Raw genomic sequence first — 144,179 nt, 5'->3', positions numbered from 1 at the left:
TTGGGTACAAAGACTAGAATGCACCACCTTCTTCTCTAAGAACTTCCTTCTCTACCAAGAATGCCCAAGAATCACAAACAATCTCCAAAATCTCACTCACAGGGCTAGGGTTCGATATCTAGGGTTTTGGGGGAATGGAGGCTAGCTAATGAATGTCCAAGGGTGGTATAATGTGTTTAAATAAGGGTCACATTTCCAAAATTAGGGTTTAGGAACACCACCGAGTACACCCGACATACTCACATGTACGTCCAACATACTCCGTCCGCCGCGTTGACCCCCTTGCTGACTTACGCCCGACGTACTAGGCCTGTACACCCATCGTAAGTCACCATAATGCAAATGATAATAAAAATCAAGGGCTAAAATGTAAATACCTGATAATGAATGTTACACCCAACACCCATTTCTAACACTCTAACTTCATACTATGACCATCAACTTTTGCATGGTTGAGCTAAATTCATTAAGATGCCATTTTTATGAACAAGGGGCCTCAAAAACATCAAGATCTACTATTCTAAACTTCTAGAGTAACTTATACTCACATGAACCAACTCAAGGGACCAAAATATGCCAAAAACCCTAATTAGCCTAGATCTAAAGAAAAAATCACCAAGGTTGAGACTTTTATACCTTCTAGAAGATGGTGAAGGTGAATAGATTTTGGATCCACAAGCTTCAAATCAACAAGAGCTTCTTCAAAGGTTCTTCTTTCCTTCAAGAAGCACCAAAAACACATAAGGCTCAATATTCTCTAAAGAAGGATTAGGGTTTCGTGGAAGTTGCTTTGGGACGAAGGAGGCTAATCATAGAAGAGGTCTTGGGGTTATAAGGTGCTTAAATAGGGTCTAAAACCTAAAATTTAGGGTTTTACTCTGCCTCAAGTATGCCTAGCGTACCATGTGGAAAACCCCATGTCCAAGACTCATCAAGGTACGCCCAGCGTACCTTTATTACACCCAGCATAATAGCTAAACATGCAAAAATAATAAACACTTAGAATTTTTTAAGAAATTTACCTGGGAACCGGGTGTTACAGGTACTAAGGAACTCATCATTGCTTGCTCCTTGGCTTGATTTTTTGCCAACTTCCCTTCTTCCTCTCTACTGGACGATTTCCAAACCCTATTAGGTTTTTTTTTAGATTAATCCATATCATAGTTATTTTTGGTTCTGCTTTTTGGTGTCTTGGGTGTGACACCATAAGAATGATTCCTACTATGGATCCTCCCCATCCATGTAAGAATGCAAGCACAAGATTACAAGTAGGAAGTCTCTAGGTGTAAAAAGGTATGTTATTTTATCTTTCTTAGTAGTTGTTGTAATGCAAGTGATGTCTAGCCTAGCTGGGTTGATGTACCAGGTTTTATATCCATATGGGGCATGAGGTTGGGAGTTCAATTCCCTTAAATTACCTCTTGTGGTGCCAGATGTGGGGAATTTTTCCCTAGAAATCCCTATGGGGGCTGGGTTTTCCTTATAAAGGAGCTCGAACCTGGGGTGCTCGTTGAAATATTGCGAGTAGGCTTCCACTTAATTTGTTTGTAGTTTCCAAAAAAAATAGTTGGTGTATTAGATTGAAACCTAGATCTATTAGGGTTCATGTACACATAAGGTTAATTTTATTGTTTCTGATGTGCAACTAGTGTGTATTGATTGCTAGAAAACCAATCATCGATGTCGTAGCATTTGTGTAACGCCTGCAGATCCGGGCTAGTCAATTTAGAGGCAATAGGGGTCGAAAACGACTTTTCGACAAAAAGATTATTTAGAATAAATAATCTTAACCAAGTTGTAGAATATGTCACAGGGTTTTCGTACATATAAAGAACGCCGAAATCCGAGTTATAACGAAGAAGTAATGACCCGTCGAAGTTTCGCGTCGGAACCGGCACGGCGCCGGGAAGCGTAAATAGTAAATTTAGGATAGAGAGAGATTTAGCCTTAGCGCTCTAAACGAAAGTCGTAGAATATGTTAAACTAAGAACATCGATAAAAAGAACGCCCAAATCTGACTTCGTATGAAGAAGTTATGATTTTTCGAAGTTTCGGATTAGCGGTGTACAGCCCGAAATTCGAATTTTAGATCGATTGATTTTTAGCCGACACAACCTAAACAAGAATCGAAGATCTCGTTATTAGTAGCGTAACGATAAAAAGACAGACGAAAATGGACATCGGATAAAGAAGTTATGAGATTTTAACGGACCAATCTTGTCCCGGCCTGTTAAAAATATAACTTTAAAAATAAAGTCAAAATTAGCCGACGGAGTCTAAACGAAAGTTGTAGAGTACGTCTCCACCTACGCGTGGATATAAAGAACGTCAAAAACGGAGTTCGTATGAACGAGTTACAAATTATAATAGCATATTTACGTATTAAAATAAAGTATAAATCATGTATACGTACACATATATATACATATGTATATATCATTAGAAAGGTATCGACGATGCGGTCATTATAAGACTAATGTTGAGTTCTTTCGACATTAGTTTAGTACAAATATCATTAAATCCATTTAAAATAGTATTATAGAGGGGTGTTTAGTTGTTTATATAACTAAAAGGTCATTAAGTAATTATGGAGGGTAATTTTTGAAAATTCAATTAGTATAAATAAGAGCCTTGGGCTCTCATATTTCTTGCACCATTCTCTTGATTCAAGAGTCTTTCTCTCCTTATCCCCCGAGCATTTCGGTCCCTCGTGATTCGACTTCTCTTTCTGTAGTTTTAGTATAGTAAGGTGAGCGCTGAAGCGCTGCACGAATCTTTCTTAGAAAGATTCAGCGACGAAGTTCTGCCCCTACAGAGCCCGACTCCTAGCTAAAATCCCCTTGTAAGTAAGTTATGCTTATCCTATTTTAAATATAGTTTATATTTAAAATTAGTATTGTTATTATAAATTTATAATAAATATTTGAGCTATTATTATGAATTATATAAGTGTCGTTATAATATCTTTTTAACTACTCGCGGTACGGGGAATCTGGTTTAAAGGGCCGCATAGGGTTGTTGGATTTCAGAAGTGCTATATGTCAAAATGGTCCTGCCCTCCGGTGTTTTATGTCTGGCCCCTGTCTGTACATAGTGGTTGGAAAGTATTGTTTAAACGTTTATATAATAATAATAATAAGACTAATAATTAGTCACGGTAAATCTTAGACTAAAATCTAGTGGTAATAATACTAGGTTTCGTCGAAGGAAATTATTTTAAAGTAAACGAAGCACTGTCCGAGTACCGAGTCACCACCTTCTCAAGTGAGTGCATGATCCCTTTCATCTTACACATAGATATGAAGTATTTTAAATATAAATTACGTGTTATGTGTGCATATTGTCTTAATACTTGCTGTCTATGCTGGTGAAAGATTTTTATACATGTTTTAAATGATGTAAACTGTATAAAGTATTTTATATCTACAAAATATGTTGCGTAAAACATGGGTAGATGAATGATGAGGGATAAAAGCTGAAATAGAGGAACATTAGTAGTACGGACCTAGTGCCCTATAGGTAATACATTGGCAGCAGTGGACCAAGTACCCTATAGATGAGCACTGGCAGCTGCGCCACAACCCGTAGATGTTTTAGATCTACGGTAAACGTCCTAGCAGCTGCGCTCTAAGGACAGTATCAACAGCTGTGCCTAATAGGGAGCCTTATGACCATGACAGTGGCGTTAAAAGGTCAATACCGGCAGAAGCGCCTCATAGGAAATGTCCCAATTCTGGCAGCTGTGCCTAAGTGACAAGATTAGCAGCTACGCTTGACCAAAGTGTCATTGGCAACAATGGACTTCATGTTGTTTCCTTAGGATGATCCTTAGGAATGAATGAATGAGAAATAGCTGATTCTTAGGGTAGATCCTTAAGAATAAAGAAGATAATGGGGATGGGTAATTGGGTTGATTATTTGATTGTTTAAACATAATAATTATATTATTGTGGGTTGAAAACCCTATGTACTCACCAGGTTTCCCAACCTGACCTACTCAGTTTATTTATATCACAGGTGTTGATATGAAGTGACATTACACTGAGAGATTTAAAGAGATGTAGATCACTAGTGTAAATAATTGTAAGTTCTGTTTATGCTTATGTTTCTGTATTAACGATGACATCCCAAACGTTTTAAAATGAAATAAATACGTTTCTTCGAAAATGTTTTAATAACGTATTTACCATGTTTTTCTGGGAACAAATTCCGCAACATTTTTATAAAATGAAGTACTCTGATTTTTATAAAGCATAAACAACATCGGTCTTTTCTGGCCGTGAAAATGGGGATGTCACAATTTGGTTCATGATTATTTGCAATGTTATTCCAAATAAATTTGAATTTTATTTGTTTAGATTAGGGTTTTTCAATTTTAGGTATTTGGGTGCGAAATTATTTTGGGTGCGAAACTAATATTTTTTTCTTTTGGTTATTTTCATTTTTTTCCTTATGCCCTAGCTTTGGTTTAAATAACCACAAACCCTTAAAACAAAATTGGAAAAGATGTACGGATGTCGATAGTACGTGACACACTCATTGTAGGGCATCGTCCTCTGTGATTGATGTCAACGAAACCCTAACTTGCCCCATAAGTTCGCTTACTTGTCATGCAAGAAACAAATCTGATGTATTTCGAATTTTAGATATTCCCTTTAGATTTAAATGTCATTTAAATAGTGGTTTAAATTTGAACATTAATTTGTTTTAAATATTATTTATAGTTTTCTAACGTCCTAAAAATACTAAGAAAATTTTCATTTTTAATTAAACCAAACCGATAAACCATTTGTCCTAAAAGATAGTAATAACAATAATATTCTCAAAACATCATAGTAAAACAAGTCAGTGCAGAAAATAAAATTGTGGGGGATGTAGTGTGATCAAGTCAGGCTGCCAAAACCATAAGTACCTGAAAAAACATTTTAAACATAAACAGTAAGCACAAAGCTTACTGAGTTCCCCCAAAATACCATACACCATCCATATCAAACATACAATAGGCCATGCCAGATAGCCATCGGGCCCCGCCCGACATCGAGCCCCATTCAGAACAGATATGTTTGTATCTTGTGATGGGCCCTGCCATCACACCCATCAGGTCCCGTCCGACATACATAGAATACATATACATGTGCTAGGTTACACAGACAACTGTCATACACATAACCATAATCCATGGGTCGGCATTGGTGCCTTTGACCTGCTAAGCACTGGGAGGAAATGCACCTTAATCTATTATAACCAAATAACCGCTAGGTTCGTTGAATCGGATAATCTCGCACTAACTAACAATAAATACAACCCTAACGAACGAATCAAATGTTCCAAAAATGGGCAAAAGACCATTTTGCCCCAAATAAGTCCCAAGCCAATTCACAATTGGCCTAAAGTCAACAGGTTAACAAAAGTCAACGGGAGTCAAATGACTGAGTACACCCAACGTACTCAATGTATGCCCAACGTACACCACCTTTGGCTAGTACGCATTGTGTATAAGCTGGGTACGCCCATCGTACTCCACAACAACCTAATCTCGCTATTAAGTGCTTAAATGGTCAAGTCACTATGTTAATTTCTCATATCTGATCCTAAATAATGTCTTAACATGTAAAGTTGGCAACTTTACTCCTTTGCATGTCTTAATGGGACCCAATACTTGTTTTTATCCATCTATATCCATAATATGAACACCAACTCTTGCATGGCTCATCAAAATCCCTTAATATGACATTTTTATGACTTAGTGACCTCAAGAAAGACCAAATATGTGACATCCCCAAAATCTCGGCCAGAAAAGACCGATTTTCATTTATGCTTTTAAATATTTTCAGAGTAAATCCTTTTGATTTGAAAGAGTTGCGGAATTTGTTCCCAAAAACAAAACATGATAAAACATTGTTTACCGAAGCATTTCATAAAAGAAATGTATTTTCATTATAATCAAAACTCGGGGTGTCATGTTCCGATACAGACCAATAAGCATAAACGAATACATTACAAGTCATATAACAAATATAAACATATGCAGACTTGTAAACAAAACAACTTGATGGTTCATCCATCTCATGCCCTTCCGCCACTACCTGTAATACAATTTAAAACTGAGTGGGTCAGGCTTGGGAGCCTGGTGAGCATATAGGGTTTTCAACCCACAATAAATAATCATATTTAATTTTCACCAACCAACAATAACCCAATTACCCATTCCCGTTATTCTCACTTTAATGTCCCTAAAACAACTAACATAAGGGACCTAGTCTAAGAATATTTCATCGGGGCGACAACACATGCTTCGGGGGTACCTCAGCAATATAAGTCAAATAAGGCAACCATGAGGGGGATGGAGTACAGCGAATGAACACCCAAGTTCATTAACACCTACAGGTGGCGAACCTGCTAATGTTTCCACAAGACTGTCTAGAATAGCCAGTGGTCGTCATCTAAACTCCGCTAGATGACTCAATCAAACAACAACGAGGCCTCTCATCTGTTTATTACACACCAACTGTCTACCCATGTTCTACCCAACATATTAGTAGATAAAAATATACATTTGTATACATAGTTTAAAGAAAACCTGTATAGCATGCTTTAATCAACACATATATCACATAACAGATGAGGCACACACACACATAACACATATCTCATAAAGAAATAAGCAGATCTATAAGATAGAAGAGAGTGAATACTCATTCACACATAACACAACCAAATATATACACATAGCACGTATTTTTATATAAAATACTTCGTATTATTGTATTAGAAGAAATAACTACACACTCACACTTATAAACAACAATATACTTAATACATTCGAACCAAACTCGTATTATTATTGTGTTTAAGAAAGTTAGTATACACTCACTTGATCAGAAGATGATCGGACAGCACTACGGCTTATAAAAGTAGTAATCCACAGCAGATCTGGAAGATCTTCTCGAAAATCGAACTTCTCGCGGGCAGAGCTTCGACTCGGGAACCGCACTTTTCGGGATCTTCAGGATCTCGGGACTTGCCTCGGGGCTAGAGTATAATACCGGGGCTTCGGGATAGCTTCGGCACGAAAAACGATGCAAAAGACTAGAGAGAAGAGAAGAAAATGAACAACAAAGAAGGCTGTCTTCGGATCCTTTAAATAGAGGCTGGAGCCTCGGAGTACGCGGGGCGTACAGGCGTACGCAGCGCGTACGCGTCCGAAATCGTCATTGCATGCGTCATCCGAAGTGTCGATACTATGCTGAGTACGCGATAGCGTAACCTCGTACGCGGGGCGTACTCCGGATCACACCGGTGACTCGGCTTCGGATAATGCTTCCGATTTTGAATTAAAAATAAATATAAAATGATTAATAAACTTCGGAAATTCATAACTTCTTCATACGAACTCCGTTTTCGACGTTCTTTATATCCACGGAAAGGTGAGACCATGCTCTACGACTTTCGTTTAGACTCCGTCGGCTAATTTTGACTTTATTTTTATTAATTATTTTTAATAGGCCGGGACAGAAACTTTCGTTATAAATTCATAACTTCTTCGTTTGACGTCCGTTCTCGCCTAACTTTATCTCGCTTCAATACCAACAATGAGATCTTCGATTCTCATTTATATTGCTTCGGCTAACAACCGCTCGATCTCAAATCGAGTAAAACAGGCTGTATATCGCTAAGCCGGAACTTCGATAAATCATAACTTCCTCATACGAAGTCAGATTTGGGCGTTCTATATATATTCGGAAACCTCGTTTCAACTACTACAACATTAACCAAATATATTAAGTTTATTTTAAACTTAAATTTTGACGCTTATTTTTATTCTTAATTAATCAAACCACATAATTAAGCAATTAAGCACAAAACACACAATACTCAAATAATACAATCTTATTATTTCAAAACGGGTTACAGAGGTTAACCTAGACTATTACATTGCTACAAATGGCAAGCCCGAAACACAGGCGTTACAAAATATAAGGCTCAAAGGTTCTTGAGTAACTTCTACTCATAAGAACCACAACCATGGGACCAAAATATGACAAATCATAACCCAAACCAGATCTTTAAGAGAAATCCATCAAGATCAAAACTTTATACCTCTAGAAGATAGATAAATGTGAACAAATTCTGGATCTACAAGCTCTATGGCAACCAACACTTCTCCAAAGAGCTCCTTCTTCTCCAAGATGCACCAAGAATACTTCAAAGCACCCAAAAACTCAAGGATTTCACAAATGGAGGCTAAGGTTTCGTATTTAGGGTTAGAGAGGATGGAGGCCAAAGATAAGTAGGGTTTCCAAGAAGTTAAGGTGTTTAAATAGAGTCCAAGACCCAAAACTAGGGTTTTGGTCTGTTTGGCATACTCCCAGCCTACGTGGGTTGTCCATCGCGATCATCTGAGCCTCGTACGCTCAACTTACTCGCTGTATGCCCAACGTACTCGACTTAACCCAAAATTCTTGTAACTTTAAACGGTCATAACTTCTTCGTCCCAACTCCGATTTCGACGTTCTTTATATCCACAAAAAGGTGATGAGAAACTCTAAACGATAAGCAAACTTGCCCACTCGGGCAACAACATTGAAAGGACTGATATATCTGGGGCCCAACTTGCTCCGCTTCATGAACCGGATGACACCTTTCCAAGGTGACACCTTCCGGAGTACCATATCCCCAACCTGAAATTCCAAATTCGACCAACATCTATTTGTGTAACTCTTCTGTTGGCCCTGTACGTTCTGTAATATCTTGTGCACCTGCTGGATCAAGTAGGGTGCGCACGCCTACCAGAAGCATGATGTGTTTTGCAATTAAACAAGTTTCCTCATTTTTTTTTAGTTTTAATTTTAGTGCTCACAACTAAAACCTAATGGCTATGATACCACTGATAAGTTTTCTATGCATCTTCACACCAGATTTAGGCAACAAAAGCATTTAAATATAACCCTTGGTATACATGCATCCTAGGATCTAGGTTTTACTATTATAGCAACATACTTTCAAAACATGAATATAAACTAATCAAAAGGGATAAGAATACCAACCTTTAGGACAAAATCGTATTTTCCCTTGAATACTTATAGATCTTAAACTCAGTTGTTGCTCTTAAAAGAACTATCATCCAAAGTAGGAATACCTCTAATGGCTCGCACTCAAAAGACTAAAATCCTAGAATATTTAGGAGAAAGGAGAGAAAACTATGAGAACAAAATTCTCACTTTAGGAAAGTTTATGAACGAAATTCTCAAGGTCGGGGAGGTCTTTATATAGTTGAGATAATTTGAAGATTAAGAAAATTTAAATCAATTAAATAATCAGATTTAAATCATTTCCTTATATGTTATTTCGAACAATTCTGGAAGGCTTCTAGAGCTTCCAACACCGTCCACCTCCTTTAGGGTTTCTAGAATGCTCATTTTGCTCACTATTGATCAATTAACATTCAAGTTACGATTAATTCTAATTAGTTCTTAATCACTTTTATTTAGGAGAAAGGAGAGAAAACTATGAGAACAAAATTCTCACTTTAGGAAAGTTTATGAACGAAATTCTCAAGGTCGGGGAGGTCTTTATATAGTTGAGATAACTTGAAGATTAAGAAATTTAAATCAATTAAATAATCAGATTTAATTCAGATTCAAATCATTTCCTTATATGTTATTTCGAACAATTCTGGAAGGCTTTTATAGCTTCTAACACCGTCCACCCCTTTAGGGTTTATAGAATGCTCATTTTGCTCACTATTGATCAGTTAACATTCAGGCTATGATTAATTCTAATTTGTTCTTAATCACTTCTAATTAGTTTCTAATTGATTTATTAACATGTAATAAATTAATAAACTATTTTCCTCACTCTCTAAAATTCTTTCTTGCTATTTTAGTTATTGAGGGCAACTCAAAAAGGACTTTATTATTATTCCCAAATTCATAAAATTAGATTTCAAGTTCATAAAATCCTATAAACAACTACCATGGTAATCTACAATTGTAATCTATATTTGAATATTTCGAGTTCGTAAAATCATACAAAGGCATATGAAAATTTCGAGATCATCTAAATCCGAAAAAGAAGATACCGGGTAGAAGTTGCTTCGATGAACAACGATGGAGGCAGAAGGGATTCCAACGATGACAACATTGATTTTGGTGGATGACAATAGCAGAGGTGTTGTCGGGGGATAACAACAACAACAGAGGCGATGTCGGCGGCGGAACATGCAGAGGAAGGCGGACAAGCAATATGGAGAAGAAGATGGACGTGTATGGGAAGAAGAGCAGTTCTCCTGATAAACAAGGAGGCCGGTAAAAGAGGCGTGACCTAAACTTTATGATTTCATATTTTTCCTTTTTTTGTTTAGTAGAGGTCTTCAAAAAAAGGTTTTCCTGCTCGAAGACATTGATCTAGGTCTTTTGGCGCGTAGACTTTGTGAGGTCTTCTAAAAAAACAAACACACTTCAAGACTTCGAAGACGTAGACGTCTTTCCGCTTGCATACAAAAGTGCTAAAAAAGAGTTTTTTTTTTCCAAAAAACAAACAACACCTTAGTCTCGATAGTCTTTATATTGATAATGTAACTTTGAAAGCGAGAATGACTCCACTAAATGGAGTATGTGTGTTCCAAAAAACAATAACAAATTGGGTCTAAAGAGTAATACTTAATCCAAAATACCAACCATATCAATTTTGGTTAATAGTAGGATTTATTTGGGGTCTGTTTTTTGTCCATGTTTCTCGACGCATACTGAAGATGTTTATTATTTGTTCCTTACTAACAAGTTGGCGAAATAATATTGGTCCCGTAGAGGTCATTGGTGAGATCTTGTGATTTGAGTGCTTTTGTTACACACTTACACACATATGTAGGTGAGTTGATTCCCTAAGTTTACCTAGTATGAAACAATTGATGTTGTGATGAATACCATATGAATACTTCAGATTTATTGTAATGATGAAACAGTTGATGTTGGATGATGTTTTTGATGACTACCATACGAGTATATTGGAGTTATCGTCAGAGTTGGCCCAAGCCCAGGGCGAGCTGGGCCATGGCCCAGGACAACAATTTATAATGGGGCATCAATTTTTCAAAGTCTCTTATAGGTATTATGGTATATTTGGGCCATGAAGACTAGTCCAGCAAAATCCATCCAATTCAAGACTTAAGAGGGCAGCGGATTCTTAGTGACCTAATACACGGTATCCGACTCTTCGATCTAAACTTCTAGTAATTAAAGATGAAGAACACGAGGCGTCCTTTCTTGAGAATGGAGATGGACATGGACGATTACAGTTTAAAATTAATATTTAGTCTATCACCATCGCATTCGCATACTGCCCTGTCTCTCTCTCTCTCTCTCTCTCTCTCGCCATCGTCTACTTCTTCTTTCTTTCTTTCCTGAATCGTTCTCTATTCAAAGGTGGATACAACTATTGATGAATTCGTCCTCATAAAGTCCTCACTCCTAATCAATCAAGTAAAGTTTTTTTCTAATATTTCAAATTTCTTGCATAACCTACTTGAAATTTCTTGCATAACTCCTAATCCAGTAAGTTTTTGAAATTTCAGTTTTTTTATATAGCTTCTCGGAGAAGTGAACTTTCCATTCAACTCATCCGATCCAAGATTGCAGACTTGCAGTGTTAAGGAAACTGGATTACACTAAGATTCATTAATTTTACAGAATTACAAGTAATTTTTTTCTTTCTTTTTCTTCTACTGCTCTTGCTTTATGAAATTATGATCAAATTAAGTTGTTGATTTTGATTGTTTTTATATAATCTGATAAGTTATGTGTATGTCTATTGTTGAATCTGATATAGTATGTCTATTGTTGAATCTGATATAGTGATATGTACATTGCGATATATATGAATTATGTTTTTGATTTTTCTGAGATGCGATATGAATTCTGATTTTGATTTTGCTGAGATGTTAATTTAGAATTCTGAATAATTGGATGAATATAATCTGTTGATTTTTCTAAATTCTGATTTTTAAATAATCTAATTGTGTTTTTGATTTCTGAATAATATGTTAATTTAATTTATGAAAATCTAAAAGATACTATTTTTTTGTTTAGGTTGTGGTTACATTGTTAACTTCAGGTTGTGGATACGGATTGCTAATCTCAAGTTGTATCCTTCTTTGTTATTTGCAATTTTGAGTATTGAAAGTCAATTCCTACGAAGTCTTGATTATGATAAAATAATAGATGTTTTTGATTCAAAAAATGTAAGGAGACATCGTTTTAGATGAACTTTATGTATACTTTTGTTTGTATAACCTTGTTTTGGTTTGATTGTAAAATTTATTTCATTTTTACTATTTTTTAAATAAACAAAAGCATTAGTTTAGAATCTCGCCCCGGACATTAAAAATCAATGGACCGGTCCTGATTATCGTAATGTGGAAGTTTCAACTTCAAAATTTACCGTAGAGATTCTATTTTTGATAGAATTATTTCGTATACATTTAATTGGTTTGTTTATAGAAATAACAAACTAAAAATCAATTGAATTTCTTGGTTACAAAACTTATTCTTCGCTATTCCTATATATTTGTTTTCTTTTCTAACTTTTAAAATATAGCCCCTTCAGAACTGTTATACTAAAATTACTATATGACTACACCTTCTTCGCGTTACATTTTTGAATTTTTGAGAAAACCAATATATTAAGCTTTGCAATTCTAATTTGAACAATATTATTATTGATTTAAAAAAAAAAAAAAAAAAGTCTTCATATTTATCTTTATATTCTATCACAGGGTGGAGTTTTTAATGGTTTTAGTTCAAAAGAAAAGATTGGAACCTAATTCATCGTGTTCCTTATTTGGTACCAAAAAGAGAAGATTTATGAACTTTGAAGTTAAGTCTAACTTTTTTTTATATGACAATATTAATGCCCTCCTATATTTATTTATCTTGATCGTTCTCGATTGATTTTGATTTTTTTATTCTAGATCAAGTGGATGTTTTATATCTAGGGATTCAAACGGGATGGATAGTAACAAAGACTATAATACACGTCCCATCCCCGTCCTTCTAAACCCACCTATGTATGTCCTCGTACCAACCCCACCTGATCACCGTCGGAGTCGGGGTAAAAAAATTCATGTTTGAGTCAGAGAACCCAATGGATATCCGTGTAGTAAATGAAATCCAACTTTTTTTTAGAAATTGACAAATATAATAAAACACAAACAAAAATCAATAACCAAAAGTTCATAATTTATGTCAAAAGACCATAAATACATAAATGATCATCACCATTAACGACATTTAAGTTTGAAAGCAAAGACCACAAAGTGACAAAACGCAAAAAGGATGATCAGAAGTTACATAATTAAGTTTCAAAAAAAATTAAAAAAAGAACTATGAAGTCTTCATCACGAGCCCGATCACCATCAAATCCTCAAGAACTAAATATCAAAATCCGCATGGCTTGGTCTCTAAATCATCAAAATAAAAATTATGTGAGATAGTGGATTACCACAAAATAAAAAACAAAAAGATAAAAACAAACTTATTGAGTCATCATCTTTTACAACTTCACACTTTACAAAATGTTTTTCTCTATTTGAATGTGTACCTATCAATAATCAAATAAATAAATATTAGTAGTGTTTTCATAAAATAAAAAAGGTTTAAAATAAAATACCATACCCAAATTCTCAATCCTATAGAAAACCTAACACACAAACTAATGCTTCCAATAGATTTAGATGAAGCCTATTCCGATGAGAAATGACATGTCTTCCAACGGTGCTAAATGTTGATTCAGAAGCAACGATAGACACATGTATAACCAAGACATCTCTTACGACTTGTTGCAAAGTAGGATACTTAAGTCCATTAGTTTTCCACTATGCCAAAATATCAAAATTTATTGTCCTTGGCAAAACATTTTCCTCTAAATAAGAGTCCAACTCAAATTTGTAAGTATCAACATTTGAAGTTGAACTCACAAACAAATCATAACCACCCAAAGAATCTCCAAAATCATCAACATCCATCCCAGTATCAGAAGTATTAAATGAAGAATGAGTTTCTTTGGCATCATCTGACTTGTACTCGTTTACCAAATTATACGTCAACTTTCTAATCCGCTCAACTTCTCTTGGGGACTCATCACCATAAATCTAGGGAAAATAGTACACAATCAACTTCATGTTGAATCTAGGGAAAACCATTATTTATTACAAAATGTTTTCAAAATAGTTCATATCTGAGTATGTCAGAAATCAAAATCATAAAGTATGAGGAGGTTCACGATCAAGCCTTCGCCTTCCTGCAATCATCCAAAGTACCTGAAACAAAATCCAAAACTATACGCCTGAAGCTCAGTGAGTTTCCCCAAAATACCAACTGTGACAACCCCAAATCTAATTCCGTTACAATCCCATTTTCACTAACGGAATGTGTCGCTATACGTTATTCATGTAATATTTGGAACCGTCAAAATCCGAATATCTAAGTCTATGCATGACTTAATATTATCATAAGTAATACAACTCATATGTGTTAACCCCGTTTAACCTAATAGAGTTGTTTTACCTTTCCAACCACTTCACCCGGGTAAAAAGTTTTAACCCAGTTAAATTTAAACATCGGGTGCGTTTCCCAAGGCATAAGCAATGGGTGTGCCCAACATTTGAACACTCATTCACTACACATCCACTCTCTCTCTCTACTTTCTCTCTCTAGACTCAAAAACGACCCCGATTCCGCTAATTTCCGACTCCCAAACGTAAGTACTCATCCTCTATCTTAATCTAGTCATGCTTCATTTAATTTAGGGGCCAAAAATCATAGAAATCAAGCTTCAAAGTGGAGTTTACGGCCTAAGAAGCTCCTTAGGCCGTAAACCCCCAAATTCATGCCCAAGACCATGTTTTTCCTTCCTTTAAGCTAGTACACTAATTAAGGCTTATGACTAGAAGGGTTTGGACATTAAAACCCAAGAAAATAGTGCTTAAAAAGGAGTTTACGGCCCAAGCATGTGCTTAGGCCGTAAACACCTCAAACACCCCACAAATCCATGTTTTAAGCCCCAAAAACACTTCTAGGGTGTTTGGTGAATTAGACTTGACTCCAAGGAAGGATTGAGTGCATTGAACATCAACATTTGAGGCCAAAAAGAGGAGTTTACGGCCTAGCATAAGCTTGGGCCGTAAACACCCAAGAAATTGTGTCAAACAAGTCCCTAAACTACCCTAGTGCATGAAAGGAATTTATCTAAGGCCTATGGAAGTGTGTTGTACAATTAAACTTCACATTTGGATACCAAATGAAGAGTTTACGGCCAAGGATGTTCTTGGGCCGTAAACTCCCCAAAAATGTATGCCAAATTGTTCCAAACTCACTATAGGGCCTTCTAGGATTTTTCTAAGCCATTTGGGACCATGTTGTACAAGTAAAACCTTCATCTTGAAGGGTCTATAGGAGTTTACGGCCCAAGAACAAGTCTTGGCCGTAAACTCCCTAAAAATGACACAAATTAGGATGTTTAGTCCTTCCCTCTTGGACCATAACACACACCACTAAATCAAGGAAGTGAGATAAGGCCCTAAACACACATTTTGGAGTGTCACAAGAGTTTACGGCCAAGCCTAGGGGGCTTACGGCCGTAAACTCCCAATGGATGGCTTTTAGGCCATAAACTCTAAGAGAGTGAACTTAAGGACCCTCCCGTAAATCATTCATGGCCTTGTACCACTCCCGGGAACCCTTTCTAGGCCTTAAAACCCCGAAAACGACACTAGAATGTCCAAATACTATAATGAGAAGCATAAGATGATTAACTTCTTGTAAAATGCATATTTCATATGACATTAGGGTCCTAAAAGGTGCTCAAGTGGTTATTTGGTACCAAACGCTCAATCGACACTATTACCCGATTTACCCGATTCACCCGATTTCCGCGATTTCAGGTGAGTTCATACCCCTTTAATGAACCTTTCAAGTGTTTTACATGTTTTAGGGGGGAGATACAAGTTGCTTATAAATGTTTATACAAAGTTTTACAGAACGATTTCCGAGTTTCAAGGATTAATCACATGTGATTCACTACTCTTAGTTCAAATCACATGTGATTTGTCCCTATGCCTTAAAAACGGGTTTTACCCTTTTCAAACTATTTTTAGACAGTGAATCAGAATTTAAATGTTCTTTTGGAAAAATACTTCCATTTAATCAATTTGCTTAGAAAATGTAACCACTCTGATATATTTATATAAATAAGACTTGGAGGACTTAGGACCGGTATCTCGCCTTATTTCCTGTTCTTGTTTGATTGTGGGCCTAGGGTAGTAGTTATCCGTCCGACTGTCGTTGATTTCTTACTTATATAATCTGTATATCAGTGTGGGATACGAATATTACTGCTTTCACTTAATGCTAAAGTCACTAACGTGCTAAGAAACATCCCCACTAAGATAACCATAATAGGTATGGTTAGGGTCGCTACCGCTACTACTCGCTAAAGTTATTACTAACTACACTATAATACTCACTATCACTAGACGATACACTAGTAAGAGAATACACTATGATCAATACTAAAAGATTACTACACTATAACAACAGAGAAAACACTAAACAAACAATAATACACTAACCACTACGAGATACTCTACCCGCTATCCACTACGCCCGGAGTTTTCCAGCAGGGAGACGACTCTACATGTATAGATCTATACAGGGCAGACGCTATTACATCCTGACTGTTAACTCAGTCCGCGCCGTACAGGCCCAGGGATGCCACTACTTCACTATACTGTGCATGACCGGGAAGGTCATGGGATTCTCTATTATCCTCACTATTGGTAATGTACAAAGAATACCCTACAACTACTCTAAAATACTACACTAAATGTTAAACCTCATCCCGAAGTAAGTAAGTATCTATCACTAAAGGAAGCTCGCACCTCTATCATTGATCACGGGCTTAACTTATCTTATCACATTTGTTATTTGGAGATTTGCCAAAGTATTTTTACAATAAATTGTTTTCAAAGAGACAACGAATGCATACTTTTCACAGATTGCCACTTACAATGTATTTCCTGGAAAATATGGGATTTTCTAAGTTTTCTACTACTTATGAACATAAATGATACATTTTTAAACACTAATGCTTTGTATACAAAAACTCACACTAAACTCTTATGAACTCACCAGCTTTATGCTGATAATTGTTTTCAAAATAACTTGTATCTTCAGGTCAAAGATAGACAGGTACAGACGCAGCATTTTTGGAGAAGGTGGAGCACACAAGACCCATCTCTTATTTTTGAATTACTTTTGAGTGATTGTTAAACATTACAGAACACGCATGTAAATAAATTCACTATGTAATGCTATGGTTGTATGTTTCCTGTTTCTACTATTATGCAATTGTGATGATACTGTTCACTACGTCATCCACCCCGAAACGTATTCCGCCGTTTTCGGTTTTGGGGTGTGACAGATTGGTATCAGAGCATTGTTTATAGTGAATCAAGTATATCAACCTATAATAGATATATGAACTATAAACACTTCGGGACTAAAACACTCTGACCAAGAATATATACTGTTAAGTATCTAAAAGATCTAACTAAGTATATATATACACACATCACTATGAAACACAGGAAGCAGTATCATCCTAGAACAAAACAAAAGTATTAAGATTGTTGGGCAGCACAATTGGGTTTAGAGACATATAGTCACATTCAGGATGATGTAGCCTGATCAACTACGTTTTCCTGAGGGTGACTAGCATGTGCCTAAGTTTGGGTGTGATGTTGCAACAAGTCTAAAACTTACCAACAATACCACAATAACGCTAACATAAGAATACTATAGGAGTATTCTGTATCTCTAGATTATACGTATGTGTTAACATCAAGGGTCGTTACTAGTAGGACAATAGTTGCTAAGTGGATACACCACGATTACATGTGATTGGGGCGCTATAGACTCAGAATCTGCAGCCTTTGCTTCATTCCCTGTTCTTGTTTGATTGGGGGTCTGAAGTTAGGGTGGTTTATTTGAAGGACTATCTTGCTTCGGTTACATGTAATCGGTATGCACTATGCAAGTATTGGGTCAACTGGTAATGATTCCTCCTATAAGTATCTTAGAATAGTACGTCTATTAATCTTCTTTCCCCCCTTCTCGCATAGATAGCATGGCTGGCTTCCACCTACCCGGTGATCCGTACTTTCCGAACCAGGGCAATGGAGGGTGGCTCGAAGAAAGAGCCTGACGACGATCACCCTATTCCTTTGGATGATCATCATGCTGAAGGCTTCTCGGGTAGCTCGAGCTCCGAGCCAGAAGTCAACAACCAACCTCCTGAAGCCCCGAACCCTAACCCCCGACCGACATTTCAGGGCCCCACTCCTATGTGGGCAATGTCCTTGCATCGATGGAGCGAGGAGCAGAGTCAGCCCTTGCCTTACAATGGAGACTGAAGTTTCTACAACATAAGCGAAGGAGGATCGGCGGATCGGGTTCTGCCCATCATGATCCGAAGGATTGCCAGGAATGTTGAGCAAGGTCAAGCCGCTATTGGTCGAATTGTAGAAGTGGATGCCAACTCAAACCTCAATACTGTTCGCATTTGCCAACTCGAGGAAGCCGTGGACAGGGCAAGGAGGACCAACGAGGCTCTGCAGCATCAGCTGGCTGCATCCCGAGCTGAAGTTAGGGAACTCCGAGCACACCAAAGGGCTCATGATCGACACCTTCAAGAAGTTATGCGTCAACTGGAGGATCTAAGGATTCGCCCGACAAGCAGCCGTCGCCAGTAGAAGACATCTAGTTACCTCACTCTTTTGTTTAAAGGACTAGCCTTTTATCTCTATGTTCCGTAGGTCTCTTGTCTGTAAACGTTCCTAGTTTAAAAGTACTCTAGCTGAACCTCTAAACTGCCAACATTTTCTCTATGGTATGATGTAAGACCTACTGCTAGGTCAATTTTCATGAACTTCTATTGCATCATTAATACCAGTATATTGGCAGATGATTTCTCTATTACTATAACTCTCACCCTGATCTTGGATTATGTTGATTTAATCCATGAAACACCCTATTCATATTCGCAATAGGCTCTTACTATTGCTATCATTTCTATGATCTTCCAGTGAAGGATGCCTCCACGAAAGCGTCCCAGCAGAGGAAGACCTGAAACTCAAACCCCTCCTCCACCACCTCCTCCTCCGCAGTTCGATCCGGTGTTGTTCCAAGCGGCTGTGACTGCGGCTGTAACAGCAGCCATGGCCCAAATGAACTCGGGTGATGCGAGCGGTGGAAATTCTAGATTTGGTGAAGTCCACCAGCGAGTGCAGGGATGCACTTATAAGGACTTCATGAATTGTAAACCTGCTTTCTTCGATGGTACCGGAGGAATTCTGGCGTTGTCCCAATGGTTCGAAAGGACCGAAGCTGTATTCGAGATGTGCTCTTGTCCCGAGGAGAGCAAAATCAAGTTCGCTACTGCTACCCTCACTAACAGGGCTTTGTCATGCTGGAACGGCCATGTCAACGCACTCTCCTTGGTCACAGCCAATGCCATGGGCTGGGACACTCTAAAAGATCTCATGAGAGGAGAGTACTGCCCTAGGGGCGAAGTTCAGAAGCTTGAGGAAGAACTCTGGAACCTCAAGATGAAGGGGACCGACATAACAGCTTATACGGCCAGGTTTTGCGACTTGGCGGCTATGTGTCCCAACATGATCCCCTCTGAAAGCAAGAAGATTGAGCGTTACATCTGGGGTTTAGTGCCCCCGTATCGAGGGAATGTTCTGGCTTCACGCCCTACCACTTTCGACAGCGCCAAGGAATTGGCCCAGAGTCTGATCAATCACGAAATCTCCTCCACTCCAGCAGCAACAACCACAACAACCACTGCACCATCCGGATCCTCTGACAGAAAAAGGAAACGGTGGGATAAGAAGAAGGGCAAGAAAACTCAAACCGCCTCCAGGGATCAGCAAATTGTGGCGGTTCATGCTGCCACCACCCCTGCCGTACCAGCTGCTCCAGCCCCACCAAAAGCTTACAGTGGGAACTTGCCTAAATGTCCCAAGTGCCCTTTTCACCACAACGGTCCATGCCGTGAATTGCAGTGTTCCAACTGCGGTCGGAAGGGCCATACTGTCCGATTTTGCAAGGCCCCTCCCAAACCTATCACACAGGTTCCTGGTACGGGAGTGACCCCAACTTGTTATGGCTGCGGTGAAGCGGGCCATTTTAAGAAGAACTGTCCGAAGACTGCAAATGCTGGGGGAACTGGAAGGTTACTTGCTATCGGTCACAATGAAGCAGTAGCCGATCCCACAGTCGTCACGGGTACGTTTCTTCTCAACAACTCTTATGCCTGTGTCTTATTCGATAGTGGTGCAGAAAGAAGCTTCATAAATCGAAACTTTAAACATTTACTCAAACAAACCCCTCAACCACTAAGAGAAACATTCGTTGTGGAAATGGCTAATGGGAAGACAGAAAGCTCTAATGAAATCTATATAGGTTGTACTCTCACGTTAGATGATCACCCCTTTTTAATCGACCTTATACCAGTCTCAATCAAAAATTTCGATGTCATTGTTGGTATGGATTGGCTAAGCCTTCACTACGCCGACATCCTATGTTCCGAGAAAGCCATTCGCCTGAACTTTCCGAATCGAGAGACCCTAGTGATATACGGAGATAAGCCAAGTACAAACCTTCGTATCATCTCTAGTATTCAGGCTCAGAAATACTTGCGCAAAGAATATCGCGCCTTTCTTGCTCACGTCGTCGACACTAACCAGAAATCGAAGGATCCAAAGGACATTCCAGTGGTATGCGATTTTCCTGATGTCTTTCCGGAGGATCTCCCAGACCTACCTCCTAAACGACAGGTTGAATTCAGAATCGACCTAATCCCAGGAGCTACTCCCGTAGCTAAGTCGCCCTACCGACTAGCGCCTGCCGAAATGCAAGAACTATCCGGTCAACTCAACGAACTGCTTAGCAAGGGCTTCATAAGACCGAGCTTCTCACCTTGGGGAGCTCCGGTCTTGTTCGTGAAGAAAAAGGATGGGTCATTTCGGATGTGCATCGATTATAGGGAACTCAATAAACTCACGATCAAAAATCGCTATCCTCTCCCTCGTATCGACGACCTATTCGACCAACTCCAAGGAGCCAGTTACTTCTCCAAGATTGATCTTAGATCCGGGTATCACCAATTACGGGTGCTCGAGGAAGATGTTCCAAAGACAGCTTTCCGAACCCGCTACGGGCATTTCGAGTTCGTAGTGATGCCCTTTGGACTGACTAATGCCCCTGCAGTATTCATGGACTTGATGAATAGGGTATGTCGTCCATATCTAGACCAGTTCGTCATCGTCTTTATTGACGACATACTTGTCTACTCTCGGAGCGAGGAAGAGCACAGAAGCCATTTACGATTAGTACTGGAAACCCTGCGATCCGAGAAGTTGTATGCGAAGTTCTCTAAGTGCGAGTTTTGGATCCGGAGAGTAGAATTCTTAGGGCACGTGGTCAGTGAAGACGGAATCCACGTGGACCCCTCCAAAATCAAAGCTATTGAGAACTGGTCAACACCAAAGACGCCTACGGAAATTCGTCAATTTCTAGGCCTCGCTGGCTACTACCGTCGATTCATCCAAAATTTCTCTCGGATTGCGAAACCCCTCACCGTGCTAACACAGAAGGGTGTGCCATTCGACTGGGAAGAGAAACAGGAGAAGGCATTCCAGACCCTGAAGAGAGCCCTATGCACCGCACCAGTATTATCCCTTCCTGAAGGGACAGAAGATTTTGTTGTATACTGTGATGCATCCAATCAGGGGCTCGGTTGTGTCTTGATGCAACGAGGCAAAGTTATCGCCTATGCCTCGAGACAGCTAAAGAACCATGAGGTGAACTACACTACTCACGACCTCGAGTTAGGAGCGGTCGTCTTTGCATTAAAGATCTGGAGACACTACTTGTATGGGACGAAGAGCGTGGTGTACACTGATCATAAAAGCCTCCAACATATACTGAACCAGAAGGAACTCAACATGAGACAACGCCGATGGGTCGAGTTACTTAACGACTACGACTGTGAAATTAGATATCATCCCGGGAAAGCCAACGTAGTAGCAGACGCCCTGAGCAGAAAAGAATATTCCGGACGAAGAACCAAGTCGCTAACCATGACCATACACTCACATCTATCCACGCAGATCAAAGAGGCTCAGCTGGAAGCTCTAAAGCCTGGAAACGTGACGGGAGAATCCCTGCGTGGAATGGATAAAAATCTGGAGGTTAAGGGTGACGGAGCCTATTACTTTATGGACCGAATCTGGACTCCACGCCATGGAGGTTTCAGAGATTTGGTTATGAGAGAAGCACACAACACTCGCTACTCCGTCCACCCGGGTTCAGATAAGATGTATCTGGATCTCAAAAAGCTTTACTGGTGGCCGAACATGAAAGCAGAGATCGCTACCTTCGTAGGTAAGTGCCTTACTTGCGCGAAGGTCAAAGTAGAATGTCAAAAGCCATCAGGACTCCTCCAACAACCGGAAATACCAGAATGGAAGTGGGAGCGAATCACAATGGACTTCATCACCAAGCTGCCCAAGACAGCAGGTGGATTAGATACCATTTGGGTCATCATTGACAGGTTGACCAAGTCCGCCCACTTCCTACCCATCAAAGAGACGGATAAGATGGAAAAGCTCACTAGGAATTATATAAAAGAAATAGTGCGATTGCATGGCGTCCCTATATCTATTATATCAGACAGAGATAGTAGATTCACCTCTAGATTTTGGCAATCATTACAAAAGGCGCTAGGGACGAGGCTGGATATGAGTACAGCCTACCATCCGCAGACTGATGGACAAAGTGAGAGGACGATCCAAACCTTAGAAGACATGCTGCGAGCTTGTGTGATTGACTTCGGGAAATCGTGGGATACACACTTACCTCTTGTGGAGTTTTCCTACAACAATAGTTATCATACAAGCATCAAGACAGCTCCATTCGAAGCCCTCTACGGACGGAAGTGCAGATCCCCTTTGTGCTGGGCCGAGGTGGGAGACACTCAGTTAGCTAAGGGACGAACTCCTGATAGCGCCCTCACCGGTCCAGAGATCATTCGAGAGACGACCGAGAAGATTGTACAAATACGTGAACGACTAAAAGCTGCTAGTTACAATCCCATTTTCACTAACGGAATGTGTCGCTATACGTTATTCATGTAATATTTGGAACCGTCAAAATCCGAATATCTAAGTCTATGCATGACTTAATATTATCATAAGTAATACAACTCATATGTGTTAACCCCGTTTAACCTAATAGAGTTGTTTTACCTTTCCAACCACTTCACCCGGGTAAAAAGTTTTAACCCAGTTAAATTTAAACATCGGGTAGCCGTGTATCGGGTGCGTTTCCCAAGGCATAAGCAATGGGTGTGCCCAACATTTGAACACTCATTCACTACACATCCACTCTCTCTCTCTACTTTCTCTCTCTAGACTCAAAAACGACCCCGATTCCGCTAATTTCCGACTCCCAAACGTAAGTACTCATCCTCTATCTTAATCTAGTCATGCTTCATTTAATTTAGGGGCCAAAAATCATAGAAATCAAGCTTCAAAGTGGAGTTTACGGCCTAAGAAGCTCCTTAGGCCGTAAACCCCCAAATTCATGCCCAAGACCATGTTTTTCCTTCCTTTAAGCTAGTACACTAATTAAGGCTTATGACTAGAAGGGTTTGGACATTAAAACCCAAGAAAATAGTGCTTAAAAAGGAGTTTACGGCCCAAGCATGTGCTTAGGCCGTAAACACCTCAAACACCCCACAAATCCATGTTTTAAGCCCCAAAAACACTTCTAGGGTGTTTGGTGAATTAGACTTGACTCCAAGGAAGGCTTGAGTGCATTGAACATCAACATTTGAGGCCAAAAAGAGGAGTTTATGGCCTAGCATAAGCTTGGGCCGTAAACACCCAAGAAATTGTGTCAAACAAGTCCCTAAACTACCCTAGTGCATGAAAGGAATTTATCTAAGGCCTATGGAAGTGTGTTGTACAATTAAACTTCACATTTGGATACCAAATGAAGAGTTTACGGCCAAGGATGTTCTTGGGCCGTAAACTCCCCAAAAATGTATGCCAAATTGTTCCAAACTCACTATAGGGCCTTCTAGGATTTTTCTAAGCCATTTGGGACCATGTTGTACAAGTAAAACCTTCATCTTGAAGGGTCTATAGGAGTTTACGGCCCAAGAACAAGTCTTGGCCGTAAACTCCCTAAAATTGACACAAATTAGGATGTTTAGTCCTTCCCTCTTGGACCATAACACACACCACTAAATCAAGGAAGTGAGATAAGGCCCTAAACACACATTTTGGAGTGTCACAAGAGTTTACGGCCAAGCCTAGGGGGCTTACGGCCGTAAACTCCCAATGGATGGCTTTTAGGCCATAAACTCTAAGAGAGTGAACTTAAGGACCCTCCCGTAAATCATTCATGGCCTTGTACCACTCCCGGGAACCCTTTCTAGGCCTTAAAACCCCGAAAACGACACTAGAATGTCCAAATACTATAATGAGAAGCATAAGATGATTAACTTCTTGTAAAATGCATATTTCATATGACATTAGGGTCCTAAAAGGTGCTCAAGTGGTTATTTGGTACCAAACGCTCAATCGACACTATTACCCGATTTACCTGATTCACCCGATTTCCGCAATTTCAGGTGAGTTCATACCCCTTTAATGAACCTTTCAAGTGTTTTACATGTTTTAGGGGGGAGATACAAGTTGCTTATAAATGTTTATACAAAGTTTTACAGAACGATTTCCGAGTTTCAAGGATTAATCACATGTGATTCACTACTCTTAGTTCAAATCACATGTGATTTGTCCCTATGCCTTAAAAACGGGTTTTACCCTTTTCAAACTATTTTTAGACAGTGAATCAGAATTTAAATGTTCTTTTGGAAAAATACTTTCATTTAATCAATTTGCTTAGAAAATGTAACCACTCTGATATATTTATATAAATAAGACTTGGAGGACTTAGGACCGGTATCTCGCCTTATTTCCTGTTCTTGTTTGATTGTGGGCCTAGGGTAGTAGTTATCCGTCCGACTGTCGTTGATTTCTTACTTATATAATCTGTATATCAGTGTGGGATACGAATATTACTGCTTTCACTTAATGCTAAAGTCACTAACGTGCTAAGAAACATCCCCACTAAGATAACCATAATAGGTATGGTTAGGGTCGCTACCGCTACTACTCGCTAAAGTTATTACTAACTACACTATAATACTCACTATCACTAGACGATACACTAGTAAGAGAATACACTATGATCAATACTAAAAGATTACTACACTATAACAACAGAGAAAACACTAAACAAACAATAATACACTAACCACTACGAGATACTCTACCCGCTATCCACTACGCCCGGAGTTTTCCAGCAGGGAGACGACTCTACATGTATAGATCTATACAGGGCAGACGCTATTACATCCTGACTGTTAACTCAGTCCGCGCCGTACAGGCCCAGGGATGCCACTACTTCACTATACTGTGCATGACCGGGAAGGTCATGGGATTCTCTATTATCCTCACTATTGGTAATGTACAAAGAATACCCTACAACTACTCTAAAATACTACACTAAATGTTAAACCTCATCCCGAAGTAAGTAAGTATCTATCACTAAAGGAAGCTCGCACCTCTATCATTGATCACGGGCTTAACTTATCTTATCACATTTGTTATTTGGAGATTTGCCAAAGTATTTTTACAATAAATTGTTTTCAAAGAGACAACGAATGCATACTTTTCACAGATTGCCACTTACAATGTATTTCCTGGAAAATATGGGATTTTCTAAGTTTTCTACTACTTATGAACATAAATGATACATTTTTAAACACTAATGCTTTGTATACAAAAACTCACACTAAACTCTTATGAACTCACCAGCTTTATGCTGATAATTGTTTTCAAAATAACTTGTATCTTCAGGTCAAAGATAGACAGGTACAGACGCAGCATTTTTGGAGAAGGTGGAGCACACAAGACCCATCTCTTATTTTTGAATTACTTTTGAGTGATTGTTAAACATTACAGAACACGCATGTAAATAAATTCACTATGTAATGCTATGGTTGTATGTTTCCTGTTTCTACTATTATGCAATTGTGATGATACTGTTCACTACGTCATCCACCCCGAAACGTATTCCGCCGTTTTCGGTTTTGGGGTGTGACACCAACGCCATACAAACATAACCATATCATAACAAACATCATGCATATATAGTCTACAGTATGACTGGATCGCCCTCATCGGGCCTTCAATAAGTATGGCCCACTCTCAGAACCTTCAGCATGTCTGGTCCGCCCTACCGGGCCTTCAGCCTGTCTGGACCGTTCTCCGGGCCTTCGGCCTGACTGGTATGCGCCATTGGGCTTGCAGTCTATCCAGGCCGCCCTGGGCATGTTGGCCTACAACACAAAATAATTCCGCCTCAACCCACCCCCAATCATACAATCAACACATAGATAATAATTGCTAGCATGTATAAACAGTCAAACCAATCTAACAGATCACTAATCATAGCATCATCCTATATATCAGGATACCGACCTAACATGTCACTAAACATATCATCATCCTATATACCAAGATACCATCCTAACAGGTCACTAAGCATATAATCATGTGATAACCAGGATAAAAATCCAAAAGAAGGGTCGGCATTGGTGCCTTCGACCCTGTTGATATAGCGAGAAGAACTCACCTCACAATGTCGATCTGAACTAAAAAGATAAAACTCCCGAAACACGGCTACCAGCACAAACACCTACAACCACCAATAATCCCATTCCATAAATTCCCAAATTACTAAAATGCCCTCAGAAGTCAAACTTGGTCAACCCTTAGTCAAAGTCAAAGTCAACGGTCAAGGTCAACAGTCCATGTTGACCCAACTCGTCGAGTACAGCCTACAGACTCGTCGAGTTCCTTCAGAACTCAGAAAACCACAAAAACCCGAGTCAACTTGTCGAGCTACCCAATAACTCGTTGAGTTCATGCAGTGTCTAGATGATCGGGAAAACCTTAACCAGCTCGTCGAGTCATCTTACCCACTCACCGAGTTCACTCAGAATCTAGAAGGCGGCTAAACCCTTTCCAACTCGTCGAGTTGGCTGTGGAACTCGTCGAGTTCCTTCAGCCCTACGCTTTTAAGCAAAACCAAGGCTCCAAATCTAGCCTCCTAGGGTGTAGTTACCATGTAAAGTTGCTAACTTCACATGCATGCAAGAAGGGTCGGCATTGGTGCCTTCGACCCTGTTGATATAGCGAGAAGAACTCACCTCACAATGTCGATCTGAACTAAAAAGATAAAACTCCCGAAACACGGCTACCAGCACAAACACCTACAACCACCAATAATCCCATTCCATAAATTCCCAAATTACTAAAATGCCCTCAGAAGTCAAACTTGGTCAACCCTTAGTCAAAGTCAAAGTCAACGGTCAAGGTCAACAGTCCATGTTGACCCAACTCGTCGAGTACAGCCTACAGACTCGTCGAGTTCCTTCAGAACTCAGAAAACCACAAAAACCCGAGTCAACTTGTCGAGCTACCCAATAACTCGTTGAGTTCATGCAGTGTCTAGATGATCGGGAAAACCTTAACCAGCTCGTCGAGTCATCTTACCCACTCACCGAGTTCACTCAGAATCTAGAAGGCGGCTAAACCCTTTCCAACTCGTCGAGTTGGCTGTGGAACTCGTCGAGTTCCTTCAGCCCTACGCTTTTAAGCAAAACCAAGGCTCCAAATCTAGCCTCCTAGGGTGTAGTTACCATGTAAAGTTGCTAACTTCACATGCATGCAAGAAGGGTCGGCATTGGTGCCTTCGACCCTGTTGATATAGCGAGAAGAACTCACCTCACAATGTCGATCTGAACTAAAAAGATAAAACTCCCGAAACACGGCTACCAGCACAAACACCTACAACCACCAATAATCCCATTCCATAAATTCCCAAATTACTAAAATGCCCTCAGAAGTCAAACTTGGTCAACCCTTAGTCAAAGTCAAAGTCAACGGTCAAGGTCAACAGTCCATGTTGACCCAACTCGTCGAGTACAGCCTACAGACTCGTCGAGTTCCTTCAGAACTCAGAAAACCACAAAAACCCGAGTCAACTTGTCGAGCTACCCAATAACTCGTTGAGTTCATGCAGTGTCTAGATGATCGGGAAAACCTTAACCAGCTCGTCGAGTCATCTTACCCACTCACCGAGTTCACTCAGAATCTAGAAGGCGGCTAAACCCTTTCCAACTCGTCGAGTTGGCTGTGGAACTCGTCGAGTTCCTTCAGCCCTACGCTTTTAAGCAAAACCAAGGCTCCAAATCTAGCCTCCTAGGGTGTAGTTACCATGTAAAGTTGCTAACTTCACATGCATGCAAGAAGGGTCGGCATTGGTGCCTTCGACCCTGTTGATATAGCGAGAAGAACTCACCTCACAATGTCGATCTGAACTAAAAAGATAAAACTCCCGAAACACGGCTACCAGCACAAACACCTACAACCACCAATAATCCCATTCCATAAATTCCCAAATTACTAAAATGCCCTCAGAAGTCAAACTTGGTCAACCCTTAGTCAAAGTCAAAGTCAACGGTCAAGGTCAACAGTCCATGTTGACCCAACTCGTCGAGTACAGCCTACAGACTCGTCGAGTTCCTTCAGAACTCAGAAAACCACAAAAACCCGAGTCAACTTGTCGAGCTACCCAATAACTCGTTGAGTTCATGCAGTGTCTAGATGATCGGGAAAACCTTAACCAGCTCGTCGAGTCATCTTACCCACTCACCGAGTTCACTCAGAATCTAGAAGGCGGCTAAACCCTTTCCAACTCGTCGAGTTGGCTGTGGAACTCGTCGAGTTCCTTCAGCCCTACGCTTTTAAGCAAAACCAAGGCTCCAAATCTAGCCTCCTAGGGTGTAGTTACCATGTAAAGTTGCTAACTTCACATGCATGCAAGGTGTCAAGAGGATAAAACACCTAAAACTAGCCTTGGGAAGAGGTTTAGGGCATGAAGAAAGGCTAAAGCTTGATAAAGCTTGAGCCTTTATGTCCATGAGGTCCTAAGAGGAGTCCAGATCTGAACTCCTCACTTCAAAACGTGCTCAATCCCATAAATGCCTCAAGAATAAGCTATAAATGACCCCAAACTCTTGAATGAAGAGATCTATCAAGAAAATGATCAAGGTAATGACTTTTTACCTTCAAATGAATGTCAAACGAATTAGATGTTGGATCTACAAGCTCTTTCTCGTTCCAAGCTTCTCAATCTTCAAGTCTCTTCAAATGCACCAAATACACACTTTTAGCTTCACACACTCAAAATAGGAGGTTAGCTCGATTAGCATTTGTTTCTGGATGTGAAATGTGATAAGGAGGCTGGAGGGAGGATGTAAGGTCCTTTAAATTGGGTGCAAACCCTAAAAATTAGGGTTTTCATGTCCAGCTTCAACTCGTCGAGTTGGGTCCTCCAACTCGTTGAGTAGGTTCTAGAATACACACGGCTTTATTAGTTTCTACACAACGAGTTGGGGCAGCCAACTCGTCGAGTAGGTCTATAATTATGAATATAAAAGCTTTAAAATTTATACCTGGGAGTCAGGATGTTACAGATTTTAGTATGGGAGAACTGTAACATCCTAAAATGAGGTACAATTATCATTCTTGAATCTTTCCTTATTATGTCAACTTAGTCCCTAAATGTGAAAGGTTGGCAAGTCAGTACGCGGGGCATACGCATGAGTACGCACAACGCACTGACGCACCGTACAGGATCACAAAGGTTACCTAGTACGTTGGGTGTACCCCTTGGTATGTTGGGCATACTAAGCTAAGATGTAAACCCTAATATTCATTTGTCCCCTTTAAATAGAACATGATGGTCTCATTCCTAGCCACCCTTATCAGCCTCCAACCCTCTCTAAAACCCAAATCTCGTGTGTGTGGCTTGTGAGTGTGATTTTGCAAGTTTTGAGTGATTCTTCGCTCTTGTAGTTGAAGAAGAAGGTTAGAGAAGAAGAAGAAGATGCCATCAAGCCTAATGATCCAGAAACCTCCCACCTTTGTGCATCATTTTCAGGTATAAAGCTTATACATTGGCTAGTGTTCTTTAAGATCTCTTTAGTGTAAGTTTTATGAGCTTAAGTCCCCAAAGTTTGGACCTTTTTGAGTTTGAGACTCCCCTGAGAGTTTAAGTTGTCCTTTTATGCATCTTTGGGCTTTTAGGTTGTTAAAAGTGTTTGCTTGATCTCTCCTTTGACCCCATGCATGAGTATAGTACATTGGAATGGATGAAAATCATGAAATCATGTTTTATCCTATCCTACCCATGCAAAGGCTTAAAGCCCACAAATTTATGTATTAACAGGTCTTAGATTAGTCAGATCTATGGATAGAGTGGTTGTGTTAACGGATTAAGACGAAAAGGTAAGGAAATGGAAGTTCGTGCCTAATCCCAGTTACGTGCAACGTAGCTCGGTGATGCCTCGTCGCATGCTTAGCCAGGTTGTACGCCCAACATTAGGGTAGTATGCCCAGCATACTTGCTGGGTGTTGACTTTCTGTTGACTTTTGCTGATTTTGACTTTTGGTCAAAGTTTAGGGTTTTGGACCCAGGGAGGGGAAAATGGTCCTTTTTGCCCTTAGTAGGTTTAATTATGGACTTTGGAATCGTGAGTGGTTTGGACCTTAATCTTATTAAGGTTAATTATTTTATCAACTAGGCGGAGTCTAGATCCGACAGTTCGGGTGCTAGGTTTTTGTGTCATCAGTATCAGGTAAGTCTCCTCACTTACTCGTACCTATATGGTAGGATAGTTGTAATATTATGACCAGTTGGGTCTGGCTGTTATGTTATGTTATGTACTGATATGATATTTGTTTGTGACTGGGGATACCGATAGCCAACCAGGGGTTGTGGATAACCTTACAAGCATGTTGTTAGCTCATCGGGACTGCTGATAGTCCTAGGGTTGCGCAAATAACCCATAATTGCTTACTTATGTTATGTTATATGTGGTATCTTGGGGAACTCACTAATCTTTGTGCTTACAGTTGTTGGTTTGTATATGGCAAGTACTTCGCAAGACCACAGGAAGGTAAAGGTCTGATTGCACACACGCACTGAGAATTTACTATTGGAACATGATCTTTTATGTACTCTGATAACTATGATATTTCTTGTTTTTGGATTACTTGTGTTGAGCTGTTTGTGAAACTATGTTTTTGGAAGTTTTAAAAATGAAAATTTTGGTCTAAAATTTGAGGTGTTACAGTTTCCTCCGTATTTAAACCCCATAAACTTCATTTTATGGTTCCAAAATAGTCTCCTTCATCCCTAAGCTCAGTAAAACCCTAACTATAGCCTCTCATTGTGATTCTTGAGCTTTTGGTGGAGTTTTGGTGGTGTTAAGAAGAAGAGATCACCATTAAGCATAGTTTCGGCTTGAAAGTTCCATTTGTAACCTCTAATTACACATTTGGACCATTGTGAGTAACCAAGATATAATTTTATGTTTCCTTGTTGCTAGATCTAAGGTTTTATTCATATTCATCCATAACTTTAATAGTTAGAGTGTTGGGACTCCATAAAGTTGACAACTTTATGGGTCCTTAGGGTCCCTTGGTGCTTGTATGTTATGGATCTGAGTTTTGGAGGATGTTTGAGTTCATGCATGATAATTTATCTCTTTTTCCTTCATGAATGACCCAGTTTGAGCTCAGGTCTTGTATTGGACATACAAGACCTTAAATTATTGATTTTTATGATCCTAGGAGTGTTAGGAAGCCTCCTGGAAAAGATGGATTAGTGGCTTAATGGATTAAGAAGTTTTTGGATCAAAATGGCATTTAGAATGATCTCACGACATGAGGATATGCCTGTCACGTCGTGAGGATTATAAGTCCCGATTATTTTTTCCTATAGTGGCTCACGACGTGAGCCATAAATGGTCACGTCGAGGGTCTGTTGACTATTGACTTTTGTTGACCGTTGAATTTTTTACCAAGTTTAACTTTAGGTCAAAATTGAGGATTTTGGGCTATTGATTAAGATTATATCTGGTTTTGGTGTTAGTCGATTCACGGGTGCAAGCAGTGCCGAAAAGGGATCGTATCGCAGTGTTTCAGAGTTCTTCGATTCATGCAAGTTTTGTCTAATTATACCATGGGTCGAAAGCACCAATGCTATCCCATTAGTTTTGGTTATCATGTAGTAGATGGATGCCATAGGGACTGTATGAAGTTACATAGGATAGATCGAGGACTCTTGATCTAGACTCTCCTGCATGTTCCTTGTTTGGTTATGGCTCTAGAGTAGGATCATCTGTCCAAGTGTCTATCTCACCTTTTAGTACATATGGTTATGCATTCCTTGGATTGTTGGTTATGTATCCTAGTATATATGATGTTGCTAGGTTGTAGTGATCTGTTAGATTTGTATTCTTGTATATAAGATGGTTCTATGAAGTAGTGATCTGTAGATCTGTATGACTACATGTACTTGCTGGTTATCTTTTAGTAGAGTGCCCTAGGGGCTGTATGTGATCATGTAGGATAACATGAGAACTCTTGATCTAGGCTTTCTTTCATGTTCCTTGTTTGGTTGTGGCTCCAGAGTAGGATCATCTGTTCGGGTGGCTATCTCACCTCTAGTTACTTATGGTTACGCATTTCATGGAGGTTAGCTGGTAGCGGGACAATGTGATGTGTGAGAACTGGTAGGCGGTAGTGAGCTGTATGATTGTTATTTGCCTGTATTATGTGCCTACTTGATACTTGTTTGTTTACATGTCGATATATGATGGTAGTGGGTTGAGGCGGTCCTGTTGTGTGTTGTAGGCCAAGATACCTGGTGCGGGCCGACTGTAAGCCGTAGGCATAGAGGCTCGGGACAAATGGTTGGGTGGGGCGGTAGGCCAACAGACCTCGGGCATTCCAATCCGATGATTGTTTGTTGTTATGGATACTTGTATGTTTATTGTTTGAGGTATTTTGGGGGAAACTCAGTAAGCTTTATGCTTACCCAGTTGTTTATGTTTTTCAGGTTTTATCGGCGATCGTGGAAAGGCGAAGGTGGAACCGTACACACTCATCAACGACATTGTGGATTCCGTGTTTCTTATGATACTCTGGTTTTTAATATATGTATTTTGGAATAAACATTTTTTTTAATGATGAATTTATAAATTTGGAAGTTTTACCTTAATAAAAATGAAAATTTTAGTTGTGAAAATGGGACGTTACACATTTACTACACGGATATCCATCGGGTTCCCCGACCCCGAATGGGATTTTTTTACCCGAATCCAACGAGAATTTGGGGGGGACGGTCGTATTTTGATATATATATATATATATATATATATATATATACACACACACACACACACACACACACAAATACATATCATTTTACAAAAACCTCATTCAAATTTCTTATCCTTTTACCATCTTTTTCTCAAATCTTTTCAAAATGTCTTCTTCTAAAATGCATACCAATGAAAAAAACCCATTAGAAACAACACAACCACTACCACACCCCAACCCAGATTTTTATCCATTTGATTTTTTGTCTCAACCTGAGTTTGTTCAACAAACAGAATCACAACCACAAACAGTCATTTCTGATTTCGAACCAGAATTCATTGAAGAAACTCAACCCACTCGAGAAACAAGTAAAAGAAAAAAAAGAAGGCACCAGGTAAAGGATTAAAACCCCCAGAAGTGTTAATGTTGGCACAATCATGGATCGATATTTCAGAAGATGCGACGATTAGAAAAGACAAAAAAATATGACCATTTTGGATTCGAGTTTTACATAGGTTCCACAAAGGAATGAACCGTGTAATCTATCATTCAAAACATCAAGTGCACTCGAAATAGGGGAAGATGAACACGGAAGTCATGATGTTTAATGATATGTATACCATCATGAAAAATCAATGGGAAAGTAGAGAAAACAATGATGTGATTTTGCAAAAAGCGTTGAAAGTGTATCAAAAAGAAAACGTGAAGGCTTTCAAGTTTCTTGAAGTTTGGAATTTTGTGAAAGATAACAAGAAATGACAAAACAACAAAACATCAGAAAAGCATATCGATAGTGGTTCAAAACGCAGTACAACATCCGAATCCGACCACACTACATCAGATGCTCGTGTTCAATTCGACCTGAACGAAGATGAACCCGTTCCAGTTTCACCACCTTCCCGACCAATGGGAAGGAACAAAGCAAAAAGCAAAGGCAAAGGCAAAACGTTGGATTCGGATGAGTTGAAAGAAATGGGGCCGATATGAAGGGTATAAAAGATAGAATGAACAAGATTTTGCATCTTGCTTCCGAAAGAGAGCTTCAGAAACAAAAGGACAGCGAAATGAAAGTGCTAGCAATAGACACGTCGAATATAACCGGGGATGAGCTTCAAGTTATTTTTACGATGAAGGAGGATGTCAAAAAACATTATGTTAATCATTTTTAATTTCCAAGATTTTAAACGTTTGATGCTTTTTTGTTTTTTGTTTTTATTTGAAATTGTAGGTTTTTATATTACTACTTTGCTTTTCTAAACTTTTTTTTTTTTTTTTTTTTTTTTTTTTTAATTTTTTATTTAAGGTTATGCAATGCATTATATTTTTATTTTTAATTAATGAAGTATTTTATATATATATATATATATATATATATATATATATATATATATATATATATATATATATATATATATATATATAAAGTTTTTATTCATTAAAAATGAAGAGTAAATTACACGAATAGTCCATATGGTTTTGGGTTATTTGCATATTTGGTCTCTAACTTATTTTTTTAACTCGAAAGGTCCATATTATTTGTTTTTGTTACGTATTTGGTCAATGTTTTACTTAAAAAGACTATTTTGCCATTGATTTTCTAACTCATTTAAATAAACACACCTCCAACCCCACCCTCTCACCTTATCGTACCCACCACACAATTTTTCCCTATTTAAATAATAGTCTTTTTAGGTAAGACAAAGAGCTAACGTGTTACAAAAACAAACAGTAGGGACCAAACGCGTAACAAAAACAAACAGTAGAGACCTTTCAAGTTAAAAACATAAGTTAAGGACCAAACGTGTAAATTACCCCAAACCATAGGGACCATTCATTTAATTTACTCAAAAATGAAATACCTATGGCATCCCTCCTTGGGTGTAACAACAAACCACGTTACGCCTACGTGGCAGTATGACAAAACTAGAAAGTATGACACCACTCCGTCTGGCCTAGACACCGTTGCAACGTTTTTTTTTTTTTTTTTTGGCAATTTCCCTCCTGTTCGGGCCTGATCAACAAATTTCCACCGCCAAATTAAGCGAGAGATTTCTTGCTCTTGACCTCCAACCTGGTAAGCAACATCTTTTTCCCTTAATGGTTTTTGACTTCTGGTTCTCTACTTCTGCAATTATACTCGACTGCTAGCTACTAATTAGTGATTACCTGATTAGCTTAGTTGAGTTCTTTATTTCAAATTTGATAGTAATTATATGACTTCTGGTTCTTTGGTTCTGACTTTGATAATTTGACTTCTGGTTATTTGTGATTGCTACCTGAAGTCTGGGTTCTTGAATGAAATTGAATTGTGACTTCGGCTCTGTATTTTCACTTTGATAGTTTGAATTGTGATTGCTAATTTGAATTTGAGAGTTTGATTCGAGTTCAATAGTTGGCTGCTGCTTAATGGATGTCTGGAACTTCATTAATGAAATTTCTCTAATTTCATTAGTTTATTAATCATTACTAGAACTTCATTACTTAATAACTCATTTTGCAACTTCTTTACTGCCTACTGGACCAGTGCCTATAGACTATAGTTAAGATATGTTTATATGTTTACATTTTTACCACAAAAACAATTATAAATCAAGGGAATATTCATCAGTTTTGGTAATCTTCGAGTTACATAAAATCAAACTGAAAATAGTAAACTATTGGACCTCATATATCTACTGATGTTTGTGGATCATTTTGTACACCAACTAAGGAATGACTGAAGAATCTACACCCAGTTAGATGCTGAAATGGTGAACAAAGCATGGCGGATCATACCAAGACCAATCATGGAAACCGTTCTCAACAACCACGCTCACCGCCACCGCGTCCATCAACCACTCATTCTCCACGGTCCCCGTGGTGTCGGCAAGACCACCCTCATCCTTGAACGTAATAATCCGTATGAATTTTGATTTGACATTTGACATGTTCAATTGTTCATTGTGGTTATCCATGAATTTTGTTTAATTGCAATACAGGGCATCTCGAGAACTGGAACAAGGGGCCTCATGTCACCGGTAACATCGACTTCGCACAATCAATTGAAGAGAACCACCCATACCATGGTCATTCGTTTCCATGGGCATCTTGGTCGAATTGCAAACCACCATCTCTCCCCACCCTCCGGACCCAACTCGAGCAGTGTCTTGAGTCCATGGCTGAAAAGGGTGTTCAACTCGGTACCATAAGCTCCCACCAGATTTGCAAAACTCTTGGAAAATGGCATAACCTGGATACATCTCTCAAAAGAATTATTCAAACTAAGAACGAAACAACCACCTCCAAGAAGGTTTTGTCCAATAAAGTTTCAACATTATCTTTGTGGGACAAGGCTGTATGCACGCTAACTGCTCGACTAAATGCCACAGAGATCGACGAGATGTTGGGGTTAAAAGAGAAGGGTAAAAACGTGAGTCTCCAAGAGGCTTCTTATTATAGGGAAGCGATAGTTGCTCTGAAACTCGCTAAGGAAGTGATCAGGGTTCAACAAGGGTTTAGGGCTAACGCTGTTAAACATTTGAATACAACTGGTGGGTTTTCAAGAACTTTGGCTAATTCAGCTACTGATTGGCCCTATTTGTTGCTTGAGTTGTTGTCTGGAGCTGCTCAATCTGACTACTTTCAGGTACATGTAAACAATCTTTCAGTTTGTTATCCACAAAATACAATCATGCCACAATGTGTGATTTCCCTGTTCTTTTTGCCATTTTGTTGCGATTTGTGGAACAGCCAAAGTTGGTAATAAACAATATCGAAGTCTTGAAAATTGCTGCTTTGGTGGATGATTCATCAGTCTCTGGATCCATGTATCATGACAGTCTGATATGGAGAATAATAGCTTTAGGTGCAAATGAGATGTGTTTGCCTGTTATTCTCATAACTTCTGACAGGTAATATTACATCTATATATATATATTCTTTTTGGCTAAAATAACTTAAATCATATACACTGTTGAACATCTTTGTATGGACACCTATCTTTTTCCCCCAAAAGTTCAAATTCACAATAAATTTGCAGCTATTATTCATACGGAGCTTATATGGATTTTGGGTTTCCTGACATTTTCATTTCCCGTGAGGTAACCTAATCCCTGTTTGATATCATGTTTCTTTTTTCTAATTATGAAATCTTGAAGCATATTATAAAACATAAAAGATTGTTACTTTTTTCACTTTTCATTCCATATAAAAGACATTTGGATGGACTCCACAACAAGCCAAAGTACATATGGTTCCAGATTACTTTAGCCAATCAGAGGTGAGTTCATATTGATATTCTTTTTGACAAATTTCTATGCTGTATTTATATAAAACTTTGGTTCTGGATGCATTTAAAATCTGAACTTATACATTCTGTTGTTTAATATCTAGTGGGATTTAATTGTTGAGGTGCTTGGGCCAAATCCACGTCATCTTTTTGAGATATATGCTCTAAAACAGAGCAATTACTACCAGTCGTAAGTAATATATATACAATATATGAAGTAATATTAATTTAAATTTTCTTATTTTGTTATGTGTCACTCATGGCATGCAGGGTCATGGATGATAAAGAAAGTACATTTGAGGACGTTATAGATGCATATCTAGCACATTTGCAAGTAATCATACTTACAAAATGACCCATAACAGTTTCTTGTTTATCTGATTTTTTAAGAAAATCATGTCAATTCTTGTCCCCATTTACAGGTTACTGTTGTCAATCCTGCAATGGATAGAGCACTGTCAATCTTGCAAAAGTTTGCTCTTGATGCTCAAAAGGGCAAAATTGTAAAAGACAAATTACGATTTGGTTCCCCTTGGAAGCACCCACCACGTAAGGATGACCCTTGCCTGCGTTCTCAATGGGCAAAGCTTCAACTAATGGATTTCATCCAATGTTTAGTCAGTGCCGAGTTTGGGGTATGTTTGTCTTTTTCTTGTTTTATTTATTCTGGTTGTGAAGAATACACAAATTTATCAAGAAATTTACCAAAAAACTATGGTTCTAAGAAACCATATAAGGTAGCCTGTGAACACACTCGATCTAAATTGTTGTGGTTCATTTTCATATTCACACTGGCAAATTGTAGGAAATAGCAACATACTTTACTTGTTTTCCTAATATAGGCAATGTACTTTCTATTTACCCATAATAGCAATGTACTTGTGTTTATATTTCCCATTTTAGCAGCATAGTTACATTTTTTTTTTTACGTATAATAGACATATGTAACCCTAATAGCATCACAATTTACATTTTCTACACATAATAGCAGCATGCTTCCAATTTGTTATCCATAATAACAACATACTTACATTTGTTTAACAATAACAGCAATATGTAACAAATAAAGTACATTACCCATATTAGTAACAAGAGTAAAGTATGTTGCTATTACCTGCAATTTACCCTATTTACAACTTGTTAAAACCAAAAGGATGCATGTTTCTATTTGATTTATATAATTCGAGATTCTCTATACATTGTAATTCGTTACACTAAATATTTCCAGATTAATTATTTTGCGGATTGTAGCCTTGAGATCTTTGATGATCCTTCCGTTGATGCAATGATGGAGGTTCTTTTCATAATCCAACAATTTTCTTTCACAACTTGATCCCTAATATCTTAGTATTTACCCTTTTGAAAGTTAAAAAATGTCAAATACTTTGGAAATTTCCCAGGTTGGTTTACTGTATGTGCAGCGTGATCCATCTTTCTTTCGCCCAATATCTCGGGCTGTTCAGAGATGTCTTGTGAGATGGTGAGGGCATTTACGTCTTTTACACAAGCAAGAATTGCGGTATGCTAATGTTGCTTATATCTCACAGGCTTGTTCAGGAGAAAATTCACATGAGCTTTAAAAATTCACTGCTTTTTCGCTGGCATCGGGTTTTAAGAGGACGTAGCTATCGTCATCTCATGTTGCAAGTCGGCAATAAATAGAATCTAAGGTGTGGGTCCCACCTTTTATTTCCTTTAACATCCAAGTAAATGACTTACAATTACTTCTTATTTTCTCAATATATAAAATAATGGTGGACTGTTTTCAGTTTATGCAGAAAAATGCTGATTCTTTTAGTGGTATTGTTGCCTCTTCTAGCCTCAAAAACTAACAGTAAGTGGTGGTTGAGGCTGCATAAATGAAGAAAATTTGGATAAATAGAAAACTCCAATGTAGTAGTTGTGACTTGTGGCTGAAAACATAAGTAAAAATTCAAAAAAAATAAAAATAAATCCAGCATTCATCCAGACAACACAAAGGGAAAACAAAGAATAGAAAACTTGAGTCAGACATTATTTACTCCATGCATTTTAGCACTTATGCTTTCATTTAACATCTTACTGTATTTCCACGTTGTCAGTATTCCATTAACAGTTACTTGCAGAAGCTTTAATGTCAACATCAACAAGGGAACTGAAATCATGTAAGATACCAAGTTTTATGATACAATATCTTATCATAGTTATAGATGTTCTATTCCTCTCGTTTTGCAGCTTTTGTACATCTAAATTGGCTGGTGATGGAACATATAAAATCTGTTAAGTCCTTCATTAAGTCCTACAATACGAAGATAAAACAGATGGGCTATACCTTTAAAGATTCGGGTGTGAAACCTGATCTTTTGAAAGATGTTACAAATAGTTGACTTAATTTTTCTGAGGTTATGGAGCAACTTCAGTTTTGATTGAAATATAGGTGAGATTGTTGTTGTAGAACTCAAAAATTACGTATACACATGTGACCATTTATTGAAGCTGCAACATCTATTCTTTATTATTTTATATGTTTTGTGATGGTCGTTTTTCATTTTCGTGTTTTGTGTTAACCGGTTTGGAAATTTTTGTGACAAAAAAGAAAACCAAACCAAAGTGAATCAAATCTGGATCAAAATTCTGATTTAATTTTTGCTTCAGACTGAACGACCTAATTTCTATGTGGATATTGCACTGGATGATTTATGCATTACAATATTAAAATTTTAAAAGTTAGATATAATATTAGGGTTAATACCTTAAAAACCATTATTTATACGTCCTCGTTTCGATTTAACCCCAAATTTATTTTTTGTTCTTCATTTGCCATTATATTTTAGAAAACGTTTCATTTTCGGACCCTTTGACCGGTCATCAACAGGTAATGATGACGTGTCAGTTTTTGCATTTTTTTGTTTGCATTGCGTTTAACCCCAATATTTTTTGTTCCCCATTTGCCATTATTTTTTAGACAAAATTTCGTTTTAGCCATTGGTCAGTCACGAATAGATATTTTAAAACGTAAGAGTTGAAACTACGACTTCTCATTGAGGGTGAGGCGTGTTACCTAGTAAGCCAATAACTTTTTTTTGTATTATCAATGTTTGTTGTATTTAATCTACACATGTATTTTAAAATGAAGGAAAAATATCTAATGTAAGTCTTAAGTCTGTAACATCTAATAAACAATATGACATGCTAATCTTTAAGCTAATCAAAATTGTTAATTCATTCGTAATTCATCTAAAAACAATTGGTTATGTTTACCAACATATTTGTTAAGAAACCATATATTTCTAAAGAGTAAAAAATATGTCTTCTCTTTAAGGGATGAGGCGTGTTACATGTTTACATTAAATTCAATACAACAAACATTGATAATACAAAAAAAGAACCATTAACTTACCATCTAACACAACTCGTCCCTTAAAGAGAAGACACATTTTTTACTCTTTAGAAATATATGGTTTCTTAACAAATATGTCGGTAAACATAACCAATTGTTTTTAGATGAATTACGAATGAATTAACAATTTTGATTAGCTTAAAGATTAGCATGTCATATTTTTTATTAGATGTTACAGACTCAAGACTTACACTAGATATTTTTCCTTCATTTTAAAATACATGTGTAGATTAAATACAACAAACACTGATAATACAAAAAAAAAAGTTATTGGCTTACTAGGTAACACGCCTCACCCTCAATGAGAAGTCGTAGTTTCAACTCTTACGTTTTAAAATATCTATTCGTGACTAACCAATGGCTAAAACGAAATTTTGTCTAAAAAATAATGGCAAATGGGGAACAAAAAATATTGGGGTTAAACGCAAACTTATATGTAAATGTTGGGGCCTATTGCAAACAAAAAAAATACAAAAACTGACACGTCATCATTAGCTGTTGATGACCGGTTAAGGGTCCGGAAATGAAACGTTTTCTAAAATATAATGGCAAATGAAGAACAAAAAATAAATTTGGGGTTAAATCGAAACGAAGATGTATAAATAATGGTTTTTAAGGTATTAACCCATAATATTAGTATAAAATGACTTTTTTTTGGCACTTGACAGAAAATGACCACCGATTTCTAAATTGCTTCTTGTGAAATTGCTTTTTCAATGGCCTCTTATCTCATAAAACCAAAATATAATCGTGTTGGGGCTTATCCACCCGTAACATATTTTGAATTCGTTTTATGTCAAAAAGATACTTTTAAAAATGTTTTATGATCACGTTGTGGAATGCAATCGGGTTAGGGCTTATCCGTAGTCGACATACTATCAAACTTGTTACCAAAATGCTTGGAGTTTTTTAAATGACAACTACCTTATTGGGAGTTTACTATCCTATAAGTTGTTTAGTTTTAAACAAAAAAATTTTATCGTGTTCGAAAATAAACGAGCTTGAAACGATGGGCGAAATGTTTGAACAAATGGTGAAACTGATAAAAACAAAGTTGATAGAACATTTCAAAAATATGTCTCTAGTTATAACTTGTGTCACCGCTTTGAACCCAACTCTAAATGTTTGACGGGACTGAGACTTTACTTCATAACATTTCTTACGATTTGAGTTTATAGAAGAAGACCAAGATTTTGCATAAAAAATATCGAAATTTAACAAGTTTTTTCCAAAGTTTGTTTGAATTTTATGTAACAAAATATGATACTACATCAAACATCCATGACATGATGCGAAATGCGAGGGCATCGTGATTGACTTCTCACAAAAATCCCGAAACAACTCGAGTCTATAATACATTCAGGTGTTGTTTGTTTTTTCTGATGCAAAATGTCTGCAATCTGCGGACCACATTTGTAGACCTCTGCAGTAGAAGAGGTGGACCAAACGTCTGCAGTCTGAAAAAAAAGACTGTTTGTTTTTTTAACATTTGCAGGCTACTAAGATAAACTGAAATCTAAATAAACTGATTTTTTAAACTTCAAAGTGATTTTTTAATATTTTTATGACTTTGTTATAAATAATTAGCGAATTTGGATCAACATTTATGTATTATTGTATAAAAAATAAAAATAAAAATGGTATGAATTGAAGTATATATTTGATAAAAACCAACAACTTTGGTTGCAAAGTTACAACTAAATATTATAATTAGTGATCAAAGAATTTGATACATAAATGGATAGAAATAAACTTTGATTTTTTCAATTAAAATCCATTAAAAACGAACCATAAATATTTTCTCGAGAAATTGACGATACTGTATTAAATAATGTTTTACAAAATTTGGCAAAAAAATATAAGAATATATTATGATTTTTTTTCATATTTATATAAACAACTTCAACGATTATTATCGTAATAAATCTTTATTTATAAATTTGTCAAAAATATTATGTTTGTATCGTCGAACGTTTTTTTTTTAAGTTTTGTAATTTTTTTTCAAATTGTTTATCATTAATAAAGTTGGAAAAAAATATAAATTAAAAAAAAAACTTAAAAAAATAAAAATGTATATGTTTTTTTAGGCTAGAAGATGTCTGAAGATGTTAGAAGACTTTGATCCACATCTGCGCCAAAAAAAGGCGCACAGACATTTTTAGGTCTGCAGTCTTAAAAAAAAAAACAGTCTACGAAGGTTAATGTCTGCACGTGGTTTGCCCGACGCAAACAGAAGAGGTCACGTAGATCTGCAGACAAAAACAAACACTACCTAAGAAACAAGAGTTTGAGAATTTCGATATTTTGGCTTGGTGGAAAGAAAATGAATCCTAATTTCCGATTCTAGCCGCTACGACCCGTGATCTACTAACTATCCAAGCTTCTACCCCAACTCCAAATTTCACTTTTTTTTTGTTAGTTGCAAGATTATGAGTGCGTTTGGTTGTTGTAAATTATTTTCATTTTTTAGAAAATGTTTTTAGAAAATAGATTTGAGTTTTCGTTTTAGTTTTCAATGAAAATTTTAGAAAACACGTTTGGTTAAAATTGGTAGAGTTTTCATTTTTCTATTTTAGAAATTTAGAAAACTTTGAAACGGTAAAAAATACTTTTCAAATTTAAATACAATTTGGAAAAAAAACCATTTTCTTGGAAAACTTTTGAAACTGAATCAATAAAACGTGTTTTCAAAATTTTTATTTTCATTTGAAAATTTTTCATGAAAAATTGAAAAATTTTCACCAACAAAATGCACTCTTATATCTCCAAGAATAACTTACAAAACTATCTTTTTGTCGGTGGAAGTTTGCATTTGCTTGAAAAACTACTTGAATGATGTAAAACAAATACACAATGTTTTATCACTAGAAAACGAATTTGTGAGGGTCGAACAGGAAATACACAAACAAAAAAACAACAATGTGATTATCGGTACCGGTTATCTTACAAGAGTTTGAATATGAAGCGAGATTACGCTAAATGGCGGAAGAAGACTAAATCCAAACAATAAAAGGATAATACGAGCCAGACGATCAAATCAATGACTATAACGACGAGGATGCTTCTTTTCAAATCATATTTTTATGTTTCAATATATATTTGTTTGATGTATTACATATGTTCATGAACTAAAACCATGGGGGGCTTAGAGGGGGGCAAAGTGGGCAGTTGCACATAGCCTAATTTTTTTCATTATATATTTTTATTTAAAAATACAAAATTGTAATAAAGATAAGGGCCATTTTTTTCTTGTTCGTCCTGAGCCTTTAAGAATATTTTATTTTTTAGGAACTAAAACCCAAGAAAGAAAGAAAATTGCTTAAAAATGTTTTTATAGTGAATAGCTTTGAAAAAGCCCAATACTGCCGGATTTTTTCGAACCGGTTTCAGACATTTCGGTCCGATCCGGTTTGTATAGGATCTGGTGTGGTTTAGTGGTTTTGACTACTTTGACTCGATCGGAAGTCCGAACCCGTTTTAAAACCAGGTTAATAGAAGAAAAATCCGGTTTGCCCGCCTCTACTAGTTAGAGCCCAAGGCGCTTGGCTGTTGCTTCCTTTACGCAGGAAATCGACCGACGAACACTGGAACATCGAACAGGGGTGATTCACTATTTTCGGCCTCTCTCCCACTTGCCGTCTTCTTCTCCTTCATCTCTTTCATTCTTGGTAAAGTTAGTAGTTCAAAACTTCAAATTTTGGTTTTAACCATTTTTTTGGGTAATCTTGAAAATCCTAAATTACTAGACATTGTTGAGATGATTTAATCTTTTTATAAAATTATATGTGATCTATAGTCGTTTTTTAATATGATTTTGATAAATCTGTGAATTGTCTAAAGTTTAGAGTCAACAAATTATGTTTATATGGCTACTGATTTTGAGATTCGAATTCTGTTTTGACAGATACTGGAACTAGACATTCAAGTTCAATTTGGTCAAACATAGATAGTTTTAGAGACATGGATGGTTTAATTTGAATAGCCACTAGTAGAAATAGAGTTGTTCAGTATATCTCTTTTTAGCATCCATAAGTTGTTTGCTTGGTAGAAAACAAGGTGTAAATCTAGCGTTTAACCAAAATCAGTGTAGTAATCTCTCCTTTTAGCATTCAAATATATGGTTACTCCATCAAAACAAGAACATACTTCTTTTAACTTCTAATATATACATAAGACGACAGTAACATAGCTGCACAACATTAACCAACACTTACTACTATTAATAATCATGGAAACAATGGATTATTTGACATATTTTCTGTAAATTGAACTGAAAAGTAGATCTTTTTGACCTAACCCAATTATTTTGACCATTTAGACTCGACTAGATTATATAGTTGATCGCCAGTGCCCCATATGAAGGAATTTTCTGAATTTGCCATTGTAGGGAATAAGAAGATCTCATATTTAAATTGATGGGAACTTGGGAAGTCTATTCTGGCATTTCTTACCTTATTCTTTTGACTACTATTTGACTAAATAGCACATAGCTTAGTATCCAAGGAAACATGAAAACATATAATGCAGGAGTGTGTATGTTTACACTGAATATCATTTCCTGATGCTATCTTCTTTGCATTTCATTTAAGTGCATCTTGAGTATTACTATTACATATTTCTTAGGAAGTCTATATGAAATTGAAAATAAGTTATTTCTTATATGACTAGCAATAGTCTTATAGCCTGATTTCACATTTTTACATATTTCCCTTTCCACATGTTACAGGTGGATTTTATTGCTAAACAATAATGCAATGGAGGAATTAATAATGTCTTTAAGGAGAATCTTTTACCACTAACATCGATTGGTTAGTTTCTTTGGGTTTTATAAGGCCATGGGATTAGGTTCCCCTAAATCAATGGCTTCTGCATATCCTAAGACACTTGTACCAATTGCAGCTTCAATTGGGGGACTTGCCTTGTTCTTAGTTTTTGCCTCTTTGCTTCTTGTCGATCAGCCAATTGGATCTAAAGTTAGTGGGTACTTTTTTAACCTAGATCAAGCTAGCAAAGTTGATTTATCTCCCTTTAATAATGAAACAAGCATATTTGAGATCAAGGATAGGGCTAATGATACAGATACAACCAGAAAGATTGTTGATTCAGCTACCAACAAGACTGTTGATACAAATATCAACAAGACCACTGAGTCAGATGTCAACAAGACCATTGACTCAGGTATCAACAAGACTGTGGATGCAGGTATCAAGAAGAGTGTTGATTCAGGTACCAATATTGTCAATGTCTTTACAGTTCTAAGGGGTTATTTCTGTTTGACTTAATAGGCTTAATGAGTTAAGCACTTAATCTGGAAAGCTATACATAAGGGGTCTTTCTTTTCTACTTAATCTGGAGAGAATGGGTTAAGGTATAAAGACACCACCCCTTTACCTATTTGCCCTTCTTTTTTCCTCTCATGACAAAATTTTGAGTAATCTAGTGAAATTTATTTTTTTGGAATATTTGGTTAAAATGTTCATATAGAGTCACTTTCAGACGGTTTGTTCGGTCCAAGCACTTTTAATACCCATACAAGACTTGATGTAGGAAAAAAAGAAACCACCCCTTTATTTATCTACAACTCATTTGTTGACTTTGCTCTAGAAGGGTTCAAAATTTTATATTGGTCATAATAAGTAATATAAAAAATGCACATTATTGTTTTTGTAGTATGAAAAAAGTAACAAAGTGATATGATTATGATGGTTGGATTTGTAATTTGTACTTTTGTAGGATGTGATTTGTATGATGGGAAATGGGTATATGACTCGGGTGGTCCTTTATACACAAACAATTCATGCCCTGTGTTGACACGGATGCAAAACTGCCAAGGAAACGGTAGGCCTGATAAGGAGTATGAGAATTGGCGATGGAAACCCACAAAATGCAATCTTCCAAGATTTGACCCCAAAAAGTTTCTAGAATTGATGAGAGGAAAGACATTAGCTTTTGTAGGTGACTCTGTTGCCAGAAATCAGATGGAGTCAATGTTATGCATTCTTTGGCAGGCAAGTTTTCCGCATTCAGACCTTTAAATTACCGAAAAGCACCATGTACTTTCACAACTTAATCGATTAAGCCCCTCGTAGTCATACTTTATTTGTCTTATTCAAAAGTATGCAAATCGCACCTATTTTTAGTAAGACGTTTAATCGCTACAAATAAAAGTGCCTAAACTGATTAAATGGTAGAAGTAGTTTGTGTATTTCTTAACTCTCCCAACAAGTAATACATATTATCGATTATCCCGATACTAAAAAAATATTTAAAACATTTACAGGCGGAAGCTCCAAAAAACCGTGGGAATAAAAGAATGCAACGATATTATTTCCGATCAACATCCGTAACAATCATACGAATATGGTCATCATGGCTAGTCCACAAAACAACCGAAAATTTTGATTTTGCACCCGAGGGTGTAGACAAGCTCCACCTTGATATCCCTGATGAAACTTTTCTAAATGACATTCCCACTTTTGACATTCTCGTCCTTTCCTCCGGTCACTGGTTCGCAAAAAAAGCCGTTTACATTTTAAACAACGAAATCGTGGGCGGACAATTATGGTGGCCTGACAAATCCCGTCCAAAAAAAATCGAATCCCCCGAAGCTTTTAAAATATCTGTAGCAACTATTATGTCCACCCTCGTGAGTAGCCCGGGTTACACTGGGCTAACTGTGGTCCGGTCTTATTCACCGGACCACTACGAGGGTGGAGCCTGGAACACAGGCGGGTCATGCACTGGGAAGGTGAAGCCCGCTGTGGATTTAGTTGAGAATGGGTTTACAAATATGATGCATGATAAACAAGTGTTGGGGTTTAATCTTGGTGTGAAAAATAAAACGAATAAATCACGGGTTGTGTTTATGGATATTACAAAAGCTTTTGCGTATAGGTATGATGGTCATCCGGGCCCGTATAGGAGTCTTGACCCGAATAAGGTGGTGAAAAGGAGTGCGGATGGGCGGCCCCCACCGCAGGATTGTTTGCATTGGTGTATGCCGGGCCCGGTTGACACGTGGAATGAGTTGTTGGCTGAGGTTATAAGGAGGGATTTTGAGGGTGGGGATTGATTCATTGATTTGTTTTCAATTTCGTATGCTGTAGAGGATTAAGCAGTTGTACATACTATGTTGTTTGTCGTAGGCTGCTGCTATTAATATATGAGAGTTATAACGTTCGTTGGTTTTCATTATTCTTGTGTTATTATATGTTTATCTAGGCGAGTTTAACTTAATTTATAGTTTAGTTGTATTGTTATGCTAAGTTGAAATTTTATGAGAGATCTATTTCATACCTTATATGGACCTAAAAACATTTCTAATGAAAGTGTTTTTGATATGTCCGTTATTAAGAATCAACTGCAAAAAGTTTGACATGATAGCTTTTTTGAGGTGATTATACAAACCAATTTTATTCTATTAAATGTCTTTTCGACTTTTGTTTGTTTTTTTTTATACAATTGTCTTTTTTTTTTTCAATAGTGTTCTATTTTAGTTCTCTTATTATATTAATCTTTTATTAATTTTGACTAATTATTTTATTTTTATCTTCAATAGCAAATATTAAATTTGTGATTGTTGTAACTCATAATATACTAATGGTTGCTTTCAATCTTCCATGAATAGTATTTATGTACATAAATTTTACAACATTTGGTTTACTTAACTTTTGCCTTATCTATAATGGGTTGTTATGTATTTGTAAATACACTTGTATGATCAATGCGAATGGTCGAATTAGTTTTCCATATAACATGTTATTGTCACTTTGCTCAAAGAGGGAAGCATCATAGTTCACTTTTTTCCTTTGAGGAGTAACCAAAAAACAAAACAAAACAAAAAAACGAAGTTCATCAAAGAAAATGTTGTTCAAACATGATTTCCCAATTTTGGACGTTGTCAATAAGAACTATTTGGACTGGATTTAACATATTCATAACCATCTAGATGCCCAAGATCTATTGGATAACATTTATAACGAGGCCGATCATGAGGTTGAAGTTAATCAAAAATGAATGCTAAGGTGATGATGTTATTTTGCCAGCATCTATCCGACACGATGAAATTGTAACTGTAAACAAACGAGTGGTATATTACAAAAGTAACTTACCACACATCCGATAATGACAAAGAAAAATTCAAAACAGTTGTTCACATCTTTCTAGATGTGTGTAAAAGTTCTGTTATTTGAAGATTATGACACTAAAATGGGAGGTTTACAAAGCTTTTTTATGAACTCATTTGATGAACTCATTTTCAAATGAATAAGCTATTATAACTTTTTGGTTGTAATGAAAGAAATGATGGAAACAAATGTTGTATTTGTGAAACTATACAAATCAGTAATATACAATAGTAATATACGATGACAGTTCGAGATGAACTTGTTGCTAACATGTCAAATTGTGGACTTACTTTACGCCACATCTTACATAACTTTCTATAAGTCCAAAATAGACAAATACTCCATACTACTACTTATTTTCAAAAATAAAAAGATTATTTTTATTAATTAACTCGTTAAATAAAAGCTAATCGATATCCCTTAAATGAATTGTTAAATTTTTTTAAGATTAATAATACTCGATGATAACCACGTGGACCGCGAACACCGCCCCAGGGCGCGGTTTCATGCGGTCGAGACCGCAGTGCGGCCATTGAAGACCGTGTGTGCTGATTGGTTGCTGCCATTTCTTTTCTTTTGACTGTTCAAAGATTCGTGTAATTTATTTTTTAATTTTTTTTAACCATTTACTCCATCTATATATATATATATATATATATATATATATATATATATATATATATATATATATATGTTACCATTTTTACATTTACACCACCTTTAAACACATATTTACACAATCATTTCATCCAATTTTTTTTGAAAAAATGTCTTCTTCCAAAAAACCTAGCAAAGAAAAAACACCAGCCAGAAACACCAACACCCCAATACCTTCATTTGATCAACCGATTTTCTCACCTCCGTATTACCACTACGGCGGTATGTTTCCCTGTTTTCCACAACGACCCACAACGACCAGGGCAACCACAACCACAAACACCACCACTACCATAACCCGACTCAGATTTTAATCCATTTGATTTTTTGTCCCAACCCGAGTTTGTTCAACAAACACAAACACAACCAGAAACAGTCGTTTCTGATTCTGAACCGGAATTCGTTACAGAAACTCAGCCCACTCGAGCAGCAACTAAAAGAAAAGAGAAGGCGGAGGCTAGATGTTGGGAACCTTTGGAAGCGTTAGTGTTGGCACAATCTTGGATCGATATTTCAGAAGATGCGACGGTTGGAAAAGACCAAAAGCATGACCGCTTTTGGATTCGCGTTTTACACAGGTTCCATAAAGGAATGAACCGTGGAGAATACCGTTCAAAACATCAAGTGTACTCCAAATGGGGAAGATGAACAAGGAAGTCATGTTGTTTAATGACTTGTGGAACAACATGAAACGTCAATGGAAAAGTGGAGAAAACAATGAAGTCATTTTGAAGAAAGCGTTGAAAGTGTATCAAAAAGAAAATCTGAAGGCTTTCAAGTTTCTTGAAGTTTCGAATTTTTGAAAGATAACAGGAAATGGCTGAGTAGCAAAACATTTGACCAACATATCGACAGTGGGTCAAAACACAACAGAACATTTGAGTGCGACCACACTACATCAGATGCTCGTGTTCAATTTGATCTGAACGAAGATGAACTTGTTCTAGTTTCACCACCTTCCCGACCATTGGGAAGAGACAAATCAAAAAGCAAAGGCAAAGACAAAACGTCGGATTCAAATGATTTGAAAGAAATGGGAACCGACATGAAGGGTATAAAAGACAGAATGGACAAGATTTTGAAAATTGCTTCTGAAAGAAAGCTTCGGAAACAAAGGGAGAGCGACATGCGAATACTAGCGATGAACACGTCGAATATGACCGGGGCTGAGCTTGAAGTGGTTTTGGCAATAAAGGAGGAAGTGAAAAACCGTTACATCAATCGTGACTAATTTCTATTTTTTTTTTCAAGTTTTTAATGGTTTCGTATGTGTTTTTTTTAAGTTGTAGGTTTTATGTTTCTACTTTGTTTTTCTAAATTTTTAGTTTTTTTTTTTTTTTTTTAAATTAAGTAATGTATGGTATTTGGATTTTTAATTAATGAAATATTATGTTTTTAAAATTATGTTCTTTTTTATTAAAAAAAATAAGTTTTATTAAATTAAAATAGTTAACAAAAAAACAAACAAAAAAATGAAACTAAAACTGTGGCACCACACCCTTGGTGTGGCAAGAAACCACATTTGAGTGGTAAAAAGTGACATGACGTTTATGTGGCGGAGAAGGAAGTGCGATTTCAGTGGCACCACTCCTACAGCCTCATATTTCTAATATGACATATTATTTAATTTTTATTTATAACCATATTCAAATAGGCAACTTCATCAACTTCACCTTCCTATATTTCTTTTTATCTGAATCAAGTTCACCAGAACTTGTAATTTAGGATTTCTGTAATTGAGTTTTCATTTTAATATGAATCGCCTAAAATCCAATTTAGTTTGATTTTTTTTTTTTTTTTGGATTTGGACAAAAAACAATTTTTTTTAAGAGTAAATTACACGAATGGTACCTATGGTTTGGGGTAAGTTGCGCGCTTGGTCCCTAACTTATTTTTTAACTTGGAAGGTCCCTGTTGTTTGTTTTTGTTACGCTTTTGGTCCTTACTATTTGTTTTTGTTACGCGCTTGGTCCCTATCTTACCTAAAAAGACTATTATTTAAATAGAGAAAAATAGTAGTATAGCTAAGGTAAGGTGAGAGGGGTAAGGTTGGGGGGGTGTTTATTTAAATAAATTAAAAAATCAATGGCAAAATAGTTTTTTTAGGTAAGACAGGGACCAAACGCGTAACAAAAACAAACAGTAGGGACCTTCCGAGTTAGAAAAATAAGTTAGGGACCAAACGCGCAAATTACCCTAAACCATAGGGACGTGTAATTTACTCTTTTTTTAAATCAAAATTGCTCACACCCTAATGGCCGTTAATTTAATCTAAGAGGCGCACCATATTGGGCTTTCTTTAGCATAGATGTGCTTCAAAATCTCACATTAGTTCAACAACTTTCAAAATTAATTCATTTTCTATCTTTAGTTTTATATACAAGTTTTATTTTACAATTTTTTTAAACTTATTATTATGAGTATATTAGTATATCACATTATTAAACATATATCATCAACATGCTTAAAACACCAGCAATATTGAATATATTTTATTAAAATATTTTTGTAAATGAACACTTTTTTAAAATTAAAATACATACCAAAAAGTATTTTTATCCTTAAATTTCGTTATAAATTATTTTAAGTTTTATTTTGAAAAAATAAAAAACTTTTATTTTATGATTCAAAGTATCCAAAAATTTAAAGGACGGTGGTAAATAAGTGTGTCTATCTCCCATGACCTAATCTTTTATGGATAAAATCCATGTCAGAATATAACATTTTTAATGGTTTTAAAAGGCGTGACAGGACAAATAATTTGTTAGCTTATATATTTATTTATTTATGTATTCGTATTAAATCCCAGGTTGTCATATTAGTGATTACAGACTCTAATCTTTCTTCAAATACAACACATATATCATATCATATATCATATATGTAAATATAATACCAAAGATCGATGATGTATCGTTTTCTGATCATCCTCCTTTGTTTATGTAGTGCAAATTTAACGTCAACAAAGAGAATCGAGTATCTTCCAGGTTTTGAAGGACCTCTTCCGTTCCATCTCGAAACAGGGTATTCGATCATTCATTAGATCTACTTCACTTCTTCTTCTTCCTCGGTTTGTTTATGTGATTTTTAGCCACCAAATTGAAATGAATGACATATATATGTATATGTAGGTATGTGGGAGTGGATGTGAATGAGGATGTTCAACTGTTTTACTACTTCATTCATTCTGAGTCAAATCCCAAAGATGATCCTCTCTTGCTTTGGCTTACCGGCGGCCCCGGTTGTTCTTCAATCTCCGGCCTCCTTCTGCAGATCGGTATCTATTATTTATTGATATCTGATTGATTTCTTATCAATAAGTAAATAAATATAGATCACCAAACATTATTTAATAATCATGAAACTTCGGTTCCTTATCCCAATCCAAACAATATAGGTCCAATTGAGTTTCGCGCGGTGCCTTACAATGGAAGCTTGCCCACCTTGATTCCGAGAATATATTCATGGACCAAGGTCTCTCTCTCTCTCTCTCTCTCTCATCTCTCTCTCTCTCTATGTTTACATTCTTGCGGATAAGTTTTGTGTGGAAGGCGGCTTTCGTGGACCAGAGGGAGGGGATTCGGTGCAACATAATTAAAAACTGTATATATACAAACGTGTCAATACGTTGATCATTGGATGCCATGGAAACTGGATCTAGTCAAAAGGTAGGACAGATAGGATGATATATTTTGGGTTTGTTTATTTTTATGAAAAAGGTATACATGGTGTCTCTATTAATTAGTGTCACACTTAACATTGGAATGTGATTCATAATGTCATTACAGCAAAGTGCACCTCTTCTAAATCCTTACAGCTATGCTACTTATCGGTACATATGTACAAGTCATGGCTTAAATATGATACAAGAACTATATTATTACTATTAATGAAATTATTTTAATACACCCTATATTTGATCTATTATAGATAAAACATCTATGAAATTGACTACTCTTATATAATAAATCTTTTTGGAATGCAGATGACAAACATAATTTTCTTAGATATTCCGGTCGGTACAGGATTTTCTTATGCAAAATCAACACGTAGCGTTCATTCTACCGACATCCAATATTTTGACCATGCCTACGAATTTATGAGAAAGGTACATTTCTCAAACATTATTTTTTATCTTGCAAATTTGATAGAACGGTGAATTAATTTCAACTCAAAAGAACTAGGATACTTATGTATACACTTATGTTTTTTAGATACGGTTAAAAATATATTCGTTTTAAATATCTACTTGAGTTTATTCAAAATTAAACGCCACAATGAAAAAGGATATTTGTCATAAATTTTGGAAAAGTAAAAGAAAATATTTACAAACTTTAGTAGTTATTCATATTAAAAATATAAGTTTTAAGAGATGAATTTTGTTTTTAAAACAATTATATTTTTAGTCGATTTAAAAGTAATTACCTAAGTATGTTAAACGTGAAAAATTACGAGTTTAAATGTAAAAAAAAAGTATAAGAATTTGTATAATAAGTTAATAAAAATGTTGTGGAAAATTATAAACAAAGATTATTATTATTTTTTTTAATAAAAAGTTGATACAAAAAGTTTTCTAAAAGAAGTTTAAAAAGATTGAATTTGTAAAAACAAACTAATTTTGTGGCAACTCTATAAAAAATATTTAGACCAAATTTGTAACAAAATCTAAAACTCGGGCAAAATTATAAAGTCAACCTATTCTAACCGATATAACTCTTGGAAATCATGGAAAAAAATGTTTTACCCTTTGATCATTTGATGATGTAATAAAATGCGTTTGTTGGTCATTTATAGACCACTAGTCCACTAGAATAGTCTTCCCAAACATAGTGTTGACCCTATAATAAAATATAGATGCTTATTTTGTCGCCTTGTTTTTTTATATTTGTTTGTCACATTTCATCAAACCAGCAATGTAGTAGATATGAAACATGTTGTATATGATAATCTCACAGTGCAAGTCTTCTTACTATACTTGGATACATTCCACAGTGGCTCAAGCATAATCCAGAGTTCACTTCCAACCCATTCTACGTTGCAGGAGACTCGTACTCTGGAATCCCTGTCCCCGTAATCACACAACTAATATCAAATGGTATGTTATTATTATTATTATTATTATTATTATTATTATTATTATTATTTTGTGAAAATGTTTGAGCATCAATTATGTATAATCAAATTTTACATAATTTATGTCATGTGCAGGAAATGATGTTGGAACTAAGCCTTACATTAATCTCAAGGTTTCATGTTTTATCCCATGTAAATTGCAATTAGGTATTACAAAATCAATTTACAAATGATTGATGAATCTTGTGCAATAGGGTTACATACTCGGGAACCCTATTACTTTCCCCGCTACCAATTATCAAATCCGATTTGCAAATGGTATGGGACTTATTTCAGATGAACTCTATAAGGTTTGTCCAGCTTATATCATAAGCATCTCCTATATTTCAATACCTGTTTAATTATCTAATGATTTTCATTACCAATGACTTTATAGTCATTGTTACAAAGCTGTCATGGAGAATATCGATCAGGTTATATAGACCCAAACAACATAGAGTGTCTTCGAAACATTGAGTTATACCAGGAGGTTTATTACTTATTCCTCATTCATTCTTTGTTAGTTATAAATTTATTTACTTGGCACCATGAAAAAACCGGAATATTTAACTTTTGTAGTGTATTAATGGTATTAATATGGAAGACGTGTTAGAACCGTATTGTAGTGCAACCGTTTCGCCAATAGAACTGCCTAGCCAAATACGATCTAAAGAGCGTCGGCCTCTTTCTGCATCTTATTGTCAAGTATGTCTACTATATAATCCTTATAAAATCCAGTTAACATGAGATTTAATAAGCATGTGGTTTTGACGATGCAGTATGATCCAAAAGATCTAGTTAATTATTGGGTGAATGATGATGACGTCAAAGAAGCATTGCATATCCGAAAGGTAATTATACATTTAAAGTAAGTATAAGCGTAGTCATAAGCACTTGAAGAGAAACTAGCTTGTACTCTTTTGAATTGACTAAGTTTAGGTTACAGTATAATTAAGCACATATTATAGAGGAAATTGAAGCACATATTATAAGACTAAGAAACTCAATATTGTTAGTAAGAACCGTGATGATAATTCTTTTAACAAAGTCATTAGAATAGTGAGTATAAGTATTCCTTAAATTTTTAAAAATTTTGAAGAATTTTTTTTCTGAGTTTCTTATAAATATAAAAAATAAAAAAAATAAGTTTTTTTTTTCAAATTTTCATAACAACGAGGATTATTCTCCACCAATCATTTCGTCAATGGCACAAACGTTAAACTCATTTACTTGGTCGTGACGCGTTCATACGTGCATGAAACGTAATACAGACTCGCAAAAATAATCTTGTGCGACGAACGTCCATGAAACGTAATTTAAATGAGTTTTTCTTTTCTTTTTCATTTATTTTGTTTTTTTTTCGTTTTTATTATTAGGTTTTTTTTTTTGTTTTTCGTTAAAAAATAGTTCAATTTTTTTAATAGATAAATGTTCGGTTTGAATGTTTTTAATTTTTTTTCGTTTTTTTTTAAATATCTTTACTACATACTTGAAGATTGTAACATCCGAATTTTCAAAACCAAAAATTTCATTTTTGACATAACGTTTTATACAAACAATTTATAAGAAAACATCATTGAGTTACTTTAATTCATAAAACCATAGTCACATGTCTCAAAAACCATATCATCAAGATAGTAATAATGTCATAGTATAATCTCATGGATCTCAAAATGCGGAAATCATATGTGTGCGATGCACTCCTTCCCCTTCGATGAAGAGGTACGTGAAACCAAAACTGAAAACTGTAAGCACAAAGCTTAGTGAGTTCCCCTATCATACCACATACCTTATAATGACCATCCTTCGGTATCTTTCAACCGGTATCTGCCTGGCATATATGGGAGCTGAGCTCCCCTTCGGTATCTTTCAACTGGTAACCGGGAGCTAACCTCCCCTTCTGTATCTTTCAACCGGTCACCGTGAGCTAATCTTCCCTTCCGTATCTTTCAACCGGTAATTAGGGACTATTTCACCCCCTACCACTACCACATAATAGCATAATATAAACATATTGCTAGGCATGCATGGGTTCTGACGACCCCTTCGGTATATTTTAATCGGTATCCGGGGACTATCCCACCCTTACTACCACTAACATATATAGCAAACATCTCATCCCATAAAGCATTTCAGATAGTGACGAACCAGACAATTATCACAAAGACAATCATCTAACAAAGATCCCCTACTAGTGGGCCGAAATTGTGGTTGTATACCCACTACTACAGGAAGGTAACTCACCTCAATGTCGTGTGGTATTCGAATTGTCATCGGTGCTGGGATCCCTCTCTCAATCTCCTTAAACTCCTACACATAACAAGCTTCCTTAATTACCATTCATACTCTTAACCCTTTCGAGGGTCAACTCAAGTAAAAGGTCACGACCAAGGTCAACATCATGGTCAAAGTCAACTTCTGGTTGACTCAACTCGCTGAGTTGGTCCACCAACTCGTCAAGTTCCCTAACTCAGAGAATCTCAACTTCACGATCTAACTCGTCGAGTTGCCCTCCAACTCGCCGAGTTTCTCCTTATGACAGAATGGAGACTTTCCATTTGAACTCGTCGAGTTCATCTTCATATCAATCGGGACATTGCCTTGAACTCGTCGAGTCCTTTGATCTTCAAGTTCATATTCACGTTCATCTTGTTGAGTCCTCTTCTAAACTCAACCAGATTCCTCAGAAACAGAAAAGGATTGGGGGAATCATTACCCGACTCGTCGAGTCTTATGAACAACTCGGCGAGTCCCCCAAAGTCCATGTCCATACAATCGATTTATGTCGAGCTCTTTGCATCCAACGGGTAGATCTGACCTCCTAGGGTGGATATAACACGTAAAGATACGAGCTTTACGTCCATGCATGGGTCTTCAAGCTCAAAATACCCAAAAATGAAGTCTACAAGGTGCATGGGGCTCCCATGGCCATAAAGATGGCACCTTTATGCCAAGAGAACCTTCCATGGTTCGAGATCTGAAGTCATCACTCTACTATACACTCTAAACCCGAAAGGGACTTAGAAATGCCCCAAAAATGACGATTCAAGCCCTAAAGAAGATCTAACAAATGGGAAGTCAAGGTTGAAGCTTTTTACCTCAAACAAGCTGGAAATGCAACCAAGACTCTGGATCTACTGCTTTCTTCTTGAACCTCCAAGCTTCAATTCACAAAAATGACTCCAAAATGCTCAAGAACACTCACAATTGATTAGGGTTTCGTGAATGGGGGTCTGAGCGTGATGGATTGGAGTGGAGGCCACTTAATGTGTTTAAATAGGGTGCAAACCCTCAAATTTAGGGTTTCATCCAGACAGGTCTACTCGTCGAGTCGGGACTTTCGAATCGGCGAGTAGAAACTTCCACCCGCGTCCCAAAACTCACATCTACTCGACGAGTTGGACCTCCAACTCGTCGAGTCCCAGAGCAAAAATGCAAAAACTTAAATTAAAATACGTACTAGGAACTGGGCATTACAAAGATAGTAGGGATCTTTTTTGTTTTTATTTTTTGATTTTTTTACTAAATATTTATTTAAGTTTTTTAATGTTTAACAATTATAAAATTTTAAATAAGAACAATATTAAGGATCATAATATTTTTCATTCATACTTTTTTTGAATCATATTATTTTTAGATCATAAAATTTTGAATCATAACGATATCATGCATCATATTTTTTGGATCATAATATATTGAATTAAATAAAGTTTTTGTTCAATATAACATTTGGATCATTATACTTTTTAAATCATTTAACTTTGAATCATAAAAAATATAATAATTAAGGATCATTAAATATTTGTATCAAAATATTTTTAGATCATAAACATATTGAATCATAATATTTTTGAATCATAAATATTTTGAATGATCCCTATTTGCATCATATTATGTTCAACATTTTTTTTAAAAACTTTTAACATTTTAAATCAAGTTTGGTATCTAAAATACCTTATTTTTTAAAAATTCTTTTTACGAAGTCATTCAATAGTGAGGTATTCCTTAAATTGTTATAATTTTTGGAGAATTTTTTCTGGGTTTTTATAAATAAAAAAAATAAAAAACTACTTTCTTCTCAAAATTTCATGATTGTGCTCATTTTGTAGAGAATTAAATTTTAAAAACTTTGGTTTTTTCAGATTTTTTTTTCAAAAAAAAAAAAGTTATGGTCGAAAAACTAAGTGGATAGAAAAAAAACCCACCAGCCAATAAGGACTGGACAATTGTCATGCTTAGGGAGGGGGTGAGCACATGTCAGCTCCTGGAGATGCCACATGACTTAATTTTAATTTTTTTTTTTATTTAATTTTTTGTTTTTTTTTCACTTGTACCCTCCAAACAATTAACCTTCTCTTGAACTTATTAAAATCTCGCAATTAATTACGAAAATGTCATATCATCTAATGAGATTTTGACGATAAACAAAATCAAATCTTGGTCATTTATTTTTTTCAATCTTAAGGCTAAAAATTGTCCTCACAATTCCTAACTTTTTTTTAGTTCTTACTTGATCCTTACATTTATTGTGTGCTAGTATGTACCAATAAGAATTAAGAATTTAATAAAAAATAAATTATTATTTAAATAAATAAAGATAGATATTAAATGATTTTCATAATTGTATGTATATTAAATGATATACATAATTATAATTTTATTTTTATGGAAACTAATTAAATTTGTTATTAATATGGGCAATAATATTCTTTCAGAATGAATTCGCATCTAGGTTTCATGTATAGGTTCGAGTTTTGTTTCAGGATTCATTCACTTAAAATACAACAAAATTGCCTAAAACATGGAGAACGATGGTGTATTCTACTAGAATAAACTCTCATTATGGTAGAATACATTATCGTTCTCAATGTTCTAAGCAACTTTTTTGTATTCTGAATAAGTGGCTCTTGAAACAAAACACAAACCCATCATAAAAACGTAGATGCAAATTCATTCTAAAAAAATATTAATGCTGATATTGATGACGAACTTAATTAGTTTCCCTAAAAAAATTATAATATGAATATCATTTAATATCTATCTTTATTTAATTAAATAATAATTAAATTTAATATACAATATATGTGTGTGGGACTAGGTTATAATGTGGATTGACAACTATTGTGTGGACGTGTGGATAATGCTATTTTATAAAAATTACTAAGAGAATATGTTGTTTAGTAATGTGAATATGTTCAATCTCACAGAACTATTGTTATTTTAATGGATTTTCACCAATTCTAATTCATTTTTGTTCTCATTCATCGTTTTTTTATTTATTTTAATTATTACAGAATATAACTCAATAAACATCCTGATAACATTCTAACAGAATGAGAATAATTAAAAACAAGTGTATAATAACTTTATAGACGATTTAATTAGTGAAAATGTTTAATAATTAAAATAATTATATAAGATTGAACGTATTCATATTATCAAACAACATATTTTCTTTATAATTCTCACAGAATAGCATTATCTACACGTTCACACAATAGATGTCAATCCACATTTGAACCTAGCTCTATGTGTATGTGTGTATATATATATAAAGGAAATATTTTTTCTTTCACCACATTCATTTAAGACTCCCATGATTTTTTAATTTCTTTCTAATAATGATTATAAGTTGGTTAATAATATTAAATAAATATCAAATCTGTAATCATATATAAATTAAATTTCCATATTAAAAGAATATCTTTACTTCTACTTATAAAATTATGTTTTTTTTTTACTTTTTTACATATTATACTTAATTTATTTGTTTTAATATATTGTTGGATGTAAATCATTATCATTTTAAAGCTACAACTTTTGAACAATTTGTATAAAATATTTAAATTATAAATTTAAATATAACATTATAGGACCAACTTAAATATAAATTTTAGTTTAACTTAAACAACCAAAATAATATTTTGTAAATAGTTAAAAGTGATAAATTGTAGTGTCTTTCTAATAATGATTATAATTTGGTTAATAATGTTAAATAAATATCAAACCTAAAGTGTAATCATAAAGAAACTAAATTTCAATATTAAAATAATATCTTTATTTCTACTTATAAAGTTATGTCTTTAGTTTTTAACATATTATACTTAATTTATTAGATTTAATATGTTGTTGTATGTAAATCATTATCAATTTAAGGCTACAACTTTTGAGCAGTTTGTACAAAATACTTAAACTGTCTTTAATTCTCACAGCCAGCCGCCACTTCGTGGCCAAGATTCTACCATGTCGTGGTGGCCTCAAGACAAAATAGTCGCGGAGACTGCCTTTTATCACGCCGTGAAGGCCAATCCTTCACGTTGTGAGAACTGCTCTGGCCTTCTTAATGTATTAGGTTCTTAATCACCAAAGCAACCCATCCATATGTTCCAGAAGGCTTTGCTTCACCTAATGCATTATAAAAATTGGTGCTTTATTGACATGCATGTACAATGCATGTCTCTTTACATTTTAGGTCAAAAACATGGAGGAAATAAACTCAAACTTGTGTATGTGACCAAAACACCGTAGACCTCTAGATCTGGAGCATATAACTCCAAAGGGACTTCAAGGATCCATAAAGTTATTTACTTTATGGAATCTATGATGGGTTTTGGCTATAAGAACATCCTGTGTGCTCATACAAACCCTAATGTTTGGATCTAGGTTTCTCTATTGTACATGCTTTGAATCCAAGACTATAAACCCTAATTCTAGCATATGGAAATCAATATTAACATAAGAATAGGTTTATAATGTTACCTTGATTGTTATGTAGCAATAACAATCCCAAATCCTCCTTTGAATTGACTTTGGAAGGCTTAGAGTCACAAGTGTCACTCCTCTAATGGTTCACAAACACCATAAGCAAGAGGATGAAGAGGAGAGAGGATGGAGGCTGCCAAAACCGTGTGAAAACCCTAGAAGGTTGCTTGTCCACGTTTTTAAGCCTTAAGGGTTCTATATATAGTGAGGCTATTAGGGTTATCTAACAAGGAAACCCTAATTTGGTTGCTTAAGCCCTAAGCAACCCATAGACTCCTTTAATCAAGCCCATGGACGATTTCCTTATGGGTTTCCCCATAGAATTCGTCCACCTCTTGATTCAAGGCAATCCATGACCCAAATTGCAATTATCTTATAATTACAATTCCAGTCCCTTAAGTTTAATTAATCTCTTTTAGTCACAAAAACTAATTACCAATTAATTCTTGACTAATATTAATTAAACACTATGATTTCTCCTTTAATATATTATTCTCATAATATATTAATAAATCATATTTAATCCTTTCTCTCCATAATTCATCTTATCAAGTTGCTTTGGTGAAGGCAACCCAAAAGGACCATGCACCATCGGGTCAAGTAAATACCAAAATAGTTATGGACTTAGACATTAATCCAACAATCTACTCATCCAAACCAACAAAAATATGAAGAACAAGCCTCTAAATCTAGATTTAAAAGGTTTGCACACTAAAGATAACAACTTGAGGACTTACAAAGGTCCATTAGGTGTGCAACAAGATGATGATGATATTTGTTTGTTAGATCAATACTCAAGAACACCTTCTTCTTCTCCTGCAATTTCACAAAACACCTCAAAGCTTTAAAAGGACTCGATGGAGGCTAGGGTTTATTTGAGGGTGAAAGAGGTGTGACGGAGGTTGAGGGTGTGCAAACACTAAACTTCCCTTAAATAGGGTTCAAGGCCCGTAAAATATGGTTTTGTAGGCAGGAGGTTTTCACGTCGTGACCAATATTTTGTCATATAGTGGCACTCAAAGAGATACACATTCATGCATTTGGCATGCCACGTTGTGGTGCTCTATTCACCACGTCTTGGCACAAGGTTTTTCCCAAAAACGTTACCTTTGATCCCTTTAAGTCCTCAATCGACCTATTCCAGAAAACGGGTGTTACATATAAAATAAATTCAAAGTACTTCATGCACTTTTGATTATGTTTTATTCAGGAACATATCCTCAATACTAGTAACACAGACCGGACACACAACCCTAGCCAATCCTTATCGGTAGGATCTCACATACATTCTTCAATACATTTGTCTTTATATGTATGATCCTTTTGAGCCCTATTTTCATGATCTGAAGTGCATCATGTGCCATGTCCATGGTACCACTGATTATGGCATGTATCCGCATCCTCTAGAATCATTACCTACTCAAACGAAAACTTGAGCTGATATAGTGTCTTATTAGGGCACAATCACTTCACCCGATGTGAGTTTCATATCTAGTTTCGAAGATGAATACATAAGCATCACTAATGTCGTTGCTAAGACATGTTGGTTGTGTAATATCCTCAGAGAACTTCATGCTTCACTCATTAAAGCAATTGTTGTTTACTATGACAATGGTTGCAAAAATACATGTCAAACACAATTCAACATCAACAAACCTAATTATATTGAGATTGACATACACTTTATTCTCTACCATGTTGTTTTAAGGAGAGCTCATGTACTTCATGTTCTATCATCGTCTCGGTACTATGATATCTTATTCAAAGGTTCTCCATCATCTTTATTTCTTGAACTTTGGTTCAGTTTTAATGTGAGCATTAAACCCCAATCAAGTTTCGGGATGATGTTAGTATACAAATAATAGTTTAATAGGCCCATGTTTTAGGCCATTTTTTTGTAAAACCAATGTATTGTTATATATATATATATATATATATATATATATATATATATATATATATATATTCCTTCGATGTGAAGATATAAGTTATGGAAAATACAATGTCCAAAAACACATAAGGAAAATATTATACTAGGAAACAATGAATAAAATTGATAACTAACTAAATAAAAACAAGGGTTAACTTTGTGAAAGGATTGGTCATATAGAGAGGTGTGTGGTTATGTATACGAGCAGAAGTTGAATGGGCATTGTGAGGTGTTATGATAGGACGGTGAAGATGATAGGGTTTGTTGAGGGTCGATGACGACATTGCATATTGGTGGAAGGAGGTGTGAGGAATTGACGAAGACAAGATATATGAGGTGAGTCAGATGCCTGAATTAAAAGTTCGACAACGGATGGTTTTAAAAATAATAAAAAGTTGGTTATAGGTATAAAACATTTTAATAAAAATTTGAGTTTAATTGAATCGATAATACTATATTCCATTGATGAAATGAACACTTGGAAGAACCCAAAATTAGATTTTAGCATGTAATTTATCCCTTTAAAAGTTTACAACTACTTTTGCAGAACTATTCTACACAAACAAAACTATCTTAATTTATCCCTTTAAAAGTTTACAACTACTTTTGCAGAACTATTTTACACAAAGAAAACTATCTGTAATGTGTCCCTATATAAGTTTACAGCTACTTTTGTCGAACTATTCTACACAAACAAAACTATACTACCAATTAGTTTTGAAAACATACCCTTAACGTTTGATTATTAAAATTGTCATTAACGAGTTCGAAAAATATTAGTTTTGTGTGTATCGTGTTTTTGGAACAGTTAACTCACACCCTCTAAATCTTACTCCCAAAATTACACATTTTCCATCACGATACTTGAACTCTCAACCTTTAGAGGAGATATACATTTTCAAACACATGATATTGCTTGGCCAAGAGCCCTTTGGTTCATATGTATCTTAATGTTAAACGACTTTATGGATAATTAATAACAATTCCTGTATATTTAGGGTAGATATAACTAATAACAATTCCTATATATTTAAGGTAGATAGAGCCATAGTTTGTTTACATATCCTACAAAAACCATAGTTTGTTTACATATCCTACAAAATTGCAGGGAAGCATAGGAAATTGGATAAGATGCAACCGTGATTTTTTAAATTTCACCACAACATTATATGATGTGAGACCTTATCATCTCAACCTTAGTAGCAAGGATTACCGCTCACTCATATACAGGTTCTCTTCGTTTTACAACATATTATATGGATTCACATTTGATCTTGGGATTGAAATTTGGTAATAATTTGGCACAGTGGTGATCATGATATGCAAGTTCCTCATCAATCGACTCAAGCATGGATAAAAGACCTTGATTACAATGTCACCGATCAATGGCGCTCATGGAAGCATCAAAGTCAAATCGTCGGGTAATGTATCATTGTTGTTATTAGTCATGCCATAACGTGATACCAAATCTATTGAAGTTAGGTTGTCATGTTTGTACAGGTATACACAGAGTTATTCGAATAGGATGACATTTGCTACTGTGAAGGCAAGTTACCAGAATGTTATTGTTTCCTATGTTTATAAATATTGTTTTTATTTTTGAAAACGATAGGTCACCTGAAGTTGAAGCTTTTGAGATTTGAATCTGGATCGATGCATTTTTTTTTTGTGTGTTGCAGGGTGCAGGGCACATCGCAACTGTATATAAAACCGAAGAATGTTTTATGATGTTAAAGAGGTGGATTGACTATCGACCACTGTAACCAAAAATATCGGTTGCATATCCTATAGGGAACTAAAGAGATTACATTGCACTAATAATATCCAGAAACCGTAAGAAAATTGCTATCATTTTATTTTCAGAAAATGTAATCGATATTCCACATAATCTCTATAGCCTTATAGGTTAAACAAATGATGCAATATGCAAAACAGTTTTCCTTGGTTATATATTTGTGAATCATTAATTTAACCACAATTAAAAAATATAATGATTTCAATGGACCTAAAATAACACAATGAATCGTTAAGCATCAAAGGATATTAATTGTTGAGTTTTTCTAGACTTTTTCCTAAAATATAAAATCATCGTAGATTGAAGCTACTATTAGTTTTGGCTCAATTATCTTAGAAAGCTTTGTGGCTTGCTTGGATATATAGAAAAATGGAGAGATATGCATGATTAATTTTATATACAGATAAGTACGTAATCTTTAACAGAAACGTTATATATAGCCAATTAAAACATTAATGCAAGTTTGGAGTTTTTTCCTCATAACTATTTTATTTTGTTTCTATGTCAAATTGTCGATTGTCAATGGCATGATATCAAGGTTTCCAAACAAAACACGTTATTTTAACTTAATTTAAAAGTTCAAAGATTTAGTTTAAAATAGAGCCGTTTTAGATAAATATACCCATTTATAACCTTATAAGTAGTTTTTCTTTAACACGTGATTAGACTTTATTTTAATTTTGCTCTGCCTAATTCTGTGATTGGTGTGTAGAATTTGGGGGCTTTTGTGGACTTTCATGGCCAACTACATAAACCACGACCATTTTTGAGTCAGACGAAAGGACTATACGACAGAGATGTGTGATTAAGGAGAAAAATAAGTTTTTTTTTTTTTTTTAATTGGGTAAAAAGGGAGAAAAAGACATTAATGTCTTGTGTATAAGTGAGAGATTGACATCAAATCGTGTTTGTTGTTCCACTTTTTTTAGTAGGAAAAAAAAAACATATAATGTTTGTTTCATTCACATAGTGATTAGACAATTAGTCATAGACTTCAATATGTTCCATCTTTTGGTTTTTCATTAGGAGTATCAAATGAAAATTAATTTGATTGGTTGGCTTTAGAAACCCTATTTCTTCTATGTAATTTTTCTTGTTATCTAGCATCTTCTTAGGTTTTTGATAAAATCATGTTCTTACAATAATACAACATGTTATACGATGTTCAAATGGGCCGGGGGAATGAAAGGAGGTCTGGGTTAAAAGAAAATGTCTACTTTGACTTTTAAATATATGATGTCGTTCTCATTATAAAATTGTCACGCAATTTTATCTTAACGTGTTGTTATTGAATTTGGCTATTGATTTGTGAAAAAGCATAAAAGGACAAATATATAAAATAAGATAATGTTACTATTTAATATTACGTAATGCCATCACCCAACTGATTCTTCCTATCAAATTTGAGAGTGCTAAATTGCTTGGAGTTACCTAACATTTTTTTGGTTGAAGGGAAGGAAATTAAATCATGCCCAATATCATGTATCGTTTTTTCATCATCTCCCTTTGTTTGTGTGTTGCAAACTCAACATCAACAGGAAGAATAAAGTATCTTCCAGGGTTTCAAGGACCTCTTCCTTTTTATTTGGAAACCGGGTATCCATGTATTCATTATATTTTTAGACTTTGCATCTTAGTTATCATGTTTTTTGTTCAACATATCCATAATGTGTAGCTATGTTGGCGTGGATGTGAATGAGGATGTTCAATTGTTTTATTACTTCATTCATTCTGAGTCAAATCCCAAAGACGATCCTCTCATGCTCTGGCTTACTGGTGGTCCGGGTTGTTCCTCCATTTCTGGCCTCCTCTTTGAAATCGGTATTTATATTTACTTTTTCTTGGATGCTTGTGATTAAAAGGATGGATTGCCGTTATATAAAGAACGTCATGTTAAGGTTAATAATGAATTTTTTTCGTTAATCATGGATTGTTGATGATAATTGATAAATAATATAAAAATAATCAAAGCTAATGATTGGCACATTTAGAGAGAGGGAGAGGAGAGAAGATCTCTGAGTTTTGATTATTGAATCAAGTTTAAGTTACATACAATCTCAACAACAGAAAACTAATAAAACTAACTCGACTAACTTCTAACAAACTTGCATGTGTTTCAACTTTCAACTATCACTCATACACTAACATAGCCTTATCGATCGGCCGGCCCGATTTAGCAAAACCTTCACGTTTTGTGGTGGGATCCCAAGTATACAATAAACGTTTATTTGCAATATATCACCCTTTTTCATTTCTATCATGTATAATCCAACGAATTGTTATACGTTTTTGTAAAATTAAAAAAACATGTCACTTTGATTCAATAACTTTAAACGTGCACCCTAAATTTTAATATACATATATATATATATATATATATATATATATATATATATATATATATATATATATATATATATATATATATATATATATATATATATATATATATATATATATATATATATTAACATTAACACACTTTTAGCACATATATAATAATTTAGACATGTATTTTTAACATTTGGTTTTTTGATCCGAATGGAATAAAATAGGTCCAATTGAATTTGAGGCCGTGGCTTATAACGGAAGCTTGCCGAGTTTGATTTTGAGATCTCGTTCATGGACCAAGGTCTCTCTCTCTCTCTCTCTCTCTCTCTCTCTCTCTCTCTCTCTCTCTCTATATATATATATATATATATATATATATATATATATATATATATATATATATATATATATATATATATATATATATATATATAGAAAAGATGGGTTTATACGTTTAAAAGAATTGGGTTTTACCATTTTGGAGCTTAATGCCCGGTTCTTATCCAAACTAGAGACGGAAAGAAGATTGTGGATGTTTCATGTTTGTTATGTTCAATGATGCATTAGGTTTGCTATATGGAAAGTCAAAAATGGACAATGAACGAATGAGATATTAACCATCACCGTATGATGGTTGAATAGACGTGTAAAGAAGTTAGAATGGCTAGTTCAGTCATTCGGCATTGATCAAAAAATGAAAAGAATGTGCCGAATTTATGTGTGAGTTCGCACACATAAAAGCTTAGACAAGTTTTAGTTGAAATTTCGTTCTTTTCATTTTTCGTAACCAACAAATTGATGGCATTTTCCATTATGATTTTTTTAAAACATTATTTTGTTTAATGTTTATGGATTGGTTACAGGTTTTCTATATAAATACAATATTTTTTTGGACAATTAAACGTTTTATTATATCACGTTTTGGATATATACTTTGCCTCATTTTTGTCTATGTTTTTTGCTTATCTTTTTATCTTATATATTTGACTCGTTATAAGTAACATGTAACATGTAATTCAAGTTGATTCTAATAAAACTTTGTTATGATACAGATGACAAACATAATCTTCTTAGATATTCCCGTTGGTACTGGGTTCTCTTATGCTAGAACGGCACATGCTTCTTGTTCTAATAACATCCTATATTCTGAGCATGCCTACGAATTTATAAGAAAGGTATATTCTTAAGAGTTAGTAACACATTTTATAATTTTAAAATGTACTTTACGAAAATAATATTTCTCTCATTTTAGTTCTAGCTCCAACATACATATAAGAGTGCATAGTTAGATAGTCTTTTTCGAAAAATTAGATTGTATAATAAAATTTCAACTTCACGTTTTTACAATAATTTTATATCCTTATTTTTATTATTATAAAATGGTTTAAAATTATCTAATTTACTTGTTTATAATTTTTATAAATGTTAAAGTATCCAACAACTAAGGTTGTTAAATCCATACATGTAAAACACTCTTTAAAAATCTAATCAAACAATAATGGTCTTTACAATATCATAAAGGATCAAGTAAGCTTTTAAGTGTAAAAAACTATATGATAAAATTTCATAAATGGTCTTAATGTTTTTTAATTTTCTCTTAAAATAGCCTAGATGAAACTTTTTTTTGTATGGATGGTCCTACGTAACAAACATTGCACACAAATGGTCCTTATGATTCTTTCTCTCTCTCTCTCTCTCTCTCTCTATATATATATATATATATATATATATATATATATATATATATATGTGGATTTAAGGTGTAGTTTAGGAGTAAGTTATATATATATATATATATATATATATATATATATATATATATAACTTACTCCTAAACTACACCTTAAATCCACATATATCCACAACCTCAACCTCAAGGAGGGAGGGCAACACCGGATACCGCTGGGCTAGAAGCCCTTTGGTGTGTGTGTGTGTGTGTATATATATATATATATATATATATATATATATATATATATATATATATATAGGGAAGAGTTATATGGAAAATGAATCATTAGGGCAACACATATTTGAACCAATGAAAACATGACAACACATCACTTCTACAATAACTTCCACAATACATTACTTGTGAAGAAAGAAATGGACACGTGTCATTTGATTATTGGTTCCGGTAGATGTTGCCCTAGTTATTTGTTTTCCATAGAACTCATTCATATATATATATATATATATATATATATATATATATATATATATATATATATATATATATATATATATCCTCTCTTTCTCTCTCTTTTTCTCTCCACCTCTCAGCTTCTCATCTTTCCATCTCTCTTCAAAACACATACAAACACATAGTCTCTCTTAAGAACACCCTCACACACTCTCAAGAACATACATATCCATCTTTGACTGTCGCCACCTTCAACCATCTCCATCTTCACCCATATTTCTTCTACCATTTCCATCTCCGCCAGAAATAGTTCCAAATCTCGTCTCCCCTCTCTCATTTGAAATCAATTTAGAAACTCAAATTCCCCTTTCATTTGAAATCAATTCAAAATGTCTACCCCTCACCCTCCTTTGAAATTGATTCAGGCTTGTTAATCAAAAAAATGAAGAATATCGGTTCGAGATTGCAGGTGTGGTTTTAGAGAAGACAAAAATTGTGCAAATCCCCGATTTCGATTGTCAGATTTCAAAGCAAACACTGCCATCGTGTTCTCTTTGATGTCTCCTACAAATCCCACCTAAACCCATCTCTGATCGATCTTCGGAGCAAGGTATGCCAACATTGACTTCATGGCATTTTTGTGGCCACCTCCGGGTGCCATTCCACAAACAAAACCACCACCCGGCCCTCTTTGTTTATGTCTCTGTCCTTCCCTTTTACTTCATACAAAGGATCATAATCGAACGATATGAAGGAGTTATTGGTACAGTTTTGGCGTCAGCGGGTTTCCAAGAAATAATAGTTGATTCATTTGTTGGATATAGAGGCATTGATGTGTGTGTGTGTTTAATCAGAATTTGTCATCTTCTATACAAACATGTTCTTGTAAATGGGAAAAGGGATCTCGATTTTCTAGAGTGTGTGTATGTGTGTGTGTCTTGGTTTTTTGGGTCTCAATTTTTTGCAAGGATTTGTGGTGGTGGTTAATGGTGATGGTTGTAGGTAATGGTGATTGTTTTGGTGGCAAGTGGTGTGGTGGTAGGGGATTTGAAAAGTAATTATAATAGGTGGCAGTAAGTGGTGGTGGGCAGCAGACACTGGATGGTGGGCGATGGCAATAGGTGGTGTGATGGTGCATGGTGGCAGTAGGTGTATGCTCTTGTATGCTCTTGTATGTGTGTGTATCTTTTTTGAGTATATTTGTTTTTTATATAAAGAATTAAAAAAATAAAAAATGTATTTTCATCGTTTTATAAACACATAACATAATTTGTTAACAGAGTTAGTCATAAGGACCATTTGTGTGCAAGGTTTGTTCTGTAGAGACCATTCATGCAAAAAAATGTTTCATAATGACTATTTTAGGAAAAAATTGAAAAGTACTATGATCATTTGTGAAAATTTATCAACCTATTTTATGAACTTATTTTGTGCAAAGCTTTTTTATATGGTTTGCAAATGGTCTAATTTTAGGTTTGAAAGAAATGCTCGATTTTATCATTTTACGTATTTCTGGTTCATTAAAATATGAGAGGGTGGTGTTCACTTAGGTGATAAGAGCCCCCCACCCCCCCCCCACCCCCACACACACACAAAAATGCTCGATTTTATCATTTTACGTATTTCTGGTTCATTAAAATATGAGAGGGTGGTGTTCACTTAGGTGATAAGAGCCCCCCCCCCCCCCCACACACACACACACACCTTTTGGTTTTATTCTGCCACCTTATTTCCCCTTGCTCTTCAAAACCAAAGAAACTGTCGCACTTCACTTCACTTCCCTTCACTTTAGGTTTGAGTTGATGGTGGTTTTCCTATGTTGATTTTTAACCACCACAACACCTACCATAGACGACTCCAAAAACAATTTGAAGCCCACAATTGAAAAGTTGTTTTTAGGTCTTTTTGATTCACCTGGACGAAGAACAGTTCTAAGAATTTAAAACGAATCATGAGATGTGTGTAGAGGTACTAGTGATAATGCTTTACTTTTCATGGTGTTGGGAGTTACACATTTCATGTCATAGCCTTGAGTTAGGTGACAATGGTGGTGACGGTTGTTCATAGGAGCACTAGGGGTGGACAGGGGTCTCTTTTGAAAAGACAAATACATTAAAATAAATTACTAAACGGTAAAATGGTAGTTTAAGAAAGATAAACAAGCCAAACCTTAGAGTTAACCTTTTCTTTTAAACAGAAAATATACTAAACTACTCCTAAATTATTTCACATATGTCCACTGCGGGACTTGAACCTTCGACCTCAAATAGGAAGGATAACATAAGATATCACTGGGCTAGAAGCCCTTTGGTCCTTAGAGTTAACAACTTAATAACTATCCTTTGAAAGAAAAACTCACATGATGCAAGAAAAAAGGTTAGACTGAAATTGTTTAATCTAGCACCACACCAAGAAATCATGAACCTTTGTGTAATTTACTCTTTTATTTAGCAAATGAATTTGGTCTTTAATTTAATAATAATTTACAGGTAATAATAATAATAATAATAATAATAATAATACCACTTCAGCGAAAGTGATTACTTAGGTCATCCGTTATATCCATCACTAACAACTATAGTGGTGGGTGTCACATCACCACCACACTCCCTACCACTAACCATGGGATACCTACCACTAAACACACCACTCCACCTCATTTTTTTGTTTAAATTTAATTCAAAAATACATTAAAAAAACATATAATTTTTATTAAATACTAATTATACAAATAAGTGATTTAATAACAATAATAAGAATAATAATTTAAAACAAATTACTTAATTAATTAGGTAATATAAATCCAATGTTTAATTTGTCATTTTAGAAACTATATATGTTAAAGGATTTCTAGTCAAGAGAATTTTCTGTCAATAAACTGCATCTCAGGGTTCAAAGTTGGCAAGAATTAGAAATTGTGTCTTCTTACCCATAGAAAAAAAAAACTCCAGCTCCCTCTTTTTTTCAGTTTCCCTCCTTCAAGTGAGCAATCCAATCTTATTGGTCGTTTTGATTCATGATGTCCACCATTGAAGACCACGAGCACGGAGGACCACGATGGTTCGAGCTAATGTGCACAAACCACAGTCGTGGCTAGCTAGACCATGAGACCCACCGTGGTCCGTATAAAGGTTGGTCTCATTTCACAAACATTAAAACATCTTTGTCTATGTTTACCAACTTAATCTAATTAATGTGCATGCTATTACACACCAAACAACATATTCCAAATTCCAAAATGGTGTTGTCGCATGCTCATATCCCACAACTTGGAGCTTGGGAATGCTTGCTATTCGAAGAAAAAAAAATACTAAATGACTATTTATGTTTACGAGAAACATAACCTGGATATAATTACTTATTTATCATTATGTTTATATCATTTTATTGTTATTTTATTTAATGCGAACAAACATAACCTAAACATGTTAAGTACTACATATTGAATTCAAATGTCTTGCAAGTTTTTTTTACTATACTCGAATGCATTATGCAGTGGCTCGAAAGTCATATGGAGTTCATTTCCAACCCGTTTTACATTGGAGGCGACTCGTTCTCTGGAAACCCAATCCCCATAATCACACAAATAATATCAAATGGTACATGTTGTTGGTATATTAACAAGTGTTCGTGAAATAGTTGCATCATAAATCTTGTGCAACTGAATTTACCATAAAGTATGTGGCAATGTGTAGGAAACGAAATTGGCATTAAGCCTTACATTAATATAAAGGTATCAAGTTTTGTCTTATGAAAAAAATGCAATATTTGAATACAAAACGGTTAAGTTAACCTTGTGTGACAGGGATACGTACTCGGGAACCCTTTGACATTCCCAGAAGAAGACAATTATAAAATACGATTTGCAAATGGTATGGGGCTTATTTCCGATGAACTCTATAAGGTTTGTTCTACACAAATGGTAATCATCTCCTAAATTTTGTTACTTGTTTTATTATCTAATGCTCTTAATTTTCAATATCTTTATAGTCACTATTCCACAGTTGTCAAGGCGAGTATCGATCGGACTACATAAACCCAGACAATGTAGAATGTCTGCAAAATCTTGCGTTATACGAGAAAGTGTGTTACTTATTTCACATCCACTTTCTTTAATCATAATTTGCTCATATTTACACCATAATGAAAGCCAAAATATATAACTTTTGTAGTGTATAGACGGGATCCAACAACCCCAAGTATTAGAACCATATTGTGGTGATACTGAATCGCCAATCAAATTACCTAGACAAATGTTGTCTAAAGAGCGACGTTTACTTTCTGCATTTTATTGTCGGGTAAGTTTGTATTATAAATCTTGCAACACGACGCTTAAGGGGATTTACTGTTTTTTTGAGTATTGTTGTAGTTTGATGAAACACGTCTAGCTTATTACTGGGCAAATGATGTTGGCGTTAGAGAAGCATTGCGAATCAGAAAGGTATTCGTGCAAATTTCTAGAAAATAAAATTTTAAGTTGTGTTTGTTTACTTAATAGATACTTGATTTGATCCGGTTAGCTATAAATAGATATATTTTGACTTAATTATGAAACAATCGTTGAATAAAGAATACCAGGATGGGGGAGAACTTCCTTTAAATCCCGCTTTTATCAATTTTTTCTCATCTTTTTACTTATGTTTATCCAAAGTACCTTCATTTTATAAAATCATATTCATCCAAACAACAACTTTTTTAAAGACTCATATTGTAATCCTAAACTACACCAATATCTCCAACGTGACTTGAACAACTCATAATCTAATATTATCTACAACAATCTAATCCTATACCTATTTTGACAGTAACTATTTTGACAGTGCATCAACATTAGTGAGTTGAAAAACATTATTTTTCTATACTCTTTTAGGAATATAAAATTGATAGAGTAAGATTATCATATGTAACTTTATAGTGAAATTAATAATTTAAAATTACGGTGTTACTAAACATATGCTACGAAAAATGAAGGAGAGCATTGGAACTTGGATAAGATGCAATTATGATTTAAATTTCACAACGATAGTAGATGATGTCAGACCTTATCATCTCAACCTCAGCAACAAGGATTATCGATCACTTGTATACAGGTAGTCTTTATTTTATAACACACATTGACGTTTGATCTCCTAATTAATTACATTTCAATAATTTGGCATAGTGGTGACCACGATATGGTTATTCCTCACCAATCGACTCAAGCATGGATAAAAGACCTTGGTTACATTGTTATTGATCAATGGCGATCATGGAAGGCTCATGGTCAAATCGCAGGGTAACTTACAATTGTCGTTATTTTCCATTGCACAACTTATCCTTATGTGATATCAAGGCTATATTTTGCGTGCATAAATTAGTTTATAAGTTAACTTATTTTTTGAGCTTATTGTAACATAATGTTCGATAAGACCATAAAAACAACTTATCTTAGTTTGAAAACTAGCTTTTTGATAGGTTATTGAAATAACTTATTGATAAGTTGTTGATAAGCTAAAAGATAACTTTTCAACTAGTACTCAAACCGAGTCCAAATGTATCGAAGTTAAGTGGATTATCGTATTTGGGCAGGTACACAGAGACTTATTCCAATAGAATGACATATGCCACTGTAAAGGCAAGTAATTGGAGTGTTACATAATTGTCTCGGGTTTTAATAAGTGTTGATGTTAACTGAACATAATATTTTGTCATTACAGGGTGGGGGGCACACAGCCCCCGAGTATAAGCCCGAAGAGTGTTTTGTGATGTTCAAGAGGTGGATACATGGTCAACCATTGTAATCCATAAATGCACATTAATAAACATACGGTTTGGAAGATATATGGTCTACAAATCTTGTATTGTCTATTCATTCAACAAATACCAAAAATAAATAAAAAAAATGCAATTATATTGTATAAATGAGATGTCTACCACGATACCATGCATAATTTGAAAGAGGCTAACTCAATTTATAAGTGTTTGGATGTGTGTTTTCAAAAACTTTGTGTGTTCTCAAACTGGAATATTAATTAAGATGATTAGTTGTAATAAAAAAAATAATGTAAATAATGTTTCAATTTTCTTCCACACTGTAAAGTGTAATAAATAAATAAAGATAATGTGAATGATAATAGGATATAAGATATATTTTTTTACTGATGATTAGACATAGAACCAATTGAAAAATTATAGACAAAACTGCAAATTTGGTCCTCGTGGTTTGCAAAAAATTGTGGATACAGTCCAAAAAGTCTCCGACTTGCATGGTTGGTCCAAAATCAAGAATTTTACGTGGTTTTGGTCCCAAAATTAAGATGTTCCCATGGTTTTGGTCCCTGGAAAACCTGAATGGACGTTTTTTCCCTTTTAATTTCTTTTTTTCATTATTTTTACAATTTTTAATGTTTTATAATTACAAAATAAAAGGAAATATACAAATACAAAAAATACACACCCCACCCCCACTCCATCGTATCATCTCTCTCTCTCTCTCTATCTATCTATCTATCTATCTATCTATCTCTCTTCTTCTTCTTCTTCTTCTTTAAAACCTATAAAAAACAGAAACCCACTTGAAGATTGAGTGTAAGCTTCATTGCAACCCACCATTCCTCCATCCCTATTTCTTCATTGGAAAACCCAAACAAAAACAACCCCACCAAGGACTTCCACCTCCAACCTACAACCTGATCAAAAACACCCACACACATTAAAAATCAATCTATCAAAAAACCAACAAAAGCTTACTTTAAAAGCTTTAATTTGTCTCTAGTACAACCAAATCGCCGATGATGGTCGTGTTATGGCTCTCCAACGTACATATTTGGTGTCTGAATAATAGTGGTGGTGGTGAATAATGATGGTGGTGGTGTGGCTCTCCGACGACCAAATTCTTTACCTTTGATGAACGATGGTGATGGTGATGGTGGGTTTGATTTTCTTAGTTCTTCCTGATTTTAATCTTGATTTCACAACTGCGTCAAGAACAAATCAAGAGGTGCACTCGATTCTCGAAATCCCATACTTCACTCATACGAAATATGTCCTTATAAAAATCGGAACCCTAACCCACCCTATCACTCCACTTACAACCCAGACTGGATTAACTCCAAATCAAACAATGGATTTGTCTGATTCACTAGAAAGCACATCTAGCCATCACAAAGAGAATTGAACAAAGAGAAATCATAGGGCGTATCACACCAAATCGAGCAACAATTAGGATTAACTCCAAAATCGTAATAGGTTCGAATCAGGGGGCAACAGAGCAGTTCGATTTTGCTACATCTGATTTTCGATTTGCTGGGTTTTCACAAAATCGCAATAGGCTCCAAAATCTTAACAACCGATCACTTCATCTTCCATGGGTTAAAGTTGTTAACAGTTAGAAGGGTTTTCTCAAAAGCTTTATGTTTTGGGTTTTTGATTTGCTTTGTCTGCATTCAAATTTTTGGGTTTCTAGAAAATCTGGTTTATCAAGAAGAAGGGGAAGGGGGGGGGGGGGGGGGGTAGAGATATGGAGGGGTTTTTTTTTCTTAATTCTAGAAATATAGAAATAAATATTATAAAATATAAAAAAGAAATTAAAAGGGTATGATAGTCTTTTCACATTTGTAAGGGACCAAATCTACAAGAAAATTTTCATTTTGGACTAATGGTGCAAGTTGAAATCTTTTTGGACCCCATCCACAATTTTTGACAAACCACAAGGACCAAATTTGCAGTTTTGTCAAAATTATATATGAGAGAGACTCAAAAAGCCTATAAAAACCTATTAAAACCTTTGATTCAATGTCCTGATTAGACCGGAGGGTGTGGGAGGGAAGCTTCCCTCACTTTTGGTGGGTCATACCCCTCTTTCCATCACTTTCCTTTCCCTCACCTAAAAGCCAAGGAATGGGTGGGAAGCCCTTCCTTCACTTTCTTTTAATATATTTCATACATATATTATACTCATTTTATAGGGAGTTAAAAACCATGAATTTTGATATATTTTTTATATTTTTATAGTAGGTATATAATTTTATAAATATTAAAAAAGAGTAAAAAAAATACTGGCCAATAGTGTGAGGAGAGAGAGTGCGGCACCCCCTCCCCCCCCCCCCCCCCACCTCTTTTCCAGCGGTTCTTTCCCTCACCCACGAAGTGGTGTGCAGGAGTGAGGGAAGTTTCCCTCACCCATTTCCTGCACCTACTTCGTCTAGCCTTATAGTTCATGTGATCATGTTACTCGTAATCTAGTATGTATACTTATACTTCTAAAACATAAAAAAAATACATATTATACTTTTAAAAAACATATTTATGCTTCTAGAAATATATTTATGCGTCCAAAAAAACGTCTTTTTTATGTTTTAAACCATATTAATAAACCAAAAAAAACATATATAAAAATAGCATTTAAAACCATGAATACGATGTTTATTTAAACATTTTTTCGCATATAAATACAATTCTCGGCATGTATATAAGTTTAAGGTTTTCTTGTGAATTTTATTTAATGGCAACCTTAAATCTATGATGGGAAGTCAAAAGGATAAAAGTATAAAAAAAAATCTTAAAAAAGTTGCGATTATAATGCACTTAGAAATGATTTTAGTATAAAACCGTATTTTTTTAGAAAAAATATGAGACATATCATGTTATATCTTTTTTTTTCTTTTTTTTTTCCTTTCTTTTCTTTATTGGTATGGGCACTCAAGAGCTTATAAACAAAGGCATGATCTCTCTCGATACCACCACATTTCATTAATGTGAGAAACTTTATATAAGTGGTATCAATTTTTATTTAAGAAAAATATGATTAACCGAATTTGTTCAAATGGATAGAGGACAACTAAATAGTATTACCATAACATTTGGGGTTATAGATTTTAGGTTATGGGATTGTAACAACGTAACTCTTCAAAACAATTTTTCATTTTCAAAACATTCATTTACTCACAAAATAACATCAAACATGTTGTATCAAATGTATTTATCACAAAAACATCTCCCCAGAATCCAAAACATAAACTCCTCAAGTGTGTACGAATCATGTCGGCGCCTTCCCGCGCTCATCACTGGTACCTGAAACACATCACACAACAACTGTAAGCATAAATGCTTAGTGAGTTCCCCAAAATACCACATACAACACATACGCCACTCGAGGCTATAATACGACCCTCCGGTCGATGTGTCTCAGCGGGACCCTCCAGTCCCGTAGCTCGTTGGACCCTCTGGTCCGGTCATAGCTCGTTGGGCCCCCCGGCCCGGTCTGTATCGTTGGACCCTTTGGTCCGGTCTATAACATCATACAACATACACATAACACATAGCACATAAGACCCTCTGGTCCACACAAATATACCACTCTAGGTAACGTATAGTGAGAAGACTCACCTCGCGGTCTCGATAAGTATCTGTCTCGGAAGAAATGTGATCTAGCCTCCGCCTAATCACACAAAGTAAATACTCTCATCGGCTATACACTTTCGCAGCTGCGACACGTGGAAAGTGTCATGAATCTGACCCAACTCTGCTGGCAACTCTAAACGATAGGCTACCCTGCCTACCCTCGCGATCACCCTAAAAGGACCAATATATCGGGGACCCAACTTGCCCCTCTTCCTGAATCGGATCACTCCTTTCCAAGGAGAGACCTTCAGGAGCACGAAGTCGCCGACCTATAACTCGAGCTCGGACCGGCGTCTGTCCGCATAACTCTTCTGACGACTCTGAGCGGTCAACAACCTCTGTCAGACCTGCTGGATCTGCTCTGTCGTCTGAAGCACGATCTTGGTACTACCCATCACATGACGCCCTACCTCTCCCCAACAAATAGGGGTCCGACACCTCCTCTCATACAATAGCTCAAAGGGCGGCATGCCAATGCTCGAATGATGGTTGTTGTTATAAGAAAACTCCGCCAAGGGCAAATACGTGTCCCAACTCCCTCCGAAATCCAATACACATGCCCGAAGCATATCCTCGAGCGTCTGAATCATCCGCTCACTCTGCCCGTCCGTCTGTGGGTGGTATGCAGTACTGAAATGCAGCCTCATACCCAACTCCTCGTGAAAATTCTTCCAGAATCTGGACGTGAAACGTACATCTCGATTTGAGACAATCGAGATCGGAACTCCATGCCGCGATACCACCTCTCTCACGTACATCTCCGCCAACTTCTCCGCGGAAGAGCTCTCACTGATGGTTAGTGTTGGGTTTTGAGCATTCTAACACTCCTATGGTGTACATGCAACCCTATAAACCTTGGATCTATGTTTTCTCTATTATACATGCAAATAAGAACTTTCCAAGGCTTTAATCCTAACTAGCATATTATGATGTTCTTAATCTACAAAGTACTAGTTAGAAGACATACCTTTTGATGTAGCTTGATGTCTTCAAGCTTTAAGAGCTTAACCCCAATAGTGTGGAAGCCTCAAGTGGAATCACAAATCACCAAGACACCTTGGAAGACTTTAGAGAATATGAATACTTGGTTCTCTCTTAGTGAAATCGGCTAGCCCTCTTAGTGTATCACACTAGTGCCTATTTCACCAACCAAAGACATCTTTATATAGTATGGAGGATTAGGGTTAAACCCTAATACCCATGACCTTTCATTTCCTAGGATCCATGGGTTAAACACTCCATGGACTATCCATGAAAGCTTAGCCCAACCTAAATGAACTTGGCCCATTCCATATATATAAGAGTCCATATTTAATTAGTTCCTTTTGATCACTTAATTAATTATAAATTAATTCTTGATCAATACTAATTAAATAATATGATTCCATATTAATATATTAGAACTTATAATATATTAATATTAATCATAAACATACTATTCTCAAAAGATTATCCATATAAATTGTGTCGGTGAAGTGCAACCCAAATGGACCATGTCGGGTCGGGTCAAGTACATACCAAATATAGTTATGGACTTAGACATTAATCCAACAGTCTCCCACTTGGATAAGTCTAAAACTATTATTGCGTATGACTTCAAACCTAACTGGCAATCGTAGCTCTTAAAGCTGCTGTCAAACTCTGATCTTGTCAACGAACTTGTCCATTAGATAAGGGATCATATATTCCTCCATTCTAGATATCGTATGGACTGAGACATGGATTATAATCATTCTCTGTCCATTTGTTGTTTCCCGATTTTCGATTTATGACGACTGACTAATTGAACAAATCAAATCAGTCCTGGCCCGGCCGAGCACTTCCATTTGTCATCATCAAATCATCGAGGGGCCCACAGATATCGCTTTTATCCCGAAGGTAAAAGGAATGGATAAACCTCGACTCATATGGCTTGTTCTACTACTTGTTGAATCATACACAAAGTCACGTTTTATAGCACCGAGTTACCAAATGCGTTTTCGTGCAATCAATGTACAACCAACTCATAGTAACAACTCATATCTCTAGGTTTGAAGAATATAAGATATTATCGTCTCATGATCACTCGTGATAAAATCCATGAAGTGATTCCAATGAGCGCGGGTTGAATCCAATACTCAGAACTTATGAGCACTCATGAGTGTTGTAGTCCTTTGTCCAACACCTTAGACCTCTACAAGCCAACCCATGACAGTCTTAATTCATATCTACTTCCAACATATGACCGACTGTGGATGGTTTGAATAACTTAGTCATTCCGGAAGAATAACTTAGTTTATTCGGGAAGTCAAAACATGCAAAATGAAACACAATAATAATTAAATCCAGTATGGTATCAACCCTTTGAACATAAATAAAACACCTTTTATTTATCACCATATGATTACACATTATTCATTGTATACTGTTTCAGCTATCAACTTTATTCTTGAATTTAAAACAATAGTTGTCCCATGCTCCAAGCATGTACACTATGTTTTTCTAAACACTAGTCATGCCATACACCAAGTATGCATACCATGTTTGTCTATGATCTTTACTTTGTGAACTAGATCCATTGAACATAACTTCAATGATTGTCTTTTCACACTCCCAAATCCTTACTGCAAATGCAAGAATTTCAAATTCATGCCATTTACTGAAATCTGTTAGATTCTAAACTTATATGCATTGATCTTCTTGTAATTATTATGCACAAAATCAGAAAGACTTGAGAACAATCATTACAGAGTATTCCAAAGGAGATCAACTCCTTGGAAACATCCTTCTTGCATTAAGTTTCCTTAATCTTACACAGATTGAAAATTCTAACTTTGAAACATTTTCATAATCCATTTTGACTATCACTTCTGACCAAGAGTTTCCTCCTTACAGATTATGTCAATATGGTCCTTCCAGAATTATCACTACACTTCCAACTGTCCTTGAGCAACCAATCTTTGGTAAACGTTAGATTGTCCTCGACAATTGTTTAATCCTTTTAGTCATATCCAGTTCTAAACCTTTTCCCTTCTTAATGCCCCAGGCATTTGGAAAATTTTAGAAAGGATGAATATAGCACAAGTAATCGATCATATATCCGAAGCATATGGGAATCGATTCATGATGTCTCACATAAAGACTAAACCAGTCTTTTGCTATAATATGTCCATTTCAATTTGCCAAGTTCTCATAATTCAGATTATGAAAAGGGATGCCGTAATCATAATCGAATTTTAGAACGCAAATAATGGACCCATATACAGAATTTCCTTATGTTGAGCCATTCCAACATGAAATTCATATATATCCTTGACTAAATGATTAAAAACTCACAATCTAAGCTTATAGATTTGAGATGAAGTATAATTTCCTCTCCCTTAATTATAGCAAAACAACTCTTTCCCAATTGAAACTTTTTGTTTTCTATAATTAACATTGCTAACTTGCAATACTTATCATAATTATCATGCTCCCACTAACATGATGATTATTAGCATAACACTTATGCTCCCACTAGCTTTGACATGTACTCAGAAATCAACTGACTTCCTTACCAAAGTTCATATTTCTGATACTAGATTGTTTTGATAAAACTTAAACATACACCTTCCCTTAGATAGCACACTTGTGTATCTAAACAATTATGAAGAGGGATGCCGTAATCATAATAGTTAGACCTTTTTGCCACTTCTCACAAGTCCAGGTTAGTGTGCCGGTAAACCACACACGCTCCACTAACGACTTTGAGAATGCAAATATCACAATTGCTATCTAGCTATAATCTACTTAGTGAAAGTGTTTCCTCACCATCATTTTCATGAATCGGAGAGAAACCTTATGACACTTAGATTTAATGGTGTATGTGTTCTTATCCATGTGAATTTTTCAAAACCATAGTCACAAGACAAGGATAATGACAAATCCACACTCATATGGATTGAACTCAATCTTAATTTCTTGCCACCTGGCAGCTCAAGGGCCTGCCATTGCTTCCAAGTTGTTGTGCAACTAATTGAGAACTCTCAGAACTCATATGAAAAGCCAACTTTAACTGGAATGGGCACAGAATATGTCAACACGATAGGTTATAAACCTCAAGTCGTGTGCTAGTGAAGAACTTCAGGTTTTATTCTTGATTAGTTCTTGAGACTTTCAAGACCTTTAAGACTCCCACTGTCCACTTGACATATAAGACTCCCTTGTCAAATATCCAAGAGATAGTGTGGATTCTAATCAAGACAAACACTTCACACAATTGGCCTAAGTTGGTCTTTGTTTTATCCAAAACATCACAACTTACCAATTTCAAATGTACAAGAGTAGAAAACTTTTACTCTTACATTTGACAAGTGTTTTAAACCCTTTTTTTTTAGACATGTTACTCAAGTTACAATCTTGGAGTATGACTCTAAGACTTGTATTGGAACGAAATATGACTCATCTTCTTGATTTAGCCACTTCACCAATTCATAGTTCCTCTTCTTAGCTATCAGAATGCACTTAGAGGATGAATTGTGATTAGGTCTCTAAATCATTAAGATGATCATAAAAGCTGATACTAAAGTACTCTCCCATCTTTTCAGATTTAGAAACTTTTATCCTTGTGCCTAATTTGATTCTTCTTATTCGCTCTGCCTTACATTGAAACCTTTTCCAATGTCTCAGAATTACACTTAATCTTGTAACCATATTTACTGAGCTTTAGTAAACTATGACGAATAGTCTTATCAATCTTTTGTGGTGGACTAAATCAGTGCACAAGAATGTGTACTCGATCCCTTAGTCCTTTACTTGACTCACACATCCATGTGACCGAGTAATTAGTCTTAATTTTTCCAATACTTGAAAGTTCTCATTCATCATGCTATACAACTTGCATGATTCCAAGTTCCGGTCCAATTGAAACTTGGGTGATGAGAATCTTTCCTAATTTGGTAAATTTTGACATTACCACAAATGAAAGAATCAATTTCATATTTCCACTCTTGCTATTAATGGAATCATATAAGCAACAATTTTTCCTCAAATGCCATTGTAAGGATGTTTTAAAATAAATAAAATAAAAAATTTTCTATTATTTTAAAACTTTGCGGAAAAACTTATCCTTACAATCCATATGAAAACTTGTTGTTATCTATTCCTAAGCAATATCTCATAACTCCTAAGAAGTAGCTCAAGAATCCGATCTTCAAACTATGTGATAGAAATCCATCTACGCGATCAGATTCAGCATATTCTTTCTTTAAGTTCCTTTACTTTTCTTTGATTCTTAAAACATCACCATGTGACCTAGTCACATCATGTATCAAGAATCTCAGAATAGAAACTTAACAGAGTTAGATAGTGGACTTTACCTGAAGTAGAGTCAAACTTATTGACTTTAACAGCCTAAGGTAAATTTGGCAGCTTCGCAACCAATGCCCCTTCATTTGGCAATATAAACATATGGACCCTTTGATAATGGTACAAGGGACTATCACAGACTTAGCTTTTCTCTTTACCATTTGGTCAACCGAGTTGACTATGGCCGATCCCTTTACCATTGGGAAGAGAATGCTTTTCTAGATTTCCTGTGTCACTATTGTCAATGTCCATCAAGTTTTAAGGAAGTTGATCTTAACAAATAGATAAGATCATTAAGGGTCTTGTCATAGTCTGTTTCATAGGTGTCCCAAAGGAACTCACTATGTGACTTAGAAAGTGATTGAACCACTAACTTTCTCAAGACTTTGACACCCAACTCTCCCGACTTGTCAATATGTGACTACATCTCCAAGATGTGATCACACCTAGACCTTGCCTTGCCAATAGGGCTTGAGTGACCTTGAACTTGTGGGTTAGGGAGAATAATTGGAGGAGGTGAAAGAAGTATGATTTCCATGGGACATCATCTTCATTTAGGAAAGCTTGTTTCAAGAGATTTAGGAAGATCATAAATGTCTAAACCAGACATCTTTTGGGAGATATTTAAGATAGTTGATCTTAAGTCCTTAATATAACACCCAATATGAAATATTAAGGCTAGGACCCAACAAACTATTTTATAACTTAGAAGAGGGATGCCGTAATCCAAGCTATAAAATATTTGAAGGTAGGTGAATGACGATTCACCAATTTCCATCAAGATAAACGAAATGTATTATTAGGTTTTAATTGGTTTTGAAACTCCTAGATCTATTGAGATTCATTGAACTGTTCAATGGCATGTTTCAATCTCGAGTGTGCCCTTCAGGTTTTGTGACTGAGATGTCGAGGATCACAAAACAAGGTGTGAAGTAACCATGCAAATTACTTGGTACCCTTAAGTGTTTACCCCTCAATCGATGTGTCGGTTAACCACACACGCTCCACCGATACTATGATAAACATTAAGTTACCCTTTGCCTACCTTGTTAAATATGAGTTAGTGTTCCGGTTAACCACACACGCTCCACTAACCGACTTAAACAAAGTGCAAAGTGTAATTTCATGGATTAGCACCTTATTCACATTTTCCTAAGTAACTAAGATTGGGTATTTATAAGTGTTTAGTTACTTAGTATTTATCATTAATACTTTTAATGAAGGGAGAATTATAGTCCTGTCAAACCCGTTCGGCTAACGACCCTCCACCAGTCAAGCAAGCGGTGGGTGAGAGTGGACACCCATTAAGTTGCCATTTTATAGGCAACAACCTTATACCCACCTTATAGACCGGCTTCGTGAATGAGGCGTACTAGCGGTAAGACTGACTTTACTCTTATACATATATATATATTATTAACTTATAATATTATAAAGTATAAGGGTTGAATTTTAACTTTTAAAATTCTAAGGGCTAACTTGGAATTAAAGTATTCATAAGTGAAAACTTTACAAATTCCAAAACTTGAGGGCAAGTTTTGAAACTATTCAAAACTAATTAATTCCATAACTTATGTGTTTAAAGTAGTTTTAATCCAAAAACTCTTCAAGTTCCATAACTTGAGGACAAGTTATGGAAGACTTTAAACTAATAAAAGAATTAACTTTTCTTTATTTTATAACTTATGGAATTAATTAAGGTTACACCTTTTTTTTTATTTTATTTTATTTTATTAAATGAAGAGACTCTTGGTCCTCCATAACTTGAGGACAAGTTATGGAGTCATAAAACCATTTAATTAGAACTAGACTCTTCATTTTTGTAACCTTTGCCAATTTTTATGAGTTTTATGATTCTTAAATGTGACTTTTCATATAACTTGAGGACAAGTTACAAAAACACATTTTAGAATCAATTCTTAGATTAATTTGGATTAAAACCAACTATCACATAATTTTATTCATTAATCTAAATTCACTCATAAAACAAGGTAACACAAAAAACTTTTTGTGATCCATAACTTATTCTTAAGTTATGGAATCCTTTAAAACATTAACACCAAATTTTGTAACTCCAAAAAAAAACTTTGAATCAATTTTTTTTTAAAACCTTTTCATATCCATAACTTATGGAGGTTTCAAAAAATAAAACTCTTTAGATCAAACTTTTAAAACTAATAAAATAATCATATCATTTTATCTTTTATTAAATTTGACCTAATTCAACTCATAAAGCAAATTATTCAAATTTTACAAATAATTAGTTTTTCACAAGAACAAGTAATTATCTTAAAATTTGACAAACTTCATGTTTTTTTTCTTTTTTTTTCAACTTTGAAAATAAAATATTTGCATTAATATAACAGAAAACAACCCGTGTCTCTGATACCACTGTTGGGTTTTGAGCATTCTAACACTCCTATGGTGTACATGCAACCCTATAAACCTTGGATCTATGTTTTCTCTATTATACATGCAAATAAGAACTTTCCAAGGCTTTAATCCTAACTAGCATATTATGATGTTCTTAATCTACAAAGTACTAGTTAGAAGACATACCTTTTGATGTAGCTTGATGTCTTCAAGCTTTAAGAGCTTAACCCCAATAGTGTGGAAGCCTCAAGTGGAATCACAAATCACCAAGACACCTTGGAAGACTTTAGAGAATATGAATACTTGGTTCTCTCTTAGTGAAATCGGCTAGCCCTCTTAGTGTATCACACTAGTGCCTATTTAACCAACCAAAGACATCTTTATATAGTATGGAGGATTAGGGTTAAACCATAATACCCATGACCTTTCATTTCCTAGGATCCATGGGTTAAACACTCCATGGACTATCCATGAAAGCTTAGCCCAACCTAAATGAACTTGGCCCATTCCATATATATAAGAGTCCATATTTAATTAGTTCCTTTTGATCACTTAATTAATTATAAATTAATTCTTGATCAATACTAATTAAATAATATGATTCCATATTAATATATTAGAACTTATAATATATTAATATTAATCATAAACATACTATTCTCAAAAGATTATCCATATAAATTGTGTCGGTGAAGTGCAACCCAAATGGACCATGCCGGGTCGGGTCAAGTACATACCAAATATAGTTATGGACTTAGACATTAATCCAACAGTTAGGAAGTGAGCACTCTTTGTCAACCTGTCCACAATCACCCAAATTGCATCGACGCCTCAGTCCTCGGCAATTTGGTGATGAAGTCCATGGTAATTTGTTCCTATTTCCACTCGGGAATCTCTAATGGCTGCAACTTACCATGTGGACGCTGATGCTCGGCCTTAACCCTGCGACAGGTCAAGCATCTCTCTACAAACCATGCGACATCCCTCTTCATACAGGGCCACTGATAATCCTTTTTCAGGTCCAAATACATCTTAGTGGCCCCGGGATGGATCGAGAATTTCGATCGATGGGCCTCCTCCATCAAAATGGTACGCGTACCGCCCACGGACGGTACCCAAATCCGACCCTGAAATGTCATAAGCCCCCGGCTATCGGTAACGAAATCCGATACCAGCCCGACAACTCGCTCTCTCTTCTGGCTCTTGGGATGCACAGCCTCAGCCTGGGCCCCACGAATAGCATCCAATATCGGGTTCATCACCGTCAATCTCAAACAAACATCTCGCATTGGGGCGCTCTCCGCCCTACGGCTCAGTGCATCGGCTACAACATTAGTCTTGCCCGGGTGGTACAGGATCTCACAATCATAATCCTTGACCACGTCCAACCACCTCCTCTGGCGCATATTCAGGTTGGACTGATCCATCAGATACTTCAAGCTCTTATGGTCCGTGTATATCGTACACCGAACCCTGTACAGATAATGTCGTCAGATCTTGAGAGCGAACACTACCGCTCCCAACTCCAAATCATGAGTGGGATATCTCGACTCATGAGGCTTAAGCTGCCTCGATGGATATGCTATCACATGCCCCCTCTGCATAAGCACCGCTCCCAATCCGGATATCGATGCATCACAATATACCACAAAATCCTCCATCCCTTCCGGAAGGGCTAACACTGGGGCTTCGCATAACTTCCTGCGAAGTGTCTCGAATGAGGTCTGCTGCTCCGGACCCCAAGAAAACGCAACACCCTTCCGGGTCAACTTGGTGAGTGGCACGGCAATCTTGGAGAAATCCTTAATAAATCTCCGATAATAGCCGGCCAAACCCAGAAAACTCCTGATCTCGGTGGGTGACCTCGACACCTCCCACCTCATAACCGCCTCAGTCTTGGCCGGATCGACCAATATCCCCTTCTAGTTAACGAGATGCCCCAAAAATTGAACCTCTCACAGCCAGAACTCACATTTGGATAACTTGGCATAAAGCCTCTCCGATCTCAGAACTCCGAGGATCTCCCTCAAATGCTCCTCATGCTGCTCTCTGGATCTCGAATACACCAATATGTCGTCGATGAACACGATCACCGAGCGATCCAACATCGGTCTGCACACCCTGTTCATGAGATCCATGAACACCGCCGGTGCATTGGTGAGCCCGAAAGGCATCACCACGAACTCGTAATGCCCATAACGAGTCCAGAATGTTGTCTTCGGGACGTCCTCCTCCCGCACCCTCACCTGATGATACCCAGACCTCAAATCGATCTTGGAGAACCAAGATTCTCCCTGCAACTGATCGAACAGATCATCGATCCTCGGCAATGGGTAACGGCTCTTGACTATTAGCTTATTCAACTCACGATAATCAATGCACATCCGGATCGAACCGTCCTTCTTGACAAAAAGAATGGGCGCCCCCCCAGGGAGATAAACCCCTTCCCCAGCAGCTCTTGAAGCTGCGAGGATAACTCCTGCATCTCCGGAGGCGCAAGGCGATAAGGTGCCTTGGCGATAGGCGCAGTTCCCAGAACCAAATCAATACAGAACTCTACCTGCCCCTCCGGAGGCACACCCGACAACTCCTCTGGAAACACATCCGGAAACTCACACACTATCGGGACCTCATCCACTGACTTCGGTCCCTCTGAACCAACCCTCGTATCCATCACATATGCCACAAATCCTCTACAGCCCTGCTGTAGACTCTGCCTCGCTCTAGCGGCCGAACAAAATGCTGACCCCGTAGGTGTACCCTTGCCATACACCGTAAGAACTCCCCCACTAGGGTCTCGAATCGTCACCAATTGACGCTCGTAGTCTATCACAGCTCGATATCGGCTCAACCAATCCATACCCACTATCACACACACGTCCCCCATCGCAAGGACACATCCTCCATACACTGGACTAAATCTATCGGAAACTCCACACCGAAGATCTCAAGGACACATCCTCGAATCACATCCGAAGCATACACTGATCGCTCATCAGCTATGGAAACTCACAGAGGCCGGTCCAATGCCTCTCGACGGGTACTAATATGCTGACTAAATGCTATGGAAACAAACGACCGACTCGCACCCGAGTCAAATAATACCAAAGCAGGCACAGAACTCACAAGAAAAGTACCTACGCATATCATCATATAAGCATAAAACTCAACTCAAATAAAAGATGAAAAGATAATACATACCAGCCACAACATCAGGCGCCGCGTGGACCTCCTCCGCGGTCAACTGAAATGCTCTCCCACGAGCCTTCGGGGCCTCAGCCTTCACCGGCCGAACCTCGGTAGTCCTAGCAGCAGGCACAAATCATTGCGCTGATCCCTAAAGAAGCTGCGGGCACTCGGCCTTCCGATGGCCGGTCTGGTTGCAATGAAAGCAAACTGAAAATACCTTGGGGCAATCCCTCGCGATATGCCCCTCCTTCCCACATTTGTAGCATACCCCTGCCCTGCACGACCCCTCGTGGCTCTTACCTCACTTCCCACACGTGCGGCCCTTCGCGCCCCCAGATCTCGAATCAGCGAGTCTAGCCCGCTTGGCTGCCGGCTGAGACTGATCCGGTCGCCGATCCACCCTCTGTGACTCGGCCTCCTCCCTGGCCTGAGTCTCCAACTCAATCTCCCTCTTCCGGGCATTTGGTTGAAGCTCAGCAAATGTCCGGTATGTCGAGTTCGCCACGAACTCCCGAATATCTCTCCTCAGAACACCCAGATAATGGCTCATGCGATCCTGCTCAGAAGACACCTGCTCAGGGCAAAACATCGCCCTCTCATGAAACTTCCTGGTGATCACTGTCACAGAATCAGTACCCTGCTTGAGGGTCAAGAACTCCTGGATCAACCGTTCCCTCTCCACCGGAGGAACATACTCATCTCCGAACATAGTGGTGAACCTCTCTCAGGTCACCTCGGAAATCTCATCCAAAGTGAAGTTCGCCGTCACGAACTTCCACCAATCATTCGCTCCCAGGCGGAGCTGGTTCAAGGCGAACCGAACCCTCAAGTGCTCTGGACAAGAACATGTATAAAAATATCCCTCGATGTCGGAGATCCACCTCATAGCGGCAATCAGGTCCTGCATCCCGTCGAACTCTGGTGGCTTCGTGTTGCTGAACTCCCGGAACAACAACGAGTCACCCCCCTGAGGTCTGGCAGCAGCAACAACAGCAGTAGCTGCAGCTGCAGCAGCCTCGGTCAGCGTCGCATACCGCTCATCAAAAGTCTCAATCAACGTGGTCTTGATGTCCCCAAACATCTCAGGAATCTTAGCCTGGATGGCAGCGGCCACCTCCTCATGAATCAACCGACGGATCTCCTCGTCGCTGACACCACTGCTCTCAGGTGTGTGTCGAGTCCCAACCATGATGCCTCTGAAATACAACAAAATTTATCAGAGACTCGATCGAGCATACACATATTCGATGACGCAACCCTACTTCTCCTTCGTTGTCCAAAAGATTCTTACTTCGAATGCTCACTGATCCGGTGTCTTCAATAGTACGGGCCCAATACTACTGACCACACCGCATCAACATCCACTCCAAGTCCTCCTCCTTGGATCTTAGATTACAAGTACTCTATTTTCATAAGCTCCTAACTGCTATCTACTTGCTCTCAAAGCATCTCAGCAGCAGAAATCTCCTAGGCTAAGGCATCACAAACCAGGCCACTCTAGTCCTAATATGTATACCTAGCCTACTCTAGCATGCATAATGTAACATAACATATCTCATAACACATAATGTAAGGGTACTTTTGGGGATTCACCGTTCGGGCGCTGGCTGATCGTACACACGACTCTACTCTGTTTGTCTCAAAACTCTTTTTACTCTTTTTAAAAATTTTACTTCATTATCAAAATTTCCTCAAATCCTCAGTTTGAGTTCAGATACGCCCGAAGATGCATCCGAATCCCTCAAACCAAGGCTTTAATACCAACTTGTAACAATGTAACTTTTCAAAACAATTTTTCATTTCAAAACATTCATTTACTCACAAAATAACATCAAACATGTTGTATCAAATGTATTTATCACAAAAACATCTCCCCATAATCCAAAACATAAACTCCTCAAGTGTGTACGAATCATGTCGGCGCCTTCCCGCGCTCATCATTGGTACCTGAAACACATCACACAACAACTGTAAGCATAAATGCTTAGTGAGTTCCCCAAAATACCACATACAACACATACGCCACTCGAGGATATAATACGACCCTCCGGTCGATGTGTCTCAGCGGGACCCTCCAGTCCCGTAGCTCGTTGGACCCTCTGGTCCGGTCATAGCTCGTTGGGCCCCCCGGCCTGGTCTGTATCGTTGGACCCTTCGGTCTGGTCTATAACATCATACAACATACACATAATCTCATACATAACACATAAGACCCTCTGGTCTACACAAATATACCACTCTAGGTAACGTATAGTGAGAAGACTCACCTCGTGGTCTCGATAAGTATCTGTCTCGGAAGAAATGTGATCTAGCCTCCGCCTAATCACACAAAGTAAATACTCTCATAAATAAAACTGTACTCAACCCTAAGAGTCAACAAGGTCAACGGTCAAACTTTGACCCGACTCGTCGAGTGCACTAGGGAAACTCGGCGAGTCCACACGTGTCCACTGACTCTCTTAATTCCTCTCTTGGCACGTCGAGTTCTTTCCCTAACTCGACGAGTTCCACCTGGCATGAATCGAGGGGCCACCCCGACTCAACTCGCCGAGTCTCAAGAACAACTCGGCGAGTTCCACTTGAACTCAATCCCCCCTGACTCTCCCTGACTCACTGAGTTATACCCCAACTCAGCAAGTCCACTCACTGAGTGATTAACGGGAAATCTTCAAACTACTCGCCAAGTCTGTTCTTCGGACTCGGCGAGTTCATGCCATGCACAAACTCTATACAGCTCCTGAGGTCAGATCTGTTCCATACAATCATAGATCTGGCCTCCCCAAGCATGATAATCACGTAAAGTTCGGACCTTGACACACACATATAACATAGAAATGGTCCAAAATGGTGATTTAGCCCCAAAAATGACATTCTAAGCTCATGACTTCCAAAATGGCTCATAAAGCTCCAAGGGTTAAGGTCTCTGGACCTCTTTGAGTCCAGATCCAAAGCACAAACTCGAAAAGGGGACTAAATGCTCTACATACTCTTCTTCTAAAGGGTTTAAAAAACCCTAACTCTATGAATCAACACCCAAAACTGGAGAAGGTTCGAAGGAATACCTTAATATGAAGCCTTTGATCTCTGAAGACACTAGATTTGCACTTCCTTCAGCCTTCTTTTGCCTTAGACACCTTCTCCTTCAAATTTCACCAACAAATGATCAACAATGGACTCTCTTCTCCTCACAAGCGATCTAGGACTCTCTCTGGGGTGTGGTAGCCGCAATGGACGGCCATAATGGCCTTTAAATAGGTCCCAAACCCTGGAAATTAGGGTTTCATTAAACAGCGTGGACTCGCCGAGTCTAGACGCGAATCTGCGTGCACATCCGCGATCCTACTCGGCGAGTTTAGACCCCAACTCGCCGAGTCTCCTCACAATACCCAAAAGTAAAAAGAATAAAATAATACCTGAGAATCCAGATGTTACAGGGATAATACAGGATCCATAAGTTACATTTTCCACGTCATTTTTTGTTAATGCTAATGGGAATAAGTTACATTTTCCACGTTATTTTTTTGTCACATTATATATCATGTTATTCTTCACACCACATCATTTTTACTAGGAAATTTTCACAGCAAACCGCACTATTTATAGAGTAAATTTTTTATTTTTTATTTTTTTTAAATGACCAATCATATGACCTTACCTACCTTCAATCAAAGGCGTTGCTTGGCGTTATATTCTCCATGGAAGACCATAGGGGTTATGGCCGGACGGTATTATTGGTGTGGCCACATCATAGAGGAGGTGCATCTTGGCATGCTCTATGTCATTTAGCTCGATACTGTATAGCCTAAATAATACTATAATATATACTTTTATGTGGGAATTTTTTTTCATATTTATTTGACAAAACTTCAAAAATGGTTCCTGTGGTTTCCGAAAATCTGAAGTTTAGTTCCTAATCTTTAAAAACCTCACAGATGGTTCATGTGGTTTCAAAACTTTTAACAAATGGTCATTTTCGTTAACTCCGTTAGCTTTTGGACGTTAAGTGAAGGGTATTCATGTCATTTCACTGTTACAGGTACCATTTATGAAGATTTGCCTTATTTAAAAAAAAGAAAAAAAATATAATTATTTAATATTAAAGGGTCTCTCTCTCTCTCTCTCCAAGGTCGGCTCTATGATTAAGAAGAAAAATAGGGCCCTATATACAATTTTTTAATATATAAGGAAAACAAATTTAAGACGGTGAATTATCGTTACGGAAAACTTAAAAGCAAATAAACTAATTAAAAAGGAACATATGGAATTTTATAAAAAAGTTCAAGGGCTAATTATATAACTTCTAAAAACTGATTTGTTAAAGATATTGGAAGGAGGGATTGATTATGAAATATATGACATAAAGAAATGGTCAAATGTGTAACTTGAATTTAAAACATAAAATGTTGTGAAAGAGGATCGAACCTCCATTGCTTTTGCATAAAAGACACGTCTTTGCCAATTGGACTACCTAATCTCTATGAAATATTTTGAATAAGTTCATATATATAGTTTAATTAAAACTCGGGGCCTTTTTTCGGGGCCCTGTGCGACTGTCCCTCTTCCCCCCGGGTCTCTTTTTCTCTCTCTCATCTTCACCTTCAATCCCTTATTTCCACTGTCATTAATGAAGGAAAACAGCTAACCTAAAATCATCAACAACAGATTCACAAATATTATCAAGCAAAATATGCAAAACTGAAAATCAAACCCTCTTTTTTGTAAACCTTGATTTTATTAATTTAGTCAAGTATATACATGTATAAAGAACAAGTAAACGTTTATACATGAAATTATAATAGTGATGCTAAGGAACAAATCCAGAACTGTAACAAAACAATCACCAAGCTTCGTCTCTTTCACCTCTACACACCATAACCGAACCCGATCCATTTAATATTTTCTTAGCTCTCCAAGGTTCAAGGTTCTTCAATGGTGGATTATTCCCTAAAAATGTTTCACCGACCTCTATTATTGGCACCCATAAACAATTCAACAATTTTGTCGGCAACCTATTTGGATTCAATAAAAACCCAGAAAAAACCAACAATTTTGTCGGCGTCTCATTTCGTCTCTCATGGCGTCCCCAGTAAGCTTCTTGATGTCAAAGTAGTGCTTTCTGAACACAAAATCGTTGTTCAAGAAGAAACTCAAACTTTTCAAGACAAAATCGACAAGGGTATTCAAGAAACAAGAACAGGAATCCTGAAGACCGAGATGGAATCGATGGATTCGAAGATTCTGAACCATTCACTTCAAAAAAACGGACCCTCATTCCTTTCCAACTCTTCATCTCCTTCCCCCAAATCTCGTTCCACTGCAAATCCTGGACCAAGGGAAAGAGAAATCGTTGAAATTTTCAGAAAAGTCCAAGCCCAACTCCGGGAACGAGCTGCACAAAAGGAAGAGAAAAGGGTGGAGGATTCACAATCACAAGGACACAAATTCCATTTCAGGCTTAAAGACAAATCAACAAGAAAATAAGGAAATTCGATCATGAAGATTTCTAGTAGCCAGACTTCTTTCCTGGGAAACAGGCAATGGTAGTAGTGACTTCACCCACAGCTTCTTCTTCTTTCTTGTTCCTCACTTACACTCTCTACCCTTCTCAAGATCAGGACCTCTCTTCCAATTGCCTCCATCGTCCAAAAAGAAAACATCATAATCATGATCTTCTTCTTATTTTGAAGCTTCATATTTGGAAACAATTATGGGGTGTATGTGCTCGACACTCAATTTTGTAGATTTTTGATTGCAAGTATTGATACTCAATTTTGTGTGTTTTTGATTTTCAGTATATGATGTGTGTGAAGTATGTATGCTTTAAGTTGGAGAGAGAGAGAAAACCTTTTAATATTAAATAATTATATATATAAGGCAAATCATAGTGAAATGACATAAATACCCTTCATTTAACGGCCAAAAGCTAACGGGAGTTAACGTAAATGACCATTTGTTAAAAGTTTTGAAACCACAGTGACCATCTATGATATTTTTAAGAGAAAATGACAAAAATAGCCAATTATACTAATTGCATTACAAAAATAGCCAAAAAAAATCGGGATTACAAAAATAGCCACCCATTTCGCAGGTGAGAAGGCCCCATCTGCGAAATGGGCATCTCATCTGCGAAAGTACAAGTGCCTGAAGCACAGCTGTGCTTCAGGCACTTGTACTTTCGCAGATGAGATGCCCATTTCGCAGATGGGGCCTTCTCACCTGCGAAATGGGTGTTTTTTAAGTATAAAAACGTTTTTTTTTTTTTTCATTTTCACCATTCTCTACACAAAAACTCTCTCTAACTTTGGGCTTCTCTCGGAATTTTGGCTAGTTTTTGAAGAAAATGGAGGATTATGTCAACAATCCCGCAAATATGGTTAGATTTTAATTCTTTTAATGTTTAAAGTTATTTTTTTTTTATCAATTGTTGTATTATTTAGTGTTAAAAAAGGGTAATTTTGTTGTGTTTGATAGTTTTAGTATATTTTTAGTATACTTGAAGTTTAAATGCAAGTAGAGACTGCGTGGATAATGTTTACAATTTGTTATTTTTGTAGTTTTTTTAGTTGTTGTATAACCTGAAATCTTGTAAATTTTTATCCTATAATTGTTTATATAAACTGTATATATATTTGTCGTATAACATTTATAAGTTGAAAATTTGTCGTATATATATTGTTAGAAATTGTTTTTATTTGTCGTATAAGTTGAAAATTTTGTATAAAGTAGTCGTATAACTTGCAAAATTGTTAGTTTGGTTGTCGTTTTATTTTTAAATTTTTTTGTTTATATGGTTATGGTTATATAATGTTAGTTTTAATTAGAAAGATAAAAATTGTTTATATATTTGTCGTTTAAGTTGAAAATTTGTTTAAGTTGAAAATATGTTTAAGTTGAAAATATTTATATAATTATGTATGATATTGTGATCTATCGTAAATATATTTGTTGTATAACTTGGAAAATTGTTTATATATGTGTATGTTATTGTTTTTTATCGGAAATATATATATTAGTAATTAAGAAAGTATTTGCAGTTCGTAATATATTTAAAAAAAAGTATATTTTTTAGTTATCTAATTTGTTTTTGTGTTTTTTTTTGCAGCATGATTTTAGTTTAATGAATACGAAAGCCTTTGCGAACCTAAAAGGCTCTGGCGGTAACATATGGGAAGTCTTTGAAGTTTTAGATGATGCCCGACGTGCTATTTTCAGAAATACCGTCTTTGGCTATTTTATTGATGTCCCTCGTTTACAAGGGGACGCTCTATTGTTTCATAAAATGTTCCTTCATCAGATCCGGCCGGACCCTGTTTTATCTCCAGATGGAATAAAACGTTTATATTTTCGAGTAGGCAATACCAAAATGGTTTATGGGCCGGAAGAGTTTTGTTTGATTACCGGCTTCAATTTTGGGGAGTATCCAAAAAACATTGGGAGAAAAGGGTCGGAAAAATTAATAAGCAGTAAAAAAAGATGTTTACTGCGTGAACGGCTATTTCCGGACCATACTAATAGTTCGGTGAAAATCGGCGACCTGAAAAGTTTAATTTTAAATCAAACATTCCTAGCACTTGACGACCTTGATGCAGTTAGAGTATGTTTGATATACATTTTGTGTGAAGGTTTTTTGGGCAAAGAAGTTAACGATCGGGTGCCACAAGATTGGTTTTTTTTGGCTGAGAATTTGGATCTCTGGAATAGGTATATTTTCTTTACGTTAAAAGTTCTATTTTATTAAAGTTATAATTTATATAATAATGAATTTTGTTTTTTTTGTTTTGTTAGCTTCGCTTGGGGTAGCTATCTATGGGATTTTACTTATGTTGACCTTGAGGATACGTGGAGTAAGATACATCATTATTTATCACTTCCTCAGCGTGGTCAAACTTTAAAGTATTCCGTCTCAGGATTTACGGCTCCAATTAGGGTATAAAAATTTTCTTATATTTATATTGTTTTATTGTTATCTTTTTTATTTTAATTTTAACTTTTATTACTGTTATTGTACAAAATTGTAGATATGGATATATGAGATGATTCCGGCTGTTCGTGCATGTGGATTTGCATTGAGAAAAAATAAAGACTTGCCTCGGATGAAAAGATGGAGCGGAACAAAAAAATTGAAATGGGTTGACGTGAACAAGATTTGGTCAAAGATGCAGGTTTAAAAATATTTCGTTTATTATTAATAAAGTTGATTATTATAGTTTTATATGCATTTTTAATATGTTTAATTTTTTAGGAGGGGCTACCACCAAGACAAAACATGTTACCGGGTGATGGTGAGATGACATCTTTTTATTATATGTCATTTCAAGAGTATGTATATGGTGAAGGGAAAGCAGTTCCATCCCCAGTACGAGACCATTTTAGGAGACAAGACGAATCTTCGTCTAGTATGTCGTCCAGTGGTCGCTCTCATGGTAGAGGTCGGGGCAGTGGGAAACACAAGCTAGACGAGTTGTTGAAATGGGTACATGCACTGGAGCAGCATGTGTTTATGAACCGACAACCTACAGAGGTTTTTGTTGAAGAAGTGAATAATGACCAATTTTGGAACGACATTTTTTTTGATGATACGACAGTGTCACAAAGAAATTATGATGAACAGGTTAGTTACACGCTACATTATTTATTAAATTTTATTAACATATATGAATACCTGTGTTCATATTTTATATTTGAAAATATAGGTTGTGCAAGATGAAGTGATGAATAAAAACAATACAACTCAAAATGTTTTTGGTGATACTCAAGACGACAAGGTTGTTATAGATGTTACCTTTACGATTTTAATAATTACTTTTTAATAAAGTGTCTTTCGTTATTAAGTAAAAAGTTATATTTTTAATGTAGGTGTTGGAGGAGAGTAATCAGTATGCGGGGAACAAATTTGATGATGATGTGTTTGATGTAAACGATTATAGTGAAGTTAAAGAGGTTATTATAGTTACATTAATATTATATTAATATTTTGTTTATTTAGATATTATTGCTTATTAAATTATGTGTATTTCGTTATTAAGTATAAAGTATTATCTTTAATGTAGGAGTGGGAGGAGAGGAATGACAATGCAGGGAACAAATTTGATGATGATGTGCCGGATGAAGACGAACTAATAATAACGGGAAATGTAGATTATTTTCATGATGATGATGATGACAAAGAAGTTACACCCGATAAACCTAGGAGTCGAAAACCATCACAATTTTTATGCACTCCTTACACCGAGGTATTCGTTTTATTTATAAACTGATGATTTTATGTTTATGTGAATTATCTATGTTTATGTGAATTATCTGAAAGATATACATTTAAACATATGAATATTGTTTTTAGTTGCACACGACACCGAAACAAAAAAGAAGAACAAAAAAGAAGGTTGGTACGAAATCAACATGCCCCGTTCCTCCTCCAGTTTTTGGTGTTGCTCATGACTTCTCCATGTTGCGCCTGCAACCTTACGTAGCAGGCGGTGAGGATGTCATCCAAAATTATGTATTGCATTCATACGATGTGCAGCATCGTTTGTTTAATTTCGTGTTAGATAGAGATTTTTGGAGCTCATTGTTTGGGCATACACACGACGGATGGTTGGAGTCAGCGGTAAATAAATTGTTAATTAATTCTTTTAAAAGTTAATTGTTTTTTAGTCAATAACAAAAGTATCATGTGTGCAGCATATAACCATTTGGTACCGACTTTTGATGGAGAGACGGTTTGAGAGCGACCGACATACAATAATGCCTCCAAATTTTTTTGTTTCTCATGCTTTGGAAGAAGGACAGGACTGGAGGGCGTTTATGGCTGGTATTGCTACATACCCTAACTTCATGGTTGCTTGGTGGGATGTTGATACGGTAAACTTAATAGTTTATATTGAAAATAATATCGTTTTTTTGTTATGTTTTTGTATTGTGATGTTTTTGTATTGTGATGTAAATAAACATAATTTTATTTTCTGATCCTTATACAGGTCTTATTGCCGATTCATTCATCCCCTAATCATTGGCTATTTGGGGAACTACGATTAGCGTCAATGGAAGTGCATATTTATGACAGTCTTGGTAGAGGTGCTTATGAAAAATTCCAATCCGAAGGAATCTTTTCCAAATTTGAACGTCGGGTGGCAAATTATTTGGACAAGATTAAGTATTGGGCGCGGAGGAACATCCCAAGGATTCCATTGAATATGCAATTCATTTATGAAGAAAACGTTCCCCAACAAAGTAGTCATTTGGGAGATTGCGGTGTTTTTCTTTGTATGTTTATGGAGCAATTGGTTTCAGGTCAACCAATATGTGTTCTTATTGACCCAAAGAACGCAGCTTTAGAGTTCCGTCTCCGGATGGCAAAAATTATTTGGGGGTCTAGTCTTGCTCCTCTGTAGTTGGATTATATAAATGTATATACAAATTAATGTTGGATTTCATTATTAGTTTATCTTTAGAGTTTACTCAACGGATGACAAAAAATATAACGTTACGACAATTACCACAATTTAATGACCTACTAATTACTTATCAATAAATTCAAAACATAAGAACGACCACAACATTTGTTTTAACGTTACAAATACAACAATTTATTGACCTAACAACTTCAAAACCATAAAAACAATATTGAAAAGCTTACAACTTGTAAACAAGAACTGCCAAGAACAACACCCAACTACAAACCAACGCTATCTTTAACTTCTTATTTTCTGATTGAAAGAGCTTATTAGAGTTAGCTACTTTAGCTATTACCATAGAAGATTGGTCCTTCTCTTCATCAACCCAACTGATAAACCCGCATTTTGGTCCCTGTTAAATTTAATATCCACAGTAAGAAAATTAATTTGTGTCATGTAAACACGAGGGTTTAAATTTGAATGACGGTAAGAACATGATACCAAATACGGGCAAGCGTAGAACAATCTTCCTGGGTTTTTAGCTGTACCCGAAATCCTAACGATACGTTCTCCTCCACAATTGCAGTATGTCATTAGCCTTCTTATTCTTTTAAATCGGAGTTACTTTCTCAGTTAAATTTTTTCATAATGAGTGACACCCATTTATAGAATAAATCATATTACGGACAATTCTTTTTGACTATGAAATAAACTGGTTTGACTATGAATTCATAAAAGTTCAACTATGAAATGCAGACAAGTACATTTTGTAGTATTGTCATGTCGGTCAGTGAAATTTGACTATGAAATGAACTGGTTTGACTATGAATTCAAAATGTTCAACTACGAATTTAAAGGGTTAAACTATGAATTTTGATCAGTAGAGATACAATATCTTCTATTTATAATTCCATTTGTGTGATCATTGTAGAGCACAATTATCGGTATTGAAAATGAGTAGTCACAGCCAAAGAACCTTTTCTCAACTACCAATTTTCTTGCATAACCTTCAAAGAACAAATCCTAATACCTTCACAGCCATTAAGAAAACCGATAACAACCGCTTTCAATTCTGTTTTGTGGCTTTAGGTTGCGTGGTATAACATACTTCTTTTATTGAGTTATACAATATTTCATGGTAATCTATGTCGATTAGTTCTTACATAACACTAATATGTCTTCGTTTTTATGTAGATTCGTACCTTCCTTAGGTGCATGATACCGCTGATATATGTAGGTTATTTACCCCTTCTTGGGAGCTTTCTGACAACAATGTACTTCGCAGTGACTTTAGATGGAAATCATGAGCCACTACTCTTAGCACTTGGTTTGGGAACCTTACAGTGTGAAGAATCATGGAGATGGTTCATGATGAGGTTAAGAGATTGTTTAGGTGAGGACACAGAGGTTGGTTTCATAAGCAACATGTGTGATAACATAGACTTTGGTGTTGACAGTGCCTACCCGGATTCCTATCATGGATATTGTCCTAAAGATATAGCTCGAAAGATACGTGAGTCTATCGGACATAACAATACGGAAGTCGAATCGTTGTTTTGGAAGTCATGCAATGCATATAGCGTTGATGATTTTTACTTGTGTTTCGAAAGGTTGCAAAGTACATGTAGGCAACCACCTTTCTGCACCTTGCTTATGAGTCCAATTTACTGGCTTGACGATATACCGATTTCAAAATGGACAAGAGCATTTTTCCCAAAAATATGTTACAATGTTAAATCGATTGACGTCCCTGAAATTTTGCAAATTATATCCTCACGTGAGTTTCCTATAACAACGATAATTGAGTTAACCACCACGTCGATAAAATCAAAGTATGCTGAGCGGGCCGAACTGGCTGGTAAGGGAGATTGTTATGTTTTGTTTTTTTTATTGTGCTGCTATTTTTATTAAAATATCAAATTTTACAGGGAGGTTGTCTGGTGGGTTGACCCCTTACGTTGAGAGTAAGGTTCAAAAAAGTCTCAGCAAGTCTTACAATTGTAATGCAAAACGTTTGTATGGGGATACATTTGAAGTCCATGACACTTTTGCCACCAACAACGTACAACTTGAACGAAGGGTATGTAGTTGTGGTAAATGGCAAAAAAGCGGTATACCATGTGGCCACGCTATAGCATGTCTAAGAACCCGTACATCTGAGTCCATTCAGAGAATGGTTGAATACAAGTTCACTAATTATGTGTATCGAGTTGCATATGGATCTGAGTTGGTGAATGGTATACCATCATATGAGCATTGGGAAATACCAAATGAAACGGTGGTCCTGTTACCTCCCTCAATGCAGTAGTTATTCATGTAGCACATTTATGTTTTATGTAGTATTATGTATTAGTTTTTTATGTACTCCGTTTTTATTTTACTGCTGTGTTACGTATTAGTTATCCATGTACCCAGTTTATTTTTTATGTCGTATTATGTGTTAGTTATTTATGTACCCCGGTTTTATTTTATTGCTTTCTAAATATTGGCTATTGAGGGAACAACATACATTAAAAGAAATTGACGTTTATTAAATAGTAACGACTAGACACATACAACAAAAAGCAACTTAAATAACGAAAAACAATTAACTTAACCAACATGCATATTAAAAATAAGGGACATTCTTTAAAACATTCCATGCATCTAAGTGGGTAAACTCGCTACCATCGTATTGAAAGCGGTATAGTTCCAAAGCCACTTGCCGTAGAATGTCTTCATCCGTATTTGCATGTTCGTTATCCAACTCGTTATAAATACGTTGAAATTGTTTCACCTTCATTTTCATATTCAGAAACTTCGCTTTGACATCTCTTCTTCTTCGATATTGAGTGCGGTTCATTAAATGGTGAAACAAATGACAGACACGAGACCAAAATGATCCAGCACGAACTTGTGGGGGACCCGGTGGAAAATCCACCTCTACAGTTGTAATCCAAGCTTGAACCAAAGCGACCTCCTCTGCTTTCCTCCATATATGTGGTGAGTCCATAATTGCAAGGAGGGAAGTAATAGAATACAATTACAACGGATATTGAAATCTATTTATAACGACTCCTTACTTTCCTGGTGCAATGAGTTGTCAACTCAAACAGCAATGTATTGTGTTGTCATTCAACTGGGGATGAATTGTCAACTCGAACAGTGATCTGTTGTGTTATAAGTATAGTACACTGCATTCGTCGGTTAATTTTGACTATGAATTGCAGACATATTAGAAGTTTGAACTGCGATTTTGTGTAGAAACTACTATAAATTGACCCTAAGTTACACGCAAAACGTTATTAAATTAACCAATATAGTTGTTCAAATATTGTTTTTTAGATTCTACCCTCTTTGTTTCAATCCAAATGACTTCTATATCATGGAGCAATGAAGAGTTCTTGGTTCTTACACATGCTTATATTCATGTGTACGAGACAAGCAAGTTGAATGATCCAATGTTTTGGAGCCGTCTAACAAATATTTTCAATGCTGCAAACCGAATGGCTACAAGAAACGATCGTGACGAACTAGACATCTTAGCAAGATGGTATGAAATGAAAACCGAAGTTCTATTATTCAACGATCTTTATACCAAAATTGACAACGCCCGTCTAAATGCTACTGAGGATGTCATCTTGGAAGCTGCTAATGAGGAATACAAGTCATTAAGTAACGGGTTGGAATTCCAGTTTGAAGCCCCTTGGAATATTTTGAAATATATCCCGTTTGTTTAAAATCTATTTTAGTTTATTATTTCAGTACTAGGTTATTTTCATGTACTAGGTTATTTTCATGTATTTCTTATGTATTTCGTATGTATTTCGTTTGTTTAAAATCTATTTTAGTTTATTATGTGAGTACTAGGTTATTTTCATGTATTTCGTATGTAATTCGTATGTGTTTCATATGTTTAAAATATATTTTAGTTTAGTATGTGAGAAACTCGTATGATTAAGTTGAGTTAATATATATATATATATATTTTAGTTTATTATGTGAGAAACTCGTATGATTAACTTGAGTTAATAAATGGCCATTGCATTAGTTATCAAAATATATTAGAATATATTAGTAACAAGATTCCATGAACCATTAAAACATCACAACAATTACATGAAAAAAACAACATAATACGAACAAAGCATTAACGTAAAACACAAGTCCATGGCTTATTCTTAACACAAATTAGAGCGGTCTACTTGAAATACTGTTTATCTCTAACAACCTTCCAAACTTCCTCATATTCGAAGTCTCTGCCTTCATGCTCAAAGATGTAAAACTCTGTAACAACTTCCAAGAACTCTTCTTCGTCACGACAACGAACATTGTTACGTTTCGCATAACTACATGCTCGATTGAACCATGTCACTTCCTCCTTTACATCCGTCCACTTAGTAACAACATCTGATTTTTCTCTTTTTTGCCCTTCTCCCATCTCATGGTTAAACAAAGATGTGATGCGACACCATTCATCACCAATTAGGCAATGCGGGGGAGCAAGTAACGGTTCACCATCCTTAACACTTAGCCAGCACCGTGTTAGAAGTAACACCTCGTTTGTCGTCCATGGCCTTTCAGAATTGGAACCAGGTAATTCATTCGAAGAACTTGCTGCATTCGACGACATTTCTAATAATGGGAATTCGTTTCGTTTAGGTGATTTGGGTGTTTGGTTTATAGATCTTAAACATCTATTTATATAAATAAATAGACTATGAAATAATACTTTGACTACGAAATGGTTATATTTGGACTACGAATTTCAGCTTTATGCAGTGTTTTGTCATGTCAAACTGTCATTTATCTCTTGTCACTTAAGGGACCCACTGGGATGTGCAGGTTACTACAGTGACTTGTCATTACTGTCTAGTCATTTCAAAGTTGGACTTCTCATTACTGTCTAGTATGTATAAATACCACTTATTGCTCCAGTTTAATACAACATCGATTTTATTATGAGTTCCTCACACAAATTCGAAATTTGCTCATGCAACGAAGTAGATTGTTACTACTGTGATTCGGTAGACCCTTTTTTTACACCCTCTTCAGCCGGGTCATATATGTCACATGAAAATTTTGAAGAATTAAAGAAGGCTGAAGCACAACAAGAAGAGGACAAAGAGTCATCCCGACTTCTCACTCAACTTGCTAATGATATAGGTTCGGAATGCAAACAAGCTGAAGAATGGATTGACCTCAATAAAAACAAAATCAAAGAGCATAAAGATTGGATAAAAAAGAGTAAGAAGGCAATCAAAACGACTGAAAAACGGCTTGCTGAGAAGGATGAGCAGTTGATACACATTATGGTAAAAAAGGATCGTTTCGAAGACAAAATGAGAATTAGGGATGACTATATAACGATGGAGAAAGAGAAGTACCCGTTGCAGTTCCCTGAGTTTAAAAATTAGTTATAAAGTTGTTGTAATATTATCATGAAACAGATTAGCTTGCCAAAGGATCGTTTGTTGTTTTTTTTTAAATAACATGTTGTAACTGTTAAAATAAATCTGCAAACTATATTTTATAATATAAAGGCTTCATTCATTGTTATAATCAACAAACTTAACTAAAATATGAAAGCATAGCAATGTCTTGTAAGAGTTAATAAAAATATTACAATACATAATAAGCTAACAACTCGTCATTACTCTTAATTTCAAGGTTGTTTTATATCAAAATCAGCGTTATGGGTTTGTGAGCAACCCGCTGAACCACCAATATTATATGCCATTTCTGCAGTAGAAATTATGTGACCTGCTCTGCTACCAGACGCCCTTCCAGTACAATTATTTCTCGTGTGTCCTAGTTGACCACATGTAGAACACTCTTTTATAATTGGACCCTCGCCTTGGGATGAAATGCGGTCTGTGTTTCTTGGCCTGCCTGGCTGACGTTTATCCATTATAGGTGGCTTAACAATCATCAAATCATCGGGGATCTCCCATTTGGATGGCTTCGGCAGAGGGTTTATTGATTCCTCATATGTTTTCCTCAGTGTTTCGGTAAAGTAAGCATTTAATGCAAACCTCGAGCAGTCTTGGTAATTGTTCACTGTTAAACATCTTATGACATGACCACAAGGTATCCCATCAAGTTGCCAATGCCTACATGTACATGTCATATGTTGAAAATCAACAATCACATTTTGTGCCCCCTTTTTGACCTCGCATTTCGTATTTGAGATCATGCGAACATCCCATTTGGTAAAATTTTTCTTGTTTTCTTTTACAACTTCATCCGCCCAAGGGGTAAGGGTTGTTGTTGCTTCCGCTAAAAAAACAGCCAAAATGAAGAAGTTAAAATCAATAACATCGAAACTAATAAAACATTAATATTACAAATTTACGTAATACCTGCAAAGTTACGTCTTTGAAACCACCATTGTTGCATTGTAGCACGAAAAAAATCAATCAACATAAGTATTGGCACCTTACGTGCGTGTCTAGATAATGCATTTATAGACTCCGCACTGTTGGACGACATAAGATTGTATCGGTTCCCTTTAAAATGTGCCCTTGACCAGGTTTCTGGATTTATACTTTTTAAGTACTCCCATACTGGTTCTTTTGTCTTTTTCATAACATCCATGGCAGCATCAAAAGCATCAACTGTGTACGCCCTACACGCCTCCCAAAAAATTCTTTTAACCGTCTTACTCTTGCCGAATCTAGATACTATGTTGAAATACAAATGGACACCACATATTCCATGATGAGCGTGAGGAAAAATGTTGGCAACGGATGTTGCTATAGATGGAGACCTATCAGATATAATTGTAAGCTCCTGCATATTTCCTATGCAATCACGTAGTTTTTGAAAAAACCATGTCCAAGAATCAGTACACTCATTTTTGCATATACCATATGCAACCGGTAATATTTGATTTTGTCCGTCCTTAGTAACTGCAAGTAGCATGGTACCTTTGAACTCGCCCTTTAGGTGAGCTCCATCTACTACTAGGGTCGGCTTACAAAAATTGACAAAAGCTCGTACCTACAATACATTGTATATCTATTCAAATACACCAAAATAAATATTAAAAAAAAATTAGGACATGATAATACTAACCGAGCAACCGAGTGCGACGTACAAAAACTCAAACCGATCATCAACATCTGTTTTAATATGTGTGACAGTACCCGGATTATGTTTGGCCAAGTTGTGACAATACGCCGGAAGTTTGGTAAAAGAATCCTCTTTCGTACCCCTTAACGACAACAATGCATATTGCTTCGCACGCCATGCCTGATGGTATGAGATATTGATATTCAATTGAGCATTCATATCATTAACAATTTCTTTTCCCCGATAAACTCTACTATAGTCTTCAGCCAAAACATCAGCAACATATTCACCCAAAACATATTTGTTTGCTTGTCGATGATTAGGTTGCAACAATGTTGAAGAACATGTGTGTACATCAACAAATTTATTCACTTGGAAAAGTCCATCAGTATTTTTAATTGCTTTTGCTCTTAGTAACCAAGAACAATTTTTCGAAACACACACAGCTTCATACCTTGATTTGGTGGATCTACTTGTCCTCGTCTGGAAACCTTCTCGAAGACATTTTTTACCAATACACCGCTTTAAAAGTTCTTTGTTTTTAAATATACTCTCACATTGAATCTTTTGAAGATTAATGTCTACCATCTGTGTTGGGATATCTTCATTATTATCAACTGGCCATGCTGGTACAGGGGGCATACCGTAAAAAAGGTTATCGGGATACTTAGCTTTAACTTCATCACCCAACTCATCTCTATCGGAATTACTTTGTAGCTCGGTTATATCTAAACATACATCACCAACATCAACATAATGCCCGTAAACATGATTTTTTTCATTTTTTTGAGTTGAATTTTTTTTCTTTTTAGTTTTATCTACCACACGCCTATTCATAAGTTTAACTTCTTGTTCAGCAACATCATCACAACGACCACCAACATGATTAAGATATGTACCAACATCATCATCACCAACATACTTGTAATTCTCGGGATCCACATATTGAATAGGTGAATAACTAACATTAACATTTTCAGCAACACTGTGAAACTGAGGTACACTAGGAGTATTGAAAGTACCTATCGGATCGTTGCTCCCTTTAAAACTGCATAAATTACCAACAACTTCGTTTCCAATTTCACCGCCCCCATTAACCTCCTCAACTTCATCAACCACCACAAACACTTTCACAGCCCTTCCTCCACTACATTTGATTACGTTTATCAACATTCTAACATCCACGTCTTCAACTATAGCTATATAATAATTTAATTCAGGATGGTGGAAACGAAGACTAATTCTATATTTGTCTAACAAACCAATTTTGCTTCTTACCATAGATACAAAATCACTATAACTAATATACTCAGAAAATATCAAAGCAAATTCAGAAATACCTCCCTGTGGACATATGTATTCCAGATTAGTTCCATTAACTTGCCATCTCCCACCGGTTACAAGACAAACCAAATATTCAATCATTTTTTGAGCAAATTGTAGAGATAGAGAGTATTTCACAAACCAAATAACAACCAAAATGATATTTTTTCTACAAAAATTTTTATATAGCAAAGGCCATTTCGTAGTCAAACCAATTCATTTCGTAGTCAACCTTAAAAAAAAAAAAAAAAAAAAAAAATCATCATTTCGCAGATAGGATCAGAGGATTTCGCAGATGGGACCTATTTCATCTGCGAAATTACCCCTATTTATACCGAAAAAATTTAAAAAAAAAAAAAAATTCTCATCTGCGAAAGTACAAGTGCCTGAAGCACAACTGTGCTTCAGGCACTTGTACTTTCGCAGATGAGATGCCCATTTCGCAGATGGGGCCTTCTCATCTGCGAAATGGGTGGCTAAATATGTAATCCCGATTTTTTTTGGCTATTTTTGTAATGCAATTAGTGTAATTGGCTATTTTTGTCATTTTCTCTATTTTTAAAGATTAAGGACTAAACTTCAGATTTTCGAAAACCAATACACCATTTTTGAAGTTTTGTCTATTTATTTATTACGTTTTATTAAGCACCATGAAAAGTCTGTTGGTGTGCTTCAGGCACTTGTACTTTCGCAGATGAGATGCCCATTTCGCAGATGGGGCCTTCTCATCTGCGAAATGGATGGCTAAATATGTAATCCCGATTTTTTTTGGCTATTTTTGTAATGCAATTAGTGTAATTGGCTATTTTTATCATTTTCTCTATTTTTAAAGATTAAGGACTAAACTTCAGATTTTCGAAAACCAATACACCATTTTTGAAGTTTTGTCTATTTATTTATTACGTTTTATTAAGCACCATGAAAAGTCTGTTGGGTTACAAAATCGGGTATAAACCGATCCCATATCAAACGGATGACCCGAGACGGCATAACATTCTTAAGAACCCTCTTCCGAGCGGTATCGATTGATTTTGCTTCCAGTTTTCTGATCAACGAATCGAAGTATATCAAACTGAAGCGAAAAAACTAAACAGTGGTAGGAGTAGAAGAGAAGGACATCATGAACTTGAATGCGAACTCGGTGGATTCACTGGTGGCTGAAATTCAAGGGTTTTCGGGAAGTTCTCAAGACGTAAATCACTTGAACAATCTTCTGAAGCAATCTGAGGACGTTATACGCTCTCAGGCTGCAACTTTTGCTTCATGTCTCACTCAACTTGACCCTTCCATTCATTCCCTTGGTTACCTCTACATTCTGTAAGTCCTAGTTTTTGTATTTCTCATTTGTTGCCTCATTCTTCGGGAAGAATAGAATGATTTTCTCTAGATTTAGGGTTTTAATCGTGTAGCGTTTGAACATCACTTACTTATCTACTTGCTACCAAGTAATAGTAATTGTTGATGTTACTCTTTTCTTTCTGTGATTGTTGTTTATTTTTGCCTTGTTGTTATGCATATACTGATTTTTGAACCGATTTGTCTGCTTGATGTTATGACAGGGAAGCATGTACAGCAGGTCCAATTCCAGAAGCACAAGCAAACGAACTTGTTCTTTCTGTTGTCAGATTCATTGATGTATGCAGTGTATCACAGATCCGCTTGGTGCCTGACAAATGTATGTCTCTAACTCCATTATAGTACATTTTCTGCCTATATCATATTAACAAATTAACCACATTCGTGCAGTTATATCCATTTGTAAAAGATTGCATGAACAAGTTATGATTCTTGGTGCCCCTATGAGAGCAGTGGCTCCTCTCTTAACTGCTATCCGCAAGATTCAACCATCCTCAGAACACTTAACTCCTTTACACCCAGACTTTCTTCAAGTCTGTTTATTATCAAAGTGTTATAAAACTGGTTATAGCATCTTGGAGGATGATGTATACGAAGTTGATCAACCAAGGGACTTTTTCCTATACTGCTATTACGGGTGAGTTTTCTTTCTTATAATGTAATTATTTGTGGTGACAAGTATGCTAATTTTCTTGTTCTATTTGATAATCTGCTAGGGGGATGATTTGCATAGGACAAAAACGTTTTGCCAAAGCATTGGAACTCTTCCACAATGTATGTCATTCCATTTGTTATTACCTTTTCAGTTAACTTCTTTTTTTACATTTTGTTCTAATATACATCCAGGTGGTAACTGCTCCTATGTCTTCCATGAACGCGATAGCTGTTGAAGCATACAAGAAATACATACTGGTTTCACTCATTCACCTTCGCCAGGTTTGTGTTTCTCATACTTATAAATATGAACTCCAAATTTATGTCGAGTATTAATTTTTAAGAGCATTGAATGCAGTTTTCTGCCACTTTCCCCAAGTATACTTCTTCGGTTGCTCAAAGGAACTTAAAGAACTTCTCTCAGGTAATTTCCAGTCTCTCTATATGAAAACATAGTAGTTAACATGTTTTTTTCCCTTAACATTGTTGTTTTTTTTTCCAAGTAGCCCTACATTGAGTTGGCAAATAGTTACAGCACTGGAAATATTTCAGAACTTGAAGCATTTGTGGTAGCAAATCAAGAGAAGTTTGAGAATGTGAGTTTCATAATTCATAGTCTCTTTTGCATGTGAAGTTGAAAACGTAGAACAGATATAACAATTTACTTTCTTTTGCAGGGAAACAATCTTGGATTGGTAAAGCAGGTTGTGTCATCTATGTATAAAAGGAATATTCAGAGGTTGACTCAGACATATTTGACTTTATCCCTTCAAGACATAGCCAACACTGCACAGATAAGTACTGCTAAGGAGGCTGAAATGCATGTACTTGAAATGGTAAGTAGAATATAAGCATCTTTTTTTTTTTTTTTTTTTTTTTTTTTAAACTTGTGTGTTGATTTTGTATGTTAATAAAAGATTGAGGATGGTGAGATCTATGCAACTATCAACCAGAAGGATGGCATGGTTAGATTCCTTGAGGATCCTGAGGAATACAAAACATGTGAGATGATTGAGCATATTGATTCATCGATCTCAAGGTATGGTTTTGAAACTGAGAAGATTTATCATTCTTGTACTGTAGAAGAAGTTAGGAAATCTGTTAATAGTAATAATATATGGATGTTTGTTATTGAACTCCAGAATCATGAAACTGTCAAAGAAGCTGACAACAATGGATGAGTCTATGGCATGTGATCCCCTTTATCTGTCCAAGGTATGGCAGCACTAGAAAGAAACTTGTGGTGTCACTTGATGAATTTAGTGAGTTTTTTTTTTTTAATGATAATTTTAATTGGAAGTTGAGTTTTGTTGATTTTAATTTGTTCAGGTTGGGAGAGAGCGACAACGGTTTGACTTTGATGATTTTGATGGTGTTCCTCAGAAGTTCAACTTATGAGAGAGAGTTTAGTTGCCATGATCTTTGATTATATAATTTTTGTTTTTCACTGAGAGACAACATATGCAATCAATACTTGTGGAATCTTATTACCGTTGGCCTTTTAATCAAGTCTTTTTTTGTGGGAATTTTGTCAGTGAATTGCTATTGTTTTGGAGGTCGTTACATTTGTCATGTTTGTAGTCAAAATCCAATGTTCTTACGATTGTTGCATTCCTAAAAGAAAATTTTGTTAATCATCGTCAAATTTTGTTGGATGCTAATTTTTTTTTTCTGTGTTGTATGGGGTTGTTCTTGTCATGAAGAGGTGCTGTATACCAGTTATAACCTTTGGTAGCAAGGAATTGCATGAAAATTAGGGCACCCAATAAAATCTTCTACGTTCTACCAGGGTTGTTAATTCTCCAAGAAGTCAACATTTAGCTTCAACTCCAAATTGAGAGATGAAATTTCACTAACTGGTTTTCATCATCTCCAATTTTGCAACTAGAAGTAGAAATCATGTCTATTTGAGGTTAAGCCTGAAGGGCTCAGCAAACACCACGTCTAGTGCTCGACATGTTGAGTTTTTGTGCCCACCCACTATACGCCCCTTCGCCATTTCTCTCCTTTATTCTATGTGACCGTTTTTTTTTTTAAATTTAAACTCTTGGTTTCTTTGCAAATACAAACCATGACATTTATTTACTACATCATACAACTCTATTCGATCTTTATAGTTTACACTACAAAAATGTCATCTTCAAACTCTCCAAACAACCAAAAGACACCAACTAGAAACTACTCAAACTCTTCATCATTCTACTGTCCACAAATGGACTAGGCTATTTTTTTAACCACTTGTATTCTACCGATGGTATGCCGCCGTATTATGGTTGATATCTAATGCAAACCTAAGCCACCCCCATGGAATTCGAACCCTTCGAATATGTTCCTGAAACTGTAAAACAAAGCAAAGTATAATGGTCTTACTGTGAGTTGCTTTACAAACAGTTTTCGGAATAAACTGCTTGTTTTGAAGCAAGTTTTTTTTTTCAAGTAATGATATATTATAGACAACAAGGAGTCCATACATAGAAGAAATGAATCACTATGTGCCTGAAAAAGAGTACAAGAATACAACACAATCACTGGAATTAGACAAGCAAATGAAAACAAGAAAACACTCTGACGTCACAGCCTCAATAACCACTTATAAAAACAAAACTATGCAAAACTCCCGCCAAAAAACTTACAACTTGTCCTATTTAACTTTGGTGTTTCTATCTTTACACAACGCATGCCATTCCTGCAACACCGCAGTTTGAAGCGCACGATGCTCCACCTCCTCCGGTGTCAACTCAAACAAAGTTGTAGGACCCTTGTGTTTCTTCTTTCCATCCTCCCCACTTTCCTTCTTGTCCACCACGTCATCATCATCACTATCCACGTCATCTTTTACTTCTTCTTCAATTTTTGGGGCTTTAGGAGGCGGCTGAGCCGCCTTTAAAATAGCTATCCGTTCCATGGATACACGTAGCCGCTCAGCAGCAGCCACCTTGACTTCATCTTCCGGCATGTACTCGACACCCCCATCAGTAAGATCGTCACACCATGACTGTAGATCCGAACCAACTTCTTTTATAATGGCTGCATCTGATGCCCTAACCACAAACTTACATATCATAGCTGTTGTTTCATCACCCAAGTCTACGTTTCTACTCACTTCACTCGCACCAAATATCATCATCCCCACAAAACCCCCATGCCATGTCTTTGCAGCAAAACATAGCTACAAAAAATAATAATACACAAAACATAACGATTAACGATTAACATAATATGTAAAAAATAAGATAAAAAAAAAAAAAAATCAACTTGCCTGGAACCCAGCTACAGTTCGGATAATGTGAGAGCAAACTCTATGAAAAGGCTTGGAAGATAAAGATCTGAGACCACTCAAGAAAGGGGAAGAACCGTATTGCTGAGCAGCTGTGGCCTTAAACCCGCTACCTTCGTATGTATAAGTACCTGTGAACTCCACCATGGCTGGTAAACTAGGCCAGAGGCGAAAATACTCCACGGGTGAGATTTTATGAGGCAATAAAAGCTCGGTTAATGGAATCTTGTAAGGCTGGCATCTCATGATTACAGGCTCTCCTAATTCCGGCTTTAAGTTTCTTCTTTGTCTGATGATTTGTTGATCTTCTTCAGCGTAGTCACCTTCATGCCCTGCAATGTCATGTCCATGAAACGGGTAGTACAACACTTGTACCCAAAGCGCACATCTTTCAAAATGAGACACGCCCAATGTCACGCTGCATAATACAGGTTCCTGAGAGTTTAGATCGCGTAACTGTCGAACTGCTTGGGGGGACCCGTCCATGAAATATGAAGCGCCAGATAACCCGACCCGGATGTCGACCCGATTAAGTTCCATTTCGGTTAAATTCAGAACTTTTAAATGAAGTGTGATTCTTCCATCGCTTGGGTCTGATAAGTGGTATGCTTCCACGTAACAGGGATCACTACTACCGGTTAATGTGTGTGCATTTGGAGGAACTTTTAGTGAAGTAGTAGCATCGGCTCCTTTTGTTAATAATAGAGTTAGTTCACTGGGATCGGGTCTCCATAGTTCTAGAATAGCTTTGTGAACTAATCCTTCCAGTTTTCGGTCTTGGGCTGCTGAGCCTTCGTAGAATTGAACTGTTAGTTTGTGGTGACTGAATGGGTAGTCTCCTCTTGCTTCACTAACACCAGCCCACCTGTAACAAAATAGGGTTTATGTCATAATTTAACCAACAAATTATTTTTTATGTTCTCATTTTACTTTCTGTTAGTTAGGGTCAAACTGTAATAAAAATAAATAACAGAATGATGCTTAAAATTAGAATGACTAAATAAATAGTAGACTGGAAACCCTGATAAATATGGATTATTTTATAAACTTAAAACTAGATGATGCTTACTTGTCATCAGAATGACTGGAAACATATTTGATTCTCTGTAATATCATACGGGCCTGATGTTTGTTGACAGAATCAGTCAAAGGATCAGCCCTGAAGTCTTCTAGCTCTTTTGTGAGCAACTGGCCAGCCCTAGCATTACGTGATCCCAATCTTTGAGCACATAAAAGAACTGCTTGAACATCTTGGAGCTTATTTGTTTCAGTCGCAGATGAGTCAGCATTGAACAGGATTTTGTGGATTTTTGATATGATAATGTTTAATGCATCCTCTGGGTCATCAGCTAAAAGAGGATCCAAACCTTCTAAATCAATGTGTTCTGAAATCGCCCAAATAAGCCGGGCAGCAATTCTAGGAGTATTCACCTGCCCAGATAGACATCCGCATAAGAAAGGAAAAAAAATAATAATAATAATAAATTCCATAATTCCTAAACATTCGGTCACGAACCTCAAGCAGATCATTGACGAGTTGTCGTTGCAAATTTTGTAAACGGGTTTCGTTCAGAATCTGATCTTGAGATGCCCCATCTTTGACTCGTTTGACCCCACCCCTGGTATCAAATATATGGCAAAGTCTGACCAGTAACTTTAAGTAACAATCAACAGCATAAGTTCGACCCTCACAGTCCCATTTAACACAAGGGCGACAGACCTCCACTACTTCTAAAGCTGGTTCGGTCCAATTTAATGCACCATAACCGGTTCCATAAGCCAATGCTCCAATCACTCTACTTTCCATGCCAGAATTTTTTTGTTCGGGTAATGGGAGTGACAGCTGGAAGCAGCTTTCTACTAAAGTGGCCACCAGTTCTTCTCTGAATAAATTTTTGCTTGTCACAGTGTTGAGGTCATCTTTGATTCTGGTGTCTTCAAAAAGTGATGCGATGTCGGTTCCTGAGAGAGGTTTTTGGCCTCTTCGAACACTTTCTTTTGCAAAAAGATCAACACAAAGAGCTGTACGACAGATGCATGCTAAAGCATGCATTCGGTCTGATTCTGCCCTCAAGTTTCGCACCATCAGAAGCAGCCTTTTGAATAATGACACCTGTAAAAAAAAAAGTATATTCTATCAATATTCATGTGTCCACACGCCAAAAGCTACTTTTATACAAGTGTTACCCACTCATGAGAATATCTACACGATTGATATTATGGAAAATAATTATAATAATTTCTTTACTGTTAAAGATAATAAACAGCCACCTCTGACCAAAAGAAAAGAGAAAAGGAATAACCTTGATTTTTCACCAAAGATTAAGGAAAAACCACAATGAACAATGAGATCAAATGGGGTAAGGGGGAGGTATATGCATACAAGCGTACCCCACCAAGTGATAGAGAGACTGCTTCCAGAGATGATCTCTGTCAGTCCCACAATAATGCAAATAAAGGGGTGGCATGGTAAGGATATACAGCAATAAGCTTAAAGTAATAAAGTGTAAAGCAGGTATACTAGCAATTCAGGCATAGATGCAATAAAACATAAAGCGGGTATACAGGCATTCAGGCAATAAAACAATGAAGCTTAAAGGAAAGGGGACAAAAGGGCAAAAGTAAGCAGGTAAATGTTGTATGAAAGGCGCAAACATATAAGGAAAACTAGGACATATTCTACTCCACGCCCTCATATCTCATATCTCATATCTCACATCTGAGGGGGAAAACATGAAGAAGCTACAAATACAGAGGGTGCATGAGTAAGAAGGTAAATACTATACAGAAAGCACAAAAACAAAAACGGATAATATAGCCTAAAGCCCTAGACCCTAATGACACTTGTATCTGTGGCCATGTCCTTGGTAAATGTCGTCTCCTTCATGTCTAACCTCACGCTATCAGTAAGTCCAGTTTACTTTTTGTCCTCTTCATATACTTTATTTGTGTTAAGACCTACTTAAATCTCTGTCATAACATGATTTATCAATTTTGAAGGGTGATACCACAACTTTCAATTCCTGGTTCAAGAATGGGACATGGCAAAGAGAATAAGAGCTTGATAAGTTTTATCTTGTATCTCCATGGTAAACAGAACTGGAACTTAGTAAGTTCTATTTTGGATCTCAATATCATAAAGAGCCTAGTTGATTTCAGTATAGCATGTCAGTAAACATAACTGAAACTTAATGAGTTCTATATTGGATACAGGTATCATAGAGCTCATTATCAACTCCTGTCAACCTACTGGATTAGAGGCTGGTTGATTTCAGTATAGCAGCACTATGACAAAGCATGTCAGTAAATCAGTTATTATCATGCCTCGTGTGTCTAGATTTCATATCAGCAGTTGGGCAACTATTTTTATACAATTCTGAAATAGATTGTTATTTAGCATTTTAAGGCTAGTAGATATGGCTCTCAGGTCATGAAAACATGACCTATGGTGTTGTCTGTATACTGCTGCACATGATGAGTAGTTTCTACTTTCTATTCATGGAAACTAATAAATGTCATACACGTAATACAAAGTGTAGGAAGTGGTTGCACAAACCTGCATACTAAGATCGAGGAGATGTAGGTTCGTAACAACAGCTCTAACTATACTCTCTCTAGCAGAAGAAAATTCTTGTCTGTCCCAAAGTGTGAGAATTGCAATAATCGAAGCTGAAGCCCACTCAGGCTTGCCACCAGGAACATCAGCCAGATACAACATGTTAATCCCCACCTCGAAAATCAATGATGGGTCTAAAGAAGATGACAGAAAGGGAGCCAAATGGGTGACTACATCTGACACTCCCACAAACCTCTCTGCTTTGCTTGAATCCAAATTGCTTGTATTTGTTTTCTTCGAAGACCTTGAGAGCTTCTGAAAAGCCTCGAGTGAGCCCGATGCAACAGATTTTACAGCATAAACAAGCGGATACACACTGGACCTAAAACTCTCCACCGGAAGAATTAATGACCTTGCCATTAAAGCGTTTCGTCTCTTCCAAACAAATTCCACCATCGAGGACACCCAATTTGACCTGATCGCAACAGAATTTTCACTATCCACAAGCTTGTCTCCAGCCAATCGACTCATCCTCTTCGATTCGAACTCCTGAAACAACCTTCCAACCGATTCAAATGCCACCTTCGAAACATTATCAGCTTTGTCCAGCATGTTTTGCCCGATCCGAGTCCACCAATTCGACACCTTATCTAACAAATTGATGTTGTTCTCACACAAAGTCACCAGATCGTCACGAGCGAGGATACAACCTAGGGTTTCAGTAATCGAAAACCGCAAATTATCACTAGTCGAATCAAAACAGCTGGATATTTCTTTATTGCTATCAGTAATAAGCTTTCCAAGCCGGTAGGACGGGATGGCGGCAAGGATAGAAACGGCGGCGGCAGTGACGTCGGGGTCCGGGAATTCCAGATCGTTGTGAATGCCAGTGCATACGATCTCCCATAGATCGGTTGTGAGGCGAGTGGATCGAATAAGGTCAAAGGCTAACTTCTTTGATACGGCGGAGGCAGGAGAAGCCACGATCTCTTCGACGGCGGACTTGGCAATGACCGAGATGTCACGTCCGGCTGCAGATTGTTGGAGTGCCTGGAGTAGGGCTCCTGATTGGCGGAGGGCATCGTTGGAGCGGAGATCCGCTTGGATCTGAGCGAAGAGTATATCCATTTAGCTGAAATGTTAGTTACGGCTGTTAGAGCATGAAGGAGTGGAATACTCCCTCGACGGAGAGAAGTGGAAAATATGGTTCCGACGGAGGCTGTTGGTGGTTTTATTACAACGGTCTCCCTGCTGAAAACAATTGCTCAAACGCCGTCGTCAGATTCGTACAGTTAAAAGGTTATGGGTTTTCTCTTTTTTCTTCAAGTGGATCATAGATTTCTTTAAAAATCGAACAAAAAAAAGAACTTATATATATATATATATATATATATATATATATATATATATATATATATATATATATATTGGAGGGTGTGGTATCGAGTTTAAGTCCACTTTCTTCTTCTTGGCCTTCTTTTGACATCATCTTTGGTATATACATATACGAGGCGTGGTATACTAAGAAAAGAAAGAATAAGAGGATACAAAGAATAGGAAGAGAGAAGACAGAAAGATGAGAAAGCACGACTAATTCTCTCCAAGCTCGGCTCGAACCACACACATGGCACGATGTGTGCCGTAGGTGAGGCAACGACTCGCGATTCTTACCATAGCCACACCATCAGCCTAAACTCGTAGGTTCGTGATAAGCTTAGGAGGCGTGCCTGAAAGGCAGCGGCAGCAGTGTGGTTACAAATGTCGTCGCTAGATTGAGATCTGCAGGCTGGTGGGTACTTTGACTGAGGTGAAGAGAAGCCACCAGAGGTGAAAAGGTAGGCTTAGTAGGGCTCGAACCTACAATATCACCGTTATGAGCGGTACGTTTCAACCAATTAAACTATAAGCCCCTAAGGATCTCTACATGCAATTCGCTCACTTTGGGAAGAGCGAACGGAAAGAGGAGGCATTTGCTCTATCTGCTTCTTCATCTCCCCATGAATTAACAATTGGAACGCCATGGTATGAGAAGACCATGCAAGGATGTACCATAAAGATGTATAAATTTGACTACAATTCGATGTGGATTATTGTGTATAAAGAAACCGAGACATTTTACTATCTGCATATGCAATTCTGAGAATAGTAATGATGAGACATTGAAGAGCCCTATCAATATTGCGGTATAAGAAAACACTAGTTATAGGAACACCACATAATTGATTAATAACATACATGGTAAGATATAAGGTTATAATTATCTTTTTCGGTATGACGAAAAAAATTAGGCATTAAGTTGTCGAATTAACTGTATCGCCTGCGAATTTGGACAAGACATTTTAAGCATTATAAAATATATATAGATATTCTAAATCCTCGAATAGGATAATCATAAAATGTAACACCCATGTTTTATAGTGGATCGGCTAAAAACTTAATGGGATTAAAGATGCGGTTTTTGGGAAAAACATGAGAAAGTCAAAGAGTCTGGGTTATCTAGAATCGAAGATGAGTTATGTGCATATGTCAAAGTCAGTGAGAGTATAGTGACCTTCCTAGTGTTGTATGCGATGACGTACTCCTTATACGAAACAACATTCCAACTTTGTAAGAAGTTAAGTCTTGGCTTGGAAAGTGTTTCGCTATGAAGGATTTAGGGGAAGCGACCTATATTTCGAGAATAAGGATTCATCGGGATAGAAATAATCGTCTTATTGGTCTTAGCCAGAGTACACATTTGGATAAAATATTGAAGCGTTTCAGTATGGAGAATTCAAAGAAAGGATAATTGCCTATTCATAGTACCATCAAGTTGACTAAGACTCAAAGTCCAAATACCGATGAAGAGATAAATGATATGAGTCGGGTCTCATATGCTTTGGTTGTAGGATCGATCATGTATGCAATAACATGTATTCGCCCTGATGTGTCTTATGCATTGAGCATTGTTAGTCGATTTCAGGGGAATCCTGGTAGAGTCCATTGGATTGCGGTGAAGAATATTCTTAAGTATCTGCAACCAAAAGGCATGTTCCTAGTTCTTGGCAGCAACGATACGTTAAAAGTGACTAGTTATAGTGATGCCAACTTTCAAATAGATCGATACAACTTTTGTTCGCAGTCTGGCTGGGTGTTCTTATTAAATTGGGGAGCGGTTACTTGGAAGAGTTCCAAGCTAGACACGGTAGCTGATTCCACCTGTGAGTCAGAGTACATTGCAGTAAGTGAGGCATCAAATAAATCGTCTTGGTTGAAGAACTTTATCGGATATCTTGGATTCGTTCCATGTATTTAGGAGTCAATGGAACTCTTATGTGATAATGCAGGCGCAGTTGCTTTGCCAAAAGAACCAAATGATCATGGCAAATACAAACATATCGACAGAAAGTACCATTATATTTGACATTGGGTAGAAAAAGGACACCTTCTGGTGAAGAGAGTATCATCAGAAGATAATGTCATAGATCCTTTCACAGAGGATTTGAGTATAGTCAAACATTACCAGCATGCTAGGAGCATAAGCTTAAGAGACGATATTAATTTTAGTACTTAGGTGATATTTTGAAACTTGTAACAAAATAAACGTAATTGAGTTAGTGAATGAATAATAGAGAGTTATTTATGAGTATCGTATTACCTTACTCGATTATTTTTTTATTGTGTTTCTTTTTGCATGTTTATACTTCCTAAGTAATTTGAATATTCAAACTTCCACAATCGTTCATACTTTTGAAAGTAAGTATTAAATCAAGACTATCGTGAATTGATTGTAGATTGTCAATTAAGGCTAAGACATTGCGATTGGAATTGCTGCAATATTCATGGGTACTTTGAAAATCGAGATTTTAAGTACTCGAGAAACCCATGGTTAGAGATTACTTCATGGATCTTGTTATGAGTAATTCTAATACGATAATATCTTCTATTCTTCAAACAGATATACATAAATTGTGATTTGTGAATCGATTGTGTACTGGTATTACGTAAACGCACTAGTAACTTAATGATATAAAACGTAGTATCATATATGATTTGATGAGCAAAAGTTACAGTTATATAGTAAAAGTTTATTCGTTCCTTTTGCATTAACAGGAAAAGCAATGTCTTTAGGCCCCTCGATGATTTGATGTTGACATTATAAGTGTTGGGCCCAGCCATGACTAATTGCTATGTTTAATTGGAGTCAAATAAAGTCTTTACAAATCGGGATGCCGAAAAATAAAATCTTGGACAATGAGATTGATTATGATCCATGTCTCGTATCCATACGATATCTCGAAGAGCGAAGGAACAACTGATCACTTATCTTAGGGCCGACAACTGATTTGAAACAGAGTTTGGCAGTGGCTTAGGAAAGCACTCTCTGTTGTTTACGTCAAGGTCTATACTTTTAATTGTAATTATAGATTTATCCAAGTGGGAGACTGTTGAATTAGGTTGTTTAAGCCAATAACTAAATTGGTATATTCTGGATTTAGAAGCAAAGTTTTTTTAGGTTGCCCTCAGAACCAACAACTGAGAAGAATTGCATTTGGAAAGATAGGATAATTTGTTAGTTTGTTATATGAATAATAAATTAATTGGAAATTGAAATAAATGATTTATTAATATATTATAAGATTAATATATTAATTGGAAATCATAATTATTAATTTAAAGTTAATCAAAAACTAATTAGAATTAATTTTGAGATTAATTATAATTAATTAAGGTGCAATGACTGTAGCTGACAATGTTCAAAGGTTGAAAAAAGGAAGGGTTTCCAAACCTTCCCTTGTGGACGGTTTGGAGTGTCCTTATAGGATATTCTGGAAGCTTCCCTGATATAAGGAAACTGGATAATCACATGGATTAAGTATATTATTATATTATTCCATATTAGGGTTTCAAGGGTTATTATATCAACTGTACATAAGATCGCTTGGGTTCATAGTTTTCGTCCAACCTATCTATATTCAGAAGAGCCGAATTTATGCTTCTTTCTCATCTCTCCTCTTATGTTCTTGTTGCTAGGGTTTGGTACAAACCATTAGAGGCATCACCTCTTTGGAGCTAAGCTTTACAAGTTCAACAACTACAAGGATTGGTGTGAATTGTTTGTAATAACAAATCAAAATGTATGTAAACCTAAACTTTATGATTTTTGAAATACATCGGGATTATGTTAGGTTTAGTTGTTCATTGTATGTTGGTTTAAAGGTATATGACATAGACCCTTTATATGATGCATATACCCTATTAATTGTTAATTTTTTTTCGCATTGTACAAATTTGTTTTCTATAAAACCCAACAGTATTAGCCGAAGAGCTAGCTTTCTCGAGGAACTTCCACCTTAATCAAGTGAGTGCATAGTTTTTTTTTTTTTTTTCGCCTGAATATTCTTGAAACAGCTAAGTAGGTTAGATAAGAGTAAGTGTAACTTAGTCAATTTGATGAGGTCCAAATAGTCACTAGCAGAACTTCAATGTTTACTTTATTTCCTTAGTTATCCTTCCGAAGTCTCCAAAGCTTCACTAACTAGATTACAGAACAAGAAGTCGAATTACGATAGATCGAAATCTCGAGAAGGAAAGGGGGGTTGAAAGAATTAGTGGAAAGAAATAAGGAGGGTGAACCTTCTTTTATAGGGAGGTTTTTGCCTCGCCGTGTCATGCCCTATACAGGATCGTGATGTGGTCATGGGTTAGACTGACTTTTCTTTCGTGCACACAATGCTAGATTGATGGTGTGATGTGACTTCCATATTATAATATTGTTATGCCATTTATTTGGTAACATGTTAAATTGATAGTAACAATCATCTGATTGATATTGTAACAAATTATAAATATAATTATATAATTGAGAAAAAATCAGTGTCAAAATTGCAATTTAGGTTAACATAATGACTTTATTACAATTTAGAAGAAGTGGTTATAGAGAGAATAGATAGAATCGATCATTTTATTGATATTGCAATAAAATTTTAAATATAATAACATTAATTACGAAAAAAAAGAAAACTAAGCATCAAATTCAAAATTTTACGGTAATGTATCGACTATTTTACGATTGCCTTAAAATAAAATATATTTTAAACCACACTATAATTAAAAAAATAAAATATTACTTAAAATAGAATAAGATAGATTTAACGAAACCGATGAAAATATGACAAGGCCCAAATATCGAATTCTGAATTTCATTTCGGTCCAATATTTGAAAGATCAAGACAAGCCCAAATAGAAGGAGCACGCGAGGCGAGAGCGAAAGATCTGAAATTTCTTGTCTTCGATTAATTCCAATCTCCTTCATCATTGAATCCATCTGCACGAGCTGAACGCCGCCGATTAAGGCCAATCTCTGCCGAAGACGTCCTGTAAGTGTTCCCGTTGTTGTTGGATTTTGAACGCTTCAAAGATGCCCTAGGGTTTGGTCGTCTGTACGAAATGTGGGACAATCTTTGTTAGAATTGCCTTTCTCTTGATTGATTTCTCTTAATAAATTTTATATTTTCCGTCAAAATTTATAAAATCTGATGTTATCCCGGCCTTTTGAGATTGCTTTATTCTCTGAGCGTGATTTGTAATCCATTTAGTAACAACTAGTGTTGTGTCCTTGTTAGTTTAACAATTCATAGAATTTCTTATTTCAAACCGAGTACCATCCAAATTCCAAATTGATATGTGGTTTGTTTCAAATAATATACTATGTAGCAAAGCTGATGTACATGGAAGTTTTTCTGGAAAAAAGGGTTAAATCCTAATCAGTTTTGGATTTCAAAAAGTAGTTGCCTTTGAGATCGAGGTTACATCAATGTAGTTATCTTTGGGATGAGAGGAACATTACTATTGGTGATGTTTACTATGTACTTGATGTTTATATGCCCTGGATATAAATTCGGTAATAAACCAATAATGGTTTTTTTAGGGATTCTTTATATGTTAACAATCAAATTGGGATGGATGTATTTACAGGAAATTAGCTTGAATGGCTGGTGGTAGGGGAATTTACCACTTGCTGAGGGGCAGACTCCGTTCTCATTCAGCTGTAAGCATTATTACTATTTGCATTTTCTACATTTGGCTTTTACTATCATCATCTGTATTAGCTCTAGTGTCTGTATCGAGGGTTGGGCAGACTGTATATTAGTAATTAGAATGCTTCTAAGAATGTTTTTAGGGTAGGAGCAGAGACAAGAAATGGTAATTACTCTTGAAAATGTCAATTTCTTGCCTACAAGTTTTAATTTTTTAAGCCATCCACCCCATAGATATGTTCCACATGGTACTACTACATATTGCAATCGAGGATTTTTCTAGGACCAAACTAACCACACATCATGAATGGTGTTTGAGCTAAATTGCAACATAACACTCAGATTTTCTCTTTGGTTATCTTACAGTTGATAGCACTTTAATATCACAATGACAAAAGCCATTGTCTTACAATTTCATATTCACTTTAGTGATTGTAACATCCTATGGCCCCATTGGTTCTTCTAAAAAACTCACAACCAAGTTATAAGGACCATTATAATTATATGAAGAGTGGTCACACGTAACCTCCTTTACCTGCACTTAACTTAACAATTGATTTTCTGGATTCCATGCACATCTTTCTTTCACGATGTATAGCAAAATATCAATTTCAACCCTAAATTGCTTATCTCTAGTAATTTAGCGTACAAAGTACAATTACCATTTTCATCCCATTGATGGAGTTTAGTCATTTTTTATAACAACATTAGCTACTCAAGATATCAGATATAGCAAGTAGTATTCAACAGTGGATCGAGTGTTCTCATCACTTAATACCACATGAACATGAGTACCAAGTTTTGGAGATGTTTTGGGGACAAAAGCAAATATCTTTTAATTGATACACACATACTTCCAACATGAAAAAATAATGTGTGTATTTTATACTAGATTTAAAACTTAAAAGAACTGGGTTGCCTTTTTGAAGCATGTACATCTGGAGATGCACACATTGTAATCACTGATTCCTGTCATATTATCTTTTTAAAAAATTTCAGGCCCCACCAGCTTTGTCATCGCTCATATTGAGGAAAGATCAAAATGACACCGGATCTGCTGGTGTGAAGTCACTGAGGGCAATTGCTCTTCTTGGAGCAGGCGTGTCAGGGATTTTAAGTTTTACAACTATTGCCTCTGCTGATGAAGCTGAACATGGTCTTGAATCTCCAAGCTACCCCTGGCCTCACCAAGGCATTCTCAGTTCATACGACCATGCTTCGTGAGTTCCTTATAATTAACCTTACATCTACTGATTCCTTCTTTCTTTGAGAAGTTGACTTTTTGAATTTGGCTATGAGCAGGATCCGACGTGGTCACCAGGTGTACACGCAAGTATGTGCATCGTGTCACTCGATGTCACTGATTTCATATCGTGACTTGGTGGGAGTTGCATACACAGAGGAGGAAACAAAAGCAATGGCTGCTGAAATTGAAGTGGAAGATGGTCCAAATGATGAAGGGGAAATGTTCACACGCCCTGGCAAACTCAGTGATCGCTTCCCTCAACCTTATGCAAACGAACAGGCTGCTAGGTTTGCTAATGGTGGAGCCTACCCTCCAGATCTCAGCCTTATTACCAAAGTACCCTCTTCCTTCCACTGATTTTGTTTGTGTGTTCTTCTTTCATGTTTCAGCTTTTAAGGGCAAAAGGGTTATTTTATATTACTCACAAACGGGCTGTTAAATTTGATGATACATGCACCAATATTCAATATGAAAACCTTGTTATAAGGACCAAATTTGAAAAATGTTACAGTTTTGGACCGAAACAGTAAAAATCAGAAAGCAAAGGGGTCATATGTGTAATTAACTCTTTTTAAAAAATTTCAGGCTCGCCATAACGGACAGAACTATGTGTTTGCGCTTCTGACTGGTTACCGTGATCCTCCAGCTGGTGTACTGTGAGTTGTGAATCTTTCTCTCTCTCTCTCTCTCTTTTTTTTTTTTTGTTTTTTTTTTTTTTTTTTTTTTTTTTTTTTTTTTTTTAAATTGTGATTGTTGAAAATTTTACAATTTTATACCTCCAGATTCGTGAAGGTTTGCATTATAATCCATACTTCCCTGGTGGAGCTATTGCTATGCCTAAAATGCTTAATGATGGTGCTGTTGAATATGAAGATGGCACTCCTGCAACAGAGGCCCAGGTTTGAAAATGGACTGAACCTGCTCTTTTCACCAAACCACAGGGACCATTTCTGTAATTTACACTATTTCCTATATTTTTGTAGATGGGAAAAGATGTTGTCTCGTTTTTGAGTTGGGCTGCAGAACCAGAAATGGAAGAAAGGAAACTGGTAAAAAACTACAAATCCTTCAAAACCAACAAATTATTTTTATTATTATTATCTTATTAAAATGTGTGGTTTTGGTGATGCAGATGGGATTCAAGTGGATATTTGTACTGTCTTTGGCTTTGTTTCAAGCAGCTTATTACAGGCGTTTGAGGTGGTCTGTTTTGAAGTCCAGAAAGCTTGTTCTTGATGTTGTCAACTAGAAGCTTCTCTCCTCTGGTTGGTTCACAGATGTTTTAAAAAAAAGGATTTGAAATGATAAATAATTATTTCTGTAAAAGATTTAAATGCATAATTTTTGTGCTACATTTGTTACACAAGATGTATTTCGGTTTTTACTGGTTCTCCATTTTGGAATTTTGAAACAAGTAATAATGGAATTGTGTTCATTTATTTTGCTAATTGTTTTTCAGCTTCTTTTATTTAATTATATGTAGTGGAATAAGATCTGTAATAGAAAAATTCACGAAATACTTCAAGGATTCAAAAGTTCATGATTGAAATTGATATGATAGGGATATAATGTTTGCATGAGAAGCTAACGGCCTCCAATAGGACACTCTTACAATATTTTTCAGTACGTGACTACCTTCTAATGGCCTTACCACTACCTTACATATCCAAACAATAAGAACTTGTGATTAATCCCCAAAATACCCATGGTTCCTTCAAGGGTGTATCATGCTCATGTTGTATGAGGTGGTGCCTTCTTCTAGTGGCCTTGTCATATTCTTCTTCCTTTTGTATGTGAATTGTGGATGCATAACATTACCCCACTCTAGAAGTTGACTTTGTCCACAATGTCAGATTGGGGAAAATCACTTTGTATGTTATCAAAATCTTCCCAAGTAGAGTCAAACTTCATAACATTCTTCGTTTAACCGGTACCTCTTTCAAGGCCGGGTATTTTGGCCCCGGACGAAAGCAAAAAAATAGACCTTTCCGTAAATAAATTTTATGGTTTTGGTAAAATAAATTAATGCCAAAAATTGAAGTCTTGGCCTTTTATTAAAAAAAAATAAACAATTGTTAGCAAATAAATTTAAAAATAGATGATTAATTGGTGGAAGTAATATATAAAGTCATTAAATGTAAATAATAATATATATAAGAAATATTTACTTTAGAACCTAAAAATAAGAATATATATAGAATAAAAGGGCTCACTTAAATATAAGATACTTCTTTTAGTCCTCGGATTTGAACTTGTGATGACTTTTAAAACAACAAATGATAAAGTAAAAGTGTCCAAACCATCTCACCTGTAACACTTTGATTTTCAAAATGCATTTGATACATTTATTAAATACATAGATATATTTAAACAAAATTGGAGCCCCAAAACGCCATGTGGGTCAGGGCTGTCGCTTAACTTGCCCCACCCACCCTGTAGCCGGGGTTAGGTACCTCAGTCCTTTGTCATGCATTAGAAGTCACATTCCTTATTTCTCCTATCTTCTTTGATGATAAACAATAGCCCATAAAAGACCAACCAACTTTTGAAAAGGTTTGTTTGCCATTTAACCTTGCAGAAGCCGATTAACACGTGAATGATCCCTTCTATTTTAGGCCTTGAATGGGACAACATTTAGTGGCTATGTGAAAAATCGTGTTATGCTAGAATTCCGCCCACAACAACCATTTGGAACAAGATTTTGGTTTTCCTTGAATAATAGAACAAAGGTATATTTCACAGACTTGTTGGCAATTTCGCTCTGTCCATAAAAGAACAAATGTATATTTCACAGACTTGTTGACAATTTCGGTCTTTCCATCCATTTGTGGATGGTAGGATGTACTTCACAACAATTTTGTAACTTAGATACCAAATATTTTGCACCAAAATAGTCTCATAAAAACCTTGTCCTTGTCCTTGTCCTAGTTAGAGACGATAGATAAGGGAAACACGTGGAGACGCACCATTTTTTCCCAAACAAGGTTACAAACTGCAATGGGTGTTTAACTGCCAAAAGGTTAACATATTTGGTAAGATGGTTAATCATTAATCATGTTCGTCCCATGAGATTAGGGAAGTCCTTCAATGAAATTTTCGTCCGAGTCGGAATAAGTAAGGATTATAGGAGACCGTTGGATGTGTAGTTGCAGCCTTCTGTGTTTGGCATACAATGCACCTTTGTACATGTTTTTGGACTGTTTTGCACAAGCCAACCAAGAACCACTCATCCGCCAAACACTGATAAGTTTTGAAATCCCCGGTGTGAATGAAAAAATGACATCCATCAAGTAACGTCGTCATTTCTTCATGGCTAAGACAATCGACATTAACACTTTTTCATATATGGATTTGATAAGATTTCAAACTCCTAACACTTAGCTATGAATGTGGCGATTATCTTCTGGAAACACATATCCCAAACATGCCCCAAAAGTGTCAATCTCCACCACAAAAACCTTCTCAAAATTCGACATGGCTACGATAGAGGCAACCTTTAACGATTAAAAGGCTTCATGGGCTTCTTTAGACCATCAAAAACTATTTTTTCTCAAATGGTTATTTAACGGGGAAACAATGTTCACACATTAGTTCTAAAACCATACTCAATTGTTTCACATGTTGTAACTCATCCGGGCTATATACAAGTATGTCGTCGAAGAAAACAAGCACAAATCTTCGAAGGTACAGTTTAAACACTTCATTCATTACTGACTGAAAGGTAACCAAGTAGTTATAACCCTAAAAGGCATCACATAAACTCGTAATGACCTTCATGGGTTCGAAACGCTGTTTTTGGTCCCCTCTTTCATACTAATTTGGTGGTAACTTTGACTTCAAGTTCCATTTTGAGAACACACTTAACCTGTGAAGCTCATCCAATAATTTTTTAATCATTGGTATTATGAACTTGTCTTTCATCGTGACTTTGTTTTATCCCCAATAATCCACGTAAAATATCCACACATGTCCTTATTTTTAAGGGATAATGTCACTGTAGCACATGGAACTTTTAACATTTGGCTAATTTGGTCCTTAAAGTTTTTTTTTTGGTACATTAGACCATTAAACTCGTAACTGACCTTTTAATTACACCATTTTAGAAGGTTTCCCGGTTACAATGCTTATGTGGCACGCTGATGTGTCCAATAAGCTTACGTGGTCCAGTTGTCGATACAGGCTTATTAATTGAAACCCTCATTCGGACCTCCTTTCAATCTTTACTTACCCTTCTTTGAAAAGTCAAAGACTTCTCCCTCCCCGACTATTTCCATCCTGAAGAAGAATGTCTTCGAGCTCATCGACGTCAAGGAATCAGCTACAAGTCACTCATGTTCAGTCGCAAGAAGGGGTAAAGGTTTGTGATTGTGTCGTTCCAGCTAAAGAACGAACCTGTTGGAAGATAACAAACCCTGGGAGGCGATTCTGGAATTGTCAAAACAGTATGGTAGGTCCCGATTCTCTTGATTTTGATAAGTTAGTATTTTATGGTTTGATGTATTGTTTCTATCTGTAAAAACGACAATGGTGTATTTGTATTTTGTTTCATCTGTTAAAAACCCTAATTTTATTTCCTTCTTGACGATCACTGTGAATAAAACCCATTTCGCTGGTATATTAAAGGTAGTTGATTTGTGATTGTCAGTCAAACCCTAATTTTATTGTCTTTTTATAGACTAAGTTGAGGAAATGTAGCTTCTTTGAATGGAAAGATGAAGAACAGGCAGACGGGTACTACAAAAACCTGCTATATTCTCTGAAGCAGAAACTGGATGCCAAAGATGAAATGTCTGAGATGAACAATTTGAGGAGAAGGATTGCTGAAGTGGAGTTTCTGCTGTCACAGGAGCAGTATAAGGTGGCAAAGAGTGAGAAAGAAGTTCATGATGCAATGAAGGCAATAGGCAGGTACATGATGATAGTTGCCCTGTTGGTTGGTTGCTTGGCCCTATGTGTTTTGAAGTTAGGGGGGTAAATGTAGTTAGTTTGGTTGGTTAGGGTAAGCTTTTGTTTTTTTTGGGATCCCTTGTATTTTTTGTAAAGGCAGACTAGAAAGTCAGTTCCATAAGGGCATTTTGTATGTATTGAAGCTGGTTTTAGTTATAAGTTGGGGTTATCAACCTTAATGTGTTGATGTTGTAAGGTGGTAAGTCCCTAATGAAAGGGCATATGATAAGTAATGTAAAAAAATATTCAAAGTCCCAATTGTAGGGCGATTTGTATAATCAGATGATGTTTATCAAACATATGCATGGTCTATATTCCCAACAAATATATTTAATTAGGAAGTGGTCCATGTGGAAGTACACTATGTGAATGGGGACCATTTTAATAATGAAAAAATGGGACCTATGAAGCCATTAAAAAACCAAATCCGGGGCCATATAAAACATCCCCATGCATGCACATTATTCCAATTTTTTCCATGCATAAATATTCAAAGTCAAATGTTATGATTTTACTTAAAATGGTAACATACTTTCATACTTCATGTCATACATAAATAATGACCAACATACCCTTTTCTTGCATACATAAATAAATGACCAACATACCCTTTTCTATCATACATAATTAAATGACCAAATTACCCTTTTCTTACATACATAAATGAATGACCAAATTACCCTTTTCTGTCATACATACTTAAATGACCAAATTACCCTTTTTCTTGCATACATAAATGAATTACCTACATACCCTTATCTGTCATCAATAAATAAATGACCAAATTACCCTTTTCTGTCATAAATACAGAATGACCAAATTACCCTTTTCTTGCATACATAAATGAATTACCTACATACCCTTATTTGTCATCAATAAATAAATGACCAAATTACCCTTTTCTGTCATAAATACTTAAATGACCAAATTACCCTTTTTCTTTCATACATACTTAAATGACCAAAATACCCTTTAATGTCACACATACTTAAATATAAATTACCAATATCCTATTACATAAACTTTAAATATAAATTAACATCATCCTATTACATAAACTTAAAATCCAATTTATCATCATCCCATTACATAAACTTTAAACACAAATTACAATAAACACTAATCAATTACAAGAGCTTTTCCCTTCGAATTTCCTGGATCATCAACACCACCAATTGTTTTGCCTAATTTCAGCTTCAGTATTCTCTCTGACTTTCTTCTTCTTATCCTCTTCAAAATATATGAAATTGGCCTAACACAAACCTGCTGAACTTGGTTAACAGGAGCAACCTCCTGAACAATACCATTATCCACTTGGGCATTAGGATTAACCTCATCAACCTCCTGAACAGTTACATTATCAACTTGGATAACAGGATCAACCTCCTCAGCCTCCTCATCTTGAACAACTTGCTCAACCACAACAGCTTCCTCAACCACATCAGCTTCCTCACCCATAACACCCTCGTCACCTTCATAACTTCTAGGTGGAGTGAATTGCACATATTGAATAAAATCCCCTGCATTACTAGATTCAACATCAGTAGGAGCAACTTGCATATCATTTTGAGTAGTATCCATCTCAATTGGAGTCATTTCAACCTCTTCATGTTGTTGTGGTTCACTTGTACTACCCTACATGGCATGATATAATTATGTTAGTAACAAATTATATCTAATTAATCTTATATTTTAAATTGTTTTACCTGTCCTGCATTTTGGTTCACACATACTTTTTGTTTCTTCTGTTTCTTCACATTTAACTTTTGGGGCCTTCTCTGTGGACAAGTGGCCTTGTTGTGACCTATCTCCTTGCAAATACTACATCTGATTTTCTTTCCAGCCTTAGAAACCCTGTGTGTTCCTGTATTCTCTGTAGTGGATTTCTTCCTCTTAGTAGTTGGCCTACCAGGCATCCTTCTATTAATAGGAGGCAATGGTGGAGTATAGTTTGTCTCTGGCCACATGTCACTGCTATTCATGGGAGCAATTCTGTAATTGTATGCCTTTCTAAATGTGGTTGTGCTAAACATGTTGCTACATAGGCTTCTACATCCCGATTAAGAAAGGATATGCTAGCTACAGAATGAGCACATCCATATCCATTCAATTGCCACAACCTACATGAGCATGTTTTTTCTTTCTAAGTCCACCTCATATGCATCTATTGCTCCCCTTACCTCAAACTGGTTTAATCCACTTGGTAGTACCTGATAATGCCTTTGAGCTTTTTTAAGCAAATTCACCTTATCCCTTATCTCTGGACAAATATGATTTCCCCATTGTTGTCCCTTTAATTTCATGTTGTAGATTCTGTCCATCATGTATAATCTTATCTCCTCTAACATGGTTATTATGGGCTTCTTCCTAGCATCTACTATTACAGCATTAAAACTTTCTGAGAACCCATTTTCAACTGCATCATAACACCTTCCAGTTTGAAAAAAAGCTCTAGACCATGTTTTAGGATCTTTCTCCATGAGATATTGATGGGCTTCTGGGTTCAATGTCTCAATTTCTTTCATCACAACTTTAAAAGCATGCTCAATTGTGGCTTTAGATGCTCTCCAAAACAAGGTATGATATATGGCACCAGTAAATCTCTTCTGCAAATTCTAGCAAATATGTCTAGCACATTGCCTGTGCTCTACATATGGCAACAACTCTTTAACAGCCTCTATCAAACCCTGTATTAGTAAAAAGGTTAAATTCAGATAGTCTAAAATTAACATAAATGCATTACTATGTAAAATACTAACCTTATGTTGGTCTGACATTAAACTGAAACCATTGCCTAAATTCAAGTGTAGATCATCAATGAGAAGCTCTAGAAACCACTTCCAATTCTGCTTGTTCTCCACATTAACCACTGCCCAAGCAATAGGATATATCTTGTCATTTGCATCCCTCCCAATAGCACAAAGCAATTCTCCCTTACAGACACCTTTAAGAAAACATCCATCTAGACCAATTACCCTTCTACACCCTTCAATCCAACCTTGTTTAACTCCTTGAAAACAACAATAGAACTTGCTAAAATATTTCTTTCCATCTGGCCCATCCTCCATATCTAGTTTCACAGTTGACCCAGGATTTGTCCTTAAAATCTCATGACCATATGACCATAGCTTACCATAATGTTCAACAAGGTTTCCTTCAACAAGTTTTAGTGCATACTTCTTTGCTCTTCTACATTGCCCCATACTAACTTGGATACCAAACTTGGCCATTACCTTTAACCTAAGCTTCATTACACTTATTTTCTGACTTTCTACAATCTCTTTGGTATAGTGACTCCCAATCTATGCATATGTCACCAATGATCCAAACTTGAAGTTCCTAGCACAATTATGATCAGCTTTTAGTGACTTGATTTGGAAACTCTCTTCATCACTCATCCAGGAAGCCCATAATCTAAATGTGCAAGCACCTTTGCTACACCTCACCAAAAGTCTTGTCCTATCATTTTTTTCAAAACACAATTGATATCCATTAGCTACAGCATAGTTACACAACATTGATTTTACTTGCCCTGGACCCTTAAATCTCATCCCTAGAATTGGTTTTTGTTTTTTCCAGTGTAATAGCTCATTAAATATGGAATGAGCTTGTATGTTAACTTCAACTTCTCTCCTATTGTCATCATCTACAATGTTGTTTGCATCCTCATCATCAACACATAGCTTACTCAAGAAAGGATCATTTGATGTCCTATTCATATGCACTACATCCTCATTAAATTCAAAGGCAACATTTCTAAGTTCATCTATGTTGTCTTCATTTTCACCATCAATACAAGACTCATGTTCATCATCATCATTATCTTCATCATCATGCCACCCATCAACACCAACCCCAATACGATCCACATAAACCGAAATTACACCATCTGTTCCATAAGCATCAAAAATAAAAGCAGAATATTCCACATCATCTGAAATGGGATTAAGCCCTTCCATGAAGGACATGTCTGGTTCACAGTGGTAAAACTTTTTACACTCTTCATGCATGAAACGTTCGCAGAAGGTCACAAACTCAGAATAAGTCATAGAAGAAAAGTCAACATCATTGAAGATGGTTTTAACACCACCAGTGTAAGAGAAAAGATTTCGATTAAATACCCCTTGGTAGTTGAGTTCCACCATCGCAAACAGTCCATTAGGTTCTGATTGTGCCATTGCTGCGAGTTTTTTGTTTCTTTCAGCTCGATCACAAGAATGCTTCACAAACCCTAAATCAGTTTCTTTTACAGCTCAATAATGAAGAAGAAGACTAGTGAAGTTCGATAGCTGAAGACGAAAGGCTTTAAGCGTCGTATTTCATTAATTGACGTGGCATATCTCACGTGGCATCAGATTAGACAAAAAATATATATTAATTGACAAAATGCCATCGTATAGCCGGGAAACCTTCTAAAAGTTGCTAAAATGGTGTAATTAAAAGGTCAGTTATGAGTTTAATGGTTTAATGTACCAAAAAAAAACTTTAAGGACCAAATTAGCCAAATGTTAAAAGTTCCATGTGCTACAGTGACATTATCCCTATTTTTAACTAATAAGACAAGATGGAAAATGGTCTTCATGAAGGCTGGATAACTTCTGATTTCTAGCATATCTTATAACCATCTTTTAGTTTTGTCATTTTGTGCGTATGAGTAACAATATGGTCTTCATTAAGGATTTGGGGTTTTGTGGTTATGTCAGGCGTTTTGTTAGAACGTTGGGCATTCGGACGCCAGGTGTCATTGAGTGGATTCCCTACATTCTGTTAGAAGCCCATGTGATCGATTTTGGGCCTTGTTCCATTTAGGGTTTTAGGCTTGGATAGTTAGGTCTTGTAGGTTAAGGGGCAAAATGGTCTTTTTCCCTTAATATGATGAAGGATGAGTGGGCCATTGGTATGGGATAAAACCTTAGTTATTGATTGGAGTCGTTTATGGATTATGTTTAGTGTGAGGCGCAGTGTTCGCAGCAGACCGAGTGTTGATTCAACTATCTTCTATTAGAGGTGAGTTTTCCTCACTGTACTCATGGGTTGAAGGTGTTAATGCCAACCCACTAGGTTATGTATATTGGTATATAGGATGTTGCTCTGTTTTAGTAATCTATTATATCTGTGTTACCTGGTATTTAGGATGTTGCTATGTGGTAGTGATCTGTAGATCTGCCTGTTTATCTGTTTACTGGCTATATGTTTATCTGTTGCATATGTTGATATAGTGTGGTTGGGTTGAGACTGTACTGCTTTGTGTTTCCAGTCAACAAACCCGATATGGTAATGTTGAGGCCACGTGCCAACAAACCTAGATTGTTGGGTTTAGGCCACATGCCAACAAACCTGGTATGATTGGGTTGAGACTGTAGGTCAACAAACCCATTATGGTAGGGTTGAGGCCACGTGCCAACAAACCATGGACGGTTGGGTGAGGTCTTATTGCTCTATGCTGTAAACCAACAAACCCTGTGTGATTAGGTTGAGGTCAAGGACCAACAAACTCTGTATGCATGTTTGTTGTATATGTTATCTATTTGTGTGGTGGTACCTTGGTGGAACTCACTAAGCTTCGTACTTACAGTTGTTTGTTATGGTTTCAGGTACTTAATATGATCAGGAAAAGCAAAAGTGTGACCGTGCACATCCTTCAGATTTTATCTTATTGGATTTTAGGATACTATGATTTACGAACTATACTTTTGAAACAACGGTTTTGTAAACAATTATTGACTTGCGGTTGTTTAAGAAAAATGAAAATTTTACTCTGATTTTTGGGATGTTACATTGAGAGATACATTATTACATTTTAATAAATGATCTCCTTTCAATGTCACTCCTTGACGTTGATTTGAAATTTCATTACTTGGGTCTTGTAGTTTTTAGCCATGGCTCCTAAGTTTTCCAACCATTGCACCCTTAGAATCACATTTGAATTTCCAAATGTTATGTTAGAAAATTATTAGTCCAATCAACCGTAATAATTCTATTTAGAAAAAGAAAAAGCGGAGGAAATTTTTTTAATTGTGTGTATTTAGATTGATTTAGGTTAAAAAAATAACTTTAAAACTACTAATAAGTCATAACCATTAGATTAAGAAAATCAAATCGACAATATTAATCTAAGGTTATATTTGGTGTGTCACAACTAGCTGATAAGCTAGCCTATTTTTTGAGCTTTTTTATGTTGTCATGTTTGACAAGCCAAAAGAATAGTTTATAAGTTAGTTTTTTGAAAAGCTACTTAGACTAGCTTTTTATGAACTTCTTAGATTTTTTGTTTCTGAATATAACCCTTAATTACTTAGGATAAGGGGAATGGTAGCACTCCTAGCACCTTGTCATATCATCTTTTTGAGTGTCACCTCATTTTTCTCCATTTAACACTTAATTTTAGCATTTGGTAGGGAGTGGTAATACTCTTAACACTCTAGTTTTTTTTTTCTTTTTTCGTACTTAATTAAATTACTTTATTTTAATATACAAACATTTTTATGCACAAATATTAATCAACTTTTATTTTTTTAGACCACCAAAATCAATATAATATAAATTATATTTTTTAAAACACAAACATTTCATATTAAATTGAAAAAGTTACAATGAATTAAAACTTAAAATACCTAGAAACACGATTTAATCATTCAAACTATGAAAAACATGACATAACACCGACACACACGACTTGATACCTAGAAACAAGACTTAGTACATAAAAAACACACTTCATAACTAAATCACACTTCATAAAAATCACACTAAAGCAACAGGTCTTCCTCTGAAAACTGGCATACCAATTCGTCTTCCGGTGAGATTGTCCATCATCCAAAGATGATCGGTCAATCGATATGGATTATTGCACCGTCGATTATCGTCATTCTTTGTAGCCATTCTTGACCAACATATTCTAGTGGTTGTGTCTATGGGATGACTTCATTCTCGTTGTAAACACATATCGCGTTTCCTTCATGTTCTAGTATCATATTATGCAATATTATACACATATACATCACTTCAGTCATAGTAGGAATATCACGAAACGTGGATGTTTTGGCAATTATCTGCCAATGCTTTTTAAGTGCTCCAAATGCTCGTTCGATATATTTTCTTGCTTTTTCTTGTACTCTCTTAAATCTGGGCCTCTAAGGGTCATCCGTACATGACAAACTTTTAAAGAAAACAGAAAGGTTATGATAGATCCCATCCACAAGATAGTATCCAAATTTGTATTCCGTTCCTCGGAGTACAAATGACAAATCTGGGGGAGTACCGCCATACACCTTGTTGAATATCGATGAGTTATTGAGAATATTAATATCATTAAACAGACCTGCATTACCGAAAATGGTATGCCAGATCCACAAATCTCGTGAGGCTACAACTTCAAGCACGACCATAGGATAATGATAATTTCCCTTTGTGTATTATCCATGATATGCATTAGGACACATACTCCATTTCCAATGCATGAAATCGAACCTTCCTAACATCCTAGGTAAACCATGCACATTCGCATGATGAGCATACAACTTTTGTATGCCACTAGAAGTAAGACGACACAGGTATCATGGACCGTACAAAGACATGACATATCTTCAAAATTCGGTAATACTTTCTCGTGCGGTACGTGTAAACATCCTAAAACTCTCGTCTAGTACATCGGGGGTGCCTCATATACTTAGACACAAAACTCACACCTTCAACAATACGCATAAACAAATCTTTATTCATCCGGAACCGTCGGGGGAAATAATATCCTTGAAAGAGAGCATGCTCGTCAAAATAATCATGCATGAGACGTTGGTGGGGTGCTTCACGTTGTCTTTGGATATATCTTCTTCGTTTACGTTTTGTATTGTTGGATTCATGGTTGTTAAGATTTTGTTCTAGCATATTACGTATGGAGAAGACTGACTATACTACGCTATCAAAAACATCGTCCGATGAAGATGACCAAGACGAATACAACATTGTTTTTTATAGGAAATACATAATTTGTGAGAGAATGAATGATAGTTTGTGTGTATGAAATGTTAAGAGCATGGTCTTATATATGGTGGCTGATATAGACAAAAATGGGTGAAATATTGGTGAAAAATTTAATGAAAGTTGGTGAAAATTTAAATGTATAAAAGTCGGAAAAAGTTCATGGAAATATAAATGTATAAAAGTTGGTGGAAATTTAAATGATAAAACGTTTTTTTTTATTAAGTTGTATAAAACATTTTAATCAATAAAAAACGTTTTTTTTATTAAATTGTATAAAAGTTGGTGGAAATTTAAATGTTATAAATTAAATTTGGTCAATAAATTCTATTTTTTAAAGACAAGCACTTAATATTTAAATAAAAAAATGTTACATTAATTTCAAACATAAAATATGATTAAAGACTTAAAACATGACTTACTTCCTAAATACTAGACTAAAACACGACTTAATACTAGACGAAAAACATAAATTAAAATTGCATCTAATACATAAAAATACTACGACTTATCTCAGTTGCGTTCTTCAGCAAACTCATGCTTTGCATTGTTAAAAATCCGACGATCCTCCTCGGACAAGTTCTCTACCGGAGTTAAGAAAAGTTTTAACGCACAGTCCATTTCATTTATCGTATTATTCCTTTCTTTTATCGTACTATTCCTTTATTTTATCCTTCCCAATTCCAAAACCCCCTCAAACTCAGTGTCCAATCTTTTGATGTCGCTCCTTATCTCCTCCACTTTAGTCGATGAACTTTGTGCTTCTTTCAAATTTCTTTTTACTTTGTCTCATCCCATAGGATGAGTTGAAACTTCATAAGGATCATTGTTGTTGAGGTCAATCCCTCCGGTACGCACATCAGAAGATTGACTGTGGGTGGTCTTGGAAGTTTTGCTTCGTTTGGATGTGACATCCCCATTTTCACGGCCAAAAAAAAAGACCGATGTTGTTTATGCTTTATAAAAATCAGAGTACTTCATTTTATAAAAATGTTGCGGAATTTGTTCCCAGAAAAACATGGTAAATACGTTATTAAAACATTTTCGAAGAAACGTATTTATTTCATTTTAAAACGTTTGGGATGTCATCGTTAATACAAAAACATAAGCATAAACAGAACTTACAATTATTTACACTAGCGATCTACATCTCTTTAAATCTCTCAGTGTAGTGTCACTTCATATCAACACCTGTGATATAAATAAACTGAGTGGGTCAGGTTGGGAAACCTGGTGAGTACATAGGGTTTTCAACCCACAATAATATAATTATTATGTTTAAACAATCAAATAATCAACCCAATTACCCATCCCCATTATCTTCTTTATTCTTAAGGATCTACCCTAAGAATCAGCTATTTCTCATTCATTCATTCCTAAGGATCATCCTAAGGAAACAACATGAAGTCCATTGTTGCCAATGACACTTTGGTCAAGCGCAGCTGCTAATCTTGTCACTTAGGCACAGCTGCCAGAATTGGGACATTTCCTATGAGGCGCTTCTGCCGGTATTGACCTTTTAACGCCACTGTCATGGTCATAAGGCTCCCTATTAGGCACAGCTGTTGATACTGTCCTTAGAGCGCAGCTGCTAGGACGTTTACCGTAGATCTAAAACATCTACGGGTTGTGGCGCAGCTGCCAGTGCTCATCTATAGGGTACTTGGTCCACTGCTGCCAATGTATTACCTATAGGGCACTAGGTCCGTACTACTAATGTTCCTCTATTTCAGCTTTTATCCCTCATCATTCATCTACCCATGTTTTACGCAACATATTTTGTAGATATAAAATACTTTATACAGTTTAAATCATTTAAAACATGTATAAAAATCTTTCACCAGCATAGACAGCAAGTATTAAGACAATATGCACACATAACACGTAATTTATATTAAAATACTTCATATCTATGTGTAAGATGAAAGGGACCATGCACTCACTTGAGAAGGTGGTGACTCGGTACTCGGACAGCGCTTCGTTTACTTTAAAATAATTTCCTTCGACGAAACCTAGTATTATTACCACTAGACTTTAGTCTAATATTTACCGTGACTAATTATTAGTCTTATTATTATTATTATATAAGCGTTTAAACAATACTTTCCAACCACTATGTACAGACAGGGGCCAGACATAAAACACCGGAGGGCAGGACCATTTTGGCATATAGCACTTCTGAAATCCAACAACCCTATGCGGCCCTTTAAACCAGATTCCCCGTACCACGAGTAGTTAAAAAGATATTATAACGATACTTATATAAGTCATAATAATAGCTCAAATATTTATTATAAATTTATAATAACAATACTAATTTTAAATATAAACTATATTTAAAATAGGGTAAGCATAACTTACTTACAAGGGGATTTTAGCTAGGAGTCGGGCTCTGTAGGGGCAGAACTTCGTCGCTGAATCTTTCTAAGAAAGATTCGTGCAGCGCTTCAGCGCTCACCTTACTATACTAAAACTATAGAAAGAGAAGTCGAATCACGAGGGACCGAAATGCTCGGGGGATAAGGAGAGAAAGACTCTTGAATCAAGAGAATGGTGCAAGAAATATGAGAGCCCAAGCCTCTTATTTATAGTAATTGAATTTACAAAAACTACCCTTCATAATTACTTAATGACCTTATAGTTATATAAACAACTAAACACCCCTTTATAATACTATTTTAAATAGATTTAATGATATTTGCACTAAACTAATGTCGAAAGAACTCAACATTAGTCTTATAATGACCGCATCGTCGATACCTTTCTAATGATATATACATATGTATATATATGTGTACGTATATATGATTTATACGTTATTTTAATACGTAAATATGCTATTATAATTTGTAACTCGTTCATACGAACTCCGTTTTTGACGTTATTTATATCCACGCGTAGGTGGAGACGTACTCTACAACTTTCGTTTAGACTCCGTCGGCTAATTTTGACTTTATTTTTAAAGTTATATTTTTAACAGGTCGGGACAGGATTGGTCCGTTAAAATCTCATAACTTCTTCATCCGATGTCCATTTTCGTCTGTCTTTTTATTGTTACACTAATAATAATGAGATATTCAATTCTCGTTTAGGTTGTGTCGGCTAAAAATTGCTCGATCTAATATTCGAATTTCGGACTGTACACTGCTAATCCGAAACTTCGAAAAATCGTAACTTCTTCATACGAAGTCAGATTTGGGCGTTCTTTTTATCGAAGTTCTTAGTTTAACATATTCTACGACTTTCGTTTAGAGCACTAAATCTAAATCTCGCTCTATCATAAATTTACTATTTACGCTTCTCGGCGCCGTGCCGGTTCCGACGCGAAACTTCGACGGGTCATAACTTCTTCGTTATAACTCGGATTTCGGCGTTCTTTATATGTACGGAAACCCTGTGACATATTCTACAACTTGGTTAAGATTATTTATTCTAAATAATCTTTTTGTCGAAAAGTCGTTTTCGACCCCTATTGCCTCTAAATTGACTAGCCCGGATCTGCAGGCGTTACATTGGAAGCGCCCACGTAATCATCATCACTTCTTAGATTAAGTCATTTCGGTTTGCCCTTCACAACTCACCAAAACTCCTCATTGCCAAAAGGTTTTCCAACTTTTGCTAAAACATCCACCTCGTTTGCACCGCTTTGGGGGTTGCGGGCCGCGTTCATGTAGATGTCGTTAAACTACATTGGGGCTTTGTTGGCGGTCATCCATTTCGAGTAAAGTTGATCAGGATTGCGGTACTGCCTTTTCATCCGGTGACAAAAATTATGCCAAACTCTAGCTTTGAAGGTTGTTGAATCTTGGTTGTTGCTCGTCGCCGCATCCTCCGACATATCTAGCCATGCTTGCGCTAGTGCCATCTCTTCATCATCTGTCCACCCTTTGCATGAAGTCTTCTTTTTTCCTTTATTTTTTCTTGTTGGTTCGACTTCAGACTCTTCAAATGACTCTTGAACGGGCTCTTTGATGGGTCCTTCATCGGAAGAATCGGTTGACTCATCGAGTAGGCGACATGCATTGAAAATTACTTTAGGGTTGAGGTTGCGAAAAGAATTGAGTTTCTTGAACCGTCTCAAATGGATCAAGATCCAAATTTGGACGGGGTATTGGTTGTGGTAAAAATGAATAGGTTGAGAGGAGTACAAATTGAATGAAAACATTTATGGAGCCATAAAAGGAAAGTATAAGCTAGCGGGTGAGTGAATGAGTTTATCATATGAAGGTCGATATAACATGGTGGTGATGGAAGGCTTAGGGAAGAAATGTTTGGTGATTGAGTGTTTGGAGGTGGAAGGTTTAGTGATGAGAGCTTTGAAGATTTCTTTTTGTTGTTTCTTTGAGTTTTTTTGGTTGAGATGAAGACATTTTTTTTAGTGAATTGAGAGAGTATGTAAGATAGATAATGATATTTTGTGTGTGTGAAATGTAGAGAGTACGATTTGACTTTATAGTATTTGAATTATAATTGAATATTTTGAATTTTATTAATTAAAAACATTTTTTTTAATTTAATTGTGAAGAAATTGATGAATTTATATTTGGAAATTAAATATGGTTAAAGATAAGCAATCCGGTCAAATCCTCTTTCACTAATGACAATATGTCCTGCATTTCTCTCTCTTCTCACCAAACTCAAGACGAGGATACCTTAGCGAGCCCCCTAACTCAAGATTTAAAAAACACAGATAATCAAAATAACTCTTTGATTAATAGGAAAATAGCTCAAAACCTATATTGTGTCTTTGTGTGTGTATGTACAAACCATATCTCGGTATCTATACATATATATATACTACCAACTTGTAGAATTAGTTTACAATTAGGAAATATGACCAACTTGCCATATTATTGATTGCTTGGTCTCCAAGGTCCTACGTGACTTAGGATTCCAACAATCACCCCCGAATCTCTAAGTCCTTCTAGAGAGTTCTTCAACCCCGATCAAGCTCCGCATTTCCTTGAACTTGGTTCGAGCTAATGGTTTCGTAAGAATATCCGCCTTTTGTTCTTCACCGGGAATGTATTCCACCTCCACTTGTTCCTTTTCGACACAATTACGAATGAAGTGAAACCTTGTGTGAATGTGCTTACTCCTTCCATGAAAAACGGGATTCTTAGTTAGTTCGATAGCCGACTTGTTATCAACTCTAAGAATAACTTTCTCTTGTGCTT

General features: G+C 36.1%; 7 protein-coding genes, 1 long non-coding RNA gene and 1 pseudogene across 17 annotated transcripts; 7 read left to right on the top strand and 2 right to left on the bottom strand.

The window, feature by feature from the left end:
• Positions 1-35,424: 35,424 nt before the first annotated feature.
• LOC145087801 (uncharacterized) lies at positions 35,425-40,194 on the top strand. 4 transcript variants are annotated; one of them, XM_079025874.1, is made up of 15 exons: positions 35,425-35,504; positions 36,141-36,319; positions 36,409-37,055; positions 37,160-37,320; positions 37,449-37,509; positions 37,623-37,688; positions 37,802-37,887; positions 37,968-38,031; positions 38,120-38,332; positions 38,926-38,991; positions 39,098-39,177; positions 39,245-39,367; positions 39,467-39,531; positions 39,779-39,841; positions 39,912-40,194. In XM_079025874.1, exons 2-12 carry the CDS (start codon positions 36,178-36,180, stop codon positions 39,357-39,359), a joined length of 1,701 nt encoding a protein of 566 aa, XP_078882000.1. In that variant the 5' UTR covers positions 35,425-35,504; positions 36,141-36,177; the 3' UTR covers positions 39,360-39,367; positions 39,467-39,531; positions 39,779-39,841; positions 39,912-40,194. The 4 variants fall into 4 exon arrangements, with proteins under 4 accessions (XP_078882000.1, XP_078882003.1, XP_078882001.1 ...); XM_079025877.1 differs by lacking the exon at positions 35,425-35,504 and having other exon boundaries at positions 36,041-36,319; positions 39,476-39,531; XM_079025873.1 differs by lacking the exon at positions 35,425-35,504 and having other exon boundaries at positions 36,042-36,319.
• Positions 40,195-44,582: 4,388 nt separating this feature from the next.
• Positions 44,583-48,270, top strand: LOC145087800 (protein YLS7-like). Of its 3 annotated transcripts, none has more exons than XM_079025870.1 (4): positions 44,583-44,744; positions 45,803-46,302; positions 46,810-47,084; positions 47,357-48,270. In XM_079025870.1, the coding sequence occupies exons 2-4, from the start codon at positions 45,912-45,914 to the stop codon at positions 48,146-48,148; spliced, it is 1,458 nt and encodes a 485-aa protein (XP_078881996.1). In that variant the 5' UTR covers positions 44,583-44,744; positions 45,803-45,911; the 3' UTR covers positions 48,149-48,270. The 3 variants fall into 3 exon arrangements, with proteins under 3 accessions (XP_078881996.1, XP_078881997.1, XP_078881998.1); XM_079025871.1 differs by having other exon boundaries at positions 44,583-44,749; XM_079025872.1 differs by having other exon boundaries at positions 44,604-44,678.
• A 4,387-nt stretch (positions 48,271-52,657) lies between these two features.
• LOC145087798 (serine carboxypeptidase-like 11) lies at positions 52,658-66,419 on the top strand. Of its 4 annotated transcripts, none has more exons than XM_079025864.1 (15): positions 52,660-52,883; positions 52,991-53,136; positions 53,257-53,333; positions 53,845-53,967; positions 54,852-54,954; positions 55,068-55,105; positions 55,187-55,282; positions 55,369-55,461; positions 55,551-55,676; positions 55,751-55,822; positions 64,772-64,893; positions 64,971-65,084; positions 65,146-65,209; positions 65,343-65,496; positions 66,171-66,419. In XM_079025864.1, exons 1-14 carry the CDS (start codon positions 52,765-52,767, stop codon positions 65,424-65,426), a joined length of 1,377 nt encoding a protein of 458 aa, XP_078881990.1. In that variant the 5' UTR covers positions 52,660-52,764; the 3' UTR covers positions 65,427-65,496; positions 66,171-66,419. The 4 variants fall into 4 exon arrangements, with proteins under 4 accessions (XP_078881994.1, XP_078881990.1, XP_078881991.1 ...); XM_079025867.1 differs by having other exon boundaries at positions 52,662-52,883; positions 65,164-65,209; XM_079025865.1 differs by lacking the exon at positions 66,171-66,419 and having other exon boundaries at positions 65,343-65,611.
• A 419-nt stretch (positions 66,420-66,838) lies between these two features.
• On the top strand, positions 66,839-75,912 carry LOC145087799 (serine carboxypeptidase-like 2). The gene is made up of 14 exons (XM_079025869.1): positions 66,839-67,054; positions 67,134-67,279; positions 68,014-68,090; positions 68,842-68,964; positions 73,429-73,531; positions 73,628-73,665; positions 73,738-73,836; positions 73,923-74,015; positions 74,105-74,230; positions 74,302-74,373; positions 74,904-75,022; positions 75,094-75,207; positions 75,501-75,546; positions 75,629-75,912. The coding sequence occupies exons 1-14, from the start codon at positions 66,927-66,929 to the stop codon at positions 75,710-75,712; spliced, it is 1,368 nt and encodes a 455-aa protein (XP_078881995.1). The 5' UTR covers positions 66,839-66,926; the 3' UTR covers positions 75,713-75,912.
• A 19,000-nt stretch (positions 75,913-94,912) lies between these two features.
• Positions 94,913-96,029, bottom strand: LOC145087797 (uncharacterized). The gene is made up of 2 exons (XR_013700882.1): positions 95,717-96,029; positions 94,913-95,589 (listed from the first exon to the last, which is right to left on the bottom strand). It is a non-coding gene; the product is annotated as an uncharacterized LOC145087797 (long non-coding RNA).
• A 1,456-nt stretch (positions 96,030-97,485) lies between these two features.
• LOC145089868 (uncharacterized) lies at positions 97,486-100,600 on the top strand. The gene is made up of 9 exons (XM_079028258.1): positions 97,486-97,901; positions 97,986-98,127; positions 98,219-98,362; positions 98,443-98,811; positions 99,057-99,140; positions 99,251-99,433; positions 99,541-99,807; positions 99,882-100,061; positions 100,178-100,600. Exons 1-9 carry the CDS (start codon positions 97,564-97,566, stop codon positions 100,589-100,591), a joined length of 2,121 nt encoding a protein of 706 aa, XP_078884384.1. The 5' UTR covers positions 97,486-97,563; the 3' UTR covers positions 100,592-100,600.
• A 9,359-nt stretch (positions 100,601-109,959) lies between these two features.
• Positions 109,960-112,617, top strand: COP13 (Proteasome component (PCI) domain protein). The gene is made up of 11 exons (XM_079025863.1): positions 109,960-110,287; positions 110,530-110,645; positions 110,717-110,963; positions 111,043-111,100; positions 111,173-111,262; positions 111,339-111,404; positions 111,487-111,576; positions 111,658-111,816; positions 111,898-112,019; positions 112,123-112,195; positions 112,310-112,617. Exons 1-11 carry the CDS (start codon positions 110,091-110,093, stop codon positions 112,376-112,378), a joined length of 1,287 nt encoding a protein of 428 aa, XP_078881989.1. The 5' UTR covers positions 109,960-110,090; the 3' UTR covers positions 112,379-112,617.
• An 831-nt stretch (positions 112,618-113,448) lies between these two features.
• TPLATE (ARM repeat superfamily protein) lies at positions 113,449-119,155 on the bottom strand. The gene is made up of 5 exons (XM_079025862.1): positions 117,814-119,155; positions 115,774-116,370; positions 115,327-115,688; positions 114,240-115,122; positions 113,449-114,149 (listed from the first exon to the last, which is right to left on the bottom strand). The coding sequence occupies exons 1-5, from the start codon at positions 118,939-118,941 to the stop codon at positions 113,622-113,624; spliced, it is 3,498 nt and encodes a 1,165-aa protein (XP_078881988.1). The 5' UTR covers positions 118,942-119,155; the 3' UTR covers positions 113,449-113,621.
• Positions 119,156-124,037: 4,882 nt separating this feature from the next.
• Positions 124,038-127,462, top strand: LOC145087794 (cytochrome c1-2, heme protein, mitochondrial-like; annotated as a pseudogene). Its single transcript, XR_013700881.1, has 8 exons — positions 124,038-124,172; positions 124,771-124,843; positions 125,832-126,052; positions 126,135-126,414; positions 126,664-126,741; positions 126,861-126,977; positions 127,062-127,127; positions 127,211-127,462. The product of XR_013700881.1 is annotated as a cytochrome c1-2, heme protein, mitochondrial-like (transcript).
• The last annotated feature ends 16,717 nt before the right edge of the window (positions 127,463-144,179 follow it).

The sequence above is a fragment of the Lactuca serriola genome, chromosome 2 (genome assembly GCF_051521515.1).
Source record: "Lactuca serriola cultivar US96UC23 chromosome 2, Lser_US96UC23_V15, whole genome shotgun sequence".
Classification (NCBI taxonomy): Eukaryota; Viridiplantae; Streptophyta; class Magnoliopsida; order Asterales; family Asteraceae; genus Lactuca; species Lactuca serriola.
The sequence above is the reverse complement of the archived record's forward strand: the minus strand, read 5'-3'. Positions and strand labels throughout refer to the sequence as shown.

What these genes read in the sequence shown, in the direction of transcription:
- LOC145087801 (XM_079025874.1), top strand. Translation starts at nt 36,178, where the DNA reads ATGGTGAACAAAGCATGGCGGATCATACCAAGACCAATCATGGAAACC. An exon ending in ATTCTCATAACTTCTGACAG is followed by an intron (nt 37,321 to 37,448) that starts GTAATATTACAT and finishes ATAAATTTGCAG; the next exon opens with CTATTATTCATACGGAGCTT. An exon ending in CAGAGATGTCTTGTGAGATG is followed by an intron (nt 39,178 to 39,244) that starts GTGAGGGCATTT and finishes TATATCTCACAG; the next exon opens with GCTTGTTCAGGAGAAAATTC.
- LOC145087798 (XM_079025864.1), top strand. Translation starts at nt 52,765, where the DNA reads ATGATGTATCGTTTTCTGATCATCCTCCTTTGTTTATGTAGTGCAAAT. An exon ending in ACATTGAGTTATACCAGGAG is followed by an intron (nt 55,462 to 55,550) that starts GTTTATTACTTA and finishes TAACTTTTGTAG; the next exon opens with TGTATTAATGGTATTAATAT. An exon ending in TGACATTTGCTACTGTGAAG is followed by an intron (nt 65,210 to 65,342) that starts GCAAGTTACCAG and finishes TGTGTGTTGCAG; the next exon opens with GGTGCAGGGCACATCGCAAC.
- TPLATE (XM_079025862.1), bottom strand. Translation starts at nt 118,941, where the DNA reads ATGGATATACTCTTCGCTCAGATCCAAGCGGATCTCCGCTCCAACGAT. An exon ending in TCCAGTCATTCTGATGACAA is followed by an intron (nt 115,123 to 115,326) that starts GTAAGCATCATC and finishes ATTTTGTTACAG; the next exon opens with GTGGGCTGGTGTTAGTGAAG. An exon ending in GAACTGTAGCTGGGTTCCAG is followed by an intron (nt 114,150 to 114,239) that starts GCAAGTTGATTT and finishes TATTTTTTGTAG; the next exon opens with CTATGTTTTGCTGCAAAGAC.
- LOC145087799 (XM_079025869.1), top strand. Translation starts at nt 66,927, where the DNA reads ATGCCCAATATCATGTATCGTTTTTTCATCATCTCCCTTTGTTTGTGT. An exon ending in CCTTTTTATTTGGAAACCGG is followed by an intron (nt 67,055 to 67,133) that starts GTATCCATGTAT and finishes CATAATGTGTAG; the next exon opens with CTATGTTGGCGTGGATGTGA. An exon ending in ATCTTGCGTTATACGAGAAA is followed by an intron (nt 74,016 to 74,104) that starts GTGTGTTACTTA and finishes TAACTTTTGTAG; the next exon opens with TGTATAGACGGGATCCAACA.
- COP13 (XM_079025863.1), top strand. Translation starts at nt 110,091, where the DNA reads ATGAACTTGAATGCGAACTCGGTGGATTCACTGGTGGCTGAAATTCAA. An exon ending in TTCCTATACTGCTATTACGG is followed by an intron (nt 110,964 to 111,042) that starts GTGAGTTTTCTT and finishes ATAATCTGCTAG; the next exon opens with GGGGATGATTTGCATAGGAC. An exon ending in ATCCCCTTTATCTGTCCAAG is followed by an intron (nt 112,196 to 112,309) that starts GTATGGCAGCAC and finishes TAATTTGTTCAG; the next exon opens with GTTGGGAGAGAGCGACAACG.
- LOC145089868 (XM_079028258.1), top strand. Translation starts at nt 97,564, where the DNA reads ATGGTTTATGGGCCGGAAGAGTTTTGTTTGATTACCGGCTTCAATTTT. An exon ending in ATTATAGTGAAGTTAAAGAG is followed by an intron (nt 99,141 to 99,250) that starts GTTATTATAGTT and finishes TCTTTAATGTAG; the next exon opens with GAGTGGGAGGAGAGGAATGA. An exon ending in ACGGATGGTTGGAGTCAGCG is followed by an intron (nt 99,808 to 99,881) that starts GTAAATAAATTG and finishes TCATGTGTGCAG; the next exon opens with CATATAACCATTTGGTACCG.
- LOC145087800 (XM_079025870.1), top strand. Translation starts at nt 45,912, where the DNA reads ATGGGATTAGGTTCCCCTAAATCAATGGCTTCTGCATATCCTAAGACA. An exon ending in CAAGAAGAGTGTTGATTCAG is followed by an intron (nt 46,303 to 46,809) that starts GTACCAATATTG and finishes GTACTTTTGTAG; the next exon opens with GATGTGATTTGTATGATGGG. An exon ending in TGTTATGCATTCTTTGGCAG is followed by an intron (nt 47,085 to 47,356) that starts GCAAGTTTTCCG and finishes AAACATTTACAG; the next exon opens with GCGGAAGCTCCAAAAAACCG.